At 38.5% G+C, this 144,179-nt stretch overlaps 1 protein-coding gene across 1 annotated transcript; it reads left to right on the top strand.

Annotated features, from left to right (window-relative positions):
- The first annotated feature begins 24,328 nt into the window (after positions 1 to 24,328).
- KCNU1 (potassium calcium-activated channel subfamily U member 1) lies at positions 24,329 to 95,451 on the top strand. The gene is given in 28 exon segments (XM_063311371.1): positions 24,329 to 24,553; positions 25,317 to 25,415; positions 27,946 to 28,007; positions 32,274 to 32,364; positions 33,050 to 33,161; positions 35,094 to 35,169; positions 36,567 to 36,642; positions 37,853 to 38,023; positions 39,731 to 39,822; positions 41,971 to 42,081; positions 43,017 to 43,122; positions 44,404 to 44,486; positions 45,368 to 45,437; positions 47,576 to 47,728; positions 49,278 to 49,411; positions 50,378 to 50,446; positions 52,426 to 52,512; positions 52,664 to 52,770; positions 56,844 to 56,952; positions 69,876 to 69,975; positions 72,242 to 72,466; positions 73,358 to 73,532; positions 82,807 to 82,832; positions 83,599 to 83,623; positions 85,140 to 85,273; positions 92,440 to 92,640; positions 93,815 to 93,924; positions 95,259 to 95,451. Coding segments are annotated over 28 exon segments (3,222 nt in total).
- Positions 95,452 to 144,179: the final 48,728 nt, after the last annotated feature.

Genomic DNA, 144,179 nt, shown 5'->3' on the forward strand with positions numbered 1-144,179 from the left:
AAGAGACATAACCTCCCATATTTAGCTGCCTTCAAAGTTCTCTGTGTGTAATCAAAATATTCCTTCTTAGAAAGAGAAAATAAGTTGGTCAGGGGGAAAAGTTTTTTCCCCTTTAAGTAAAATTGAAATAAACAATAGAGCTTAGAAAGCCAAAAAAGGAATGTGTTAACATAAATCAATAGTATTGGAATTAAAGTTGAAAATGAGGGGCAGCTGTCACTGGGTCAAGGCTAACAAGAGCAGAATAACTCCTAGAAAAGTTTAACTCTGTTTCCTGATCAGTCCTGCTGCTGGGTGGGAGAGAGAAGGATTTCTCTTGCAAAATAGATGCAGGACTGCTGAATTGGCATTTTCCCAAGTTAGTTTCCTGGGGGTTTCTTTGGGGGGATTGCAAGCCAATCCCACAGATCTCTCCCACCAACCCACCAATGAAAACTGCCATTCAATTTCACAGAATGACTCCAAGTCTGAAGGCAGAGAAAGGGGATTTTCTCCATGGGCTTTCCTCATACTCAGCGTAATATTACAAAACTTTAATGAAGTGAAATTACAGAGGTTTCTAACACTGTGCATGATATGGAGAAAATAGGTAAGTTCATTCTCCCCTCCCTCTTCCTATAAAACTAAAACTTGAGATCACACAATAAAAATGATACGCAGTGGACCCAAAGATAGATTCTATTCTCTAAATAATCCTGAGGAATATACCACAAATTACCATTTTAAATGAAATACGTGGCTGTTATACCAAGTTTGATGTAACCTGAGTATAACTGGGTGCCTTTCAGGTATGATGAGACAATAATTCCTAAAATTAGGAATTAGGGAGCTGGAAGCAGCAGACTGGGATAATAGATGAGATATAGACAGATATAGGTGTAGATATCAATGTCTTCAAACACAGGTTAGAAGAGAGACTATCTCCCTATTCCAAGAACTTTAGGTTTATGCTATTATCTGATAATATGAGCAAAAATCAAGCACAGAATCCATCATGGCTAATGAGTGGCATCTCATTCCATCTGCTTCATTCCTTCCTGAAATTGCATCGAGCACCTGCTAAGTTGTGAAGGGAATAAAATTCAACGTAATTCAAATCTAAGGGAAAATCGAATCATAGCCAACTCAGAGTCATGTGTGAATTATTTTCCATCCAATCTGAAGTCCTAATTGAAAGAATAGCTCAGGGCCTAATTAAGAAACATATTTGCAATTATTAGCCAATTTATCATTTGTCAGTGAGAAGACAAACGGAGGGAAGGGGGGAGGGACTGGAGTCCAGAAAAACACATCACTTCAATAGAAAAAATGTGTTTAATATTTCCTTATTGAAAGTGTGAGTAACTGATGTGCTAAGCTCCAGCGATACAGATGATCAGCAAAAGCTCTTGACAGCACATTGACAGGTATCTGCTTATTATCTATTCATGAGCCAAACTTACTGGAGGAATTCAGTTTCTCAGTTTGGTTTTCCAAATCTGATTTTTTAGAAGGTTGCTGGTCCATATGAATGTGATCAATACTAGCAGTCCCATATTTTAGATAAAGCACAGCTCCAGTTACATGTTTATGCATGCCTCTTCCTACTGCAATTTTTTTATTTAGTTTGTTTACATTTAAGCATTGGTAAACAGTGTTTGGGGGAATGAGAGCTCTACGAGGTGCATGAAGATTATCAAAGGCTTCCTAGATCTATTTCACACCATTAATAAATGGAAATTGTGCCAGTGTAATTTGATAAATTTTGGTGCTACAATCTTGGGGGGAGGCACCAAGGCCAAGAATCCACATTGATTCTGATTGTTCTTCCTGTGTAAAGGCATCTTCCTCAGAATGAACTCCTTAACTAACCTCTTAGTACTGTTCTTAAATATCACCTTTGCAGTTATTCCCTACAATTACAACTAATTGGTAAGAAAAACGGCAACAGATATTTTTATGGGAAGCGAAGAAATCAAGAATATAATCAAAAACAATATTTCAGTCCTTAGAAGCAAGAGGTATAATTAAAAATTGCTCGGATGCAGCCACTGCTTCACATATAACACACTGCATTAGTCTCACTTACGTGTTATTTTGGAATAAGCTAGTATTTCCAATCAACTGAAGAATGTATTTTGGTGCAGAAAATTTGATCAGTATCATAAAAGCAAACACTAGGGTATCAACATGTATTTAATATCTGGGATAAATTTTTAAAAAGTCCAGGCCTTTCTTTACATATTATATGTAACATATAATAAAGCATTGGAGAACAAAGTTTCATTAGGCAGTATGCAAGTTGAGGGCATGAACTATCTTTTTAAGGCTTAAGTGAAAAAAATGATAAATATGGGAAAGTGAACACATATATGCAGTAGATACAGTTATGGAAATGATGCTGTTTTGGAGTTCAGGAGTTCAACACTTGCATGTCATACACAGGAGCCATTCTAGTTGAGTGCAATTCCTATGTAGACACACATTCATGTAGGAATCAATACAGAAGTGCTTCCTTCTGGATTGTCTTTTTTTTCCCCCCTCCAACTTCCCAGTCTAGCCTACAGTCCTGAGATTTCCTAGTTCAATGCTGGTTTCCTTTCCTTTCCTTTCCTTTCCTTTCCTTTCCTTTCCTTTCCTTTCCTTTCCTTTCCTTTCCTTTCCTTTCCTTTTTTGAGACCAGTCAAGATCATATATTATGGAAGTCCATTTGGAGAGAGAATTAAATGTGAAGGACAAACTAAGAAGACATAAAGTTGAATTCACTGGAGACTTAAGATGTTCTCAGAGCAAACTGCGTTCTCCACTGATGGCAAACGATAGGGTACTCTCCAGCATGATTGTACTAAATGGGCACCCTAAGCTTTCTTTAAATCCTAGTTTGGAGACTTTTTTTCCTAACTTTAAGTGCCTTGACACTAGTGATCGATTGACCGCAGAACCTGCAAGAGCAACAGTGTTGTTGTTTGTATCTATTGCCTACTTTACCTCAAAGGTAAAATTGAGTTATCCTTGGGAAAACCACTTAATGGTTCAGCACAGAAAATCTTCAATCCTACTTCTGTACACAGCCAACAACAGAAACAACATCTAGGCTTCCTTCTTTAATGGCCAACTTTTAAATTATCATCCAAAAGTACATATAATTTGGCAGGATATCTGGATTTAAGCAATCCTATCCTGTTTGCAAGGGTTTTAAAATATTGTCACTGTCAGTATCATTTATTCCAAAGGCAGAGAAACGAAGGTGGGAATAAAGGGGAAAAATGCATATAAATTGAGCTCAACAATGTAGAAAGAGAAAAAGGTTTTTCTCTTCTCATCCAAACAGTGTTAATCAGAAAAGGCTGAAATACAGAATATCATTTCTCTAGAATAAAACTGACAGAATATAAATCACTCTTAATACTGCCAACCCTCCACAAGAATACAGAAGGAATGTGTATTGCTGCTCTATACACATTTTGTATGCTTCAAAGCCTTCCACTTTGTCTGGCAATTCTGAATAATAGAGGATCCTGAGCCATGTATATGAAAGTTGGATTAATGTGCAAGATTTAATCTACAGTTTGCAAGGACCAGGCAAATTCCAGGGGAAATCAAGAGTTTAAGCAGTCTCTACCAAACAGGAAATAGGTCTCAGGTCCAACTTGTAACATATTGCTTATGACATATTTCTTGTTTCAAGCCAATTCTCTCTTCCCCTCCCCAACTGAATTGAGTGTAGAGTGAAAAAACCCTGAGTAAGGTCTCAAAAGAGTTCAGAGCTTACATTTGCTCAGAGGGGAATGCAAAGACTAAAGCTCTGGTTTTAGCTGGGGTTGTTAAAGAGCAAATGAAATCACTGGACTTTGGTCTGTGTTAAACCAGGTCAAGGGATCTAACCATCCAGTTCAGCACTGTCCATTCCAATCTTCCCCAACTTGGTGCCCTCCATCTGAATTGAGATTAAGAAACTATTGTCAGCATAATAATAACCCTGTATCTCATTCTTGCAGTGATGACCCAAAACCTCAGAGTTTGTGGGACAAAGAGGAAACATCAGTCACAAAATGTTGACGTGCATTTGGAGAAGGAGCTAATGATTTCTCCAGGAACGCAATGCAGCACATCGTTACTTACTATTGGCCAAGCCAGCTGAACTGACATGAGAACCAATGACTTTTCACCCCTGGACTTCCTACTGACTGTTCAGCTGAAGCTGATCTCAGCAAATCTTACACCGCAAACAACTTGGAGCATTGCTGTTCAGTGATTCTTCTCTATTTTCTGACTCTACACTTGGTTTCTCTCAAGGGAGAAACATTCCTTCCACTCCCCCTTTTCTATTATTTTCTCCCATTCAAGTCTTGATGATGTTTTTACTAGTGTCAACAGCTGACATCATAACTGGACAAAAGCTCAACCTGAAGGCAGAGCTGTCTTCTGCCAGAACAGTAGAGAGACTCTTGATGCATTTTCATTTTGCCACATGGACCGTAATTAAAGTTCCTCCACCATTCTCTCACTATCATTTTGCCCAACGCTAATCTATCTTATTTAAGAAATGGGACACACATCTTTTCTGTGAGCAGGAAGAGCAGAAAAGCACAGTGGTATGGGTCTGTCTGGTACTTCCCCACTTTTCTGGCCACTTTAACAAAATCCTGATTTCAGAAGAACTTGTTCAGTGTAAACAATTGCAGATGAAAGGCTCTCAGGTGAGAATTTGAGAGACACAGCCCCCTCCCATTACTCAAAAGTAATTCTTCGAAGTTTCCTGAAAGTGGAAGTTTAAGGTAGTTAATGATTAAAAACATGATGTCCTTGAGTAAAAGTCAGATGAAGGAATTACCATGGACCTTCAGGCTGCCAAAATGACGAACATAAAGACAGCAGTAATGAGACTGCCTGGGGTGATTAGATTGCTAATTAGAAGAACACATATCTCATTCAGGTGTGGTAATCCCTGCCTGTTTGTGACATCAGTTGGTTTGCCTCCATCTAACATTCTGGATTCCAAAACAGAACACACAAGATGGACTGCCATATAGTGCCTTCATTTTAGAGCCTACCACTTAACCTGTAATTTCCAAAACAAGATTTCTGAGACAAGAATCATGTAATCACTGTTTGATTTTTTTTCTTAACTTGCATGCAACTAGACCAATGTACACAACATGAAGTAAGGGAATGGAACAGAGTATGCATGTGTAAGCAATTCCACCACCACCCCTCCCTTTGGCATGGAGTAGGAATGGAGGGATTTTTGTTTCTCCAGGACCTGCGGGATCTGGTTTGGAGCAGTGATTTTTTTTTTCTCTGTATTCTCAGTGTCATAAGGTTGTTAGAAAAGAAGAGAACCATGGATTGTTTTCATGGATTGAAGTATCAGGAGAATAAAAATGATGCTGATGTGAAAATTGCCTTAGGGAAGCTTTGGACTGACAGATGCCCATGTGAAAGAGGAGCAGAACAGGTGGTTAAAGGGTGCAACATGTTTTCCATTTGGACAATGCTGTGCCAGGACAAAACCACTTGCTGTTGCTGAAGGGAATAAGGTGCTGTGTTGAAAGGTTCAAACATGCAAAAGTGTCCAATTCCAGGAAGACCAACGAAAGAGGACAACAAGTTGTCCTTCAAATAACTGAATAATACTCAAAGTTAGGGCAGTGGTGTCAGAAACAGTAGCAACTGATATGCAATTAGCTGTGAGGTTAATAAAACTCTGGCCTGGAAGAGGAAGCTATTGTAAATTCATTAACCTTATATCCAAAAACTGTAACTAAGTATATTTAATTGAATACCAATTACACCTAAAAACAATCCCATACTTCAAGATGAAACGCACTTTATTTCCTTAGATAAATACTTCCCTTAATAAACAAATTAAGTTCTGTTCATCTTGTCTCCATGAGTGTCTACAGTTCCTTCCATCCCTTTACCCCTCCATATGCCGTAATGCCCAGATTCCCAGCTTTCATTTCGCACAACTGCTAGTTTTTAGTAGGGCTGCTGCAAAGTTTCAGAGGGGTACTTGACTTTAATGAAGATTCATGAAAAGCACTCCTTCAAAGCTACTTTACAACACAACAGCCTCTTCCCCTTTTTAAAAGCCAAGCCAAGCCTCATACAGCATCCCTGCCTCTTCCAATGACTCTAATCAGCTGCTAGAAACATTAAATAAAGCTTCTGGCCATGTGCAGAACACATAAAAGTCTTTTCCAGCTTTAGAACTGCTGGACCAGGGCTGTAGGTGATGTGAAACATCCAATCAAGGAGAAATCATGAAGCTGGCTAAAGGCCATAATAAATGCAACTGAAATTGAGAATCAGGGAGGAAGCTGGAGAAATGTATTCATTAGATCTGTACATTGCCTTTCTCTCCAGAATGATGCAAAACGCTTAATAATTAAATGCTTAATAATTCCTTAATCTGTTGAATCTGTCTAAAAACACACATGTCCAGTCTGAATTAAGCACTGACTGTTTTTCTTCCTCTAATTCATGTTTAATGTCAGACACTGTTTTAAAGCATTAATATCCTGCTTGTATGTTGCCCCTTGAGGATATTGGGCACAGGCAGGAATGTCTGGATCCCAGGTATACTCATTGAAAAAGAAAGGATGGTTCTAGTGTACTAATTTCTCAGTAGGCCTATTGATTTTAGTGAACATGCTGCACAGATTGCCTAGTGACCAAGATTCTCAGAAATTGAAGATCAGTTCTCTGATGTTTTCAAATGTTTTTATTAAATGTACAACCAGGCACAAAGTCCAGGAACAAAGGCTCAGTTCCAACAGCACTTCTGCAGTATTTCATTAGTTGCATTTGAGTAAGGCAAACGTATAATGCTTGATTTAAACAGGTATCTATCCATTCCTGCCTATCCCAACTGCAAAAGATATTCCAGTGCTCACTCTCTATGCAATGCTCACCAGGACTTCCGACAGAGTGGTTGGAAAGCTGGCGTGGTGTTGTAGTGAAAATGCTGGACTAGAAATGAGGAGACCCAGATTCGAGTCCTACTTTAGGCATATAAGCCAACTGGATGTCTTTGGACCAGCCATTCACTCTCAGCCCTGGGAAGAAGGCAGTGGCAAACCACTTCTGCAAATGTTGCCAAGAAAACTGCATGAAATTGACCATATAATCACCACTATGAGCAGTAAGAACTATTTCTACCGCAGTGATATTCTAAAAGTTATTTTCAAAATAGAATATCTAAAAGATATTCTAAACGTATAGAAATAGGGGAACCATTTGGAGCTGAACAGTGACTCTAAATACATAACTTGAGAACTAGATAAGACAACATTTTCTATCACTGAAGTATATTTAAGTGAATGATGCTTAAAGCATTTGTTTTTTCCCAAGATATCTTATAAATATAAATTTCTCGAATGTTTATTTTTCCCAAATAACCTGTCCAATGTTATTCCTAGCAGAAGAGTCCAAATGTTAGAATTGTATAGATCGGCCCCAAACCAGTTTGAATCTATAGTCAGAAACCTGATTTAAATTGATACTGCAGTTAAAAATACTGATGTAATGTGATTTCCTGAGATGAGTTTTCAAAACATGCATAAAAATGTTCTGAATTGTTGGATCAATTCTGTGGTATCCATTTGATTGGGAAAGCCAGTTTGATGATTCAGTCAAATCTCTGAATTTAAACTTTCCAAAGCCCTACCATATGTACACTGCAAGCTTTTAAAAATCACCTGGAAGCATGATCCTGCTGAGTCTGAAATCTTTAACATCACTGATTTTTTTTAAGCCAACACATTCTCTATCTCCACCCCTGAACCTATTCCCACTATGAGCAGATAATGCATTAGTCAAGCTTTGTACTGTATCACAGCATCAGAAGCCCATAGCATGATTATTTTCACCCATCCGTATGGCTTACAAAGCTGTGTTCTTTAGCAAACTGCTTGCTTGGTAGCCCTGGTGAGATCAGAGATTGGTTGATGGAAGAGCATGGGAGATCACACTAACAACATTCATTTCACTTCAAAGACTCAGTGACGTTCCCGCAAATGTGAGTGGAGGGAGTTGCTGAGCAGCACTGCTTTGGCGTTGCTCAATTCCTCGCTTGTCCTCATCAGTTTTGCTCATTTCCTTTTCATTCTGAAAACATGTTGTAGGTTCTGATTCACTTGCTTCCTCATTCCCTTGCTTTCTCAAGTGTCTGGAGCAGCACCAATGCTTTGCAATGTTGAGATACAACACATTTCTTCAAGGTTTGGTGATAGTTTCTTCTTTGGGGCTCTGAGCTCTGCTTGGGACTACCAGATCTGAGCTGCCAAAATCCAGATGACCACTAGATGGCAGGAAAGAGATAGTTTTCAGTATCAACTTGCTTCCATTTAGTGGTCATCTATTTTTTTTTTCCCAAACTCAGATCTAGTAGGCCTAGATCTGTTGATCTTCTGGCTTATTTGTTACCAGTGTTAGGAAAAAGAAGTAGAAAAGTGACTGAGCACACATCTAGCTCCTACCAAGAAAGTCAAATTGGCAGCTGTGGCCATAAAACTGAAGCTCCACCTTTTATTTACACATTTCCCTGTGGATGCCTCTTGGGGGGCGGAGGAGGACAGAAAGTAAAGGTGTTGGCTGCAACCACTTGACCAAAGTCCTACCTTTTTTTCATATGTGCATCACATGTGCAATTCATGTAAAAAAGAGATAGCTTCAATCATATGGGAATGGCTGCCATCTTGACTTTTTTAATCCTTCCCCTCCCCCCAGCAAGATGTCCCTGATCTGAATAGAAAGCTAAACTTCAGGAACATCACATACTGACCATATGATTATTCATTCACCCAACCTGTAAGGCCCAGCCCAAGAACGACCAATAATCAATCCAGCCAAACTTCAGTTCTTTATTTGCTCACACCATATAGACAGAATGTTGCCAGACTAAAGCTACTCTCCCTAACCTAAGGGAAATAACCTAGCAGGCCTTAGGGCAGGGCTACTCTGAACTTCTCAGTCTTTCCATGTTCTAGCTCCAGACTGTGTTTTCTCTTATCTTGCTCCCCTCCTTGGAATGTGTTCCCTCCTTCCTGAGAACCAGCAACATTACCCCACTATAGTGGGGTGGTTTGCCATTGCCTTCCCCTCTGGTACTACCTTTCTTTTCTTCTCTAAAATATATAGTGCCAAATCAAATACAGAAATTAATTATTTTAAAGCCTAAACTATTAACGCTGTTGTAAGAAATGCATATTTACAAGAGCTCTGTGTTTCCATGTTAAATATAGGGCATAGTGAAGGTGAAAGGTCCCCTGTGCAAGGATCAAGTCATGTCTGACCCTTTGGGGGGATGCCGCTCTCGCAATGTTTTCTTGGCAGACTATAGAGCAGGGTGGTTTGCCATTGCCTTCCCCAGTCATCACCTTCCCCAGCAAGCTGGGTACTCATTTTACCAACCTCGGAAGGATGGAAGGCTGAGTCAACCTGAGCTGGCTACCCGAGAATCCAGCTTCCACTGATGCCAAAACATTTAACAACAGCTACAGTTATTGATTAGCTGTATTTTTCACTCCTGCCCCAAATCACCTGAAGTAAATGATGAGGACATTATTTCTCACAAGGAACTGATGGGATTATGCATTAGATGTCACTTAGAAAAGCATGACATTGGGGTGAATAAATAAAACATTGGGTTTGGCTATGAGGTAGATGAGATTTTCCTGTGAGTTGTCCATGGGCTCTGCTGTTGCAAAGCTACTGGGCACCTGTCTTAGAAGCACCACATCTGAGCCACTGCAAACTCTTCTCAGAGGTGCTAGTAATGTGCTGTTTAATCATGTGCTGTAGCTGCCTCTCTCCATTAGGCATTTAGTTAGATTAGCATGCACACACACATAAATGTGGCCTGAGAGGCCCCACCAGATAAAAACCCTATTTCCAAATCAGCTTGATTGAGGCAATCAAGAGGCTTGTGTAAGGCTTTTAAAAAATCCTTCATTAGCCTCAAGGATCCCTTTTTGTAATGAACACTGCAGCCAAGGAAACTTTGACCAAATGAAAGGAGACTATCAACCCCAAAGAGCCAAGATGAGGGGGCCAATAAAGAGTAATGTGATTGTTGCCCAGGCTGAAAAGCATCCAGCCATTTGTGGGAACAACAGGACTTTCTCTAAATCCATGTGGAGTAAATCTCCTTTGTTGCTAAGTAACCATGTGCGTGCATGCATGCACCTTTGAGTCAGTGTTGACTCCGGGCGACTGCTTGGACAAGTCCTGCAGTTTTCTTGGCATGGTTTTTCAGGAGTGGTTTGCCACTGCCCCCTTCCCAGGGCTGAGAGAGAGGGACCGGCCCAAGGTCACCCAGCTGGCTTTATGAACTCACGGTCTCCCAGTTTCTAGCCTGATGCCTTCACCACTACACCAAAATGTCTCTCTTACACAAAATTGGCTCTCTAAGTAACCATAACCTGATCCAGTGCTTTTTGGGTGATGTCACTGCCAACATTTCACCAATGATAGGGGCATGTTTGTGACACTGCTATGCCTTCCTGATTCAACAGCTGGGTTCACACATCATTCTAAGCCTGCCTCTCTTCTAGTAACAGTTGATTTAATTCAATTTTTTAAATAAAAAGAAGTTTATAGCTGCTGGTTCACAGAATATGCTAAGTTGTGCATTGTATTTTATATACCACAAAGGCTGGTTTATAAACCCAAACCCAGAGAAACCACTTTGCACTTAGTGCCATCCCAACAAAAGCAGATGTGTCCTTAAATTCCCTGTTATAGTCTTGAACATGCAGAAAGAATCTTACATGTGTACAATTACATGCATGTTGAAGCTGCCATGCACTTAGGAGTCCCTGATGATTTGGATTCTTTCTTATATGGAAGGTCTACCTTTGTAACAAGGTCTTCCACCCATTCACTGGAAGGCCCAAATGTTGGGAGCCTGCCAGCATCAGAGGACATGGAAAGGATGTTGGAAACCATTATCAGACAAAGTAGATTCTTATCTGAAAAGGACACAATTCCCATAGTAAAGATTAATGATGGAAAGGTCCACTGGGATTTTGAAGTTGCCATTGACCCGCCAAAACTTCTGGTACCCATGCTAAGCATATTATGGAAAGCTGAGGACTTTTTCTGGATTGAATGACAGGGGGGTAAGGAGTTATTAGCATTATTATAAGAAAAATATATCACACAAGATCTCTCTCTCTCTCAATCTCTCTTCCTGATAGGACTGGATTTGATTGTGTGTCATATCAGAAAGCCTTGCTTATATTAGCTGGAGTAATGGTTTCCTGGAAAAGTATTAGCAGGAAATTTTCTTCTCGGAGCAGGTGGCGTAAAGATGAGATGCCCTGGCTATTATGTTGTTAATTTGTTTAATGATTATTAGAGAACTAGCTTATTTCTATTCTAGAGGTGATGGACTCGTCCCTGGGGGAGCTGGGGGTGTTGACGACCGACAGGAAGCTTTGGCGTGGGCTGGTCCATGAAGTCACGAAGAGTCGGAAGCAAATGAACGAATAAACAACAAGCTTATTTCTATTTAACGGAACTGACAGACTGCCCATTAGATATAGATGCATGTTCATTAAACTGGAAACAGAAGGAACAGAACGTACTGGGTCATTTGCTTGCAGACTTCAGGCTAATCTCTTTCTCTCTCTCTTTTAATCTATCCAGTTCAGAAGCCGGGTTGCTTCTTTCAAAGAGGGTCTGAAGGGAGAGTGCTTGGCTACCTTTAAGTAAAGGTAAAGTTTTCCCTTGACGTAAAGTCCAGTCGTGTCCAACTCTAGGGGGCGGTGCTCATCTCCGTTTCAAAGCCTTGGAGCCGGCGTGCTATTAACTTCCTTCCTGGGGCTGATCACAGTTCTTTGGGGGCTTGTGCTTCAACATTTGCTAGAATATCACAGTTGTTGGAGTATAGAATATATCTCACAGAAAATGAGATGGGTTATCAGTGGTTTATGGCTGCACTTGCTGAAATTCTTGGGATGTTATTCAAGCTTCAGCTCATGGAGGACTGCCAGAGAAAACACTCCAGTTGATGACAAAACAAGAAGATGTACAAACTGTGGGTGTATATGAGTTGTGAAAGGAAATCAAGCTGCTTGAAAGTGAGAAAGAGGGGAACTGGCAACACAGAACCATCATGAGCCAATATGGATACTATTGTCAATCAGCTATATAAGTACCCATCTTTCCAGGCATCCCAGTTCCAAGCTCATTGTTGGCCAGAGATTTCATGGAATACTCTCTCCCCTCAGAATAATGTTTAAAAAAAAAGATCTGAAAGGTGACTGTCTCCTTTTTTGGAAAACTGTATTTTATTAAAGCTGAACAATGCCTAGCTTTTCCTTGGATATTCCAGGATCCATGTGGCTTGGGGATAGAAATTTAGCCTTCCCCAATTCATTACCAATGGCTAAAACCTTTATGATGTGGGCTAGCTGTGCCTTCTGTTGAAAGATAGTCCTTCTGAAATATGTCATCAAGGGTTCAGCACACAACTCAGCAGCTGCAGAATTTGAAACAAGGGGTTATGCTCTGCGGTGCAACCTTAGTATTCATGTGCGTTACTTGATGGGCAAGTTCACTAAAGGGAGAATGCACCCACTTCCATATCTGGCCTGGCTTAGAAATTTAACTTCAGATACTGATATACCAAGTTCAAACATGAAAGAGAAGGGAGGCAAAATCAGAACAGTGATAAAGAAGATGTCTTCCCTTTCTTCTTCTTCTTCTTCTTCTTCTTCTTCTTCTTCTTCTTCTTCTTCTTCTTCTTCTTCTTCTTCTTCTTCTCCTTCTCCTTCTCCTTCTCCTTCTCCTTCTCCTTCTCCTTCTCCTTCTCCTTCTCCTTCTCCTTTATAGGCAATATAAATAAATACATTTATTTATATTGCCTATAAAACACATTTCTAGGGCCATCTGATTCCAGAACATTAGGTGGCTTAAATTACAAATTTAAAAGAGAAGGAGAAGGAGAAGGAGAAGGAGGAGGTTCCAATAATATCCCAGAAGGAGCAATAAAAACCCTCTTTCCTATACAACCTCCAACCTAAAGAGCCCCAACAACCACCCTAACTCAAAGCCTGGTTGAAAAGCCAGATTTTCAAGGCTTGTTAAAGGCAAGCAGAGTACGGCTATTTCACATCTAGGAGGTGAGTAGAGGAATGTAGCAATAGAGAGTACATGCTTCCTTAGTCCCACTAGATGACACCATTTCATTGATGGACCTGGAGCATGCCAATTCTGTTTGATCATACAGGATGGGCAGATACCATGGGAGGTATTTGGAGGATGCACCTCAAGTAAAATTGTTACAAATCAATCTTCAGGATGTACAGGTTGACAACATGATGCCATGACACTTACAAAGCCACTAGAAAGTGCCTACTCTGACATATACCATAGCTATGGGGACCATATTTTCTTGGAAAATATAAAGGACAAACCTGAAAAAGAGGCAAATCTGAAAGATGTTTATAACTGCTTTACAAAGGAAAATTCAGGAGCAAAACCAAGAAAAAAAATACAAAAATGCATTTTCTAATAAAAATATCTAAAATCAAACAATATATGCAAATTCATTTTTTTAAAAGTCAATTCATTTTCCCTATTTTTCACATGAATGTGGAAGACTGTGCCCTAAGTGATACCATTTGTATGGTAAAAGTTAAATAAATGACCAAAAGAAAGGACAAAAGGGAGGTTTTGAAAAATAAATAAATCTAAAGGACAGCTTTCTGACATAAAGGACTGTCCTTTATAATAAAGGACACATGGGGACTGTAATTAATCATAGTGCAAAAGGGCAGACTGCCTGAATGGTTGCTAACCAATGGGATAACTAGTGTGGCAGTTGACTATTAGTCCTCTCCTCAATGCAGTGATGCAAAACAGCAATTGGTGAACATGTGACATGACCTCAGTGATCTCATCTTCTGTGAGTGGCATCTGCCACTGCACTGGCTAGACAATCAGGAGCTAGAGCAAGTCCTACCTCATTCCCCAACACTTATCCTAGCCCTTTTCCATTATAGACAGACAGACAGACTCAATGCCTCTTGCAATGACTTGCAAAGCTGCCTATCAGTTTCTAAGCACCTGCTAAGCATGTCTGGCTTAATCGCTGAGCTACCACATGACATGGTGCTTGCCCAGGGGACCTTTCACGGTTCACCTTTTTCACACTGCATGTAAAGTGGAATAAGTTAGACTAGCTAAAGGAAAGGCCCAATATTTAAACACACACACAAAGAGAGATAGACAGCACCAATCTTTCTTCTACAGCAGCATTTCTCAACCTTGGCAAATTTAAGATGGGTGGACTTCAACTCGCAGAATTCCCCAGCCAGCCTTGCCAGTTAGAGTCCACCCATCTTAAACTTGCCAGGGTTGAGAAACACCGCTCTAGAGCCAAAAGTCTTCCTGTTATGTTTACTGTGAGGTAGACTAAGATGCTTCAGCAAAGGATCGTTACCTTGTCGTGGTGCTGGAGCTTGAGCACCTCAATGATGCCATGAGCTAAACCGTGAAGGGCCACCCAAGACGGGAAGGTCATGACAGAGAGGTCAGACTAAATGCGATCCCTGGGGAAGGTAATGGCAACCCACCCCAGTATTCTTGCTGTGAAAACTAAATGGATCAGTACAACCAGAGATATGTCGGTATACCATCGGAAGATGAGACCCCCAGGTTGGAAGATGGTCAAAATGCTACTGGGGAGGAACAGAGGATGAGTTCAACTAGCCCCAGACGTGATGACGCAGCTAGCTCAAAGCCAAAAGGATGGCTAGCAGCCGACGGTGCTGGTGGTGAACGGCGAATCCAATGTTCTAAGGATCAACACACCATTGGAACCTGGAATGTAAGATCTATGAGCCAGGGCAAATTGGATGTAGTTATTGGTGAGATGTCAAGATTAAAGATAGACATTTTGGGCGTCAGTGAACTGAAATGGACTGGAATGGGCCACTTCACATCAAATGACCACCAGATCTACTACTGTGGACAAGAGGACCACAGAAGAAATGGAGTAGCCTTCATAATTAATAGTAAAGTGGCTAAAGCAGTGCTTGGATACAATCCAAAAAACGATAGAATGATCTCAATTAGAATTCAGGGCAAGCCATAAATATACGCCCCAACCACAGATGCTGAAGAAGCTGAAGTAGAGCAGTTCTATGAGGATCTGCAGCACCTACTGGACAACATGCCTAAAAGAGTTGTTATTTTCATCACGGGAGACTGGAATGCTAAGGTGGGCAGTCAGATGACACCTGGAATTACAGGTAAGCATGGCCTGGGAGAACAAAACGAAGCAGGACATAGGATGATAGAATTTTGCCAAGACAACTCACTCTGCATAACAAACACTCTCTTCCAACAACCTAAGAGATGGCTTTATAGATGGACTTCACCAGATGGACAACACCGAAATCAGATTGACTACATCCTTTGCAGCCAAAGGTGGCAGACATCTATACAGTCGGTAAAAACAAGACCTGGAGCTGACTGTAGTTCCGATCACGAACTTCTTCTTGCACAATTTAGGATCAGACTAAAGAGATTAGGGAAGACCCACAGATCAGCTAGATATGAGCTCACTAATATTCCTAAGGAATATGCAGTGGAGGTGAAGAATAGATTTAAGGGACTGGACTTAGTAGATAGGATCCCAGAAGAACTATGGACAGAAGTTCACAACATTGTTCAGGAGGCAGCAACAAAATACATCCCAAAGAAAGAGAAAACCAAGAAGGCAAAATGGCTGTCTGCTGAGACACTAGAAGTAGCCCAAGAAAGAAGGAAAGCAAAAGGCAACAGTGATAGGGGGAGATATGCCCAATTAAATGCAAAATTCCAGAGGTTAGCCAGAAGAGATAAGGAATTATTTTTAAACAAGCAATGCGCGGAAGTGGAAGAAGACAATAGAATAGGAAGGACAAGAGACCTCTTCCAGAAAATTAGAACCATTGGAGGTAAATTCCAGGCCAAAATGGGTCTGATCAAAAACAAAGATGGCAAGGACCTAACAGAAGAAGAAGAGATCAAGAAAAGGTGGCAAGAATATACAGAAGACCTGTATAGGAAGCATAACAATATCAGGGATAGCTTTGACAGTGTGGTCAGTGAGCTAGAGCCAGACATCCTGAAGAGTGAGGTTGAATGGGCCTTAAGAAGCATTGCTAATAACAAGGCAGCAGGAGATGACAGCATCCCAGCTGAACTGTTCAAAATCTTGCAAGAGGATGCTGTCAAGGTAATGCATGCTATATGCCAGCAAATTTGGAAAACACAAGAATGGCCATCAGATTGGAAAAAATCAACTTATATCCCCATACCAAAAAAGGGAAACACTAAAGAATGTTCAAGCTATCGAACAGTGGCACTCATTTCACATGCCAGTAAGGTAATGCTCAAGATCCTGCAAGGTAGACTTCAGCAATTCATGGAGCGAGAATTGCCAGATGTACAAGCTGGATTTAGAAAAGGCAAAGGAACTAGGGACCAAATTTCCGATATCCACTGGATAATGGAAAAAGCCAGGGAGTTTCAGAAAAACATCTATTTCTGTTTTATTGACTATTCTAAAGCCTTTGACTGTGTGGACCATAACAAATTGTGGCAAGTTCTTAGTGGTATGGGGATACCAAGTCATCTTGTATGCGTCCTGAAGAATCTGTATAATGACCAAGTAGCAACAGTAAGAACAGACCACGGAACAATGGACTGGTTTAAGATTGGGAAAGGAGTACGGCAGGGCTGTATACTCTCACCCTACCTATTCAACTTGTATGCAGAACACATCATGCGACATGCTGGGCTTGAGGAATCCAAGGCTGGAGTTAAAATCGCTGGAAGAAACATTAACAATCTCAGATATGCAGATGATACCACTTTGATGGCTGAAAGCGAAGAGGAACTGAGGAGCCTTATGATGAAGGTGAAAGAAGAATGTGCAAAAGCTGGCTTGCAGCTAAACCTCAAAAAAACCAAGATTATGGCAATCAGCTTGATTGATAACTGGCAAATAGAGGGAGAAAATGTAGAAGCAGTGAAAGACTTTGTATTTCTAGGTGCGAAGATTGCTGCAGATGCTGACTGCAGTCAGGAAATCAGAAGACGCTTAATCCTTGGGAGAAGAGCAATGACAAATCTCGATAAAATAGTTAAGAGCAGAGACATCACACTGACAACAAAGGCCCGCATAGTTAAAGCAATGGTGCTCCCTGTAGTAACATATGGCTGCGAGAGCTGGACCATAAGGAAGGCTGAGCGAAGGAAGACAGATGCTTTTGAACTGTGGTGTTGGAGGAAAATTCTGAGAGTGCCTTGGACTGCAAGAAGATCAAACCAGTCCATCCTCCAGGAAATAAAGCCAGACTGCTCACTTGAGGGAATGGTATTAAAGGCAAAACTGAAATACTTTGGCCACATAATGAGAAGACAGGACACCCTGGAGAAGATGCTGATGCTAGGGAGAGTGGAGGGCAAAAGGAAGAGGGGCCGACCAAGGGCAAGGTGGATGGATGATATTCTGGAGGTGACGGACTCGTCCCTGGGGGAGCTGGGGGTGTCGACGACCGACAGGAAGCTCTGGCGTGGGCTGGTCCATGAAGTCACGAAGAGTCGGAAGCGACTAAATGAATAAACAACAAGACTAAGATGAGAGGTAGTAACTGCCCTAGGACATACAATGAAACTTCAGGGGAAAAGTGGAAAAGTAAAGGATTTCCTGATCCACTCCAGTAGTAAACTGCGTGTATGAGAGAAAGAGAAACAAAGTGATTCAGTTTGTTGATCTTTATGCACCATAAAAGGAAATAAGTTTGCCTTGGCCGTTGTTTGTTATTCCCTGGATAAGATATTTGTCTTTTGCCTCAGCAAAAATACAGATGATTACTATTTAACAATGCCTTTCTAAGAATATTTTTGTTGAACATAAAATCCCTACCTCTTTCTGTGTGGTTGCATATATATGTACAGATATGGGTAGAGGGTTGCAAGCTGAACCCATGACTCTATTTACTATAGCCTGCTAGCCCCCAAGGCTAGTTGTGGTCCTGATCCAATCCTGAGATGATGAAAATGATGGCAATTATAAAGCCCTTCACCATGCTGGACCTATTATTATCACAGTCTAGGTCTGGGCCTACCCGCATGGGCAAGCTGAGCTTACAAGAAGAAAACACACTTTGCCACACATGTACCCTCCAAATTAGCATATTGAAAAAAGACCCTTTTGCAACATTTTGACAGATTCTTGAAGAGGGAGCAATTGCTAGGGCCCTCCCACCTACAAAGAAGAAATTTTGCAAGAAGCTTGCTATGGCTACAATCCTGTACCTGTTCCCTTTTGAGCATCATGGGACTTCTTTTGCTCTGAAGATATGGGTTTTGCTTCGGCATACTGATTACTTGATAAATTAAAGTCAGCACAGTTCCATCTCTGAAGCATTTGGACACACTGCATCCAAACAGACACCCCTTTTCCACTCAATCCATCCTTGGAGCCTGACAGGAAAACAGCAAGTGGTACCTTCCAAATCAATTGCCAGCAACTCCCTTTATTCTCTTCCTGAGATGGATAGATAGCTAGATGATAGATAGATATTCATATTCATATTCCCTGTGGCTGCCCTGTCTGCTTAACTTGTTTGCTAAGACAGAAACAATGGTGGCACCTAATATTAAAAGCAGGTATATGCTGCCATCCAGTGGTAAGCTCCTGACATGACTAAAAAGTGTGCTCCGAATAGGCCACAAGATTATGAGGATGGATAAAAAAAAGGGGGGGGGAACGGCATTAAATTAGTGTTATTAAAAGATGAAAGCTGCTAGTAGTTGTTTCTCAATAAACATAATTCCCAAGTGTTACCAGGTATTATATTATTGTTAATAAAAGACAAACGCTACTACTAATTCTTTCTGAATAAACATAGTCCTCAAATGTTGATGGAAGTGAGCAGAAATGATATAAAAAATGAAACTTCTCCAGATCAAGCTCAGCTCCTTCTGTCTTAATGGGCATGAATAGTATTCTTGAAAACAATTTAGAAGAAATTTCCATTGACTTCTGAGATTTTTTTTTCTTTTTACTTCCCAGTCTAGGAAATCCCACAATGGCTTTACCCACAAGTATTAACAAAGCTCCATCCTGCTTAGTTTTGCCAGTAGAAGGAATGTAGCTGTTGGGACCATGTCATGTAGGGTATGCAGAACTCTGAAGGAGCACTTTGCTTTGTACAGTGCAATCTGTTGTAGCAAAATTATGAAACAGAAGAGAATATCTGTAGCTCAGGGCTGAACTGTGGAGTCCTTGGTGCTCTCTGAGCTTGGTTGTTGGCTTGCAGATGTTTCATTACCCAACTAGGTAACATCATCAGTACTAGTGAGCCCCACAGTCACTAGCACTGATGATGTTACCTAGTTGGGTAATGAAACATCTGCAAGCAAACAACCAAGCTCAGAGAGCACCAAGGACTCCACAAATTATAAAATAACCCCCCCTTCTAAGCAGCTGAATGGAGTAACCACCTCAAGTAACTGGAGTGGTTTCTGCACATGTGCAGCAGATGAGTAAAAGGCAAAGCATGGTAGAGCAAGTCTACTTCATGCAACATTAATATTGGGATGGAAATACTTTTAAGCATCTATTTTTCTTTGGTGAAATCACTCACAGTGCAAAAAAAAAAAAAGGCATGCATTCTTATATCAAAATATCTTTTCCAAATACTAATTTGCAAGTAATGATGGTATATTGGCATATGACATATTTTAATTTAAATATAGCTTTAATGACATACTTTAAAACACATTTTATTCAAAAACATGCATTTTTGAAGGCACCTTGATATTCATTTAAGCTGAGGACTACATTGCAAACTGGAGAAGTGCAAAAGCATAAAGAGAACTGTGTTCTGATACATGCATTAGTCCAAGAGGTGCTGTTCTAATTGGGCTGCAATATTTGGCTGAGTGATCCGTTGAATTAATCTACTGAAATATTTTGTCTGATTAAAAATACATTGCTCAGTTAATCAGGAAGTTTATTTTGTCTAATTAAATATGCATTCTTCTGTTAATCAGGAAATTGTTTTTGTTTTTTTAATTAAAAATACATTTGCTGTAAGAACTTGGAGAAAAAAAAAGTATCATATATGCTATTTTAGGAAAGTCATTTTTTTTCCCTCCCTTTACACATAGGTGTAATGTTTTTTTTTTCCAAAGACCAGTTTTTATTCAGTGTATGTAAAGTAAATCATACACATTTTCCCTTTCAGAGCTAATGTGCATATATATGCAAATTTCATTGTTCATTAATTCCTTAAAACCCACAGAGTAAAAACTAAGCTTTCTTTACAATCCTTTGAAATTTATAAAATATAAATGTAAGACATCAGAGGTGTGCACGCTTTGAAAATGATTTGGAAAAGGTGCTTTGGAATGTACAGCCTGAGTGCAGCCTCTTTAAAGCAGCCACACCTTTTTTCAGGCTTTCCCATGATCCTGAAAAAAGAGACATAGCTGTATTAATAAATAACAAAATGATGCAGCTGCTTAAAATATCTTCTTGTGACATCCTCATTGGAAATGTTTTATGACCCTGATCCCATGGCATCTGAGTCGAAGTATCACTGATTTCCTGACTTGAGACCTTTCTTGTCCTATCATCACACTTAGAAGAAAACAATGACATCAATGACCGCCTCTTCCCCATTACATCAACCCATCCCACCCGATCGTGCAGAGAGGGCATGCTACGGACCCCGTCTGTAAAAGAATTTCATCTGGCGTGGTCCAGGAAGCAGGCCTTCTCTGCAGTAGCTCCCGCCCTGTGGAACATGCTGCCCCCGGATGTGAGATTCGCCCCATCGCTCCTGGCCTTTCGGCAGAGTCTGAAGACCTGGTTCTGCCGCCTCACTTGGGGTGGAGAGGGGAATAGAATTACATGGGGATGGTTGTTATAGACCACTCCTCCCACACTTGGACTGTTTTAGATCTTTCATCGCTTGGATTTTTATTCTTTATTTTTATTTCTATTTATAGTATTTTTATTGTATTTTATTATTCTGATGGTTTTAATCATGGTTGTAAACCGCCCATTGGCCTCCGACGGGAGGAGATGGGCGGGGATAAATTAGATAGATAAATAAATAAATAAAAACAGTGAGACCCTTCAAAACAGACTAACAGTCAACCAGCTTATCATGGTCAGTACTTGTGGAAGTTTGGTGTAGTATAGAATAATAGAAACTGGGACACTGTGAATTCTAGTCACCCCTTAGGGATGGAGGCTGGTGAGTGAGTTTGGATCAGTCACTTTCTCTCAGCCCAACCCACTTCCCAGGGTAGTTGTTATAGAAAAATATATGAGAAAAGAGCACTATGCATGCTGCCTTCAGTTGTACAAAAGGAGTGGGATATAAATCAAATAAATACATTTTATTTATTTATTTGCTTATGAGCTTCCAGACCACATTAACAGCAGCTCTATTTAAGGTTTTAGTTGGTTATGAATCAGCACAGAAGCAATCTTGTTGAAGCAACCTGGCACTGCAGCTTTTCTTTGGTCAATCCTGTATATTTTGAATGGCCTCTTGGTTTCTGCCCCTTCGATATCAACTCTAATAATGCCTTGGATTATGAATCATAGGCAACTTCCTGTAGCCCAGAGATGACATGAGTTTCCCTCCTTGGAGGTTCTCAATTAAGAGAGAACTTTGTTTTGAAAATAACAACAACAACAACCATGTTTCTAGATGCCCTGTATTTGCTATTGAGATCAAGGTGATTCTTCTCTAGAAATGGAGGTCTGGATTACATTTTACAACGTATAGATGGATGTGATCATATAGTCTGAATAGACTAATGCTAGAGAGACAAGACAAGATTTTTTCTTGTTGTCTTGAGCTTCTCCAATCTGGTGTCTTCCAGATAGGTTGGGCCTGCATTTCCCAGAATTCTTAACTCTCATGGTTTGGAATTCTGAGAGCTGCAATCCTCATACATCTTAAGCAGCATTAGAATGGGGGAGTGTGATTGACCTGCATCTTTTGGGAGAGTAGGTTTTGCATTATCAATGATAGTATCTTCACAAAATGAATCATAACCTTTACAATAAGCCCTAAAAGCATCTCTGTGTGTGTCGTGCATACAGGCTAAATGCTGGAACTGTTTTAGCAGATGCTAGTTGGTGTACGAAGATATCTATAAAGGAGAGATGATTATAATTATGCTGTTAGTCAGAAACACTCCACATATGTCCTTCAGATGAATAAGAAGAATCGTTTTCTCAGCGTTGCAAAATGGCTGTCACTAGCACATTCTTTCATTGCCTTTCATGCTGTATCCAGATGCTCTGCCTGCAACTGGACCCCTTTGACTTTTAGAAAGAAAGAAGAAAGGGCATTGGCTAATCACTGCATTTGAAGCCCACCGTATTGTTATTTGTTCACCACCCCCCATGCCAGTGAGTGAGCTGTTGTTTTGCTACTTAGTTTGCCTGGCCATGTGTCCTCTTTCCAGACAAAATCACCACTTTCCCACTCAGCTGTTCTGATTGCATGAAGAGGAACCTGATTGCAATATTATTCTTCCATCAGCTACATAAAGGATTTTTTTAAAAAAATATCTTTTCAGGAATCCTAGAGGGTTTGATGAGATTACATTTAGGTATGGTGTAAGATGGTTGAGCTAACTAGCACATCTGATCCTAGCAGCTGCAAGTGGGCTTCAAGGCTTGAATAGAGAAAAGTGGGCTGTTGTGCTTTATTTAGCAATTTGTAGAATATAATACTTCATTTTTTTTTCCTTCTTATGGTTGGTGAAGCCTTTTCCTTCTGCCTATGAGCCACAGTAAATGTGACATATGATCTGTTAATTCTTTCTCTTCTTCTAGAACAATTAATGGAACTGCAGAGAAACGGGAAAAAAGTATTAAGTTTCCAAGAAGTGCCAGCTCAGGGAACCAATCTCTCCGTTCAGTAACAATAACTGGTATTACTGTAAGTGTACCAGGCTTTTTAATGGTTAACAAACCTAGAATGAACTCCACAACCATCTCATGTTGCTTTGAAAGGTGCAATTTGCTTGACAAAACATGGATTTTTCATTTTTGAGTGTTAAATCAGTCTTCACTACTGGCTATTGTTTGTCCTGTAATAGCAAAATCCTGGAATCCTCCATCCTACTCCATGGGCAAGGATTTCGACTGCTTCTAAACAAATGTCTGCAAAATTCTTTTATATCTTGACTAGTTAGCAATAATTGTTGTAAAGCCATTTCAGTTATGAAAGTAGTGTTAGGCATAATTCTTCCCTAGGCTACTTTATTAGCCATGATTTTTCAAGAACTGATTCCTGTGCCTGCTTCTGTCTTGAAAGGTAGGTTTCTAATTTGTGCTCCAAAAGCTGCTTTTCCTAAAGGAATCCTGAAATCACTGGAGTTTAAATTTGTTCTGCTGGAAGGTGGTGGTAATTGTAAAGTAGGTGTACTTCTTTTTCAATTTTGTTATTTCATAACATAATACCGGTAGTCCTTGCTTAGTGAACACAATCGGGGCCAGCAACTCCATTGCTAAGTGCCGCAGTTGCTAAACGAAAAATCACAAGACCACAATGGGATTATGTCACTTCCCATTCAGTCATTAAGAAGATATCACATAACTGCGACTTATAATTTTACTTCCACATTCTCCATTACCTCTGCTTGTCACAAGCCAGTTGGAAAGCATGTGAATGAAGATCACGTGACTGCGGGATGCTGTGATGGTTGTAAATGTGCATTGGTTGTGAAGCACCTGAATGGCAATCACGTGATTGCAGGATGCTGTGATGGTCATAAATGTAAGGATTGGCTGCAAAGCTGTTTCTTTTTTTTACATCATCGTAACTTTGGACAGTCGCTAAACAAGGCAGTCAGTAAATGAGGTTTACCTGGATGCAAATTGGAAACCTGATAAACTTTGCAAATGCTATAAGCCTCTTTGAGCATGCTGACCATGGATAAACATCATGTAAATAAATGTAAAGAGAATAAGCCTTGGCCTATCTGCCAATTGGATAGGAATAATGTGACATATGGTGCAAAATATCTGGAGGGAAACAAATTTTCTATTCAAGCCTATGGCTTCTATGTGACATTTGTGGCCCTACAAGGTCTCTCTCTCTCTCTCTCTCTCTCTCTCTCTCTCTCTCTGTGACAGTGACATTGTTGTATAGTGGCAGTGACATCATAAAGATTCTACAGAGAAATGCTATTTCTTAGAACTCCCCAAGGGAACAATATGGCTTCTATGTGATATTTGTGGCCCTACAAGGTCTCTCTCTCTCTCTCTCTCTCTCTCTCTCTCTCCCCCCAAGGGAACAAAATGGAAGTGGAAGAAATGGGCAGGAAGGCAAAGGTCATCAGTGCTGCTAATATGATAGACCTCTGGTCTCAAGGTTTTGGAGGCCACTGTACTGCTTATGTCCAGCTGGCCTTTATCACTTCTTGTCTGTCTATTTTTGTGGGAGGCATCATTATCATCATGGTGGTCAGGGTAATCCGAAACATATTACATTACTGCTGCTTTAGATACTCCATCCAATTTCAGGTAAGTGTCCTCTGTAAGTCATGGAAAGGGGAAGACTATGTGGCTGGAAACTCTGCTATGATTATATATATATGAGTATTGCACAGCTTACACATGAAGTTCAAAATCGGATAGATAGTTACATGTTGTGGAAGTGAAATATCTTGGGTGCAGGGGCCCTTCTAAGAATTCTGATCAGGGGTCAGTCCTTTGACTGCATCTTGTTGGTGTATCCATTTGGTATTCATGGCTTACTTACAGTGTTCCCTAGTTACCTGTGGACTCCCACTCTCCCTCCCCTGAAGAAAACAAACCCTACAATACCCCCATTTGAACTTCAACACACCTGGAAAAAAGAAGCAGGATATATAACTATAAAATGATAGATCTGGGTGCCCTTCCATTTCCTGAGAACTTTTAAGTTTCTTTTTGGCAAATAGGTTTCTGATTTTATTTTCTATTATAAGAACGTGATGGGGTACTGGCATTTTTGTTGCAGGTACTTTTGGGGGGGTGTATTTCTCTCCATCCCTTTCCAGATGCCCATGCTTTATGGTTCATAATGATAACAAAACTCAGTGGAAAGGAAGACCTTTGGGGTTGAATTGTGGTATGCAAAAGCTAAATAAATAAATCTGTTTGGATGAGAATAGTTTTCAAAACATTGCAGAATAAATGGTTGGCACTGCACCATGCAAGATGCACACTGAGGGCAGTTAAGTAATACTCTTATTTTAATGTAGACAAGCAGTGTAAAGTTGAACATTAATTTTTATCTTGATAGCTGTTTAATAAGATGCCCTTGCTGACGTTCTGGAAAGGACATCTTCAAGACTGGGTGCTAATGATGATCTCAGCTCAGACTTCTGTAGGCCGTATTCTGGTGAGTTATTTTTAAGGTGGCCAAAATGTTATAGGCAAGCATTCATTATAAGAAGTTATACTGCAGAATGATTTAATGGTTACATCAGTATTTGATGATCAGGCACAAAAGCCAATGCTTAGGTTGCTAAAATAGAGTTTTCCATGCACAGGAGGAAGGCATCAGCAAGTCTAAAGATGTCCCAAGGTTTGTAAAAATGCAGAAGGAAAAGTGGTAATAAACCCTTACAAGAAAGGATTCCAAATGACCCACTAAAGATGAAATGGAGTGTCATGGAAAAATATATGACTGATAAGATCACTGCTTTGTTTACTAAAACAGGTTTAATAGGTCTATTATTTCAAGTACCTTAGGTAAAGGTAAAGGTTTCCCTTGACGTAAAGTCCAGTTGAATCCGACTCTAGGGGGCGGTGCTCATCTCCGTTTCTAAGCCTTGGAGCCGGCGTTGTCATAGACACTTCCGGGTCATGTGGCCAGCATGACGACTCGGAACGCCGTTACCTTCCCGCCGAAGCGGTACCTATTGATCTACTCACATTTGCATGTTTTCGAACTGCTTAGTGTGCAGGAGCTGGGACGAGCAACGGGAGCTCACCCCGCCGCGCGGTTTCGAACCGCCGACCTTCCGATCGACAGCTCAGCGGTTTAACCCGCAGCGCCACCACGTCAAATCAAGTACCTTACACTCCAAAAATAAACACAAGGAAAACTAAAGAGGATGGGAAAGTCTACATTAATTTTAAACCATTACTTATTATGTGAATTTAATCATGAATATTTTTATCATAAAGTGGAATCCAAATGAAATGCTGAATACACACATAATGAAGGGAAGGATGGCTATGTGTTCACCACAGTTACATATGGAATCTCATCTGAATTAGATTCAGTTTCAGGTGAATTCATGAACATGGACATTATGTTTCCTTTGCAACAATAGGACAAAAGTCTGCCTCTGCCTTCATCCAGGATGTTTCAATTTCCTATACAATAATACCACTGGGATTTCCTAGTGGTTTCCCATCCAAATTTTGGCCATGTTTGACTTTGCTTAGCTCTTCAATCAGCTTAACAGTAAGGATGTATAATATAAAGAGCTGGGGTAAACCCTTCACAGAACAGTTGAAATTTGAGGAAGGATTTAAATAAGTAAAAAAGGAAGCAAAGGCAGTTCAGAAATAGGGACAATGGAAATGAGGGGAAAGGACTGGTTAGATTATGGAAGCGGAGATTTGGGGAGATTAATTGTAATGGCTGGAAGTGAATGTTGAAGAAGCAGGATAGAAAGAATATTAATGGGACTTTGTTGTTGGAGAAGGTGCTTGAGAATACCATGGATAATCAAGAAAACAAACAAATGGATCATAGAACAAATAATCCAGAGTTCTTACTTGAGGCACAAATGACCAGGCACAAATTATCATATTTTGGACACATTATGCAACTGATGTTGAGAAGTCTATAATGCTGGGAAAGGTGAAAGAAAAGAGAAGAAATATCGTGTGTGTGAGATGGGTGGTAGAGAAATGTGACAAATAAATAAATAGGAAGAGGATAACCAGCAGCAATGTGGACGGACTTGATTATAGCAGCAATGGATGCACCATTCGAAGACCCAAAGGACCAGGTTGTGATCAGATCATCCTGGATGAGATCGATCTCTGTCATATCTAAGAGCTGATACTGACTTGATGGTGCATAATCAGTTAATCAATTGTAATGGGGTTCAGTAAGTGAAGGTCATGGAAAGGGATGGAAATACAGAAAGAAATTGAGACCCAGGTTACATCTGGTTGTGAAGGCCATGATGAGAAACTTCTGTTGACCTAGGAGTGAATGGGAAACCAGTGAGGAAGAAGATCATCATAAGGTGGAGTTATGAAGGAAAGGAGAAGCGCAGCAAGATAAAAACAAATAGAATAAGATGAGACAAGAGAGGGGAAGAAACCATCAAGGAGGAATATGAGTTTTGTATGAGCCAGAGATTTTGTACAGAAAGAAAACAGTATTGTTGTAAGAGAAATAGCAAAGCGGCTTTCCAACAGAAAAGAGTGTGTGTGTCTGTGTGCTTGCAAATAGCAAAGCAAACTGCACTCACTGCTAGAAATGCAAAGCCATTTTCATATGAAAAAAACAAAATGCAGATCTCCACTCACGTATTTCAGTGAAATGCCAACAAACTGAGGCCTTGGAAGAGCATGCACCCTCTCAAAACCTTAGGTGTAGCTCCCTAAAATTCCACACATACTTAGTTAATTGAAAAGTTTAAGGGTGGCCAAAAAGGGAAATTGTTATAAAGAACTGGAGATAATCAGTAGATTATATTTCATGTTCATTACATTGAAGTGGTAATGGAGGACATCAAATAGAGTTTTGTTTCTTATCCTACTCAATAGTTCTTGAGTGTGAGATCCAGTGTGACATTCAAATGCCAGATGTGGCCCTGGGCTTAGAAACCCAAGAGACCTCTAGTTCTGAATCAGGTTGACGCATAGAGGTTAAACTAATTATATGTCTGTTTCTCTTTTAGGTAATACTGGTGTTCCTGTTTAGTATTGGGTCGCTCATCATTTACTTCATCAACTGTTACAGGTAATTAGAACACAGTAATTTACCCTATGTACATCTTTTTTCAAAACAAAAAAAATGTATTTCCCATTTCTGTATTTATTTTTATCAAAATATAGTTTTTGTTTTTGTTTTCCTGTCTCTCTCTCCCTCTTTCTTTCCTTTGGTTAAAAAAAAACATTTAATCAGTGGAAGGTAATATACTAAACATGATTAATTTTAAAAAAGTCTCACTTAAATTGAGTTCAACCCCTAGTTATTTCATGTGCATATTTTCTTGCAAAAATGCAGAAATGATTTGCTGTTGCCTCCTTCTAGGATGTGTCTGTCTGTGTGTGTGTTAAATTTCCAGTCTAGCCCACAGCCCTGGAATTTTCTGGTGGTTTCCCATTCAAGTATGAATCACATCTCATGCTACTTACCTTGACCATCTGCTGCCATCTACTGTAGGCAACAATAAATTGATAAATTGTTAAGTAATTTGATTTATGGAACCATTTTGAAAATTGCTATACAAAAATTATGCTGGATGGGTGTTTAAATAGGTCTAGCAGGCTTCTGTTAGAAGAAAATGTAACATCCTTAGGATTACTCAAAAGAGTTCATTTCTTGTATTTTCTTGCTCAGTGTTGGCATAAAAAAGATCTCTGGTTTGATACCTGAAATCATCAGAGAAGATTGAAAAAATATCCTGTCTGAAACATAAAAGCTGCTGTCAGTGTACACAAAAATGAACTAGATAAACGAATAGTCTAACAATATGACTTGATTCATACATTTATTGGATAAACCATTAGTCAGAATCACAGATTACACTAAGCATAAACCAAATCTTACAAACTGGGTTCACAAAGCATACTAAGCCAAATCAAATCAACCTCATAATACTCAATATGTCAACTCAAATTATTATAAGATAATTATGTTGCATATTTTGGATAGGAAAACTGAGAGACTTAAAACAGATTCAGAGACTGATCTAAGTACTAGAGGGACATAGGATGTTTCTTTATGACAGCTAACATTACTAATCTACCTAGCCCATTACCTGTTAACTTTGCACATAATCCTAAATCATGTTTTTAACCATGCTTTGGGATAAGCCACACTTGGTTGCATTCATACACCATGCTCAGCTTCAAGAAACCTACAGATTCTATCCCTGTCTGCCATGGATGGCAACACTTTACCAATGGACTTCTTTCTTATACCTACAGGACCTGGAGATGCCAAATTTTAAACTTTGGCTATTCTGCATTTAAAGCTTCTGATCTTGTATTAAGTTATTGTGAGAGCTGGTTCTCTGACTGATAAGAACTCTTCCAAACTAATCAACCAGTGAAATCCATGCTGCCTTCACAAAACAGACAAGACTCCTGCTTTACATAGAAAGTATGCAAAAAGAATCAGAACCTATGAAACCTACATACTATATATTGGTTTTGCATTTGACTGTATAGTACTTGGGTTGTTACACTGATCTTCTTCCTAATCAATACTGGATTAATGGCTTCCAGTCCATGGTGATATCTTACTTAGGCAAGTTTGTCTGGTGATAGAGAAGAGTTTTAAAATTTAAAACCAGAGTTTGACCTGATCCTAGAAATTAATGAAATAAATGTAGGTGAAGTAAAATTGTTGTTACATATTCTACCATAGAGGCTCCCTTGATTATTATAGAATGTGCAGATCCATGCAAATATGGTCCATTTTACCTTCTACTTTACAGGGCAGATTTTGATTCTGCCAGATTTACATCTGGAATTTATTTATTTATTTATTTATTTTGGTGCCTTCCGGCCAATGTTGACTCCTGGCGAGTGCCTGGACTAGTTCCTGCAGTTTTCATAGTCTCCCTGTTTCTAGCCTGGTACCTTAACCACTACACTAAACTAGTGTATCTGGATATCTCAGCCTAAAAGCTGTTGTCTGTTTAGGGGCAGGGGACAACTGGAGGCTCATTTCTTTCCTGTCACTGCAGAAATGCCCTGCACACTTATAGCAGCGAGGTCTCTGCAGAGGCTATGCAGCTGCTTTGCAGCACTTCCTGGTATGATATTTGACACACTGTTCTTTAGTCATGCAGTCATTCCAGAAAGCACTGCAAAAGGAAACCAGCATCCAAGGAGAGCCCCACACTGTTATGAACATGTAGAACATTTGGTTCTAAAACAAAGAAAAAACTCAATCATCTTCCAAAATTATGGTTCAATTGGGAAGAAAGAACTCAGATTCATTCCCAGAAAGTATTATTGTTTTACATCCCTACTGACAGTTCTATGGTCTGTCTGTCTGTCTGTCTGTCTTATCCATCCATCCATCCATCCATCCATCCATCCAATCTATCTGTCTGCATTATCACTAAGTAACAGTACAATTAATTATTGTTTTAGTCTAGTACGTTTGCATTAAGCTACAGGTAGTCCTCATTTAGTGACCACAATTGGGACTGGAATTTTGGTTGTTAAGCAAAGTGGTCATTAAGCAAATCCACTCCAATTTTCCAACCTGTTTTACAGCAGTTGTTAAGAAAATCACTGCAGGCCTTAAGTGAACCATATGGTTGTTAAGTGAATCATGTGGTCCCCATTGATTTTGCTTGCCAGAAGCCAGCTGGGAAAGTAAAAAATGTCAATCACATGACCATGGGACACTGCAGTGGTCATACATGTGAACCAGTTGCCAAGTGGCCAAATTGTGATCACATGATTGCGGGGACACTGTGACAGTCATGTGAGGACCGGTTGCAAGTCGGGTTTTTCAGCACCATTGTAAGTCCGAACTGTCACTAAACAAATGGTTGTTAAGTGAGGGCTACCTATACAATATCCATACTCTCCTACAGTACTTTGAAAATTCAAGCTAGTGCATTTAAGTATCAGTATCCTAAATTCAGGATGTGCTTTCCCACAAGCTTCTGGAGTATACCTATGCTGTGAAAACAAGTACTGTTTCTGTTAGATACTTATAGCTGGAACATAGGCCACTGTTGAAAGGTATAAGCTACATTAAAAAAATATAGTATTTTTTCCCCCACTTGGTTGGAAAAAGCAGAACCATCATTTTGCAAAGCACAAATCAAACCAGCTTTGGCCATTTCATTCTGTCATTCCTCACTTGTCAACAGCACAAAATGTGGAAAGTGTCAAAAATGTCAAATGAAATTTGAAATTCAACTTGTTGATATTATGCAGCATACAGTGTGCATATGGCTTGGCTCAAATGCTGCCAGCTTTTGAATCATCCAATTAAATCTACCTTTCATGTTAATATCACATGCTTTATATTGGAGGAGTCAAGCACTCAGTGTTCTGCTGTGCAGGAGCCAACATGATTTCCTTTGTTGTGTGTGTGTGTGTGTGTGTGCGTGTGTGTGTGTATGAAGCATAATCTGTATTTTCCATGGCATCCACAGGGGGCAAGGAGGGGCAGATGATGACATGCATTTTTGACATCATCATACAAATAACACCCTTTAGGTACTTCCATCAGACTTTGTGATGTCATTACATAGTTGTGTCATTTGCACCATCCTGATACATCATGATTCAGGTCTCATTTTACCAGCATTTTGTTTTATCACTGACACCTGTAGAATTTCTCTTGTCCCTGAGTAATAAATAAACCTATAATTCTTCTTTGTGAAATAAAGTGGTCTATTTGCATATACATGCATAGGAATAATATTTTTGGATTGAAATGGTAACATTCAAAATAAATGCCTAACCAAGGAAGTAAACAGATCTGGCAGCACCACCTGAGGCCTGTTTTCCTGCTCTAGTATATGCCCACAATATACTGTACAACTCAGCTGTGTGCATATAAGCAACTCCTTCTTTGTGTAGCCTCTGGCTCTTTCCTTTGCTCTGAGGAAGGCTTTCCAGCTTAAGAATCAGCTCTCTTTTCTGCCTGGGCAATGAGCTGAGTCCCAGCCGTGCAGCATAGAGGGGTGGAGGAGTTTTATATGGAGTCGACACATCTGGGGATGCCCAGGTGGGGAAGGGTAATTCACAGTCAATCACTCACGTTTTCATCTCCCAGAAATGAATTTCATGCTGCGTGAAGATGTGTCTTTTTTCTCACCAATGAACTCAAACACATGACCCTGAATTCTAATCTCCAATTCTCTTCCTGCTCTGATTTTTAGTTTTTATTAAAATGATTTCGAGGAGTGCTGTTCTGACAAAAATATGCAACCTGATTTTTAAGAAACTGCCTCATGCTGATTCCAAAAAAATCATGAAAGTCCTACCTTAATATAAACAATTACTCCTTCTCCCCTTTCTGCAGTGTTGAAGAGTTTTGTCTCTCCTTTGATGACCCGACAGTTACAATTGATCTATTCTTTAATATATTTTTCCTCATTTACTTTGGATTGCGGGTAAGAAATATTTGCACTTAAAAATATTTTAAAAGGGTCTAATGGGGGGAGAAAGAGAATATGAGGGAGAGATCTAGGAATGGTTAGAAATTTGTTTAAATTTGCATTGTAATGTAGGTTGTAAACAAACATCCTACTTCTCATTTTCCTAAACCAACTGAATATCAATGCAATTATTCTGTAATATTCATACTCTTCCAAATTTTGCCAGCTTTCTGAGTATCTTTTTAAAATGCATTTGTAGAAAAGTGCATACCACAATGGGTATATCCGTGAAAATGTGCACACAAAATCACATTGCTTTGACAAAAAGGTACCCATAAATTATAATGAGTAAAAAGATTGTGTCAGTTAAGAGAAATATGCAGGGAAAAAAATGTTTAAAAAAAAAATTGCAAGCTGGTGAAGATATGGAATAGAATGAGCAGAATGTTGGAAAATGGGAATATGCACAAAATAAGACTTGACAAATTATTTCACTGATAAAACTATCGATTTCCTACATTAAACCTGGGGAAAACTGACTATATCACTCAGACCGTGGGCCCTCTTTTCACATTGCCTCTTCTCTTCCAAAGTCTGATCAGATCACGAAGAAAAAAGACCAGATAGGGAGAGAAGAGTTTTATGATCTCTGACTTTGTGCAGTGCTGTGGTTTTGTGTGTTTTTGTGTTTGTTTCTTAGTTTTTGGCAGCAAGTGACAAGCTAAAATTTTGGCTGGAACTTAATTCCATTGTGGATTTCTTCACCATAACTCCAGTCTGTATAGCCTTCTATTTAGGAAGAAATTGGCTTGGTAAGTACACATCAAAATTCTACTGTTCTACAGTACGAGTTGTGGAAAAACCAGAGAGAGGAAAAGCAGAAACTTGGAACATGGCTGCCAAGTTCCCTTCTGTGGCCCTTGAACTTTCTTTGACAATGATGGCTGAAAACACTCAGAATCTGGAGCCATTTTGAGATGGGAAATATATGCAAAATGTAGTGTAAGCTCTACAATAAGAATCACACAATTAAAAAACAAGAGCTTCCTAAACCATCTCCCCAAACTTATGTGATGTGTAGAACTGCCACAACTGAGCTGCAACAATCTAAAAGATTAGATGGTGGCAAAAAAAAAAAAAAGAAATAAAATAAAATAAAATAAAATAAAATAAAATAAAATAAAATAAAATAAAATAAAAAGAGTTTTCTGGGTATCACCACCTGGTCATCTGGTTTTTCACAGGCAAGATTTAGTAGCCTTAGTGAGATCTAAAATAACAGCAAAAATGTAAAACTTGTTTAATATGTTTTTAAAAATACAGGGTTGGATTACAGAGGCAATTCTTCTTACCAAGTTAATGAAAGAGTTGTTTGCAAGTCAAACTACACATTTTACACAAATAAATAAAAACATTACTTCATGGCCTTGCTTCTGACCCAGGTTGTAATTAGGATTCGAACTCTTTCTGTATAATGGCTAGTCAGAAGACAACCAAGTTAGGTAGATCTCAGTCCAAATACCTAGATTCTACTTGAGTAATAGCATAAAGTCATTCACAACTTCGACTATTCATCTACACTGAGATAAGGGAGGATCACAAAGAGTTTCTCATGCAACCGTAAGAATTTCCTTTGAAGCCCTTCTCCAAATGCTATTAGAAATTCAGTTGCTAACAATTGGAGAGAAAACCATTTTTCCCCCACTGGTCCTCTAGCAGTGTAACATTCTATATCAATATACAACTAGCACATATTTACTTTTTGTCAAAGGTAATGTTGGAATTGTGCTAAAAGAGAAAGGGTATCAAAAATGTTGACACCTTGCAGAGGTAACAGCTGACCTTGCTAAGCATCAACACTGTTCCTCCAGTGGTTGTCAAGAAAGGTTTTAATCAGTGCCCTGAAGAAAACACTTCCTGCATTTTTTTTTCCATATTGCTTCTTATGTAATTCAATGATAATTTCCTTTTGAAATTTCTTTCAAAAGAACATTTTGATGACATCCTCATAGGTGGAATGTGGTATTCTTGCATTACTTTTACTGCAGTCAGGTAGACAAAGACAGTGTGCTGGTGTCCTGTTTGTTAAATTCCAAGGACATGGGACCTCCTTCCACTGAGCTTTTTCAGTCTGGTTATAGGGACAACCATAGTAAGGGAGAGATATAATGGAAATATTACCAGAAGGAGAATTCACTGCCATTGCCAGCAATAAAGCATAGAAACTCCATCAAGAGAAATTTGAAGGAAATTCTAAAACATCCTGAGAAAAAGAGAGAAGATCAAAAGTTTATGTTGTTTTTGTCCTAAAACCTCTGAGAAATTAGAAGGAAGATTTTGTGAAGGACAAGTGAATTCTCAGTGAATAAAGGATTTCCTTTTCTAAACTGTCAAAAAGTGGGCTGGTCAAGTGGGGGCCATTTTGATTCAACTGTTTGTGGAATGCAGTAATTTCAGATTTTCTGTAATATGCCATATTTAATATGGCATTAAATGTGACCAAATATATTTATGGCAACCATTAAATATCAAATGCATTTGAGTGTTAGAATAATAATAATAATAGTATTTGTATAATAATAATAATAGTATTTGTATAATAATAATAATACCATCTACTGCCCAATAAATTAGTTAAATAGATATGCATTATTTCAGCCTAAGTATTGTGGCCATATTGCAATCACTTAAATAGAGACAAAAAACAGAATTTCACCTATTTCATCACTTCCTCCTCTTTATAGGTTTACGCTTCCTAAGAGCACTGAGATTGATGGAACTTCCCAAAATATTACAGTTCCTCCAAGTCACCACTAGTGGGTAAGCCAAACTTTCTTTGAGTCATTGGTCTTGCCAGTAACCCTTCTCCCTCTCTCTTGTTTCCAGCTGGCTTCTGCATACTGGCTAGCTAGAGTAAACTCAGAGTCTGTCTCTAGCTCAGAGTACGTTGATGTCCTTTGTCCTAATTTCAAGAGAGGGCTGCTAGTCCTGCCCAGGTTAGCTGAATTGTGTGCCCCTAATCATCTAAATAAAATTGTCTTTAAGGCTTCCTATGCAGAAATTTCTTGAGGGTGAACTAATCCCTCCTGGACTTTCCAGTAAAAAAAACCCAAAACAATTGAATTCATTTTTTTTCCTGGTTTGCCTGTTTGTCCAAGCCTTCCAAGCCTTATTCTGTACTCTCTTGAACATAGTTCCCACTCAGACCACTCAGTTATTGGTCTGCTTCCAACATGCTCTAAAATGTCTTATATAGAAGCACATCAAGTCTGCTCAGAGTTTACCTCCAATTAACAACTCCCAGCTGTTTTCATGTTTGCCCAACAGTACAGCTTGCAAGTCTGTTTTACTGCTTGTTCATGGCTCTCCATTGATTCTGGCTCATGGTTAGGCCTCTACCATGCCTTTGTTGCTCCCAGCTACTTGTTGGTCAACACAAACTTAGGAGGAGGACCTGGTTTGGCCAGAACAGGCTTATGTGGCTCATACAGTAAGTCCACCCACAGTGTGTTGTGCTAATGCAATGTTATCTGTCTTCATGTTACCAAAGACTAGATCTGATGCTTCCTTTTATCAACATGCATTTTTTTCTGGGTTTAGCTGTGAGACTTGTAAAAGATGTGAGTGTAAAAGTTGGGCTTTTTAAGGTGCTTCACCCTTGGGCTCTGATGGCTTCAGTTAGATTTCAGGTTTCCCTTAAGGAATTTTCTCTTGATGCTGTCAGTGATCCTATTGGGAAAGGACACACAAATCTATATACACTACACAACTGCCACCAAGATTGCTCTGTAGTAGTGTTTTATTAAAAGAGCATGCTTGTGGTAATAGAGGTTGAAAGAATTGAGGTACAAAGAACTGAACCCTATAACAAACTGATACTCTACTGTATATGAAAGTTAGCAATTCGAACAGGACTGTAATGGGCCGATAAAAGACCTCTAATGCATTGATTCCATTTTCAGTAGCAGGAAGGGAAGTGAAAACCTTGCATTTACAATATGATTATTAGTTGTCTCCCTCCATTGGCCACTGTGGGATCTACAGGGCCAGAAACAGGACAGGAAATGTAATGAATTAATCAATCAATGTCCACTTGAGTTAAGAACATTAATTATATAGTGCCTCACTTGGAGGACCCTCAAAGAAATAAGTGGAGGTGAATATTGCACCTGTTTCTTTGAAACTCATTCATATCAACCCTTTCCTTGCATGTTCAGTACTGCCATCAAGTTGTCTAAACTACTAGCTGCATTTGTCAGTACATGGCTCACAGCTGCAGGATTTCTTTACTGGGTATGTATCACAATGCCTTATCCAAATGCCCGTGAAAGCAAATGTCTGGTCATTTAGCAGTTAAGGTAGATTTCACACTTAATATCCTGACTGAATTGTTGTTTGACTCAAATAAAACCACAGACTTTGACTTTGTATCTGCTTGCATTCTCTAGTTTCAACATGAGATGCTACCCAAACTACCTTTTAACTTAAGCTTACATTAACTTAAGCTAACATTGGATCCAATATTTTTTGCTCTATAGATGCCAGCCGGGGTAGGGATCAGTGATTTTTTTTTAAAACAATAACATGTGAAACATCAATGCAAGCTTTATTTGATGTTTTGGGTATTGCATGCCAAACATTTGCATATTCAAGAGAATCTCTTTTTGACTGCACAGCTTTTGCTTCAGTCTTCTTGCCATTTTGTGTCTGACTGTACTCTCCTGGCATCCATTTGTGGTGATGCCCACAATATGTTTTCAAAATCCCAAATGCTCTCATGTTCAACAACCTTGAACTGCTACTGAAATTCATCTGTTTAGGCTTCTCCTGAATTAAAATGATTCCTCCCCTCCTCAGTGCTTTCTATATTACACCCACTGATTAGCTGGTGCATTCTAATCAATAATCTTGGGTTAACAAAACAGTTACTCTACTCACATAACATATTATGATCAGGCATATCATAGTATATGATATAACCTATATCATAGTATAAGGAGATTGTGTAGTTCACACAACATGTTAAATACAATGACTGGGTTCCCAGAGTTGTTACATGTCCCAGGTTACTCTGATGAAGTCTGTGTTAACTTTCTTTTATTCGACAAGAAAACTTTGTTACATATAATGTTGCAAAAGTCTGTACATCAGCAGTTAATATGTGTAAACAATTGACTTGGGTTCACATGTTCAATATCATAATATGGATATTCTTAGGTAATTATTATTTTGTTGGCATCTAAATGTCATTTATTTTATTTTTAGTTTGTCTGTAAGCTCTAGTTGTAATAATTGGGTCTATCTACAGCATACTGAATCACACACTGCCTCGACATCATTTTAGCCTAGTCTAGTGAGGTGTGCAAACACAACTAGTGTGAATTAAAAATAAGCCACACAGGGGGGAAAAATCTGAGTCACAAGCACACTAGGATGGTATCAGTCAGTGAAGATGCCCTGCTGTGTCTGCCACAGTTCTTAAGTTATACTATTTATTATGCAGATCGAGAATTCTGGAGATCCCTGGGTATATCAAAGCAATCATCAAAGCTTGACTTACTTTGAATGCTTATATTTGATCATGGTAACTATGTCTACAGTTGGATATGGAGATGTAGTGGTCAAAACCACCTTAGGACGTGTGTTCATACTTTTCTTCATTGTTGGTGGTCTGGTAAGGAACTGTATTAGGATTTGGATGAACACAGAGCATTTAAGTCAGCTTCACTTCATATATTTTTGTTGTCATATAAGGTGCCTGAGAGGTGGAGCTTGCTAATAAAGTGTGAAAGCAGTGAGATTGTAAGAATCTAAAGATTCTAAAGGTCTTTAGATTCTTACAATCACTTTATTCACTTGTAAAGAATAACGTACTCAAATCAATAATAGTGTGATATTTCACTAGGTACAATCAGGAATTTTTGAACAATCAGTAATAATGCAAGGCAGGAATAATAGAGTCTTGTCCTGTGATCAACAGAGTTGATCAGGAATAACAGAAGTCTTCTCCTATGATCAATAGAATTAGGTTGATCTTAAATATGTACGTTCAAGCACAATTTCTACCCTCCCTTTTTTTAAAGGTACAGAAAAAAAGAACAAAATAATGCAGCAACTGTAAATCAAAACCAGTATGATATATTTAAAGGCTCTGAGTTATGTCAGTTTGGATATTATTTTTATTTATTCATTCATTCATTCATTCGATTTCTATAGCTGCCCATCTCAACAAGTGACTCTGGGCAGCTTATAGGGGTGGCCTGAATATTGTTGAGAAGTCAACAAATGGATGTACTGTGCCCACTGTCCACCATCTTATGCCAAGTTTATGATTTGGGGAAAGATGAATATGGTGGGGATTTTAATACAAATTTACCATTTTTTTCTTTCCATTTCCAAACCAATCTTTTAAAGTTAATATTTCTACAAATGTTGCATTGCAATTTTCCATTTTAAAAAAATGCATCCACACTATACATGTGAGAGGGAAACTGCAGAAAATATATATTGATGCAGACATCCACATACTATGTTAAGGAAACCTGCTAGCCAAAAACAAATGCATAAAGAAAAAAAAAGAGACTAACATGCTTATATTCTCAAGTTATGCAGACATAGGTGAAACCAATGCAAGAATCAAAAAATGAGAAACTGAAATTGACGGGTTAATTTATCAGTTTTCTAGACTAGTCACTCTTAGGGGATGGGTTTTATTTTCATCTATAGGTATTTGTTGTTCCTCCTCTTTCCTATGAATGAATAATAACAGCTGCAAACAGTTCCTTTCAATGTAACAGCAAGAAGAGAGTGGCATATAGTAACAGACTGAGGTTGACATATCCCGTGTTTTGTTATTACAAGAATGAGTTAGTGCACACCTCAAACGTATGTGCTGCTCTTTTCCTTCTTGTGCAAGGGGAGGGAGATTCAGACCTTCTGTATACTTTGACAATGAAATGACACACCCACCCACCCACCCAGTTTGTGCCTTTTTGCTGTACTTGACTGGATCTCTTCTGCTCCAATCTGGTGTCCACCAGATCTGTCGGGTTACAATTCCAAAAAATTCATAGCTGTCATGGACAACAGCAATACTAGAAGTTGGGTGGCCAATAAATTTAAATAAATAAATAAATAAACAAACAAACAAACAAACAATCAAACAGTCATACTAAGTTAGAATTCTGGGAGATTTGGTCCACTCATCTGGAGAATAGGTTGGGAAAGGCTACTTATATACTGAATTGTTCATTGATTTATTTATTTTTTTAAAAAAATGAAGACGTACTTTTCCTGAAATTCAGTTTGAGTTGCTACAGAAAAAAATACACATTTTGTATGAATCTTGGAAAACTATTGAAACTGGGTTCCCATTACCTAGATCCTCTTTGCAACTTTGGTGCCTGAAATGGTAGACATTGTTGGAAGTAGAAAACTCTACATGGGTTCCTACATATCTGTGAAAGGCAGAAAGTAAGTAATTTTTATGTCATCCTCACTGCATCTTTTATAGTTCTGAATATGGACATTTATTGCAAACAGCATTACTTGATTACATCTCTGTTGCTAGAAAAAGATTGGATTTGTTCACACAATATACTTAATGAAATCAGTTTAAGACCTAGCATTTAAATACCATGTTTAGCTTGGTTATTGTTAGACATGGTTGGAGCTTTTCTGTTTACATTGTTGTTTGGGTAATTTAATGTATTGTGCAAACTGAAAATAGTTTAATTCAGTCATCAGGTTATATGCATTAATTATTTTGTTAGATGTATATCCCACCTTTTATTCTGGAGCTCAAACTAGCAAGCATCATATACCCTACTCTGATTTTTTTTCCCCATAACAATAGCCCTGTGAGGTAGGTTGTGCTGAGACAGAGATAGATAGTCATTCAGTGAGTGGAGGGTAGACTTGAACTTGGGCTTCAGTTCCTTAACCATTTAATCACAGTGGCTCAAAGTGTACTGCGTAAAGGCAGCAGAATGTGACAATCCCATGCCAAAGTCAAACTTCCCCCAGGAAAGCAAAATATGTTCCTTGCTTTGAGATTCATTTTAATGAGGACAAAGTAGGAGAGATGTTTTATCAATAAATGAATGAATAACTATTACATATGACTTCCAAGTTGGAAAAAAATGTGTGACCTTATAGAGACAGTTGTTTTGCAAAAGGTAAAGATTTGAGCAAGTCAATCTTGATTCCTGGAAATTACATTGAAGATAAATGTGTTCCTTCTGAATAGACAGGGATAGGGATCAGGATAGGGACAGGGATAGGGTTAGGGATGCTGTACACACATATAGAGTATATCATACATCCCTGTTAGAAAAGAGAGAAAATTAATGTTTTAAGAGAGGTGTGTACCAAAATGATTGCACATTTTAAGGACTTTTTTTATTTCATTTTGTTTTTGAAGTTTGCAAAGCTAAGAAAGAAAGCTAAACCACACTTGACTCATTCATCCATCCCTGAAATGGGGATTATCCAGTTTAGGCTGGAATTCCAGTTTTAATTGCTGCATTGTTACACATTGAAAAAAGGACGATCTTTGTCTTCTTTTTCCCTAGCACATACTTTGCAAGTATCAACCCTTCTTGAGATCAGATCTTTTTTCTTCCCAACATATATTGTCTGCATGGGATGTTCAGGAATCACATCACAACCCTAGACTGTAGGAATAAATGACATATACCTCTCTGATATCTGTCACTGATGATATGAATGTTATGCCACACTTTATGGGCATCATTAGCATATAACCATTTTACTGAATGTTTTCTTCTGAATATTAACATTATAGGAAATCATATGACATAATTTTGGTCCTGTTTCTTAGGGTTTTTTTGTTGTTGTTGTTGTTGTTTGTTTGTTTTAAAGGCCAACCCACTGAAAATGTAAACCACTTTTGAAAACTTCTTTTCCAAAGTAGTTTTACCTGCCTGAAAAAGTACAACCACTGATTGACTGATTGTTTGATTTTAAAATAATAATGGAAAAGAAAAAAAAAAAAGAAACAAAACACAAAGATAATCATGATAGAAATACATACATTGCCACAGGGAGAGAAAAACTGATAACAAGAGTTTTTTAAAAAAGTAAAAATAAAAACAGAAAAGGAGGAAAAATATATTTTTTTCTCATACAAAAATTACAGCAGGTTAAAAAAAAAGCATGATAGTTATCTAAATGGATTCAAAATAAATATTTGTATACTTGCATAATATTTGCATTAGATAAGTACATATAGAATTGAAACTGTTTACTGTTAATAACAATATATTATTCTCTGTTTCAAAGTACAACCGCTTTAAAAAGAAATGGCAGAAAAGCATAGCCAAATAAAAATGAAGAGTCAGTGTCAGATATTAGCACATACCCTTACACGAGAGCACTTTCTCCAGTTCGCTAAATGCACTTTAATGCACTTCTCATTGACAACTTGCTATTTTGTTGTTCATTTTCATTTCTATACCATGCTTCCTCCCAGAGCAGTTTAGAAAATAAAGGGGAAAAAAACACTGTTAAATAAAATCCAGTCTTATGAGTGAGATGCCAATTGTCATCTTGGTTCTTGAAAACAAGACAGTGAGTTGTGAACATGTCTTCTTTCTGTAGATTTATTGTCGTTTGTGGCAACATCACTCTGCACAGCGTAACTGCTTTCTTAAGTGACTTCATAGCTCAGATCAGAGGAGAAGCTGCAACTGAGATTGTCTTTTTGGGAGAGTAAGTATTACGGTGCTATTACTCTCAGCCTTCCTTCTCCAAACTGGGAAACATTCCACAAAAATGCTGTGGATAATTCCACTGTGCAGAATAAAGAAAGAAGAAAAAAACAGTCTTCAGTTATGCATTTCGTCTTACCGTTCTCATTCTATTTGACAAAAGAGACTTTGGTTTAAAACAAGGGGAGATCATCTTGGCAAAATCCTCATGGGCAGAGGGCCACCTACATCAAAGGTAGCCAGTGGATGTCTATGACGGTCTTGCCTTTCACTGTACAGTCTTCCTTCTAGTAGTCTGTATTACCCTCCCTGGCTTCCTATACTTCAGTTAAATCCAAAGGGAAGACATCAGGATGGAACTTGTCCTATTTGGGCACTTCCTGACTGGGAAGTTTGAACTGAAATAAATGCAGGATTATTTTCCCCCTGAAGAACACTAGTTTAAATGCTTTGTCCTTCCTAGGATGTCTTCAAGCATGTGTGAGAGGGAAGGAAAGTCATAACAGGTAATTCTTCCCCCATGATTATTGGCCTCTTCCCAAAGTAAGCCTTTGAGACGATTAGGTCTCACCTTCATACAAAGGAGCCCTACACATTTGTGTCGGCACACACAAACGGAGGGGTGTCAAACATACAGCCAACAAAGCCACAGAACATTCTATTAATATGTCATCTCCATGTTCTTACAGACTCTGAAACAAGTTCTGGGCTGTTTGATAGGATTTGCTCCTAGGTCAGTGACCTTTTGGATAGCAGCATTAAGCAGGGTTAGACCACGACTACTGCGATAACACTAAGGCTGCATGACTCAAGAAGTCATTCTTTCAACATGTTTGCAAGGTCTATAACTCCCATATGTAGTTTACGGAAGGATAATTATTGTATCAAAGAATTGATAGTTGCTGTTATTCTCTCTCCAATATTTTTCTTGTATAGAAATCCCCCTCCTCTGGAACTAGAAACTGTATTCAGATGTTATTCTGCATATGCCAGTTTTTTCCAAGGTTCTGTCACAAATATTAAGGATCTTCTGAGAGTTAAGGTAAGGACAGCATTGGATGGAGCATTATAGTCCTGTGTAAACATTAGACAGAGTGGAATTTATTTATTGATTGATTTGATTTGATTTGATTTGATTTCTATAGCCGCCCATCTTAGCGAGTGACTCTGGGCAGCTAGATGGTTATATGTCAGGCATAGATGTCAAAGGAGGATGCAGTGTACCATAAAGCCCCCTAAACTGGCCTCTGCAATGACATGCTGGAGAAGATGGTTCTTCCACTATCAGCATTAAAGAAACATTGATCTTATTACTCCAATAAGCCCTTGCACTTGAGTGACAGTACCTGTCATTTTATTCTTCACTAAATATATTTGACTGGTGCAAATCATGCACAATGGTTGTCACTTTAAATTAAATTGCAAAGTCAATGGTGGCATTCTCTTGGCTGATTCTTAACACAGTGACCAAAAGCTGCTTACTATGCAACTATGATTTATAAACTATAATTTATGGTGTGCAACTTGTCAGGGGGAGGGGAGATGGTGCAGATTACACTTAGCCATTGAGGGTATGCTCCAAAATGTAGAGTAAAGAATGGATAGGGACACAACAAATTAATTTTGATGTAATTTAAATTAAATTAAATTGATTAAATTAATATGATTACTTTCCCTGCATTTAAGAATGTGCACCTGCTGTGAAATTATAAATGAAAATTCAGTTTCGGTGATTTCTTAGTCAACTGTGTCTTATTCAACAGGTTACTGTTAAGCAGATCATGCTTTAGAACTCTGTATGGACCATGTCAATGTGTCAGATGAGGAATTATCAAGTATATTTTTGCAATATTAAGGACACAGTCAGAGTTGGTCATACATAACCTTTTGAAATTCTCCACCAAATTTGTAGAAGAGAAAAAGAGTGGCTGGACAGGAAGAGTTCCCTCCTAATATCGTCCCTTTGGATTTAATGGAAATGTCAGAAGCCAGGGAAGTAGCAAGATGAAGTGACATGGTTGCAAAAAGAAGGGCAGGACATTCACACACACTTCTAACCACCTTGTAATTAAAATAAGTTGAAGAGCACCATAATTCCATTCACAAAAATGCTCATTGGAATGCATTATTTTTCATCAAATTAAATTAAAGCTAGCAATAAAACAAAAGATAAAGGAAAATATATCAGCCTGGCATTAGCTTCAATCCTATTCAGTTTTCCTGGAAAATAAACTCTATGTAGTGCAATTAATATCGTGCTTTATTACATAGGCCTAATATTCCAATATTTTTTTCTTCTCTTCTTTCTGTCCTTGGAATATAGATGGGTAGTGCTGAAGCATGCCTCATTTTAGCTGATATATGTTCTGCCCAACCTTATGTGGAGGATACCTCCAACATCATGAGGTAAGGCAGGATATAAACAGTACTTGTTTCCATTGCTGCATTTCTTTATTTGATCAGTGATGACCCTCGATGCCCTCTTACCAATTTTTAAAACATTGGAACTGGCAAGGAGGTTTCTCCAGTTCTAGGTGATTTGCTGAGCTATAACTTCCAGTGGTCCTCATTATTAGCCAATACTGGCTGTTGCTACTGGGAGTTGTAGTTAGCAATACCTGGAACATCACCAGTTCTCTGCTTGTACAACCTCCAGGTACCTAGATGAATATATATGGAGCCCCTTGTTGGGAGAAGTAGGAAAGACAAATGCAAAAAATAGAGATCCGAGTTAGCATTTTAAAAATAATTTCAAGAACTTCATTGTGTTTGTAAAAATAAGAGTATGTGTGTGGCAGAGAATATGAGTGAGAGGGCATACAAACCATGAAGAGATATGTCTGAGTAACTGAAAAAGGAAGTTTAAAAAGGTTGTAATAATTCTGTATTGTTAGAAATAGTTTTCTTCTTCTGGGATCCAGAACAAACTGTGTTGCTTGATGTTTTCACTCATGAATGTGCTGGCTTTCTGGTTGTTTCTCTCCTCCCCTAATCAATAAATATGGAGGGGCACTCCATGATATAAGCCTCTACTTGCAGTCTAAAGTGGCACAACTTAGAGATACAGTAGGCTTAACACTTCAATGGAAACTAGGGCTCAATTGTCTGTGAAAGATGGATGCCTCTCCATAGCTAATCCAATCTGAAGTTTCTGATGCTGCTCTTCATCAGGCTGGTGGCAATTTATTCTCATGGTTCACTTAGTGTAGCTAATATTATTTACTCTTAATACTCTGACACCCCCCGCTCCACAATGTACACTGACAACAACTTTATTTTTCATGCAGGGTACTGTCTATCAAGAATAATTTTCCAAACACCAGAGTTATAATACAAATCATCCAGTCTTCTAATAAGGTTGGGTTTTTCCCTTTCGTTCTTTCTTCTTGTATTTTCTAGGTAGCCCTGGTTTTCTACAGCAGCTCATTATGGGTTTGAGAGCTGATACTTTGCCCACCGAGATTTTCCAAGCAGAGTCTTTTTCTCTCTTGCTGAATTCATTTAAACCATGCCCACTGCCAAGCCTTCCATCAGGAGAGACCCCAAAGGAAAATTTCCTATCTCCTTCTCTGGTTCCAGTATTTATTTATTTAAATTTCAAGGCCACCCAACTCCTCAATGATTCTGGGCAGCTTACAAATAAAAGAAAAAGAATACATTAAAAAGAAGAAGGACACAGTTGCCAAATCTTAAGCTAAAGAAAACTAAACTAACTAATCAAAAGGGTCTACACAAGGACAGGGAGAATAACTGGAATGTCATAAGTGGGTGAGCTGCATGAATCTCTGGGGTGAATATTATTCTAGGGGGCAGGCACTGCAAGCAAGCAGGCACACCTCCAGGGTCCTGCAAGATGACATTGTTTGATAGATAGGACCTGGACAACACCCACCCTGAAGGACACCCACCCTGCAGAAACAAGTGAAGATAAGTGATACTCAGCCTATGGAATCAAAGACTTTAAAGATGATAACTGGCACCTTGAATTGCACCCAGAAGCCAACTGGTAACCAGTGCAGCTGACAGAGCAGTGGAGTTACATGAACATAATGTGCTACTCCCATCACTGTTTGTGCCTTTGTATTCTGGACCAGCTGTAGCTTCCAGATGGTCTTCAAAGTTAGCCCTATGTAGAGTGCATTGCAGTAATCCAAACATGAGATGACCAGGGTGTGAGTGACTCTCCAAATAAGAAAAACAGAAACTTAGTTAGTATAGACAAGAACAGCTTTTACTTCTCTACTTACATTCAGGAACAAAACCCCTACAGATCTACAGACAGCATTATACCAGTACAATAACAGTAGTTATTAAACTCAATGGGAAGGAATCTCTCAGTTCTGAGAGGCTGGCTCAGAAACAGCAATCTTTCAAGAAAAAGCTCCTTAAAGGGGCACAACAGTTCAAAACCACAGCATTGTTCAACTTTCCCCCTCATCATGGCCTTGGCCAAGTCTCATGGAGCTGTTTCTCACTCTCCTTTTGGTTATTTATCCCTACTGAACCTCCTCTTTGCTGGTCCACCTGAATCCCATCTGGTTTTCCTCCTCTTTGGCTCAGCCAACCATGAGCCACTCCCAGCCAACTCATACTACAGAAAGGAGAAATACTTCCTCTGATCATGATCTCAGATGATGAGTGCTGACCAAAACAGAGACAAGAAAAACCACACCATTATCCTGAAATAGAAAAAAACAAATGTTTTTTAGGAAAGTGAGAACAAAACTTCAGTTAAAAAAAAGGCCCCATAAAAATGTGCATGCTCAGGACTCATGGAATGATAAGTATCTGTTAGAATAGAACAATGAAACTTGGGAATAGAATCGAGCATTTTGGAGGAAAACAGAGCTGGCTGGAAGTTGTAAGGAGGACTTTCAGTAGGACAAAAGTGGTCAGCCTATGGAACACTTACTGATGCAACCACTTAAAAGCAATTACAATCTTTATCCCTGTTGCTGCTACCCTCACCTGCTACCCTCACCTGCTGCTGACCCAGATGGTGTTTATGAATGAGGTCATCATGAAACACTGTATTCCATGTTTTCCAAGTCTTCATCAAACTTTATACTACTTGCATTGCTTTCAGTGTGGCTGCCAGATCAAATAATTACAGGTTCATGATGCTGAGTGATTTAGAAATCCGATCCAATTTTTATAATAAATGTTTTCTTATTTAAAAAAAAAGTTATTTCAGAACCTTGGTACTCTCTCTTCCATTAATATAATATAATATAATATAATATAATATAATATAATATAATATAATATAATATAATATAATATAATATAAGGGTAGGGTAGGGTAGGGTAGGGTAGGGTAGGGTAGGGTAGGGTAGAGTAATTTTGAACTATATATTATCATAATGCCCTAGTCTCCCCAAGAAGAACACTCTTCACTGTGAACTAGGTTTTTTCCCCCTTCTCTTGTAACAAAAACTTACGATTCTGCTGTTTCTTATTTTTTTTATGTTGCTTTCTCTTTTCTCCTGGATTAGGTTTATTTGCCAAAGCTCCCTGGATGGGACTGGAGAAGAGGAGATAGTATCATCTGCTTTGCTGAGCTCAAGCTTGGGTTAATAGCCCAGAGTTGTGTGGTGCCAGGTTTGATCACATTGTTGACCAGTCTGTTCATTAGAGAAGATACTCAGGTATGTCTCTTCATCCTCTTTATCTCCATTTATGACCTAATTGCCAATCAAGAGCATTTGGTGAATGCCTGAGTAGAATGATAGCAAATGTTCAAGTAAATTTCACCGAAGCAGGTATCTCTTTCTCTACAGAACTGGAAAAATTAAAATCTGATAAATTTCCAGCTGAATTCCAAGGGTGGATTTTTTTTTTCTGATTTTAATTATTACCTTGGATGTTAGAATTAATCTGGAACTGTTTTGCCATTCTGTCTTACTATTTTGCTTAACAGCTTCAAGGGTACTGCTATGAAGTGTTCTATAAAAATGAAATATATGTATGAATATATGCATGTATAAAAGGGACGCGGTGGCACTGTGGGTTAAACCGCTGAGCTGCTGAGCTTGCCAATCGGAAGGTCGGTGGTTCGAATCCGCGTGATAGGGTGAGCTCCTGTTGCTAGTCCCAGTTCTTGCCAACCTAGCAGTTCGAAAACATGCAAATGTGAGTAGATTAATAGGTACCGCTTCGGCGGGCAGGTAACGGCATTCCGTTTAGTCATGCCGGCCACATGACCATGGAAGTGTCTATGGACAAATGCCGGCTCTTCGGCTTTGAAACGGAGATGAGCACCGCCCCCTAGAGTCGGACATGACTGGACTTGATGTCAAGGGGAACCTTTACCTATACATGCATGTATACAGACACACAAACACAGAGACACACAATTTTTGTTGGGAGGCACTACTAGAATTTAGCTATGATTATTTCCATATTTATTAATTCATCAACAAGTCAGTTCTCTTCCAATAAGACTACAGGTCAGAGGACAACATATTATATCTGTATTTTTACTGTATTTTGTATTGTGATGGTTTTGAATTTTAATCCTGTTTTATTGTAAGCTGCCCAGAGTCTCCCCATAGGGGAGAGATGGGTGGTGAATAAGTTTATAAAATAAATAAAAATAAATTTTGCTATCCACTTTTACCTTACCAGAACCACATTATATCTTTCATAATCACCCTGCCTGTTAGTCATGTGTGTGAACTGGAATTACCTCCCATCCTCTTCTTTAACCCTTGCACACTGCTCATCCATTCACCATCCATGCCTAAGGGGGATAGAAACCTGTTTCTCTTATGTCTTCAGTTCTCTGAGTAAAGCAAACGTCTTTTACTATCAACAAATGGCACCCTCTCAAAGAGAATCATATGATTTTTTTTATGATACTCTTATATTCCAAACCACTGCATTTTTCAAGGGTTTCCCTTTAATTTTAATTAAACTGTACTTTTTAGATTTCTGAATTTGTCATGAGAAAGGTCATTACTATTTTAAATTTTAGAGGGTCACAGCACCACAAATCTCGATAACATCTTTTATTGGGTCTGTTGTGACTCAAGGTGTGACTTTATGTTTAATCTTCATTGAACTGATACAGCTCTGTTGGTACATCCTGATTATTAAGTACTTGATATTTCTCATTTGAAGGCCTAACAGGATGAATTATTGTTAGAACTGGTTGTTGCCCAATTCAGATAACAACCCTGCCAGAGGAGAACCAAGTAATAATTGTTTTTGTTACAGGATATGGATGTTTTGATTAAGCACCAGCATGAAATAGAAGGCCATAACTATAAAGTGATGACTCAGCTTCTTTCCAATGATTTTTCAGGCATGTCCTTCAAAGAAGTTTGCCGGTAGGTTCCCTACTACCCCTGTTCCTTTAGCCCATTTCCTTAATTGCTGCTCAGACATGTTAGTTTTAGACCAACAGTTCCTCCACCATTCCTGGACAAGTTGCTACTCAGGCATATTAATTCTGGGCTCACCGTTCCTCCATCATTCCAATCAACAGATGATCAGAACAGAGTTATTGCTGCACCTAGGGACTTATTTAGTATATTTAGATCCCACAATTTATTCATTGTGAGATTTAGAATTACATATTTGGGATTTCCAGAACCAAACCAATTCTAGACCTGCTTAGCTTGGTCTCAGTAGTTATACCAAGTTCCTGAGATCTGAACATTCATAGACATAGTAAAGTCATATTTCTGATCAGATTCTTCAAGCCTTATGACTGCCAATCTTTGGACTTTACAATGTGCACCATAAGACATAGAAAAGAAGTCCTCAATGGAAAATCAGTTGATTCTACTTTTACGAACCTTCTAAGCAGAAGACACAGCCTCTTGTTGCACCCAAAGATTCTGCTTCAGTCTCATCCTATATCTGACCAGCCATGGAGGCAAAACAATGCAATGAGAGGTTTTTAAAGTTCCTCCAGAGAAGATGGAGTTGATCACCATACAGATTCTAGCTGGCTACTATATAAGGTTTCAGAGTATTGCAGAGATAATGTATTGATTCTAATAGAGGAGAAACTTAGCCAATAGGATACACATGGAACTCTCCAAGGTCCTGCTTTCTACAATTCTATTCCTTGCCTGAAACACAATTCTATCCCTTGCTTGAAACATGGTCACTGAAACATCTGTCTGGATGTTTCCCACTCTTCCTTGAAGAAGCCAGAAAATAAGAGCTCATCAAAGTTAAAGTTTGCTTTTAAAAGAAAAATAATAATGGGACAATATTCCCAACCTCGTCTCTTTGTTTATTTGTGTTCCTTTTTTTTAACCTGAACTTACCTCTTTGTGTTTAAGACTGTGCTTTCTGAAGCTGGATCTCATACTTCTTGCTATTGAGTTTCGATCTGGCAATCAAGGAAACAGGTGATGCTTGAACTTCTCTGTGTATCAGGTTAATAACTCCTCCCATTCTTTTGTCTGAATGTGTTTGTGGCCACACTATGTTGCTTAGGATCTGTTGATAATACTCCAAGCTTGCTTAACTAACTTTTATTTGCTCCCTGTAGGAACTTTGGAATATATAGCTGAATGGAAAGTATTTCATAGAGCAAATTTGGTAGCCCTAAAAATCTTAGTTCTGTGGTATAATTTGTGAAAACCTAATCCATCATATCTCTTAGGAGATATACCATTTTATGGGCTTGGTATAGGACAATACATGACAGTATATGGTAGCAGAAGGAAAAATAAGTACTGTTGAAATAGGCTTTATTGTATGGCTATAAAGCTAACTCAGAGACTTTGAAGATTACCTAGGACCCAAATGGTTTTCAGAAATCAGTGAGACCTACGCAGGTGTTTTCTCTACCTCTCCACTAGAATATTATAGAGGGTTGTTAAGGACAGCCTTATTGGGACATATAATGAACAGGGAAAACAAGTTAATATAGTTCACATTCACTATATAAATGCCAACCACTGTCTAAGGGGGAAAACACTTCAATATGATAAATATTTCCTGAGTTTTAATAGTTTGAATATAACAAATTAATTGTACTGTTTAAAATAAATAAGATTGTGTCTGAATGCATTCATGTTTGGGGTAGATGTGTCCTGACTAAGCAAGAACCACACTGAGATGCAGAAGAAGTCTCTAGTGCTTTATTATTGCTATAGTAGACAGAAAATCCTACCAAACTGAAGAAGCGTGGGAAAACCCAGACAGATAAACCCCCAAGAGTCAAGGCGGGTCTGTTCTGTGTCTCTTTGAATGACAGCTCAAACTCTCTAAACTATGCATGCATTTTTGCCCCTGGATAGTGGCCCCCTCCTGCTCACCATCAGTACTCATGACAAGATGTGATGAAATCAATAGAGTCAGGACATCTTGGCTAGTCCATCCTACTGACTTCAACTGATAGATCACATACAATTCTTGCACTAGTCTACCCACATGCACTATAAATATTTTTGATTAAGAACTAAATTGCCAAGTTTGGAGTCTTCACGATATGTGAATCAAGTCAAATCAAAACTGATCTGGAAGCAATCTGACTCAGACCCTTCAACTTTAATTTCTCAGTAATTTAAATCTAGAAAGTTAATTTAAGGTAAAGTCTTTCTGTGTATGCAGTACTGAATTGTTGGACTGATTTAGAGGCAACTGATGCCATCCAAATGAAGATTCATAGATCTGATTTGATCAAATTTTATTGGAAATGAATTTCAAATTGAATTTTCATACAACTGTAGTAATTTGGTTTGAAAAGACAGAGGCCCATAAAGTCAACTGATTGTAATTGGCACTCTGAATATATTTTTGTTCTTTTAGACCCAATGGAATGTTGAAAAAAAATATGTAAAGGAGATTGGGAGTCAGCTGATCTGTCAGCACCATGACTCCCCCAAATCTGAACATAAACCAAATTTGCTGGTGGTTGAGAAAAAAAGGGCAGGATCAGTCCAGGAGCTGTGGAGAAAATAGAATTTCACAAAGAGTCAGTTGGGCAATGGCACACAATGCTGTCAAGCCCACCATTATTATTATTATTATTATTATTATTATTATTATTATTATTATTATTATTATTATTATTCTATGCTGCCCAGAGTCATGCTTTGTGAGATGCATGGCTATATAAATATAAATATGATGCATTAATTAATTGATTGATTGATTAATTAATTCTATGCTTGCCTCTTCTGATCATGTATCCCAAAGAAGCTATTATTAAGGGTTAGAAAGAATTGCAGAAGTCATGCTCTGCATAATTTCCCTTTCATGTTAATATTCAACTTTACTTTCTTCTACATGAATTAGATGTATGATAATTTGTAGGTAGTAAGTTAAATGGGAAAGTGGCAATGCTGACATGTATCATTAATATACTATTTGACAATAGCATCCTGATCAACCCACCTTCCATAATTAAACTCCATTACAACACAATGGGCTTTTTCATTGCTGCATCTGTCCAGGAACTCAAAAGGTAATCTCCTTTAATTATTTCCATTCAATTGGGGGGATATTGAAAACTGGTTTATTTCCACTGAACATGAAGAAATGAAACAAAGCTATCTTGTCTGTTTTCTCAGCTGTTCTGTCATCCAATTTTTTTTTGTTCTACTTTTATTATACAGAGCTTATTATTATTGTACACAATGCCACAGTGGGATCACCAATCCAGAGCTCATCGCCAAGTGTCATTGCAAAGGGAAAAGTGTGAAAAAACCAATCCCAGATTCTGGTAATTTAATTAGCTTTAATGTATTTAATTCTGGTAATTTCAGTAGCTTTAATGTATTGACAGATAATTGCTAGTGCCATGCTGCATAAGTCTTCTGCATTCCTTTTTACTATTCCCATGCTATGTTACAAAAAGAAACCATTTCTGATTTTTTTTTTTTTAAAAAGAAGAAAATGTAGGTGAAATCTTCATGGATGGGGCTGTTCCTTAGTTACAAAATAGCTGATAAGTACATGTAAATGTCATCCCACCCTTTGGGCATTCATATCTCCAGTTGCCTGCATCCTGCCTGACATTGCTCCCATTGGATCTGTTTTGGATCAGAAGCCAGGATGCTGTTATGTAATGGAGAGATGTGTAATTCTAAACAAAGAATATTAACATCATCTGTCCCATCACAACAATAAAGGAAACTCAAGAAGTTTAGTGAACTATTCTAAAGCATCCCGTGAATGAGAGGAGGAGGGGGGGGAGGAGGAGGAGGACTTTTATTTGTGGGGAGAAAAATATTTGTTAATTTAGACAGATTTGCACAGTACTAGTCTTCATGATGAACCAGTTTGGTGGAGTGGTTCAAGCACCAGGCTAGAAACCAGGAGACCATGAGTTCTAGTCCCACCTTAGGCACAAAGCCAGCTGGGTGACCTTGGGCCAATCACCCTCTTTCAGCCCTAGGAAGGAGGCAATGGCAAACCACTTCTGAACCCTTGCCAAGAGAACTGCAGGGACTAGTCCAGGCAGTTACCAGCAGTGAACACCGACTCAAAGGCACCCCAAAAAAGAAAGCCTTCATATGGATGGGTCAGGTTATTTAGATAACTTTCTTACCATAAGCTTTCAAGACAATTACTGAAGGGACAAATTCTGGGAATGACTCTAACCAAGCATGGCAAAAATAATTCATACTGTTGTGCAGAGACATTCTTGTATTTCAAAGTTTTGCAAGAAAGATTGCAAAAGACCATTTAGAGACGCACCGACCACACTCTTGCTAAGTAGTAAGGTATCAGCTGATGATGATATGCTGCATTTTGAAGGAGGCTGTAACTTATTTGGAACTATACCACAGGTACCTTTATTGCTGACTGAAAACCCCTTTCAGACTGTTTGGATGAAACAGAAAAAAATGAACATACGATTTATGGTTTTGATGGTTAGACAGAATAGATTATAGAAAAAAGAGAGTTGTGTTGTGACCATAGAGCAAGACGTAAATTTATGATTGTACTTACAACTTCTGTAAAGACGACTGGAAGCTACTTCTTTGTATCTTTGTATCTTTTTTTCTTTCTTTTCTACTTTCCTTCTCCTTTTCTTCTTTTCTTGCACTTTTAGCTTTTTCTTTGATTTCTTTTTTCTTCTTTTCTTTTTCTCACTCTATATTACTCTATAGTTTTTATCTTCCTTCTTAAAACCTTATCTCTATCTACAGTATATGTCTATGTCTATATGTCTATATCTATCTATACAGTATATCTATATCTATACCTATATCACAGGTTTGTAAAGACTTCTATCTATACTGCCCAGTAATTGTCAGAAAATAGACCTGAAGGCAAGGAGTGATCGAGACAGTGTTAGTCAAGCACGTAGTTCCTGACTGGCTAATTCTCTGGAACAGGCTAACATCAGAAAGGGTAGCTAGCCGGCCAGCAATCGTACATCTATAGGGAATTGATGGAAGTTTTCTGATATTTCATGACAATTTCTTTCTTGGTGATTCTTGGGAAGGAAGGAGGGAGGGAAGGGAAGGAAGAATTCTTTTCTCCATGTAACTCAGTCCTAAATGGAAGTGGCATTACTGAATCACTTCAATTGGCCACTTGTGTCTTGCCATTCTCAGATGCACAAATCCAAGCTGAGCTGCTGTACCAGGAATAGTTACCTTCCACATGGTTTGAAGCTTTAAGCAAGGTCAACATCCCCTGCAATGCAATATTAGCTAAGCTCTTTTAGCCATGCTTTTCTTCAAGTGTTCCTTTTTAATGAATAATAATCTCTTCACTGAACAGCAGATGGCAGGCAAGCCTCACTGGTAACTTAGCTACTTCATTTCCTTTGCAAATTGCACAGAATTGCAGGAAGAGAAACTGAGATTTTGGAACATATACACCTGTAGGCCTTTTTTAACATCCATTAATGATCAATATAACTCTTCAGAAGGATAGGGCAATTTCTCTAACATTCACAGAAGTTTGTAATCAATGGCACTGTGTGACAGAAACTTCCTACAAGCTAGTCTAATTTTTTACCAATATATGGAACTCAGCAGATGAGTCTGGTACTGTATGATACATCAGACATCATATGACAAATTATATTAAAGGTAAAAGGTAAAATCTCTTGATCTTAACACCTGGACCTTCATAAACTCATGTAGTTTTCTTGGTGGCAGTGCAGAAGTAACTCGCCACTGCTTTTTTCTTGGACATGTTTGGACTTCTCAGACTAGTCAGCAGCCCTGCTATGTTCCTTGTGGTCTCCCATCCAAGTAGTAACCAGGCCTGAAGCTTCTAAGCCTAAAGAAGGTCAATCAGATCCCACCAGTTCCTGAGGCATATTAAAATTAAAATTGCATAGGCTACCCCACCATACCCTCCCCTAATTGCTTATTTCAGGTGTAGGTAACCAAGTATCCACCTGATATTTCAGATGAAAATTCCATCAGTCCTAGACAGCATTAGAGTTGTATTCCAACATCCGTTTGCAATGTAGAATTGCAAATTTGCTGTGGCCATTTGGAAATTAAGTGGCGTGGTTGATTTGTAACTACTCTATGTAACAGTCTTTACTTTTTTACTTACTCTATGAGATCTAAACAGTTATGATTACATACAGCAATCAGATGTGATGTTATTGTGTTGAATGAAATATTGGGATCCTGACTTCAGCCATAGGAATGAAAGAAATTGCTTTATACTAAACCAGATAATGGAGCCATATAGCTCGGTACTGTCTATGCTGATAGGCAATGGCTCTTGAAGAGCTTGAGTCTTCTCCATCTCCAGGTGGTGAACTAAAAGACGAACTTGTGGCTTTTTTCTGTGCAAAATATGTACTGTACCATTTAACTAGGGATGTGCTTTTCTTTGCTGAGTTTATCTCTTCCACATCATTATTATGAACAGTCGCTGCTTCTCCATCACACACTTTCTATTTCTTTCTGCCATGAAGAAAACAACAGAGGAATGGGACAGTGATAGCCATTGCTCACTAGCACCAAGATCCATTTACTTATCAATTTACAAAGCAAAGGTTATTGCTTATTTTTCTTGGTCACTTTTCATTCTCCACTTTTCCACCTCGTATTCTTAATCCTATTTACTCAAGGGGTCCCCTCATGATATAGCAATCCTAATCCTTCTTCAGTGGGTTTCTCATCATCAACCACTTCCAACAGCAACTTCAGTTGTCCTCCCTCAGAATCCCTTCTTGGGAAAGAAGGAGAACTTAACTCTTTAGGACAGTTAGCCACCACAAAGGTAAATAATCAGGAGGTACTGGTGATTTTTTTTCCCATGTCAGAAGCACCTACCAAGGTGCTTCTGTGCTGAAAGGTTTTGTTGGTGATGTCACTGTTGCCTGGGGGATGCCCGAGGGGGCTCCTTCCATGTCCCTGTTATTTTCCCACTGAAGTGGTACCTATTCATTTACTTGCATCAGCATGGTTTCGAACTGCTAGGTTAGCAGGAGCTGGGACAAGTTGATGGGAGCTCACTCCATCATACGGCTCGTGCTCTTGGGTTTCAAACTGCTGAGCTGCCGACCTTAATGGTCCTCTGACTCAGCACCTTAACCACTGAGCCACCATGCCCCCCTGGTACTGGTGATGAGGAGGAGGAAAAGCCTTTCAATGTCTTCTTGTCATTGGCAGTATTGATAAATATTCCAAACTTGGGTGGACTAATAGATTGAACAATGACATTTGATTTGATCATTTGGTAAGTTAACATTACTTGAGGAACTTCTCCATGTACTTGCTATGAGGAGGCCAAAATAGATTCAGCAGAATATAGGCTGTTGACCTGATACAAGGAAAGTAAGAAATCCCCTCTTAATATTTTTTATTTCAGGAAAGCCAACCATCTCACGTTGCCATATGAGCAGTACAGATGAATTTGCAATGCACTCACGGTCCCTTGGGATTCTCTCCTTCCTGGATTTTCACTCCAGCAGTAACAGGTAAGAGAGTTAGACTGAGTTCTCTTTATATTACAAATCCATTTCCTGATCTAGATTCCCAGATAATTTGAGAAGAAAACAGGAGAAATGTGATTTTGCTTCCCTTTAGGTCTTAGACGTTGTGTCAGTACTTGCCTTTGATGTTAAAAAGGGCTAGAGCAGGCTGGCCAAAGTTTTTCACTAGTAGTGGAAATTAATCTGAAAATAGCAGAGGGCCATGTTTCAAGGAGCATCCAAATCAAATGGAGTTCATGCCTAACTGAGAAGGAGCTTCTCACTGCCTTCCTCCCAGCTCCTCGTCTTTCAGTGGTGTATTGACTGGGAGTAACTGTCTTAAAACAGAAATTTCCATGCACAGAAACTGTGGGATATGGCTTGAGATTTGGAACAATTGCAAACACCTGACTGTTCAATCTCCAAGGGACTCCTCAAGATGCATCTTCTGCCATAACTGTACCTTTGTCTACTAATTGTGTGTGTGATATACAGCACCCGCAGCCATGAGAAAGAAAGGATTAGAAGCATGGTGTGGGGGAAATGCAATATTTGTGCAGTTTGGAGCCATGATGAACATTTTTTGTCTGCTGTTGTGGGCTTCAAAGGATAAAGCAATGATTTAATATGGGTAAGGTTGCCTCCCCCTCCCCCCTCCCCCTCCTCCTCCTCCTTCAATTAGGAGTTACCTATAACTATAGCTCTGTTATAAGCCTCTTCCAGGATTCATACTGAAGTTTCCATATGTTCTTAACTCACAGTTGTTGGAAACTGGCACCCATTTTCAACTATTGTATTGCTGACATTCAGCCCTAATGACCAGAGACGGCTGTGGGACTACGGTTTGCTCACTCTTGTTTTAGCTCCATTTGAAATCCCCCCTCCAACCTGCTGTTTGACCAAAGGGGGAAAAAATATTCAGGTTGTTTATAGCTATTTGTTGGCAATCAGTTTTGTCTGTGGGGCACATTAGGTAAGAAACTTACCCTAACATGTCTGGGTAAACTTGTCCATGCTATTGCATTGTGCCGGTTTGACCAAAAGGGGAATCATTAAGTTTATAACACCCTCTCCCTCTTCTGCCCATAACATAGTGTGAAGAAAAAAGAAAGGGAGGGGGGGAGAGAACCCTTTCTCAACCTGCTGAAATATCATTATTAAAATGTGCATGAAAAGTCAATTATGCCAGAGGGAGGTATTTAAGAGAAGCGAGTTTCCATACAGTGGGATTACACTTTGGGGATTACAAAGGCTGCTGAATTCTTTGCAGCTGTTTAACTTAAAAGTAGAGCAGACTTGCCCAGTCAGATGTTCTACAGCCCTCACAAGAGGAGAACAAATATGGTGGGAAATCATTATTCCTTTGGCCATTGGAAGCTAACCCCTGCCGATGAGGCAGCTCTACAGCAAAGGGGAGGACTCCAGGCTTGGGGAACTGTCCCACTAGTATTTACTAGAGATGCCATTAATGATCTGGAACCTTGCAGGATTTTAAAGTCTTTGAACAAATGTTGGCTAGTTCGTAGAATGGAGAGATGGAGATGGAGATGGAGAGATCAAGTTTCTGGTCTTTCTGAGGCCAGAAATATTTGTAAATATATGAGCAACACTGGAATAAGAGGAATCCTTGAGTTTTGTAATCAGATGTGATGCATATTATATTCAGCATGCAGTTGGACTTTTACACTGAGGTTGCAGTCATATACATATTTACCTGGAAATGCCACTGAATGGAATGGAACTTCTCAGTAAACAACCATGGGATTCATCATCATCATCATCTCCTCCTCTCTCTTTCTTCTCTTCTCTTTGTTCTGGCTTTCCTCCCTAAAGTTCCCTCTCTTCTAAATCAGCAGTTCCTAAGGGTTTTCTTTTATGTGGGCTTCTGCATCATCACTTAAAGCTTTTGGAGAGCACCTTTTAAGTCAGCATTTGCCTGCATGGTGCCTGAAGGTACTATGGCATACTTGTCCTTCTTTGTCTTGCAGATACCAACATTATTATTTTTAATTAAAATGCTCAACAATTTTTATAAGATTTTTGTGCCCCGGCCAAAAATCTTACAAAATTGTGGAAAAGATGTAGAATGTCCTCTCTCTAACTCTCAATCTCTCTTCCTCTCTCTCTTCCTCCTCATACAAGATGGTGATAATGAAAGGTTTTGCAAGAGTTTTTGAAATTAGACTAGAACTACCGTTGTGCCATACTTAGCCTTTGTTTTCCAGGATCACCCAAGAACGTCTGGGAGACAGAAATGCTACTTGTGCAATGATAGCATAAGCTTCATATATTCATTAGGATGTGGCTTGTTTTTAACCATAGTTTGTTCAACAAGCAATAGTGGCCTGGTTCTTATGTAACCAACAGCCATAATTCTTGCTTTATAGGGGTGGCCATTTTTTTCTATGTTTAGTTAATCTCCTTTTGGTGAAGCCAATAAGCTTTCCGTGTTTATTTTGGCTGCATTTTCATCTTAAACATTGGAATTGTCACTTGATATACACAAAAAAATAAAATGGCTGCAGAAATGCATGCTGCTTTTCTCCCTCTTGAGTTAAAAAGCTCCTAATCCAACTTTCTCCAATATAAAATTAAGTCAAAATGAGTTAGATGAAAGAGAAAAGCTATTCTTTCCTTTTTTGTTTTGTTTTGTTTCTAGAGAGAACACCACCCAAATTTATGTTCCTTCTTAATTGAAACTTATCTAACATCTGGATAATTGCTCCTAAGTACCTGTTGATTGCCAAACTGTAGCCAGGGTGTGTCAGTCTTTGATAAATCTCCAGTTCTTAAGAACTTATTCTTTGATGGTACCCATCACATCCAAGTCCAAAGACAAGTGGGGTGGGGTGGGGTGGGGTGGGGTGGGGTGTGCGGGTGGGAATAGAACTAAGCACTCTGCCTTCACTTAATTTGGCAGAATGCATTGCACTCTTTATGAATGTGAAGGGGAGGCTGTGCAGGAGTCTACAAAAAGGTCACTGATATTTTTGGAGTGATAAATCACAAAAGAGAAGGAAGATTTGCATTTTGGCTGTATAACATTCAGGGATGGATTAGAGAGAGAAGGGAAGAATTCTTTGAAGTAATATTTCTCTGCTGACTTGTTTTATTAGCTCACTTTTAACATGTTACATTATTGCTTATAGAATTTCATTTACTTGGATTGGCAGCTTGATAAATATGTCTATTGGCAATGATTTGGATTGCTCTGGGCATTAATATTATTAAAACCTGTCACAGGGAAATGTCTGAAAGATGACTTACTGTAAAGATTACAGCACAAAATAAATCACACAGTGGTATTTGTTACCGTTTATGGCCTCTTGGAGCCAAGTCAATCCCTTTTTATGTTGCATTATTTTTCAAGTTTTTATAGCTTTACATTATATATCGCTGTCAGAAATGAACAGATGGGGTGTCAAACATGAGCTTTCTGAATAATTCCCACCCTTGGGTTATTTGTGTGAAGGACAAGTGTAAAACTCTGTTCTCCAGAAAAGGAAGACAAGCAGGGTTAGTTAATGTGTTGTGACATTGAAGAAAGCCTACACACACACACACACACACAGTTTTTTTTCTTGTCAGCTTACACAAGATGGCTTTAACTTCTGACCTCACCTGGCTTTTACCTCACAATGGGACTTGGGGAAATTCTAGCTGCCTGTATCCCTGTGGTGGAAGACCCATCCAAGATAAAGAGACCAGAAGGGAAACAGCATCTGGAATGTCAGAAACATTCTTTGTGGACTGTTTCTACCCAGATGAGTCAGGAAAATGGGTCTTCCACATCAGGAAGGCCTTTCACCGGACTATTCCTTCTGAATGCAGGTGCAATTGGTTCCTTTCATGAATGCCTGTAGGAATGTGATTACATGTGCCTTTTCTTCAACCATTTGTGTGTTTGGGGCTGCTCTGCTCAGAAATGGGTCTGTGAGGGAAAGGAAATTACGACAATGTTATAAGCAAAAAAGCAAAATAGCAATGCTCACAAATCTTATTACATGTGCTGTGCCTTGAATCATGTGAAATTGACCTGTGAAGTATGAAATAGATCCTTCCCCTGGTGCTGCATGATGTTTACAGGATGTGGTCATGTATAACTGATTTGGTGCCAATAGGCTTCCCCAGCCACCCACCCCTTACCCAAAATGGGACTATAGAATCCATTTCCTTTCTGATTCTCTTTAGACCTCTGAATCATTTTCCTATCTTTTAAAATGGAGCAACATGGAAAGTCTTTGCATTTCTTTTTGGGCAATATAATGAAACAGGGTGGGCAAACCAGGAGCCACATGCATATGGTCTGTGAACTGCTGTTTGGAAACCTCAAGAGTTCCCACTAAGGATGCCCTTGAAATTCAGGCCTATAATTATACTACATGGTTGAAGAGCAGAAATACAATGTGTACCCATAAATATAACATAGAGAACATAGCTTTGTTTTATTTTCTTCCTTTTTTTTACAGCACAGAGGATTTTCTTGCACTATGTCCCCATGTACTATGATTTTCTGCAGAGGAAAAAAAAAAGAATCCTGCCCTTGGCCACAAAAGAGAGGGGGGGAAAAGTCACTTTGTCTTAGCATACAATGGTCTTAGAAAATATAACAAGAGAGAGGAAAAACAGATATATGTGTTGTGGTATATATGAGGTTCACATGACTTATCTATCAACCACTGTTCCCTAAATTTGTTGCACAGCAAAACCCATAAATCCAGGTAGAATTTCCTTGTACACTGCTCTGGGGAAAAGCTGATTATCTGAATTTACTCAGTCTAATCCAGATGCATAAAGATGTTAGCTAATTATTAGTTCTGCCCAGTTAGCTTGTGCAAACCTGCCTATTTATAATATGGTCAGTTCCTGATTCTGTGTTGAGGATGTGGAAAATGACAGAACCCCCTGGCAATGCTCACTTTATATTTTAATAACCCAGAGTAATTCTAACAATTACACACATATCATAAATCACATCATAATGGCCCTTATTGAATTACTGATTGGGGACTCAAGTTTAAACAGATTGAAAGAGGATTAAGAAGGAAATTGAGGCTCTAAGGAACACAGGCTGGAACTTAGGTGGAAAAACAAGATTTCTGTCCCTTTGCAGGAAAAATATTGAATAGTTTAGCAAGCATAGGTTCTGTTCCATGCAGTAACCTAGTGGTGGGCCAGCTGATCATAGCCATCTTTGTTTTATTTCTCAGTCAGTTTATTACAGTCTTAGACTAGTACAAGCAATGTGTCCCTGAGTGCTCTGTGAGTATCTTAAGTGTCAGGACTGGACCAAGAAACAACGCTGAGTCAGTGTATTCCAACTCTAGTTCTTTATTGTTCTCACAGTATAGACAGAATCTTGCCAGACTAAAGCTATCCTAACTAGCCTACAGGTAAATAACCTAGGAGAGTCTAGGGTGGGACCACCCTGATTCTCTTTGACACCCTGCCAAGACTTTCTAAACTGCGAGCACTCTTATCAGCTTGGAATGTGCTCCCTCCTTCCTGGGAATCCATGGCAGCCCCAAATTCTAGCACATCACCCCCTCCTTGAGGAATGCATTCCAACACATTAAGAGACAGTAAATAAAATTTAAGATAAAATTAAAATACATCTTTAAAACAACCTGACTAGAATCCGTGAGTGAAGTCCAAAAGGAGCAATCTATGTCTAGGTTATAAGGTAGTATCTAAAAATTATATAAAATGTGATAACATCTAAAATTATAGAAATGTGATGTGATCTAAAATTATAGAAACCTGATGGTATCTAAAATTTACATAAAGTGTGATAATATGTAAAATTACAAAAAAAATGATAATATCTACAATTACATAAAATAACATATTTGTAGCGGGAGCTTGGTCCATCAAGGTCTGGCAAATCTTACATGCCTTCTTTGTTTTATTTCCTTATTATGGAAATTCCCCCTATATTTAGTGTCCAAATGACAAAAGTTCAGCATATCCCGTAAGAGACACTTTGCAGTAATGCTGAACACATATAAACCTATGCATACATTCTTGTAAATTTTTGTATACGCAAGTATTAAGGAAAGAGGCATTCAAAACTAGATAGTGGCATCAGTTCTTCTTAAAAAGAAACTCAAGGCAATTATGCAGATTGGCTTATCGTGAAAAGATGCATCAACGTTAGTACGACAACTCATTTTTCCTGGTCAAGCTTTTCCTGCACCCATTAATGATTTTCTATGATATTGGGTGGAAGTCATAATATCTGAATTTTTATGGCACAAATATACACTGGATATTCATTGATCCATACATTCTATAGGTAATCTACCCTATCATCCATTTTCCTCCAGCCTTTGCAATGTGTTTTGTGTATGGCAATATGCTTGGGTATTATTCATTTATAGGATGTGGTATCAAGCAAAGTAGAATTCTATTTCTAATCCCAAATGATGCATCCTATGCTTCCCCAAATCCAGCCATCACTATTAAGCATAATTAAAATCAGTTAAATACACATGCATGAGAATCCATACAATGAGAATCTATACAAAGTTTATATTAGCATATCAAAGTCATACATGCAAGTAACATGTGACAATATGTGTATATTAAAAAAAATACCTAAGTTCCAATATATCTGTCTGTGTATGGACCTCTGGGTCTTCTCATATACTTTGCATCAGTCATTATAGCAAAGTTCAGGTATTTATTCACACTGTGGAGGGGTTGAAAGTAGTTAGAGGATAGGGCCTTGTCTGCTGGCTGTATCCCATATACCTGCCCTCTCCTGTATGAAACAAAGACCTTTAAAGCAGATCTGGGGAACTTCTTGATGGTCTGGACACATGCTTGAATTGCCAAGAGCTATGGCGGACAGAGTGATGATGTAAGTAATTTCAGCCAGGATTATCTGAGTTGGTTTCCCCTTGGGATTTGGGGAAAGATTTGGATTTTTTTTCCTTCCCTTTGTTTTATAAATTAGGTTCAGTGTATCTTAATGTTTAAACTTTATTTTGTGTATCTTTCCACCTCAAAATGTCAGAAAACCTTTTAGCAATTTTTTTAGCAAAAGGGGGTCAGAGGTGGTTTCACAAGAATAAAATGTATACTTGTAGTCCTGGGGCCTCAGCTTGCCTACCCCTAATCTAAAGAAAAGTGAGCTTAGATGTATCTGAATGTAAGTACAGCTTTTGGAATGATCCATGATCACACAGTTATATAGGTTGAAGTGTGTATGCATACAGGTCCCTTTCAAATCTCCCATGTGGGGAAAGCAAAGGATGGGGAGAATGGGTTAGAACATGAAGAATCAGAGAATGGGGACGGATATGCACAATCTCACCCTCTACCCAGTTTCATGCCGTGTTGTTTTCGTTCAAAGGCTTGAATGGAGCTTTTGAAACTCTTCATTTTAAATGGTCATTGCTCATATATTGTTAAAAGTAGGCATGCATAGAATTGGAGGGTGGAAAGACCTGATTCCAGCCAGCCACAACTCTCCTCCCCAGCAAATTATCAGAAAAGAACCATGTGAGAGTTAATAAAAATGAGACACTGATCAGTCTCAGAATGTTCCCATATGGGCATTCTTAGGATTTCTTAATCAAGAAAAAATAGAAAGCATTCTTGCCCTATCCAGATCCCCACCAATTTATAGACAAGCAGTACCCACAATTAAATTAACTTACTAATTAACCATGTCTATTCAAGCTGATTAGCAGTGGCCAAATACAATGAAGGTTGTTAGGAATGTCTCATAGCTGACAATGTTGTTAGTGGTGATTACTAGTTGTCACAATCTCCCTTTCTGTTTTTTTAAGGGCATTGGGTTTTGTTGTTCTTAACAATGATCTTGTTTTCCTCCTCTGGAGCTTTCAGTTTAAGCTCCCAATGCACCTACTTAGTGATAAATTTTCAGGGGAGAATCCTACACACTTGACTTCAGTTGGGCAATAAATAGTAGCACATAAAAAAAAAAACAGTTGCCCAATTAGAAGGTTAGTGTGCTTAGAGTTTTCATCCCAGGAAGTGGGGTAGAATCTACTTGGTTGATCTAAAGAATCACTTGGTAGTGATTCATTACCTAAAGAATAGTGATTCACAACCTAAAGTGATTAGGTAGTGAATAGTGATTCACTATCCAAAGATGGAATCACTTGGTAGTGATCCACTTCGTAGAATCACTTGGTTGAACCACAGAGGCTGATCTAAAATGTTTAGAAACAGCAGTGCTTCCAGATCATATAAACTATGGAAAGCTGTAGATACTTTTTTTGGGGGGTGGGGTAGATTGAGAGAGAGAGAGAGAGGGTTGCCCTACTAGTTTTCTCAAGTCCTTTCATTTTTGTCCCTCTTCTAAGTGAGGACAAATGTGAGGTCTAGCCCAATGGGTGGGGGAAATCTGAAATCACCATAGTACATTTGGGTTAGGATTTGACATGTATATGTGTACCCATAGCTACAAAGAGTAATTGCTGTTGTTGGAACTGCATGTTGGAGTCACTGTGATGGCTGGTGACACCAGAAGTGGGGAAGATGTGGTACTTCATTTCTTGTTGGATTTTAGTTCCAATCAGCCTTGATCAACAAGTCTGGAATGATGAGAGCTGTACCTTCACAAGGTGACTACAGATATCCCAAACATAACTCTTTTCTCTGAACAATAAATAATAATCTTTCAGTATGTTATTTCTTTGGATCCCTCTTCTTTTTAGAATAGGAGATTACTACAGATTTATGGTCTGCCCTCTAGAATATGTAATGATCAGTAATAATCTGGTTTCACTTTTCATATTATTGTACCGCATGTCTTTTCCAGTCCTGCAAAACCTGCCTTCTCTTTTAAAAGAGGCATCTGTTTATTTTCCTCATTCTTGAAGTGCTATAAAATATCTTGGGTTAGAATTTTCTTTTAGGTTAGGTTTCTGCGGCTTAGTCTATTGCTAATCTGCAACTGAAGGTTGTATGAGGTGGATGCTATCTAATTTCTTCTATTATGTATCTCTGCATCACTCAGGAAGTTCTCCTACCTCCTAGATGGAAGAAATCCAAGGAGAGGAGTTTCTTTCCTTGGGATTTAGTTGAAATGAGGGTAGCCCAGGGGACTGCAGACCAGTGAGGAGAAGATTGCATTGTTAAAGAGAAGACGCTTACCGAAAACTCTTGATACTTAAGTTCATTTGATAAATTAATTATTGCTGAAATATTGCTGCTTAGTTGATTATTGGGTTTACCTGTCTGCAAGGACTTTTCACTGATTAGCAGTTGAAATGCTATAGATCTTTCTCTTTTTTTAGGAAAAATAGAAACTGAGGCTCTGCATGTGTCTTAATTTATAAAATTTCATTTGACAGCAAGCTAAATCCTCTATTATTATAAATTGAGTGGTATTAATTCAGGGTAATGAAGAGTGGGGATGGAGGAAAAGTTGACAGCTTCTCATAAACATAGCATTAAAGTGACATGGGAATACTTTACAGCTTTTGTTAAAGAAGTATTTGTGCATTTCATACCAAGGCTTGCTATTGTAGGGTGAAATAAAAACCAATATGATATAGCAATTAAATGAGTTAGGGAGACCCAAATTCAAAGCTCTCTTCAGTTCTGAAGGTCTCTGGTACTGTCATTTTGCTCAGTTTAACCTTCCTGGTGGATTCTTTGCATAGATAAATTACAGAGGACCTCAAAGAGGGGAAAGAACCCCATTAAAAGCCAGTATTGTGCATACAATGGGTATTCTATAGGATAGATACAAACAGTTCACAGGTTGCTTACTACATGCATAGGTCACTCTCTATATCAGTGTTTCTCAGCCATGGCAACTTTAAGATGTGTGGACTTCAACTCCCAGAATTCCCCAGCCAGGGTTGAGAAACACTGCTCTATATGGTCTGGACCGCCCTGGGAAAATCTGACACCTTTGCCGGCTTCACCTGGAGGGTGGGACAAATATCTAACATTACTGCTGATCACTACTCTTGATCACATTCTCTCTTCAACAATCATGAGAGCCTACAGGAGAGTTTTAACCTACCCCACAAAAATCCCACCCCAAAGTACTTCAAGTTCCTCCCAGCTATTGAAAAGACCTTCAGAGTCAGGGTGGGATCTCTTCTTGTTGGCATGAAGCAGGTTGTGCCGTTTTCTACCTCAGTAGTAAAAATCTGAAAGTGGTGCAAATAGCAGTTCTCAATGGCAAAAGGGTTGGTTATCCCTGCTATAAAAGTTCTAATAGACATAATTAAAGTAGGATGAGGAGACAGAAAAATATTTGATAGGGTTTTTTTTACAAAAAAATAATTTTTATATGAGGTTTTGACCCTGCATTCTTCCCCTGAGCTTTTGAGATGGGATCCAGCTTTCACTCTAAATAAGTGCATCAAATAGGTTCATCCAGTCAGTTTGAGTACCTGGTCATCCATTCTCAGCTTAGACCCTAGAAAACAGATAAAATCGGCCTAGCAAAATAAACTGTCTGATCTGTAATGTGCTTAGTATCCAAGGTAGACTACATTAACCCTAACAAAACAGCCCTGTGACATCTCCTAGAACACCTTAGCTATTGCTACTTATCTGCAAATAGTAATAAAAAGGGAACATGTATCTCTATGAATTTTGCCTTTTTCCTCTAGGCAATCATGGGGATTGTATTGGGGAAAAGAGAGAGGAAAATGATGGCAGTGGTAAAGAAAAGGCAGCACCATTCACAGACAGCATCTTTTAGAAAGAAGTCATTGCTGATTGGTTGAAGGCCCTTTCCAAAACTTCAAGTCTAAAAGCTAGATTTTGCAGTGGATCCTAACCTTTAGCTTGCTCAGCAGGTTTGAGCAAAACTGTGGCCAGAGTTGTGAAACATCCTTGGAAGACTGGATCCTTGTCTTACATGTCTGTTTTAATCTCCTTCTCGTTTCATGTTCCCCAAGATTTCCCACCACAGAAGATGTATTCATTAGAATTGCTCATTGACCTTCCTATGACAGTAGATTCTAGACAAGCTCACATTGCTTGTGGAAAATATGGCAGATGGGAAGAGTAGTTAAGGAACCTAGAGATAGATGAGCATTTCCTCCTCCTCCACCCAACCCCCCGGTTTCACTTTTACAATGATATCTGAAGAAAGATGCCTTTATGATGAAGTGTGTTTCAAGCAGCCTTGCCTTTTTATTCCTTTACCCAGGGCTCTGACAGGTGTTCCCTCCAGGGCATAGATGCTTCCTATAACATTTGAGTGAAGGGAGATATCATCTGTGACAGCTTGTGTACATAGATCATGGTTTTATGATGATGGAAAAGTGTGCACTGATTGATTTGCTGAGCTGGGCTGAGTTAAAAAGAGCTTGCAACAAGATAGCTTCCCTCTTGCCAAAACACAATTTAATCAACAGCTGACCGATCCATCATCTGGGCAGAAAGGAGGAGGTTGCAAATGCTGGGGAGGTGCCATATGACTAATGGACAAAAATGTCTATTCTTGGCATAAGTGTACTGAGATACACAGACTAATTTCTTCCCCCACATTACTAATACCAGCTATTCCCTTTTAAAGAAGCCTGTGCTGAATGGCAAAGAATATGGCCCTAGACTGTTTTTCTTCCTGCTGCTTAAACTTGAATCCCAACACTCTTTTTGACACTTATTTACTAAAGGCTGGGATATTATTTGGTGAGAAGGGAGCTGTCGCTCATTTCTGGCTTTACTAAAATATCAGCCATCTGTGGCAGGTGTAACTTGTGCTGATTTTGTGATGCACGTGTATTTATAAATCCCAGAAATCATTTCTGGCAATAAGGTATTCTATAGATGTTCATGCGCTGCCCTAGAAATGAAGTTTGATGGAAGGAAGAGGGATGTAGAAGAATTCTGCCAGGGATTGTGCTGGGTGGGTGTTTTGTTTTCCCCCTCTTGGTCAACCCATGGCAACATTAAACTTAGAAAGTCTGACTTAGAAAGTCTGACTAGATTTGTATTTCCTTAAAAAAAAAAAACTGATTAACTTTTTAAATGTACAGGATGGCAAGGGAATTGTATCCTTTACTTTCTTTTAATTGTGAAAGTTCCAACAATCTCATAGGAGCACAGGGCTCTTCCAGACACCACTTCCTGGAAAATGTGTAGGACCACTTCACAATTAGTCTAGCACACCCAATCCACTTGGTCAGAGATGATCCTTTAATTTGGCAAGGATTCTTCTCATGGATCAGCTAAGTTGTCTGACATGAATCTTTCATTTTCCTTCAGAGAAAAACCCATTGTGGAGAGATGGTTTTAGGACCATAATTAATAGCTTTTGACTACATATTCTCATTGCCAATGATGTCCTCAGTCATACCTAAGACAGCCACCTTCTCAAGTCATACGAAGAATACAAGAAAGGAATGCTATGTACTCTGACAAAATGTGTCGTCTTATGCCCAGAAATCAATACAGAAAGACTACAAATGACAGCATGTCAAAAAGAAAGAAATGTCTTATAATGTATCTAAAATTGTTGTGATTTTCTATTGGTTTGGGGTTTTGTCTTGTTTTCCAAGGAACATAATATGAATGTTAAATAACATCATTTCTGGCTGGGTAAAATGTATTAATCCATGCACTATATTTGATCCTTTTTTAAATATAATCTTGGCACTGTCCATTCAAGAGTAAACTAAAAGATGTTCTTATATTACGGTATACTGGAGAAACAAAGAAATTGTCTTGACTGAAATCTCATTCAACAAGTTGATTCATAAATGAGACCTAAGTATCTCACTCTCCTATCTCTATCTTCTGATGATATCCTGTGTACTTCTGTCTGTATGTCCTCCTTCCTTTGTTGTTTCCTTTATGTCCAGTTCTGTACTGTAAGCCTGTTTTGGTAAAGAAAGATTGAACTTCTGTTATTTTTAAGAGCAAAGAACATAGATGGCACCATGTTAGTCATCATATGACAATCTATCATTTTGTCCACCTAGACCTTCAGAAGACGTAGAAGAAGTAGCCAGTTATGTGTCACTGGATGCTACAGGAATGTTTCATTGGTGTGAAGCTGTCCCCCTTGAAAAGGCCCTCTTGGTAGGTGGAATAAATAGATGGAAAGCTAGATTTATTGAGGGCATTAGTTTACCTTTTTTTTTTTTAGCACGGCGTGGTAACATTGACTGACCTATTTCTACACTATGCTATTTTTGCACGTATTTGCTTATTAATTTCTTCTGTGCCATTTCTGTCTTATTTTTAGCTAAGTTTTTTTTTAAAAAAATAGCTGTTTATTGTTAACCTCCCCAGTTTCACTTTTTTCTGCCTTGTTCAAGAAGAAAATGAAAAGTTCTGAGGCTGTGTTAGTGCTTTTAGCAAGTAGATGGACATAGCTGCTTACAATTCTTGTGTTCTACATTCAATGTATTCTGCATAAATGTCAGAACATAGCAGTAATGTGGTGCCATCTCTATCATTAGGCAGAATTTTGCAGCTTTTAAGCCAGTCTGCTGTGTACAAGTGCAGTTATACAGACCACACACTCACCAGTGTTGAAGTAAGATAATTCTAGACAGCTTAGGCCAGAGTGGGCACTAACTTTTCTTTTGCAACAGGTAGCAAAAAGCTTTGGGCCACTGAGTAATGGTACACAAAAGCTTATGTGTTGATTTGTTAGTCCTTAAGGCAGTGCATAACTTCTAACATTGCTGATGGCAAAAGTAGTGATGGTCATATTCATTTGGCTGATTGCAGACCTTAACAATAGACACAATAATACAGAAAAAATCACTTATTATTTAGATTATCCATTGGAGTGCCAAACTCTGAGAAGAAATTTGAAGCATCTTTAGTTTGGGATAAGATATTTATGTTCAGACCTCTCCTATCACACTTAATATGCACATTATTCCTTGCCTTCAATATAGTAAATTTGTCTTTTTGTCTCATGTCCTAATCAGGCTAGCCTCCTCCTGTACCCCCAGCATTTATTAAAAGGTTATAGAATGAATCATTTCCATTGTTTAGCATCACTTGACAGACTAATAATTGGATTTAAGGCACGTTCCACTAAATACAGCTTGAAATTTCATTATTCAATTTAAACTAATCCAATTAGTTAGAGATGATCATTTAATCTGGCAATGATTCTAATCACTCATCAGCAAATTTCCCTGACATGAATCTTTTATTTTCTTTCAAAGAAAAACCCATTGTGGAGACATGGTTTTATGAATGTTTGCTTGACAGCTCTTGATGGGGAACGTGGACACCAACCATGTTACAATCACGTAAAGATTTCTTCAGTCACACCTAAGTACAGTCACCTTGTCATGTCATATACCCAGTATGACAAATCACCACTATGTTCTCTGACACCACATGGCATTATTAGGTTCTCATAAATCTATAACAAAAGGCTATATCAGACAGAACAGATATAAACCGCCCAGAGTCCCCTTTTTGGGAGAGATGGGCAGTGATGGAAATTTGAAAAATAAATAAATAAATAAATAAATAAAATTGCCTTATAGGAGACCAAAGGAGAGTTTTGATTTTTCTAGCAGGCTGTTCTGTATCCTTTAGCTTTGCAAAGAGTATGCTATAAATGATAAACCTGTTGGGTGGTAAGAGCTAATCCATAACCTATAATGGATTGTGTTTTTTTGTCTTTTGTGTTTTTAATTGGAATTATGATCTCAGGTTCAAGAAATTCCTCATGTTAAGTACTTGGCTAAAATCTCATTTAACAAGACAAGTCACAAGTGCCATCACACTTGATGGGTAAACTGCAAATCTATTAGACTTGTGAAAGGTGGTATGTAAAACCTCCATCAATTAAAGACCTTGCCAATTTCAGTTGTCTACTCTCAGTAACAGGAGGATTATGAGGGTAGGAACAGAACAATGGTGGATTTAGCCTACTTATGCTACATCTCATAAATACAATTCAGTTTGTCTGAATATGATTCAAGAAACTGAGCATGCAACCTAGATTTCCTGCTTCAGATATTTAGGGTGTTCAGATTTATTAGGATTGGAACATTTTCCTTTCTTCACCACTCTTTTTATTAAACATGGCTGGTATAAGATCTGTATCTCCAGCAATGAAGGTTTCTACTGCTCTCTGAAGCTCATGTTTTAGCTTCTCCTTGATCTCACTGCCTTCCAAGCAAGTGATGAATGTGTCACCTTGCTGAAAGTTTAACAAAAATCTGAGGCTCGTGAAAGGTTTGTATGTTAGGTACAATCTATGCACTCTCTGTAAAAGACTGTTAAATAGTCTAAATTTTTCAGTATTTCAAGAGTCTATTGATATTTTGCCTAACTCAGTTCTATAAACACTCTGTTTTATTTTCTTTAGAAACCCAAAAAGAAGGTATTTGGTGATTTCCGTGATCATATTATAGTCTGTGTTTTTGGAGATGCCACCTCAACCTTGATTGGATTACGCAACTTTGTGATGCCGCTGCGAGCTAGCAACTTTGCATTCAGTGAGCTGAAGGACATTATCTTTGTTGGCGCTCTTGAATACCTCCAGCGAGAATGGGAATTCATCCACAATTTTCCAAAACTTCACTTACTGAAGGTATGATTGTGTTTTTAGTGGCTGGAAGAGACACTTTGTTTTTTAGCAATAGAGGAAGCATCATTGGATGGGGCAATAATACGAAATTTCTTTGGCTATATTACCACTGTAGATGAAGAAGAATGTTGCCTTCTCTCCCTCCCTTGCTTTGGTGAGGGACTGAGCTTTTTTTTTTCTTTAGGCCTAATCAGTCCTTATCTACGTATATGTTTGTTTACTTGCATTTGGTTGTCTTTATGATCTGGTCTTGTACTGAAATATAATGTTTGTTCATTCATACTTCCCACCTCAAAATATTAGGAAACTGTGCCACTGATTATTGCCAAGCATGGTCAGAGAAGGCTATGGGTATGCAAAAGGAAAGCTTGAACACCCCATCCAAGCACAGGCCATCTTATTGGCCATCCCATGTAGCATACTCCTTAAAGCTGTGCAGATTTGCAAAGGAAATTCTCCCTTTATGAAGCTTCAATCTCAATACCATCCTGAGTTGAAGCTATCCCCACACAGAACAGTATATGAGTTCATTTTCCTGACTCCAACTTTCATTTACCAGTAGAAGATAATGGAACTGATGAAAGTATCCACTTACCTATTTTTTCTATCTACTTCTTAGGTTTTTACTTTAAATTAGATGGCCCTTTCTAGGAACATCTGCTATTCCAAAATCTAGGAATCTAGTTTTCTGTTCTGAAGCACCATCGTTTTTATTTTCTCATTAAAAGTGATGTTGTATATCTTTATTATTTGGGGAATATTCTGTACTTGTTGGTCTCAGGAATCCATAGAAGTTGCTTCAAAGTATTGTTACAAATGTTTACATTAAATTAAAGCTTAGGTTTCCAATGTTGTTAGTCCTGTGGTTCTCATATTTCCCACTTTTCATACCAGGGCAGTGCACTATCTTGTGCAGATCTGAAGGCAGCTGGCCTCAAGTACTGCAGTGTGTGTGCTGTTCTGTCAGCCAATACCAGAAATGCTGTTAATCAAACACTAGTGGATTCCAAATCTATCTTGGCAACTCTGAATATATGTTTCTTGCAGTTCAAGAAAACTGCATCAACAGGTAAAGCATGGGCATCCATTGAAGGGTAGAGGTTCAAATGATCAAGTATGGATGATGCCATTGTCTCACTTACATAGTTTTATTAGATGTTTCAACCATGTAAGGCAGCATTTATGTGATGATGTCACCACTGGTGTGTTGTCAATCTGGCATCAATATGATTTGCTGTAGAAGCTACTGGGTGAGAGAGAGAAACAGGCAAAATTACCCCATTGAAATAAGTAAACAAAAACTAACTTCTGATATAGAGGGATTGATTGGTTGGTTGGTTGATTGATTATATGCGATCAAGTTGTTTTTGACTCCTAGCAATCATGTAGATAGATTTTCTTCATGATGACCTGTCCCTAATCTGGTCTTTCAAGTCTTCCAACATTGCACCCATTGCCACTGTAACTGGGTCCATCCACCTTGCTACTGGTTGTCCTCTTCTTCTCTTTCCTTCCACCTTTCCCAGCATTAGAGCCTTTTCCAGAGAGCTATGTCTTTGCATAATGTGTCTGAAGTAGGATGATTTCAGCCTGGTCATTTGTGCCTTGAGTGAGAACTCTGGGTTGATTTGTTCAATGATACATTGGTCTGTTTTTTGGGCTGTCCACCGTATTCTCAGGAATCTTCTCCAACACCAAAGTTCAAGAGCTTCAACACTCTTCCTATCCTGCTTCTTCAAAGTCCAACTTTCACTTCCATAGAGGGAATGCCATGGCTTACATGATTCTGATCTTTTTAAGTATAGGCACATCACAGCATTTGAATATCTTTTCCAAGGGCTTCATGGCTGCTCTACCAAGTTCTAGTCTGTGGCATATTTCTTGACTGCTTGTTTCTTCACTGTTGATGATTGATCCTAAAAGGCAGAAGCTGTCCACCACTTTGATATCTTCATTGCCCATTCTAAGGCTGGTCATTCTACCAGATATCATTAGTTTGGTCTTCTTTATATTAATTTTAGTCCATTTTCCCCTTGCTCCTTAACTTTTATTACTAGAGATTGCAGATCCTTCTCATTTTTGGCATCAGGGTGGTATCATCAGCATAGCACAGGTTATTGAAGTTTCTTCCTCCAGTTTTAAAACCACGCTCATCTTCTTCCAACCCAGCTTCTGCTAATATATAATCTGTAACTAGATTGAATAAATAAGGGGAGAGTATGCAGCTTTGTTGCACTCCTTTGCCAACTTGGAGCCAGTCTGTCTCATCATGCTCTGTCCTTACTATGGCTTCCTGACCTGTATATAAGTTTCTTGTGAGGACAATTACATGTTCTGGGATTCCCAGTTTTCTGAGCACATCTCACAGCTTGACATGATTGACACAAAGGCCTTTCTACAATCAATGAAGCACACAGTGACTTCTTTTTCATATTCTTTGGCTTTCTCAATTATCCAGCATGCATCAGCAAAGATGTCTCATGTTCTGTGGCCTTTTCTAAAGCCAGCTTGAACACCTGACATCTCTTTTTTCTTTTTTCTTCATTTTCAGAACATGATAGAGGGAGAAGGTATGTTACTCATTGTTCCTGCTCTCACTCTGCTTTGACTTTAATATGACATCATCATAATGAAGGCAGGAAGAAACAGCCAGATTCCCTGCCTGTAAGCATGTAGCAGCCAAGAAGAAGAGGAAGAGAGGAAGAAGGAGGGAGGGAGGGAGGGAGGGAGGGAAGGATGGATTTCAGGACATTTTTCCCTAATTAGTCTCCACTTATCATTTCTTTTTAACATTTCTCTCACCTCTAAATTGAATTTGATGAAGTATCTTAATCTACTTATAGACAAAATCTATGGGCATTTCCACAAGGGATACTATGAATGGTTTTTAATTTCCAGCACAGCTGGCCCTTCCATTAGAACAAGTAAGTAACTGTTTTAGACAGCAATATACAGGGTTTAGGGGTTCTCCTCTGTTCCTCCCCCCCCCCAATTCTCCTCTCTATAGTTCCCAGCTCTGCACCTCTTCTCCATGACTCTTAGATCTTGCCCCAGAAAAAGAGACTCAAGACTGGATTTCTATCAGTGGGTCAGACACATAATCTAAAAAAAATACCTTACATCCAATAGCATTTTTTTAAATCATTAAAGCCTCTTTTCTTCTGCCTTTTCATTTGCACAAGAGTGAAGATTTCTACTCCTCTTGGGAAAGACAATATTAATTAACTGAAAATGAATTGGGGATGGATAGCTCACCTAAGTGGTCTGCCCATTTCTTCATTATCATTCAGGAGGTTTTACAGCACACCAGGCATGCCAAGACAGAGATTAAGAGAGAGAGAGAGAGAGAGCAACATGGAAAATAATTTCATTCAAAGCTAGGGGAGTTGTACAAAAAGAAAAAAAAAGAAAAGAGAAAAGAGAAAGCTGGCTTTTTCATGGCAATTGCATGCAGGAATGCATTCCATATCCCAGCAGAAATGCTATTTTTCCAAGGAGCCTGGCAGTGGCCAAGGTCCATGTTGGGGACCCCTGCTGTGTCATTCCCAGCTTCATCCATTCTACCTTTGTAGTATTACCTGAAGCAAGTACCTCCATTCTGCTGCTTAGCAGAGCCAGCCCAATTATTTATCTTGACAATCTAAAAAAAGAAAAAAGAAACTTCAGACATAAAAAATGTCTGAGATAAGCACACTGTCCCAAAATTCCATTTTATCTGATGGTGGAGGAATGTTACCTAATAGCTACAACAAGAACTTAGAAGAAGCCGTTTCTGTTCTTAGTGAAGGAAAGGAATTTTTCTCTGAAGGTGTCATCAAATGGTTCTGTGGATAATTTACTACATTCTGGAAGTACCATTTATACTGTGATTTATTTATTTATTTATCTGCAGTATATCTATACCTGGATATGGATATGGATATGGATGGAGGAAAGGGTGGAGGGTGAGAAAACCCTAAAATAACTTTAATTATGTACAGGCATCAGAGAAAAAAAAAACATGAAATGTAATTTTTTTTCTGTAAAAATATTCCATAATCTCTCCCATACAGAACATTAAACTATGATATGAAGGGTAACAAAGGTAGACAATTCAAATTCTCAAATGTTGAATCCAGCATTCTAGTTTTGGAAGGTAGAAACAAATTTAGGCTATGCATACTTCCAGGCAGTAAGTTCCATAAGATACATTAGGACTTTCATATAAATAAACACACACTATTAACATGCTTTTTAAGTTAGAAGGTTCTTCTCTCTCTCTCTCTCTCTCTCTTTTTTTAAATATAAAGACAATTAAAAATGTGCCTTTTAAATGCAATGCTTCTCAGTTGCTGACAGACCAGTTTTTGAGTTGTTTTGACATACTGCCACCCTGCTGTTCCCATTCAGTTGTTATTTTAAACTTTGCAATGGTAGATAAAGTCTCTTTGTTTCATATCAAAAACTTTGCCAAAAGAGTTTGTGTCTGTCTGTGTGTGTGTGTGTGTGTGTGCGGTCATGAATGTGATGTAGGATTCAAAATTCAACTCTGCTGAATAATTCTAGAGGGAAAAATAAAATATATCAGGAAATGTTGGGTTTACGTTGAAGATGATAATAATTAAATGGAAATATTTTCCATCTCAGAAGTTTAGATTATGTTATACCTGAAAGAAACTTCTGCATATTTAAGGTTTAACCCAGGGGTAGGAGGTGGGGGTGGGGAGAATTGCACAAATTGTCACCAGATTTGTATCTAAAGGAGATAGTGGAAGGTAAGTTTAAAGTATTAAAACTACAGGCTGGAAGTTTTGAAACTTTATCCTTCCTCCCTTTTTAACATTGTTATGCTGTACTACTAGAACTGAGTTGTTTGGGAAAAAAATAGTATTAACATGAAGCACTAGAGAGGGAAAGTTAAGGGTTAGACAAAAGGTTTAAAGCTAAGATCCTTCTGTCCCAGCATTCTCTGGCCAGATGCTGCTGTTTAGTTTACAAGGACAAGATACAGATAACTATGTCCTGGAACCGATGATCAAATGCAAATTGCAGCTGAAAATGGGGGACCCATTCCTGGCTCTTACAAAAACTCAGGGCCACTGATACTGCCAAACTTCTTATATTGATATTGATATAAAAATATATATTTATACACACACACACACACAATACTGAAATCTCACCTCCATTTCCCAAGTTGCTGAACAGGGACTTTGTTTTTTTCTACCACATTCTCAGTATGCTTTAGAATAGCCCTGAATCATCTTCTCCTTCCTCTTCTCCTTCTTCTGCGATGGTTGTTTCTGCTGGTACTCATTTCTGATAAGACTTCCATAACTTGCAACTCACCCTGGTTGTCCCCATTTCTTGATGAGGGAATGATTGAATTGAAATGTGGGAGGTCAAGGAAGTTTCAGATTCTGCAGAAGTGATCGTATGATGAAAAACAAGACACCCTCAAGCACCCTTCAGCCTCCTTGTAATTAAGTTATTATGAAAACTGGATCCACCATCCATTTACAAAATGCTTTAATGTTTTTCTCTTTTGAAAAGTTAAAACCCTAAAGATTGCAAGATAATGGCAATAAATAGAAATAATTTTTCAGCATCATAATACTAGGAGTTCTATGCTGTGGGAGTTAAGTGGGTATCCAAAACCTACACTTTGCACTTCTTTGCTACCAATTTAAAAGTACAGGAGATTCATGAATGTAAACAAAAATTTGAATAAGGGAACAGTGATACAGATCCCTATCTCTGTTTGTCTAAATACACATACAGATAGCATGGGCCACTGTAGCTACCTGACACTGCTGCTTCCTAGAAAAAAGAAAAAAAATAGATTTTCTAAGTTTTATTCTAATTAGTACCCTGTCAAGTTTCATCAAATTCAGATTGGCAAACTTAGGCACTGAACTAAATAATCTTTGGCATAAACTAAACATACAATAGTAATTTAGCTTGACAATTTAATACGATACTGCAATTCAAAAGTACAGTAGAAACATGCAATTAACTAATGTTTTGTAATAGCACCCTGCCAAGATGAGAGATTTCAGGTAAAGGGGTTGTATATTGTTTGGTAGTAGAAATATTGACATAAATGTAACCAGCTATGAGTGGCTGCTTATAAAAACTTTATACATCTTCTTACTGAAATTCTCATCTACTTCCTCCCTGATTTTAGAATTAACTTCCCTATACTTTCCTATTCTAGGTGAATTTCTTTGCCTACCTGGCCATATATTATCCAGTCTGATCAACAGGAGCTCTTGGGGGTCAATAAATGGACTTTCCCACTACTTCTTACTTGAGGATGTTCAATGAGAGGGCAGGGAATTAAAACTGCAAATGCTCTCTTGATTATCAGGTAGAGAAAGATATTTTACATCACATGGTACTTGATCATTTCAGCTCATAGGTGGATTACCTGAAGCTGCAAATCTGTATATTGTCCCCTAATCCCATAGTTGGGGTTCCTGGAGCATCTCTATCCACAATTGCTTCAAATTGACTTCTGGGGGGAGAAAATGTTCCTCCTTCCTTCTCAGACCATGGTTAGTGTGGAAATAATCAGAAGCCTTTGAAATGGCTTTGATGACATATCAACAAGGAAAGGCTGAGTCCTCTGCTTCCTCATCTTCCAAACATTATTTTTAATAAACTTTAGAACAACATTAATCCCTGAAATAAACCTTGCAGAGATGATAGATTTTTCTTTTCTGATGCCAATCTAAACTATGTTGCTCCCTGAGGTGAATTCCATTCCATATACTCATGCTGTTGGCAGTTGATTCTTACTTCAACATTGGCAAAGAGATAAGGTCTTCCCTCATATCTGCTGGTTTTTGGGGGAGGGCAAAACTAATGCTGTGGCACATACAGATTTTTCCTATGTAAAAGTGAGCAGGTCTGAAGGCTTGGAAATAACACCTGAATTGCTATGTTATCCAAGGCACTTGATCTATCTAATGTTAGGGCTGGTACAGTTCTCTTTGGCAACTGTGATCTGTTTTTGTGTCTCAACCATTTTATCATTCAATGGCTAAAAGAGGGGAGGGGGCAGTGAATAAATTTATAAATAAATAAAATAAAATAAATAAAAGCCATTTCCAAAAATGTTCCTTCTGAAATGGTAACATTTCTGGTTTGTGTTTCAAGGATGATCTTGTTGCTGGGGATTCTTGTTTCAGTCTGCTTCCCAGCTTCTGGGCTCCTGTTGTAGCAAGGTGCTGGAATTGCTAGGAAAAAGGGCCTCCCTGAAGAATTGCTGGGAGCTCATTGTTACAAGTTGGTGGGGTTTGAATGGCACTGGAGATTTGCTGCTATGATGATGGTGAAAACACTTTTTCATTCTTTTTAACAATTAACTCTCAAATTATCTTTTGACCAGTTTGAAATGATAGCAAGCCCTGAGTCTGATAGTTCTTTGTACACATTGGTTAAAATCTTCCTCTGATATTTAGGAATATATACAAACCTTCTTAGGTTGTCAAGATATACCTGATGGATATACACATTCTTGCCAATGTGAAGGCATTGGCCAGAAAGGGCAATATTGATTGGCTTATGATCTCTGTAAGCTCTAGATTACATTAAGATGCTATGATTATGGTCATGTCTATATATTTGACACAATCGTAATCATAGATCTTAATGTCTCAATAGATCAAAAAAGGAAAAGCTGTCTGGTTTAGTCTCAAGTATGTTTTAAAGATTCAGAAGGGCTGGACATGTACAGAACCTCAAAAATCAAACATACAAAACAAAAACAGCCAAAGAAACCTGAAGGATTCTTAATTAGGTTGACACAATCACGGACATTTCAACTTTTTCTGCAAGAGGAGGACTCTTTTAATTTACAATAAATTAAATAAAACTAGTGAATAAAACTAATGAAGGTGAATTCCAGTGGCTGAACTCCATGAATTCATTTAGGAAAACTCATATTTAATTATATACTCAAAATCAACCCTTTCCTGTTTTTTAAACAGTTCCCAATTCAAAAATGTGCATACAGAAATACTGGAAAAACCACACACCAAAAATATGCCAGTAAATACAAAAATGTCTGAAAAATGCATATGAATGTAAATAGCCCCTCCCCTCTCCATCGTGGTGGGGGGAAAGCCTAAATCAATATTTGACCACCCTGGGTATTACCCTCAACATTTCTGTTTCATCCTATCCTGCTTCAATGAGACTGTGGTTGATTATCTGATATTCTGACAAAACTAAAGCAAAATCAGTAAAATGGCTTAAGAGGAGCTATATTAGAGGCTTAAAGTGATCACAGTTAATAAACAGTGTAGATCTCAGCAGGTAGCAGCAGGTGGTCAACTGTACCTGGATTAGTTTTTAGATAGAAGATTATTCCTTACTTAGACTAAGCCAGGAAGGCAGATGCAGATAGACAGACAGACAGACATGTCTCTCAAAAGGCAATAGCAAGCTACTTGTTTTTTGTTGCCAAGTAAACTGCATGGATGTGTCCACCTAAGTCATCAGGGGTCAAGTCTGACTTGAAAGACACTTGAGTTAAGCAGCGTAGATCCTATTTCTGAGATGCTGATAATTTCACTGTCTTTAGGAGCCTCTGACAGCATGTGTGAAATCCTTTCATCTCTGCAGGCTGTTCTTACAATTTGCTGAGTGGCTGCTATAGGGTTCATTGACATATAAACTGGATTAACTACTGCATAAAAGTTCCCCCTGTATTGCATTTGTCTATGTGGATGCTCCAGTATCTATTTTTAATTCCTTTAGCTTTTGACAAAACAATCCCACCAACATGTTTAATACTGCCCAAATTCCTGCTTATACAGCCAATTCTACTTTTAATCCAATTTATTACCACCTTGGCAGTATGACCTTGCTTTTGTCATTAACATATTGGAGAGAGAACTAAATACTGCAAATAGTTTTTCAGGATTTAAGTTAAGAAGTAGGGAATTCTCTTCCCCCACCCCCATTCTCAAGGCTTATGAGCAGAGCAGGGTGTGCATTGTGTCAAAGCCAACAATCAGAAGAGATCATTAAGCTAATCAAATGTAGTATTTCCTCCCTTTTTCATACATTTAGTTTGTCCCCTTGTGTTGAAACAATTGCAACTGTCCTTTTTCCAATGGATAAAAACTAACCAAGTTTGCCAATAGTGTATAATAAGGAGAGTAGGAATTTCTGCAAAAGGATATTAAGGCTTTAACATTTAGGACACGATCTTAGTGTGTTTGGGAATGACCCCTAAGGTGCTTTGGATCTTCCTTTCAGGATGAAGCCAGAGTTTCAGTCTTACAAGGCTTCTCCAAACTGCCCCAGATAGTATGTCTACAGGCTTTCCCTTTCTGATAACTTTGCTTTGATATTAGTAGAAGCAAAGGGGATATTCTTAAGGTAGATCAGCGAAGAATGAATTTTCCACACTGATATCTTTCCAATTCTTATGATACACTATCAGAATGCATGGATGTATACTGTAGCATAAATTGTTTGCAACTGTAGACATTGGAAGAAGATAATTTTCCTGGGATTCTCATGGGAGAAGTGTGTGTGTGTGCATTTATTTATTTGCATTTATTCAGTTACATTGTGGCTAAAAGATATGTTTGATTATCACGGCTTTCACTTTAATATCATTTTATTACAGGTAGCCCTCGAATTACGACCATTCCTTTGGTGACTGTTCAAAGTTACGAAGGTGCTAAAAAAGTGACTTATGACCAGTCCTTGCACTTCCAACCATCGCCCATGGTCACATGGTCAAAATTTGGGCATTTGGCAACTGGCATGTATTTACGACAGTTGCAACATCCTGGGGTCACACAATTGTCATTTGTGACCTTCCCAGACAGGTTTTGACAAGCAAAATCAATGGGGAATCATGTGATTCATTTAATGACCATGGCAAAAAAAGGTCATTAAATTGGGTGTGTTTACGTGTTGCCTCGCTTAATGACCACACTGCTTAATGATGAATTTTCCAGTCTCTAATGTGGTCATAAGTTGAGGACTATCTGTATACAGACACCTCCTAATCCCTAGGGAAGACATCTGAAAGGAACTTCTTTCACTGAGCTTCTCAAAGTAGGAATTGTAGGTAGACCAGGAAGCTTCAAAGTGATGGACAGGCACATAACAGAAAACCACCAGTAGTAGTCCTTCCACCACCTCCAGAAAAAAAACTAGCTGCAAAATAGCCCTAGAAGAAATTTGAAAGAAATTCTCAGGCAGATAGAAATACAGAAGCAGCTTTTCACAAAAGTTTCTTTTTGGTTGTTGTTTTGTTTTACAACTTTTCTGGGCAGGTTTAAATATGCAGGTTTGTTGCTACTGTCACAATTTTTTTGCTCATATTCCTTTAACAGGGCCAATGAGCGAAGCTGTTGATTGGGTAAGGCACATGTTTGAAACACCTATAGAATCATTCCCTATAAGCAAACAGAAAATCAAAGAAATAAATAAAAATAAACCTAAAAAGGAAACAGTGTAAAGCAGCAATAAGCAAACCAAGCAGCCAAATTGGTATTGAATCTAAAGCATTTGTACCATCTCTGAAAAAGCAGTAAAGGAGCCCTCACACAGCTGATTAAAGGTTGTGAAATCTAAGTTTATCTAATCCATGTCAGTTTTACATGTATTTAATTGTCAGTCCCTTTCCTTCCTGCTTTTGCACACTTGGGGAGAGGGGGAGAGGTAAAGAGAAGAAGCCTCGCACTCAGTTGTGTGAATTTATTTACATTCACCTATACATCTTACCACCAAAATATACATTTCCATAAGCACTCTTAAAGCCAAGAACTGTACTGGAACATCCAGAGAACTGCATTCTGAATGACATGTTAATTGAGAAGTGAATTAAATTGGGTTATTAAGAAAAAAAAGTAGCCTGAACAAAATGAATTCTATCTATAATTCTGCAAACCTTCCAAGATAATGAAGTTCTGGAGCTGAACTGAGGGCCAAAGACATGTCTCTTTGTTTGCATTAAATAACGTTTAACGAGTTTGTTGGCAAACTCAGAACCTCTAACATTTTATGACTGATTTTGTTTCTTTCCTCTCCCCCCACCCCATATCCCACTTACACTGATATCAAAAGTTAATCCACCGGGAAGCAGTCAAGAATCAATGGAAGTTCAACCGCAAACTTTTTCCAAGTGGATCCCTGTCATCACCGAGCTTAGTAAGTTTTTCTTTAGGAACAAATTTCACTGAAACAATATGCCTGCTGCATTATTTATTTACTGCCAGCTCTCTTTAGAATTCACAGATAGAAAGTGACAGTGTGCCGTGTCCAAAGAACAATAAAAGGGTTGACTTAAATGTTAATTCAGCAACTTTAAAGACGTCTTGATGGCTTATCGGGAGAATAAATATAATGAAGTGTTACAAAGACTCAGCATGAAGCTAAACAAAAGTTTTCAATCTGGAGGGGTTTTCTCCCACTCCTGCCCAAGGATGGGTACACCCAGAATGCTGATTTTTAACTGATGTAGTTATGATGCTCATATGGTCTTCTATCCTCCTTTATTTATTTATTTATTTATTTATTTATTTTTGGTGCCTTCAAATCATTGTTGACTCCTGGACAAGTCCCTGCAATTTTCTTGGCAAGGTTTTTCAGAAGTGGTTTGCCATCGCCTCCACCCTAGGGCTGAGAGAGAGTGACTGGCCCAAGGTCACCCAGCTGGCTTCGGGCCTAAGGCTGGAATAGAACTCAGGGTCTCCTGATTTCCAGCCTGGTGCCTTCACCACTACACCAAACTGGCTCTCTATCCCAGTTAGTAACATTTAAACTAGGAGCTTCTGGGAAAACTGCCATGGTTTAATGGCAGAATATATCCTGGTATACAAAAAATTGAAAATCGAACCCCTTGTAATTTCAGACAGGGCTGAGGAAAACTCTGATATGAAACCTAGCCAATTAGTGGAAATAATATTGAGATATGCAGACCAAGCTTATAAACATTAAGATATGAACTTGGGAAGCAAACTGATCTTAGTAAACAAATGCATCATACAACTTAGTTAAAGTAAAGCATAATACTTTATTTACCACACCTAGACATTTGTGATGATACTGGGAGTGGAGATTCTTAATTAAGTTATGGGAAGAGAAATTGGGTGGACAATTTTCAGATTTTCTCCAGAGGAATGAGGAAAAAAAAGACAGTTTCTCAAAGGTAGTGAAAATAGCACCTCTGCTGAAAAAAAACAAAAACAACGAACAGACCAGATCTTTGGGATGAAGTCTTCCCTGGAAAAGCTGGGGATACTGGAGACCACCAGGGAGACTATTTATTTATTATTTTGACTTATATGGCCACCCACTTGCCACGCCAATCTAGGGCAGCTAACAACAACAACAAAATTAAGAACATGAAAGTCACCCAAAGATCCTTGGCCACGTACACACATACATACATGCAGTACATATAGTACATACATACTGCATGTATGTATTCCCAAATATTCCCAAATGCTGTTTTCCTTTGAAAGATTTCTAAAATAAATTCTTTCATCAAACTGCTCTGGGAGGATAATTTTTGCAACTGGAACAATATACATTTTCATGCTGTTGTAGCAATGGACCTAGCTGAGTTTTCCCCAACTGATAGTTTCCATTTATGATTGGCTGATACCTGCAAGCAGTTGACCTTCTGTTGCTTGTTTGTTTTTGGTGTTTTCTTCTCCTACAGAGATAGCTGCAAATGCACAGTTCTTTGAACACAGTGGAATGGGAAAATCTGACTACTCAAAACGGACTTTCTCAAAACGTTTATCCAAAGCGACACTATTTTCTGACAGCTTTTTGGATTCTCTCTTGTGCACAGTAAGTTCCTGAAAGACCACCCAGTTCAGGTTTAATAAGAAACCTCTGTCCTCTGTAGGATGGATCAATTAACTCCTTGATCTTCTCCAACTTGGTCAGAAATACAAATTGTTCCTACTTGTTCAGTTTAATATTTTTTTCTTATTTAAAAATTTACATCTCTAAACTAACCAAGAGAACCCAAGTAAGAGTACCACGTGTTATCACAACACAATACATTAATTTACCATAAAGATAGGCGTATTTATCTGGAAATTCATGACCTGTATAGCTGGAGTTCCTGAAGGTACATAATGATTTTCACAATGGACTTGTCCTGGCGTCACAAACAGCGGTGCTCAATTGGCTTAAGATTGCAGGCTTATTTCAGAGTTGTGAATTTAGACCAAGTTTTATACACATACAAGCAGCTTCACAGTGAAGAAAGCATCCAGAGGATCAAACCCAAGATAGTTCAAAGACAAACAATGTCAAATGCTGAAGGTTTTTGCAGATAGAAATTCTAGGACAGAAATCAATCACGGTCTTCACAGACAGGCAACAACCAGCAAGCCCAGGTTATTTCCTAAACATCAGCACTCTTACCCAACAAAGCACAGGTAATCCTAATCAGGTCTTGTTTCCTTCAGCAAGTTACTCCTAACTCACCCTGCCAGGTTCAGTTCTTTCTCAGCATAGCTAAATATTCTTATGTCTTTGTCAGTATCCACCTCTCATCAATACAGTGAAGCTTATGGTCAAGATCAGGGACTATTAGGTCCAGAGCCAAAATTGTAGGCCTGGTTCCTGGCTCAGCATCATTGCTGGGGCCTGGCAGCACAATATCTACTTTATGGTGTGCCTCCCCTGGTCGTCTTTCTCCTCTAAAGAGCATTGTCAAGACCAAGCCATGCCAGGACAGAAGATCCAGTGCATTCCTTGGCTTCTAAATCTATTCCAAATTCTGCAACTTAAGTATTGACACTTCTTTCTGAGCTGGAGAACATTTGGGGCATGAGCTGTCATTGAGTTAAGAACTGCCAATTACTTGGGGAGCAGGTCAAAGAACACACTATGGTGCAGAAAATTTTACACAGTTTGGGGCCAAGTACCTGCCTCAGGGAGTTAGCAGGACTGCCTATTCCTATATTGTTGTTCTTCTACTCTTAGATCACAAATAGTCATTAACAAGGTGTGTTTTGCTGATTCCATCACAGGTACATTTAATGTTAACAGTTCTAGTTTTTCATTGGTGAAGTCTACATTATGGACTTGAGAAAGGTCCATTTCTTATTACAAATTAGGAAGGCTCTCAGGACATCCTTCTTCACTTAGGCCATTTAAAGTTTATATATGTTATGGATTTTATTACTGCATTATCAGCTACCCAGAACCACTAGAATTGGGTAATGTATAATTTTGCTAGGCCTTCACTAGAAATGTAAATAAAATCTGTCAAATTTCTTTTCAGGAAAAAGGGCATAAGCTGCCAAAATTCTGTCATGGAATAGACAGAAATGAAATCACAGAATCACTAGCATTTTTCTCTCAATATGTCTCAGCTCAAAACATTCAAACAAAAATGGGTATATTTAAGGGAGCTGAATGCAAAAAAAACTAGATCCTTACAAAGCAAAGCAATATTAAAGATAGTTGCATATAAAATGTATGCAATAGGGAAATGTACATATGGCAACAATTGAATGTTTTGTTTTTGTTTTTAAATCTCATATGATGGATGTCTATTGGTAAAACAATTTTTGTTGTTTATTCATTCAGTCGCTTCCGACTCTTTGTGACTTCATGGACCAGCCCATGCCAGAGCTTCCTGTCGGTCGTCAACACCCCCAGCTCCCCCAGAGGACGAGTCTGTCACCTCTAGAATATAATCCATCCATCTTGCCCTTGGTCGGCCCCTCTTCCTTTCGCCTTCCACTTTCCCCAGCATCAGCACCTTCTCCAGGGTGTCCTGTCTTCTCATTATGTGGCCAAAGTATTTCAGTTTTGCCTTTAATATCATTCCCTCAAGTGAGCAGTCTGGCTTGATTTCCTGGAGGATGGACTGGTTTGATCTTCTTGCAGCCCAAGTCACTCTCAGAATTTTCCTCCAACACCACAGTTCAAAAGCATCTATCTTCCTTCTCTCAGCCTTCCTTATGGTCCAGCTCTCGCAGCCATATGTTACTATGGGGAACACCATTGCTTTAACTATGCGGACCTTTGTTGTCAGTGTGATGTCTCTGCTCTTAACTATTTTATCGAGATTTGTCATTGCTCTTCTCCCAAGGATTAAGTGTCTTCTGATTTCCTGACTGCAGTCAGCATCTGCAGTAATCTTCGCACCTAGAAATACAAAGTCTTTCACTGCCTCTACATTTTCTCCCTCTATTTGCCAGTTATCAATCAAGCTGGTTGCCATAATTTTGGTTTTTTTGAGGTTTAGCTGCAAGCCAGCTTTTGCACTTTCTTCTTTCACCTTCATCATAAGGCTCCTCAGTTCCTCTTCACTTTCAGCCATCAAAGTGGTATCATCTGCATATCTGAGATTGTTAATGTTTCTTCCAGCAATTTTAACTCCAGCCTTGGATTCTTCAAGCCCAGCATGTCGCATGATGTGTTCTGCATACAAGTTGAATAGGTAGGGTGAGAGTATACAGCCCTGCCGTACTCCTTTCCCAATCTTAAACCAGTCCGTTGTTCCGTGGTCTGTTCTTACTGTTGCTACCTGGTCGTTATACAGATTCTTCAGGAGGCATACAAGATGACTTGGTATCCCCATACCACTAAGAACTTGCCACAATTTGTTATGGTCCACACAGTCAAAGGCTTTAGAATAGTCAATAAGACAGAAATAGATGTTTTTCTGAAACTCCCTGGCTTTTTCCATTATCCAGTGGATATTGGCAATTTGGTCTCTAGTTCCTCTGCCTTTTCTAAACCCAGCTTGTACATCTGGCAATTCTCACTTCATGAATTGCTGAAGTCTACCTCGCAGGATCTTGAGCATTACCTTACTGGCATGTGAAATGAGTGCCACTGTTCAATAGTTTGAACATTCTTTAGTGTTTCCCTTTTTTGGTATAGGGATATAAGTTGATTTTTTCCAATCTGATGGCCATTCTTGTGTTTTCCAAATCTGCTGGCATATAGCATGTATTACCTTTACAGCATCATCTCACAAGATTTTGAACAATTCAGCTGGGATACCATTGTCTCCTGCTGCCTTGTTATTAGCAATGTTTCTCAAGGCCCATTCAACCTCACTCTTCAGGATGTCTGGCTCTAGCTCACTGACCACACCATCAAAGCTATCCCCAGTATTGTTATCCTTCCTATACAGGTCTTCTGTATATTCTTGCCACCTTTTCTTGATCTCTTCTTCCTCTGTTAGGTCCTTGCCATCTTTGGTTTTGATCATACCCATTTTGGCCTGGAATTTACCTCCAATGGTTCTAATTTTCTGGAAAAGGTCTCTTGTCCTTCCTGTTCTATTGTCTTCTTCCACTTCCGTGCGTTGCTTGTTTAAAAATAATTCCTTATCTCTTCTGGCTAACCTCTGGAATTTTGCATTTAATTGGGCATATCTCCCCCTATCACTGTTGCCTTTTGCTTTCCTTCTTTCTTGGGCTACTTCTAGTCTCTCAGCAGACAGCCATTTTGCCTTCTTGGTTTTCTCTTTCTTTGGGATGTATTTTGTTGCTGCCTCCTGAACAACGTTGCGAACTTCTGTCCATAGTTCTTCTGGGACCCTATCTACTAAGTCCAGTCCCTTAAATCTATTCTTCACCTCCACTGCATATTCCTTAGGAATATTAGTGAGCTCATATCTAGCTGATCTGTGGGCCTTCCCTAATCTCTTTAGTCTGATCTTAAATTGTGCAAGAAGAAGTTCGTGATCGGAACTACAGTCAGCTTCAGGTCTTGTTTTTACTGACTGTATAGATGTCCGCCACCTTTGACTGCAAAGGATGTAGTCAATCTGATTTCGGTGTTGTCCATCTGGGGAAGTCCATGTATAAAGCCGTCTCTTAGGTTGTTGGAAGAGAGTGTTTGTTATGCAGAGTGAGTTGTCTTGGCAAAATTCTATCAGCCTATGTCCTGCTTCGTTTTGTTCTCCCAGGCCATGCTTACCTGTAATTCCAGGTGTCATCTGACTGCCCACCTTAGCATTCCAGTCTCCCGTGATGAAAATAACAACTCTTTTAGGCGTGTTGTCCAGTAGGTGCTGCAGATCCTCATAGAACTGCTCTACTTCAGCTTCTTCAGCATCTGTGGTTGGGGCGTATATTTATGGCTTGCCCTGAATTCAAATTGAGATCATTCTATCATTTTTTGGATTGTATCCAAGCACTGCTTTAGCCACTTTACTATTAATTATGAAGGCTACTCCATTCCTTCTGTGGTCCTCTTGTCCACAGTAGTAGATCTGGTGGTCATTTGACGTGAAGTGATAAAACACTACCTAGCAGTAATTTAAACAGGTTATTTATGTTGAATTTTGCAAGGGTTTCCTGAGCATTGCTAAAACATGACTCAAAGAGAATGTTGATGTAATTATGATACAGTGGTATAATGGCCAATGTTTGTAGTGTTTAATAAGTGAGTTCATGCCCATCGAATAGCTCTTCCTCTTTCCCAACACAAAATTATTTCTAATATAGAGTCTCTTTTGAATATATTAAAGGAATGATGTTCAAACTTTTGGTCAGGGGCTACAATTTACCTCTGAGTGATGTGCTACTTTCCAAAAAATGTATACAGGCAAGACAAAAAATGAATTTGATTTCATTTTCATTTTCATTTAATTAATTTGAATGATATGATTAATCCCCATACTGAATGCATAATAATTTTCCTCTTTGGTCATTAATAATAATAATTATTATTATTATTATCAGCAACAACTTTGAAAAAGTCTGATAGAGTTGCAGGTTATGAATTCTGTGCTGAACTCTGAATAAATAAATTGCACGGATATTCTGATACAAAGCAATCTCTTTCTACTTATCTTCCTTTTTATTCTGAAAACCCCAATGATGTATTTAACTCAGCAAATAAAATATAGAGGGACACAGGTGACACACAAATCCTTCTATTTTCTCCAAGTCAGAGAATGCAACAATCCTTTTGATGTTAAAAAAAGAAGTGTAGCCAAGAAATATTTAAGAGCTCAGCCCTATAAAAGCTAAGTATGTAAAATGCCAATTCCCTTTGAGCAAGATAAACCTGACCTAGTGCTCAGGATAATACTGGATAATTCCATCTTTAAAAATGCTGATACAGCTGTAGGAATAAAGGAGCACAACTCGCCAAAATGGCCTATGTCTTCATAGACAAAGGCAAAAATGTTGTCTGCCGTTTTTGTGTCTTGCTTGTTCTCCTTGTTGATTGGAATAGTAATCATAACCTCATTACAGTATTCTGGATATCTGCAGTTATTGTGTAATGAAACAAGTATTTTGCCCAAGATGTTAAATTTCTTTGGCTCATCAACCTGAAATGCATATACTATCATCATACCCCAATCTTGTATGCTCTTAGTTGTGCTAAGACATTCCAACCCATATCAGTCATAATTTTTAGCTAGCACTAACTAAAACTTGAAATCCCAGTTTTTTGGTTTTTATTAAATAGAAATGGCAGTCACTTAACTATAGAAAACCCATCAACCATGGCTAAGAAGTTGCATAGTTGAGGGTAAATACGCATTGCATGGTCACTTAGCAGGTGAATATGTATGCAAACATTTTCATTGTGTTATGGCCTCAATTTCAATAAATAAATTCTGATATTTCAATTGAAGAACTGCACCTAGAATCACAAAAAATGTTTCCTGGAAAGTTTGGCAGGACAGTCTGTCAGAGCCAAAAATATTCTGAAATAGCTTGCTTTGAGTAACTTTATCATCACATGCACAACTCAGGGCAAGCAGCTTTCTAGCTTTTGTATTCATATTTATGAAATATAAAAACAGGGTGTGGGAAAGTAAAGTTGACATGAATTTTATGGAGTAATCATAGTTATTCATGCATCCAAATTAAACTGTGTTGTGTTCTCAACTGCTCACCAGCTTGCTTCTATTTTCTTATTAATAATCTCAAAATTGGTCTGGGATTTCCAGGTCCAGATCAGTCAGGCTTACTGTGTATGATAAATTGATGAAAAATGCTTTATATCCTGCACAAAAAAGATCATAACTGGAATATTTTCTAGCAGGGTGGGAAGCAGTTCAAATAAATTATTTGATTCTCCAAATTCAACAAAGGCTTCTCCTTCTAAATAGTGGCTTACTTAAAATAGTATAGTGGTTGGATAGTTGGATAGGGACTGAAGAAACCCAGTTTTTACCTGACCACGGAGCTGAACTGCATAACTTTAGGGCAGTACCTATTTCTCAGACCATTCTATCTTACAAAATTATTATTGTAAGAATAAAAATCAGGGGTGGCTATTTGCATGGTGCTCTGGGCAACTTTGTTGTTGTTGTTTATTCGTTTAATCGCTTCTGACTCTTCGTGACTTCATGGACCAGCCCATGCCAGAACTTCCTGTTGGTCGTCAACACCCCCAGCTCCCCCAGGGACGAGTCCGTCACCTCTAGAATGTCATCCATCCAACTTGCCCTTGGTCGGCCCCTCTTCCTTTTGCCTTCTACTCTCCCTAGCATCAGCATCTTCTCCAGGGTGTCCTGTCTTCTCATGATGTGGCCAAAGTATTTCAGTTTGGCCTTTAATATCATTCCCTCAAGTGAGCAGTCTGGCTTTATTTCCTGGAGGATGGACTGGTTTGATCTTCTTGCAGTCCAAGGCGCTCTCAGAATTTTCCTCCAACACTGGGCAACTTAGAGGAACAGAAAGTCATATAGAACAGAAAGAAGAAAAAGAAGATTGGAGCATTTTACTCTTCCTTTCTTAGGCATATATAATGACTTCTGACAATGTTCTCAATGTGTTGAGTGGCAACTAGTTCCAAGAAGAGCACACACAGATTATGCTAATAAACATCTTTTTTTTAAAAAGTGCATATCTGAAAATTTCTTTGCAGACAAATCAGTATGAAAAGGATTGCCCAATCAGGTAAAGTTTACAGCCTGGTCATTTAATTCTGAGTGAATTGAGTTTGCTATCCTTTCTCTTATCACCTTGACACAAATGTTTTCCTCAGTCTTCTCTTATTTTTCATTGCAGACCTACAATAATTACCATGTACTGGCTTTGCTTCAGACACTGGTGACGGGTGGGACCAGCCCAGAACTTGAAGAATATTTGTCAGAGGAGATTACACTGATTGGAAGTGATAGCAATGTGATGTTCTATGGACCTAGAAACAGATGTAAACTGGCTCTTTTAACACTAATAGACAAGCCACAGTCAATGGATGGACTAGTGGTAAGTTTTGTTAGATGTCAGCTGATTTAATTCAAGCTACTCCATTTTGCTTTCACAGATAACTCTCTAATGAGTCAGTGTATTAGGAAGCTAAGCATCATTAATTGATGGTCCTGAGTTAACTATCATTATGTGGTTCTGGATCACATGCTTGAACATTACCAAGCTGATCCTAAACATAGTATTGAAATCAAGATTCACATTTAGAACATTGACCGGGAACCAATAGGCAAAGCTTCCATCAAAGTCAATGGTTAGAAGCAGTTGGACATAGTAAACATGGGTAATTGTAATATGAACTGCACTTGAGAAAGAGAAAGATCACCTCTGCCGGTATTGGCTCCAGCTTTTGAAATGCTCTTAGGCGAGGTGTCTTCAGTGGGTTTCCACACTACTTATCTGTCTGAATAGAATAACTGTCAATACATGAGAAAAAGAGCTGGTTAGTAAACAGCTGCTTTTACTGCTCATCAATATCAGTGGTCTAGACAAAAGTTCACTGTTATTCTGCTCAGAAGGAAGAGGTGATACCTTTCTAATGTTTTTAAAAATCCAGTGTTTGGAAAATAATGTGAACTGAGAGTCACTGGCAACTCTGGGACAGTGTAAGCAACTCCAGCATATGTTGCAAAGTTTCCATTCTGCTGAAACCTTCACTGGATCAAATAAATTTGTAAATGTGAAGTGTGAACTAATCAAATAAAAGGCATTTACTATAAAGAAGTACAGTATACAGTATTCTCTCTTCCTTGACATTTCTATGGATTTATTCTGCTCAACATTCCACATCTGATTTTTTTGCATAAAAGTTTTGCTAGGAACTTTTGCCAAATTCTATTATTTCTGCCTTTTCCAATTTTTTTCATATGCCGGTTGTAAGTTCTGTTCAACCCCAGTACTGATAAATCCAGCAAAAAAAGTGTGTGTTTTATAATATATTATACCTTCATAATATCTATTTTTTAAAAAAAATGAAAACTCCAGTTTGGAAAGATCTACAGAAATCTGGAAAGAATTCAGGGAAAAAAATCTTAACTTCCTATTTTCCCAGGAAGGAAGTGTGGCAAACCTGCCTTTTTTGAACAGTGATCTTCTACCTCTAGTTTATGGGCCTTCAGTTAATCAAGGATGGTTGATATAGAATCAAAAGTGTTCTTTTCTTTTTTCTTTGCAGTTCTTATTTGGGGATGTGTTCACTAAAGCCCTCGACATGTATGGAATTGTTTGCTTTGGTATCTACCGCCTGAAAGTCAACCCCAATCCATATGCATTCAGGAAAGTATAGTAAAATTGAAATTTTCTCATAAAGGCTCAGCCATCTGCCTGGAGGCACATAAACAACTCAACCAGAAAATATTGCCATGATCAATATTATTTTAAAAACTACATGGAGTTTGGATTTTAGAAAATAGAAATATAGTACAATGAACAATCATCATTAAAGGACAGAATTTGGGAGTAGCAATGAAGTAATCAGCTTTCCTTTGTCCTATGAGATTTATTGTTCTCTGTTTAATCCTCTTTTAAACCCATTTCATCCAGCACATATTGTAGCAGTGAATTATGCAATTATAATTAATGTATGGAGTTTACTGTCATGAAGTGCAGTGGTGGCTGCTGGATCAATTAGTTGAATATCCCTTGCTTGGGAGGAACAGAAGGAGGAAACTATTGCTTTTATGTCCTGATCATGATCTTCCTGGAGATACTCTAGTTGGCTACTAGGGGAAACAAGATGGTGGACTATATAACAGTGTAGACAAACAAAATGGATCAGACCTCTGACCTATATATAGCTCAGACTCTCCTTGAGATAGTGTCTTCCAGCTCTGCTGGGACTTCAGCATCCATCATTCTTGGAGTTGATGATCCAAGACACCTGAAAATTGCCAGGCTGAAGAAGACTTATCAACACTCACCAGCAATAGGTTTCTTAGCTGTATAAGTCAGAGGCTGAATCTGTAACCTTATGCATGCAAACGCATTCTCTTCTGCTCTACTACCTTTTCTTTCATCCAGAGCAGAAACTCTAACACTATTTCTTTAATCAAAGGTGTCTTCCAGTTCAGAAATAACTCAGAGTCTTCTGACAATGATGCAAGATGCCTTGTAGCCCTGCCAAATATTGCTACATTTTCTCCTAAAATTCCTTCAAGTTTTCCCATAAGAGTTAAGCAAAGATACCCATGAAAGATTAGTGCTCTTCCATCATTGGCTGATTTTCTAATCAAATATTGTTGCTGTTGAAAACCATGGCATTATTATTCAATAAAAGCTTTTCATCTTCAAGATATTGTAAGAAAAACAAGTATGTTACTCTCCCACAAGCCATTTAACTTGTCAGTGAGAGCAACCAGCATAAGATGCTATTAAAAACAAAAGGGGGGGGGGTCTAAGAAAGTCAGTGAGTATGGTTTATGAATTAAATTATTGTTTGTTAACCTCTGCCCTTCCCTTCCCTGTCATGTAAGTATTCAGGTCTTTGAATACAGTGATTTTGTACATCAGTTGCTCTAATAAAAGTATTGTCTTATGAATTTGGAATTCTTTTCTCATGACCAATACAGGTATTGTTGTTTTATTGATTTCCATATTATTGGTGACTTTCCCCCAAACAGGTTTGTGATTGCTCGGCCACCCACCAATTTTGAGGTCCTCGCTACTGATCAACTCTTTTGCCTTGTTCCATACAACATTTTATCCAAAGACCTGACAAACGTAGTGAAGGCTATTCCACCCAAAACACGAAAGATTGCCTTTCAGAAGGATGACAGTGAAAGTTTCTTTACAATTAAAGACATATTTCTTTAAGAAGTGTCTGCAACCATTTTTTTAGTTTTTTCTTTTTCTTTTCAACCCCAAAGATCTGATGTAAGGATGCATAAGCGTTCGGTTACTTACTTGAAAAGACTTGACACGTTTATAAGCATTTCAGGATGGGATTCTCCTATCTCATCCCGTCTTCTTGGTGCTGTATTTTAAACATGTCACCTTTTTCAGAATTGATTATCACGGGGTATTGTCCTTAGGTTTCAATTAAAAACTCTTAATTTACTCATTTAGCATGTAAAAGAGGAAGAATAGGAAAGAAAATCATATAATCATTTGCTCTGGCTCATTCTTGTGGTTGGCAGCCATGTTGAATCGAGCCTGTTCTATTCATGCCTTAGAATAGATTATTAGAATAACCCATTTGTGCATAGAGACCAGGGAAAATACATTATCACCTCAACAAAAATTATATCAATGTAGAGCACCCTTCCTTAAAGGCAAAATTTGAGACAAATTAAGGACAGGAATTTATCTTGGGCAGATAGCAGAAAGCAGAAAGCATCTGCTTGGGGCGAATGCTGCACTATGCTTATATTCGAGTGATCGTATCTCAGCTTATTAAACTAAGATATACACATCCCTATTATCCATGTAAGACAAGTTAGAAACTTCCTTTATAGTACGTTAAAGGATTATGTTGTTTAGCTCAGTGCTGTTGTGATAGGGTATACAGATATACAGATCAGATCCATTTCAATTCTCAGGTTTGAATTAACTTGGAAAACTGGTCTGGTTTAGTTTAAGCATCCAGACTGATTCAGACTGAATACCCAAATCAGATTTGATTTAAATCAGTTTGGACTGATTTAGACCACTAAAATCCACGTGTGGATTTTGAATCAATCGAGCGTTCCAGATCAATCCATTTAGGTCCAAATTGATCTGGAGTTTCAAATGTCTCTAAAGACATACTGTTCATAACAGTTGACTAGGATTCACCAGAGTTTCAGGCATGCACTTGACTTGCCTTATTTGAGATGCCAGGAATTGCATCTCTCCCTCTCACACACGAAGCATATGCTTTACCCCTAAGCCAGGGCATCTCAAACATCGCAATGCTGTGACTGCCTAAAATTATAAATGAAGTTGTACTAACACAAACAGACATGAGGAAAAGCCATCGTTCCATCAGAGATGGGGTTGGGCAAGAAATAAATAAATCAGTTGTAATAATTAAATTTTAATCACTATTTCACCAGGAATCCTCAAACTTTGTGAGACTGCAACCTTGTTTATTTATTATTTAAATTTATTATACTCTCCCAACTATGACAGATTCCAAATTGAGCAAGCAAACGAGGGACAAAACCCAAAGCAAGTTTCGACATCACTTTCACTTTGCCTGTGCAAGCCTGATCAGCCTTTTTCTTTTTTTTAATGTACACCTCCAGCAAGTTGCTCATATCTCCCCATAGGTCCCAGCCCACAGTTGAAAAATCCTGCACTGAACTGTGGATTTTGCCAAAGGTACATCTGCAGTTAAATCACAAAACCTTTTGTACTGCCTAAAATTATTCTCTGGCTTTGCTGATATAGAGACTATACTGTTTCAAATTTTGGTTCTGGGTCAGGCCAGGAAAGTGAGTGGATTGTTCATAGCAGGCAACACAGTGGAAGTACCATATTTTCTGCTTTTAGAACTTGAAACTGACCACTCCTAACAATTTGTTCCATCTACACCTTCCATTTGTAGATCTCATGGCCAAAACACCTGATCTTAGAACACGCTTGCTTCTCCCCCACCCCCTTGATTTTTGTCAATATTTCACCTTAACAACACAACTTTTTTGTTTAATTTTCTTTGTTCCTAGTAAATCTATTGCCCTGAAATAGGTCTCGGCATTTTTCTTTAAATAAGGACCATCATGGTTTTCATTTGAATTGAAACCCACAGTTTTCCATTTCATCCCATATGAGAAATTACTATTCTGAGCTTTTGAATGAGTTGCTCTGGACCTTTAATTTAAGCACTTCTTTCTCCCTTTTCCTCCAAAAACTGCATGCCCTAATGATCCATTTAGATGAAACAGGAAATAGTGGTTCAATAAAGACAGCCCAGTCCCTCATTCAAGGGAAGAGCACAGAGGTGATATAATACCCATGAGTAAAATATCCATACATAGCTCAACTGTGAAGAAGGTGAGCTAGGATCACTCAACTCGAAGTTGTGTGTATTCTGGCACTCTAGTATATGCTGCTGTTCAAAGACTCTGTCAAATGTCTTTATGCACAACATTCCCTACAAATGTTATTTTGCCTTGAATAAGCCCTGACTTTGTTTTACAGGGCAAAACAAAAATGAGGATTGGTTTTGGTTTCCCCCTTCCCCTAACACTAATTAGATCTGAAAGACTGTAGCCTGAGTCCAGCCACCGCATACTGAGAAGAAAGGAGTCCAAGCAGCTGACGCAGAGTTCAGACTAAACTAGCTGCAAACTCCCTGGAGATGTCCCAAGGTAAATCTGATAGTCTCTGTCATTTATAATCATTATCAGGCAACTGAGTTCACTGCTTTAAAACAAAACAAAACAAAACAAAAAACTGGGGAGCCAATTAAATGATCCCTGAGGCAGGAGACAAAGGCCTGGACTTCCCTCTGGTTTTAAAGGGAAAGCCGTGCGGTTGTTTCAAATAAATAATACACAATTCTTAACTGTGGTGCTTTACAGAGAAACTGTCATGAGTACTGATGGCGAGCAGGAGGGGGCTTCTATCCAGGGGGGAAAACGCATGCGTAGTACTGAGGAATTAAGCAGCCATTCAAAGAGACACAGATCAGATCCACCTTAACTCTTGGGGTTTATCTGTCTGGGTTTTCCCACGCTTCTTCAGTTCGTTAGGATTCTGTCTTATGTAGCAGTAATAAACACTAGAGACCTACTCCTCATCTCAGCGTGATTCCTGACTGTTAGGACAGAAACTGGATGTACCATAGGATCAGTTGGGAGATGGCATACAAACCTGCCTTATGCTCTGGTAAGCCAATCACTCAAACATCTGAAAGAGAGGTAAACAATAGGCCACAACCTTTGTAAGGTCAAAAGCAGGTGCCTTTCTCCAGCCTGTTGTGCATGTGGCTTAAAACACACACACACACACACAAGAAATGAAAGAACTGAATCTCAGGAGTAGGGGTCCAACTTTCTGTAATCTTTTCCCCCCACTGTATTGATATTTGTTCTGTCATTCCTCCATGATGGGCAGGCCCTCATCCATGTTCCTTCTCACGCAAAGTGCCCCAACCACATTTGTAATGAACGTGTTGTTTGGAAGATACGAAAGTACAACGTCATGCTATCATTGACCTTGAATGTTTTGTGTCTGATCATGAGGGACAGTGGGTAACTCACAGCCCATAGGCCATTTTTCACCCTCAGAGAACAATTGTACTATTGAAATCTGTTGGCCTTACCTTCAGTTATGTGAAGAGAGTGCCAACTTTTTGCACCTAATCCCCCATAGTATCATAAAAGAAAGACATAATAAAATTTTAAACTTTAAAGCCCTACATAGCATGGAGCCAGGTTCCCTGAGGGACTGTCTCATCCCTATCACATTGACCTGTCCCACCCGGTCATGCAGAGAGGGCATGTTATGGACCCCAGCTATAAAAGAATTCCATCTTGCAGGTTCCAGGAAATGAGCTTTCTCTGCAGTAGCCCCTGCCCTCTGGAACGTTCTTCCCATGGAGGTGAGACAGGCCCCCTCGCTCCTGGACTTCTGTAAAAAAATAATCCTGGTTTTGCCAGCATGCCTGGAGCAGGAAGGGGAACAGTCATTCCTGGGGATGGCTAGTATCTTAGAATGGCCCTTACACTCATGGACTGATACAGAATCTTGCCATATTTTATATATATATTGTTTATTTATATTTATATTATTATTTTATAATTGTATTGAATTTTAAACTTTGTCTTATTGTAAACCACCCAGAGTCCCTCCTTGTGGGGAGATGGGCAGTGATAACATTTGATAGATAAATAAAATAAATAAAATGTTGAAAATGTTCACCTGCATACTTGGATCATGCCAGTGCATCATTCGCTTGCTTTTTTCAGCTAGCCAAATGGCTGAACTGATTTTGTTTATATTTGGCCTAACCATACATCAGAGAACATTCTATACCAGCCTTCCTCAAGGTGGACATTATTCATGTATGTGGCCCATCTCCCAGAATCCTTACCATTGAACCTAATGGCCAAGGAAATTCTCAGAATCAATATCCACATATGTCCAGGATGCCCAGCTTGGGAAAAAATATTTAAACACCCAAACACTCCCCTTCCCCAGGTCCCTATCCAGTGTCAGTTACTGACTTGGGAGACAATTTTCATACTAGCCATGTATTTATTTTTTTTATTACAGTGATTTGGGAGAAAACCGTTGATGATAAATGCTTTAATCCTTGTCTTAATTAAAAAGGGTGAGCATGAATTAGAATGAGGGTGGAAAAGAACTGATTCCATTTTACCGACAAGCAGTTAAACAGTTTTATCTGTTCATCCAATGGAGTTAGCATCATCTCTCTAGTGAGTCCTTTGTTACAGAAGATCATTTCTCCGGCTGCTTTATTTTCTGTGTGTTTACAGACATATTGTTGCAGTGAAGGGTAGGCAGTTGATATCTTCCATATGTTTTAGGCTACAACTCCCTAAGGTATAGCCTAAATCAGAGAATGTAGGAGCTGCAGTCCAAAGCATTTTTAACAGAAGTCCTATTAGAACTGTGAGCAATGGAGGTTGAAGTCCTATGCAGTGAGGGTTTCTTCAAATAAGCAGGCATAGGAATACACTGTGAGAACCATCATGACTTGAACTTAAAGCTAATTAAACAAAAAAATCACATGGTAAACATTTCCAGCTTCAAGAATATTGCTTTTAGCTGTGTGCTACCAATTGCAGATTATAGTCTGGTTTATCTGTTGCTGAAAACACTTCTGGGAACGTTGGACGGGTTCTCATCACAAAGGTGCTGTTTTTTCCAAGTAAGAGAGATTTCCTCAAATACAGCCTCTCCCCAGTTGCATAATAGATGTGCACAATTCAGACTCCCAGGTGGAGCCTCACTTGAGACAGGTGAGAAGAGAGTGATGACAGAAATGAGATGTAAAAGTATTTTTTGAAGAGGTGCCCAAGTGTAACAGATTTAATCTTGCAGTGAGGAGAAAGGAACCTGGGATCATCTGTCACTCAGGGTTTAAAACTTGTTTAGAGGAATTTCCAGTCCTTCATTTTGACAAGGTGGGTGGTGTGATGGCCTGTTTATTGAAATACTTTTCTTTTCTCTTCTTGGTTTACTTTGGTCTTGATTTCTCTGGTGAAACTAAGGCCAGGGGTGAAATCTTTAAGGCCTGACATTTCTAATCACTCTTCAGCAGCATGCAGGTGTAGAATAAAACACATTGTTAATAGATGGTGTTCTTATGCACAACAAGCCAAATAACCATCAATGAGACGTAACACTTAAAAAGCTCATCAAATAGAAGTATTTAAAGAAGGTAAGTGGAGGAAGAAACAACCAAAAATCACTGATAGGATGTTTGGGTCTAACTAAAACTTAAAATAAAGCATCTGGAAATTCTCTTGGAAATTCCAGTGAAAGGGGGCTCAGGGAGGAGTCAAAAGGAGTGAATGACCATAGAAATATGTTTGGCTTTGAACAGCCTTTCCCAAACTGTATAATCCTTTGATGCCTTCAGCTGCCCAAATTCTCAGCAATGGCCATGCTAGCTAAGAATTCTGGAATTGTTCTTCATATCTGGAAGGAACCTGGGCTTGCGAAAGTTCTCCAAAAATAAGGGGAAAACCAAAATTTAAGATCCCTTCTCCTGATTTAAGCAGAAAATATGTTGTTTCCTGAAATCACTAAAGGAATAATTTGCTAACTGGTGTCCTGCTAATATTTTGGGCTGAATTTTCCTAATTTATGGACTATCGTCATGCTGGCTAGGTCTTACAAGAAATGTACCAAGAAGAAGAAAAGTGGGCAAAAGGAAAAAAGTTAAATGCAATAGTGGGTGTGTTTTTGGCACATGCTTAAAAGTGAGTACATTTTCCAGGGCTTCTCTTAGTTTACTTTAAATAGGATCAAAAATCTCTAGCAAAGGAGATTTTCTTAAAAATTTCTGCAGAACTGATACATTAGAGAACATTAACATTCTTTCCAATTCTGTGAGACTATTTTTTTTCTTATATAGTGAAGCCAAAGGTTCACACATTGCAAACTAATAATTGTACAAGCTACCATTCTACTCCAGATGGTGCTGCCTATCAAGGTAGGATTATTTTTCCCCATCTACACTTATATTAACATATACTTAGGCCTAGTTTGTTTTTTAATCCCCTTGAATGACCTGTCTCTAAGTATTTTCTTCCCATTCTCCTTTGCACTTTCTTCCTGTCATATGTGAAAGATATGAAATATTCAAGGTCCATTTATTCCATCTTCCTGCTTTTCAAGGAATGGAAACTGGAGCAATATTCCTTAAGAAAGGTGAGAACATTCTTAAATCAATGTATTTCTTTTGACAGGTGGTATACTATTATTACTTGGAACATTCAGAAATAACTGGGATGTGGTGTGCAGCAGAATATCAAAAGAAATTTCCCTATTTTGCTGTTGGATGCAAAAGGATGTTAAGTTCTTCAGGAAGCTGTAACTTGTTTGGTCATGCCAAATTTAAAAGGCAAGATTAAGAAAAACCTCTAAATAGATCTGTGCCTCCAGGAAATAGTTCTGAATTGTCTGTAGTCAATTGGCAATGGGTGGGTGACTTCAAGGATCCTGGGCAACCATAGAAGAGTGGCTGTATGTCTTTGGTAGGCTCCTAAACTTTCCACGTTGTTGTTCTCCAATACTCATGCATGTGCACACATCATGAAAAGGAGCTGCAACACATAACACCAGCCTAATCCATCAATCATAATCCCCTGAGCTGCCAGCAGTCATGTAACTGCTTAAAGAACTCAGCAGCCCTCTGGTATTTATAGGGGGAGATTCCCCCTCCTCATCTAATTAATCACGGGTGAAACTGCTTGGCCATCCTCCAAAAATCTTGGAAGATCTGCCAAGCTTTGATGCTAATTTTCTTTCTAAATAACCCCCTAAAGAAATTTACAATTAAGTAATTAAAGTGATGAATAAAGAGATGCTTAGTAAATAGGGAAAGGATGGAAGAGAAGGCAAGAAAAAAAATCTCAATCCATCTTCTCAAGTAGAAGCCCATTCCTTTTTTAGTGTATATATGGAAAAAGAGTTATCAACACAGGGTTTAATAGCCCTTTTTGGTCAGTAGGCTGGGGGATGCACGTGGCCAAAAGAATGAAATATGTGGTGGTCAAAACAAGGAAACAGGTGAAGCCAAGTCAGAATTAAATTTGTCCTTCAAGATGAGCTTGACTCCCAGTGACTGACCTTGCATTTTTGTTGGCGATAGAGAAGTGATATGCCATTGCCCTTCTTCTGGAATATATCTTCATCATCCAAGTGTGTCCTATAGGCCAGTGAATTCCTGTGGTCTTCCACCTGCATATTCATTGAGTATGGATCTCGCTTACTTTCTTCCGGCTGAACCAAGATTGGCTAAATGTTGGATAGACCTATCAAAAACTGTTTTCATATGTCAAAAATAGTCCTTCCCTCTTTTTAAAAGTCTTCAGATGGTAAATCCCTTGTACTGTATGTTTGCCTTTGAAGAACTTTGAAATAAAAAGAAAATACAATGTAAAAAGAAGCAGACTGAAAAAATATAGTAGATGTTCCCATGCAGAAGGTTGAGGTTTCCAGTGTTTGGCCCAAGAGATCAGAAAAAACACACACCAGGCATTTCTATAAAAATAAATGTATTTACAGAAAGCACAAAAACATATTTACAAGCTCATGCATTCACACATGCTCTGAGAGGACCGGAAGGAGGAGGCAGATAGAAAGGAAACGGAAACTAACAAGCCCAGGCAAGTTCCTTCCAGGCAATTTCCTTATATGATCATTCTTTTCACACCCAAACTGAGGATACTTAAGTTTGACCTGTTCACCCTGCCGGAGTGATTTGTTACCATAGTAACTTAGTGGCTTGGTCGTTGCAAAACATTCAAGGAAATGCCAACAGGCAGTTGATATTTTCCGTATTTTTTAGAGTATAACTCCCTAAGGTATAGCCGAAATCAAAAATTGTGGGAGCTGTAAACTAAAGCATTTTTAACAGAAATCTTATTAGAACTATGAGGCATGGAGACATCCGAGGTTGTTGTGCTATGCACAGTGAGGGTTTCTTCAAGTAAGAAAACGAGAAGCATCATTTGAGCATGCATATAAAAGTAACTAAACAAAAAAAAATCACACTGTCAACATTTCCATCTTTAATAAATAAGTTTCAATTTCCCTTAAATTTTGCTTTTATCTGCATGCTACCTATTGGAGATTAGTGTGCAATATGTACAAACCTCAAGTAAGAATTAGAAATATGTACAGCAGTTTTGAGAATTCATCACAACCCTACACAAATAACAGAAAAAGCTGATGGAGAAAACTTACCAATCACAAAATAATGTACCTGGCAGGGGAGATACCTTGATCAAAATATTTTTTTAGGATAGGTTTAAGCTTACATTTCAGAAAAGAATTGGAACCTAAGTCAAGGTTCATTCCATGGTTATTGGAAAAATGGTCCTATAAATCAACCAGGATAACCTGATAGCATTAATTTAAAGCCCATAGCTCGTAGACTACACCTGTCCCTTGAAGACCATCTAGGCTGATTGTGGTAGTACTCATTTTGCCCTGAAAGGAACCTCAAAGATAAAAATAATAAAACCAGGTGCTCTGGACATTCTTGCTTTATTTATACATGTGTAGTTTTTATTCCATAGTAATCTATGCCTCTTACTCAAGGATTGTGGACTGTTGTGAAACAAAGTGGACTATAAAGCCAGCTATTTTACAGATAAGTGCACCAGTTGGGGAGAAGGGAGGGGTTGCATCCTTTCGATTCAGCACAAATTATCTCAGGCACCATCCACTGCCTCCCTCTGGTTCTCTAGAGATGTTACTATCAAATAGATCACCCATTATTAAAAACATAATGCAACTGGTTAGCAGAAAAACATTACATTCAAAAACAGCTAAGCTTAAGCAGTTTGCCAAATAGCCTTTTTGCTTAAGTTTGCTATCTGTGTTGCTGATATGCATGAAATAATGTAAAATAAACTCTTCTTTTAGTTCAGCCAGGCTTCTAGACTTCGCAGACATAATATGGAAGAAATTTACCCCTGTCTGCTGGGATTTTTTTTCCTATTTCCCAGTCTAGCCTTCAGAGCTGGGATTTCCCAGTGCCTCCCATTTAAGATCTAATCAGATCCAAATCAGCTTAGCTTTTTGAGATTAATATATTGAACTTGGATGCAGAAATCTGAAGGATCCAAATTTACATACATACATATGTATTTTTGACATTTCCAAGATACTGACTGAATATCCCAAACTAACTTGTATCATCTTGGCCATTGTTCTTGCTGATGGAGACTAAACAGAGTTGGAGTCCAAAATATCTGGTGGCCCGCTCCTACTCTCTGACCATGGCCTATTGCATGATGTCTTCTGTATCAGGATTATTGAAAAACATTGTTTTCCAGATTCCATTTGTGCTATAATAATCACCTGGCCATTCTTGGAACATCCTACATATACATAAGCAGCAACATAAAACAATACTCAAAAAAGGGTTATCCAGATTTACTGGACTATTTGTCCTGGCTGTGATTTTTCTCAGCATATTGAAGTGGGGTGGGTTTTTTTTTGGGGGGGGGGAATAGTGAGAGATTTGAAAACAGGGATAGAACTATCAGAAGATCAAAGGGTTATTTTACAATTTCTCTTGATTTTTAATGGCCATATACTTTATAGTTTTAATAACAGCAATTATAATCAGAGCTGGTCACTTCTGGGGTCTTAACTGTAGCACAAGATAAAGGACGGTATAAGACACTCCTTTCCCTGCTAATGAAACTGTACCCCCTGCCTGTAAAACACAGCAAGCTACAGGATCCTTGAACAGGGTCAATTAGCTCTTGGACCAATCTTATCACCTTGGGGAAGTATTTAGAAAATGCAGGGATTTAAATTTTCTTCCTGCACAAACGCTTTTCTGCCTTTTCCAGTTCTTTCTCCCCTCCCCTCCCCTTTTAATGATGCTTTTCAGATGAATTTGATCCTTTGTGGGCCACACTCATCAAGGAGAAAAGAACAGCTTATATGTATGAGTGCTTTTGGTGCACAGCATGGTTTACTATCAAAACCAGGATGAACAAGATTCCAGGAAACACAGCAAAAGGGAATTACACACACTCTATAAGTTTTAGGTCTGTTGTCACACTTACTAAACAGAAAAGGTATTCTGTCCCTGTATATGGCTGGGAAAAAATGTGGAAGTTTTGCTGCAATGGATCTCTGTTGAAAGCTACCCTAGTCAGAACAACATCTATACCAGCCTGTCTTTGTTATCCTCAGAAAAATTCCATAGCAGGGCAGATAGGTATCGTACTTTTCCCCTAAATCTCACAAAATATCTAAGAGTTCCATCTATTCTTGTTGTTGTTTGCTTTTTAAAAGCCCAGCATGTTCACCCCACATCATCAGTTTCGTCCTTATTAGGAGTCAACAGATGTGGGTAGCCAGATGTTATAGGGTTCAAAACCTATACCAGGAATTATTTTACCATAGAATTACATCTAGCTATCCATGTCTGATGATTCCCCATAAGGATAAAACTGGTCAAGTGGAGCCTTCTGGTGGTCAGTGTAACTGAAAATACCACACAGGATATACACTGTGTAAAAATGAGAAAGTTCTTCCCCCTCCAAAGGGGTATGTGTGGAAGTCATGTAAAAGCCTATACCTAGGGGCATGACATAATATAACTTCTGTATCTCTGTGCTGTGGTTGCTGAAGGGAAGGTAGACGGTACGTACCACTCTGATAATGGTACCAGATAACTTTCACATCCTGTGCTACTCAAAAACCTATGCAAACAAGGGGGACGTTTGTGGGCAAATAATACATTCCAACTCTTGTGCTGTGGTTCTTTCCCCATCTGGACCCAGTCTTCTCATTCTCCATCAAAGACCCACTCTACAGTGCTTTATATAAACACACATAATTAGATCAGGGCTCTATTCTGATAAGATCACTGACCAAGAGTGCAGGCTGCAGAATACAAAAATCTAAGTGAATATCCATGAATGGAATTAAATAGCAAAGTAGAGAGAGAATGAGAGAGAGAGAGAATGAGAGAGAGAGAAATAACCACTCATGAAGTTTGCTTTTTTTTTTAAAAAAAGCAAGATTAAAAATACACCTATAACTCTTGATGATTTACAAGAATACAAATTATTTTAGTAGAAATTAAATGCAAATATTACAGTATATGCTATAATGGCAGCCATTGCAAATGTAGTGATTTGGACAGACCCATGAAAGATAAATAAGCTGTCAATGTCTACTAGTCATGATGGTGATTTATTTTATAACATAGGCAGTGTTTCACTGAAGATTATTTGCAGGGGTGGAAGAAGAGGAGAGAGCTATTTATATAATCTCTCCATGATTGCAGAACTCTCAGTGACATCTGTTTGGTCACCGCAGAAAATAGAAAAGCAGATTAAAACCATTGGCAAGATCTAGGAGGGCTGACCTTAAATTGCAGCAGAATTACCCTTCAGTAATACCTTATTTGTATTACAACAAACTTGCAACAATCCCGGTTATTAGTGGTCGAAGACTTCATCTAATGAAGCAACTGCACTGCCTATGAAAGTCAGAGGGATATGGAGAATAAAAGGGGAATTCCACATTCCAGATCCATCATTCACAAAGCTACAGTGTGAACTCAGGCCTTTCCTTGGGGGGCCGTTCCAAGAAAATTCCAAACCTTTTTTGATGTGCAGCTTTAGTGATGACAGATGTTCCCTGAACATTTGCAAACAACAATTCCACATATTGTTTGCATAGTCATCTCACCATTGGGAGGTGATGTCAGAAAGCAACAAATGGTTTCATGTGTTCCTGCCAATCAGGAAGTGTCTGGCTCACATTGGTTATCAAGGGGAAGCTGGAACTTAGTTTGCCATCTCAGAGGTGGGAAACTAAGAACCTTAGTCCCGAGCTGGGAATGGAGGCTTTTTCTGCTGGAGATGAGTTGATCTGGGTGGCTGGTGTTGTTGGTATCATTTTCAATGCCACTCTTCAATATATCTGGCGTGGGCTGGTCCATGAAGTCACGAAGAGTCGGAAGCGACTAAACGAATAAACAACAACAACAACTTCAATATATAGGTTTTCCCAGGGTGGATACAAATACTTTAAAGCCTGTATCTAGGAAATAAAAATAACTATCCCAACCCCAATGCAGATAATAAAACAGTAGTTTAAACATATTAAATAGACAAACACAGTAAGTAAACCTGTTCAAACAAATAGGCAGCAGAAACAAAAGAATCACCCTGCAGTATGAATACGTTGTAAAATCATCTTTTAAAAGCCTAATTAAAAAAAAGAAGAAGAAGAAGAAGAAGAAGAAGACTTGCTGAAAAGACAACACTGTAATCTTGATGTCAGGCAAGGATCTCTGGGGAGGGTATTTCAGAGTTGGAAAACATCAAGCTTGCTAGACACCTGCTACACCCCTACATTGGAGGACATCTAGAACAGAAGGGAGGCATTTGAAATATGGTGACTTGCACACAGGTCTAGGAATAGCTGCCGTGTTATTGTTGCACATGAGCAAACTGTCTGATAAAATCAAAGCAAGGTTATATCAGAGAACAGTTTTCAAGAATAGAGAAATGTCTTTCTTTTTTAAGAGCAATTTATTTGTATAATTAGTTCCCAAAGCTCAGGATTATTGGAAGAGATTAAGGATACCCAGTACTTCTGTGGGTATATGTATGGATGTAGATGACAGATATAGAGATATAAATATAGATACATTTCTCCTAAATGAACTACATCATCCTGTACCATTGGCATCATTCCTTATTCCTTCCAGTTATCTAGGGTAGCTCTTGCAAATGAAGAGTGTCACTTTCAACAGGAGCTCCTTCAATTCCTAAAGCATGTTGCCATGACATTTCAAGGGTATCTGCTCCATGAGCAGAAGAAATGGATTAGATTTCCAGAGAGAAGTATTCTGTTGGAGAAGAAGTTACCATTGGGCTGGATGTCATATCTGTTTCCTTATGTGCCATACTCATATGAAGTAAATCTCATCAGGTTTTACTTTTAGAGAACAGAGCAGAGAACGATAAACACGAATGCAGGCATGAGTATCATGCATTATTTTAATCTCCGTTCAAAAACAGGTTTGATTAAAGCCATGTATAATTCCAGCAGTGGGCTTTGTTTTACCTACTGAAATGTATATTAATTGGAAACCATGTATAGTGTGTTTACAGTATCTTAAAGGATCCATCTGAAAGTGGAATGCAAACCACAGACCAGGCCTACCGTCCACATGGACTGATAATCTCCTAGCTTTTTCTTCAGTTTGAGATGCTTATAGATTGTTCCTGGGATCTTGTCCATTCAAAGCAGAGAGTCCATTCAAGAGCCCACCTGTTTCAGTTCTTCAGATGTCTCTTCTACTTGTGGTCTGCTTTTCTACTTACTTGACACATTTCATCAACTGGAACTGATACATGCATTATTATTTGGATTTTACGATGATATTCCAAGCATTCTGCAACAAACAAGAAAATGAACATTAAGGTGCTGCATATCTGTCCCAAATTTAAGGTGGGTATTAAGAAACTCAAAGAAAGGAAGACAGGTGTTTTTCTCAGTGTTTGGCCTGCTTAGTTGTAGGGTCCACTTGTTTTACACTGCACTTGCCTAGTTCTCACAGTTAAATGTATCAGTGCATGATGCAAAGAAAGATTATGTTTTTCAGTCAGCCTGTCACAAAGCCTGATGCTGATTAGGGAAGAGAGAGGGGGTGAGGGGGGCAACTGGCTTCCATGCCAAAAGGAGAAGTAGAACTGAATCTCCCTGCCCCTGAGTCCAACACCTTAATCCAGCCTTTCTCAACCTTTTGACCCTGGAGGAACCCCTGAAATATTTTTCAGGCCTCAGGGAACCCTGCATATTCAGACTCAAGTATAGGCCAAAATAGCTACAAAATTATTATATTTGTTTCATGTGTAAGCCTCTATATACTGTATGCATTAACTGTGTTCTTAAACTAAAAATAAAGAATGAAACTTATCTCTTTAATGTGAAGTTGCCCGAATTTGAAATATCTTTTTTAAATAAATTGTGATCTCCCAGGGAACCCTTAGTGACCTCTTGCAGAACCCTAGGATGCCACGGAACCCTGGTTGAGAAGCCCTGCCTTAACCACTAAATGATACCAGCTGTCTTCTAAGAAAACAAGACAGTGAGCTTTAAAAAGGGCATGATGAAAGAAAGGAGGCTATTTATATATTTATTTATTAAACATGTTTCTATGCCACCATGATCCAGAGAGATTCTTGGTGGCTTACACAGAACAGATACAGACTGAAACACCCACGGTAGGAATAAAACAAGGTTTTATTAAAACTGGCTTCTAGCCTGACACCTTAACCACTATACCAAACTGGCTCATAAAATAGTGGTAAGGAGTATTTTATTTTAACAACAAAATGCATCCTCAACTGGGAAACAGGTATAGCATAAAGAGTTATGTTAGATGTATACTCACTAACTCTATGCAGAGCGATGCTGCTTTTTATGTTGTTTTTTTTCCTGGCACTGTGTAACAGCTTTCTGTTGATTAGCAAAACTGAAGAGTGCCCTTTTCTTGCTAACGTCCATATTACAGGGACACTGGGTGCAGAATGTGTGTCCTTTCAACCATTCTGAATCAGTCTTTCATCGCTAACCAGTGCCATTTGCAAAAACTGCCCTTGGGTGCTGGGGCAAAATGCTATCATCCGGTCTTCTTTTTACAGTCAGTCTAAGAAAGCAGAACACCTTCCTCTGATGCACATGTACAACTTTCTCTGATTCTTTTGTTTTCCCTCTCATGTCCACTCATACACTTTTTTCTCCTGCATATTTACATCTTTCACTCTCCTCCCCCTCTTCCTCTCTTATGCATATGTGTGGAATTTTTGGCTTTTTTATTAGCAGATCATGGCAGCATCAGCATAGCAGGCAGTCACCCAAGAAGGAAGAAAGGCTTGGAAGCTCATCCATTTGCCTTCCCCATTTCTTTCCCACCCAGACTATTATGTCCCACAAGACTTTTGGAAGAGAGACTGAAGCTCATCAGGCAACGAAGATGGCAAGTTGGATGTGGATAGAGGGCAAACTGAAATTCTGGACTATCCAGCATAATGGTCTGGCCATCCTAACTAAATTATAACCATCATCAAATGGAGGGTTCCATCCTTTTCTTGAGACCTCAACTGGAAATTAGTGAGGCCTTTACTGCACATTACTACAACAAATATCTTACACATTTCATTACTGCTACAAATATCTTACACATTTTAGCTTCCCAGTTTCATGGATGATGCAGCTGCATCTCTGTCTGGTCAGCAACAAGCTTCCAATGGATTTATGGCCCTGGTGTTCTAGTTTGCAATAAAGTTCTCAGCAGCTGCATCCGGCACCCTCTGGCACCCAGCAAATCCACTCATCTTCCCTTTTGCTTTGTTCTGCTTACGCATAATGTCAACTCATAAACCTTTCATCAAGTCAACCAGGTGGAAAAAACCCATTACCGAAAGAAGTGTTCTTTCAGGTTTGGGGGCAGAGAAGGATGGGGCCAAAGGAGGCTGAGAAAGCTCCCTGGCGGTTTTAAAAAATAGCTGTGTGTGCTCTTAGCTGAAAAGCTGGCTTTGCTCTGCCCCCTCAGGTGCTGCTGAGCTTCTGAGAAGCTTGACACATCAGTCATGCTAGTGACAGGACCTGGAATGTGCTATGTACATAACCAAAGAGGCAGCATTTTCAGCTTAATATGTGGTGATGAAAGGAAGGTTTCAGCACAAGAAGGCATGCCAGTATGAGCACAAACACTTGTACCTTTATGGGGAAGCATCACAACTCGGGGAGGGTTAGTCCCACTCTACAAAAAAATATGTGTTCCAATGTTCCTGGCTCCAGTGAACCTGTTGACAGATGCCCAAACTAGTCTATTTCAGTGGGTTCTGATAAATGGGCAAAGTGGGACTGCGAAGTATGGAGAGCAGGAAGACACAGGGTAAGGGGTACATATCCAAACTTTCCAACTGTTCCTATTTACCAGGGAGAATCTCTTTTTAGGTACATTGCCCAATCAATCCTGGTTCTCATTTGCCTTTTTCACGATGAATGCTTTTAAGTAGTAGCACAACTTTCCAACGGATTAGTAAAAAAATAACCATGGCGACTATTTATTAGATGTATAGGGTGAGGGTGAGGGTTACGGTTCATTGGTCCATGTAGCCAAGTATGGGTGGTGGTTATCTCTGTCCTACACATCTCTCCAACATTATGGAGCTCCCCATTATAAAAGGAAGCAGCTAAAAGTATAGGTTCAACCTCATGTCTGCCCCAAAGATTTAACTGAAGTGTGGCAAACCACACTTCAGGAGGCTGGGAGGGATGATTGTACAATATAAAGTAGATCACTTACACAAATACTGTTTGGTCACCTCTTGTTTAAGAGAACTGTCAGAAACCAACAATCCACTGAAGAGAATTTGATTATTTTTACTTTGATACACACACACACACACACACACACACACATACACACATACACACACACACACACATACACATATACATATGCATATACATACATACAGTACATGCTTACCGAGAACATGCATATAAGACCACTTATCATAATGAAAAAAGAATAAGAAAAAATATAGATTTTTTCTGACATAGCATTAATAAAAAAACAGGAAAGCTACATACCCAACTTTAGACAGCTGGCATTACAATGAACAATCTTTCACAGAATAGAAGGTATAAAAAGAGGAAAGTGATCTGTCTGTTCAGATCTGTATTGAAATCAAGTCAGTTCCTGTTGAATGGTGCCACCCTAGGTTCAAATGTAACAGGAAGACAGTGATTTCCCCATAAATTAACTCAAGGATTTCATTTTTAAAATCTCATATGGGATAAGAACAAGGCCATCTGGCTCTTGCTTTAAGTGTCAGAATCACTCATCAAACCAAGCTCTAACCTGAACTATGTAATCTGACTGACTGTATTAATGTATTATTTTCTGTCTGCCTCCCAGAAAACAAATTCATATGTTGCCATTCCATTACAGACCAGACGGTTACAATATTGTCTGTACTAGAAAGTAGACAGATGTGATTTGGCCAGAATTGCCACAAAAAGTTGTCAGAAATGATAAAAATAAAGATAGCTGACTAATTCCCTTCATGGGCATGATTAATTTGATGAAGTTCAGTTTGAAATAGAGTTGTGTTTCAACATTCTAGGAAACAGACATATACATATTTGATAATAAAGGCAATCTTGATTTCCAGTGGGTGACATGGTCAACTGAACAGCTGTGTCCACAAGCTCCGCGGACATAACTGACAACATGGCAGTTTTTTGGGAGAAGGCAGGCTTTTTCCCAAAGCCCAGAGCATTTTTACAGATAAAGAAAATGCTCAGAATCATCCCATCTGCCCTCCAAAACAGTGACTTGCAGCCAGAGCATTCATCTGCATTAATCTGGTAAGAGCCTCCGGGAGGCCAGGACATCACCATTTCCAAGCCATGCTGTAGCCTTAAAGGGACACTAAGTTGAGCCACCCCATTTCTAAATCACCTAATTTATTTATTTATACATACATACATACATACATACATATTTAAGTTATGTACCTAAGAGAGAATTTCTATGGCAAAGAGAAGCAATCTCTCTTGGTGCTTGTTTTTTGGGGATTAATTTTCAAAACTCTTTTTAAGCTTTGGCTTGTTTTCCCGTTTGGATATTGACAAGGATTCAGAATAAATAATTGCCTCCCCATTATTATTTTTGTATTAAATTTGAAGATTTAATATTTTCCTACACATTGAATCTGCTGTTTTGAATCTTCAATTTTCTGTTCACTTTCCCTGGAGATATGTAAATGTTAGCATACTTTCTCTTATGTCAACAACCTTTGGAGATTCTCCATTAACTCCTTAACTCCTACCCTCGCTAGAGCAAGTATCTAGGGGGCGCCATAATCTACTGCCTGAAACATGGAGGATTTCAAGGAGACTTTCTCAGAGTTCCATTATGAGCTTTGCTGTGAGTTTAAACAGATCTTTCATGATACTTGTCAAGCTATTTTGCAAGCTATACAGAACATTGCAGAAAATATCAGGTTTAAAATGTGTCATCTGGCTGAGGACGTCATGGAAGAAGATGAAGATTTTACCAAAGATAGAGTTGTTTCCACTGACAGTGAGATTGAAGCTTTTGTTGAAATGCCAAGCAATGAAAACATTTTGGTATTGAAGGAGTTAAAGAGACAGTCTGACTTGCAAATTACATTTTTTTTTTTGATGGAATGTTATGGGAAAGAAGAAGCTCTGTTCTGCGGGAGGTTTTTTTGCTGAGAAGTCTAAGTTTCTAAGGGGGGCTGTTTGATTTCTGTATGAAAAATGCCCTGTGTGTAATATGGAGATATGTAAATGTTTGGGTATATTTTGAGGTAGGGTAAAAATTGAAGATTTTTTAAATTGATATTAACGCTTGTATGATTCCATTTTTCTTTAATGATGTGGATTAAGATTTACTGGGTTTCCTTTAAGTTTTGTTTGATTTTTAAGATTTATAAGTTATAATAATAATTGCTTGATTTTAGGCTTAAATGGGTTAAGATTGTTAAACTTAAATGTTTTTATAATTTGATTTCTATTACAGTGGACAGAAATATATAGAATAGTGGTAGGAAGGAAATAATTAAATAAATGTTGTTATGGGGGGAGTTGATATAGAGTAATGGATTATTGGAATTGCTGTACAGTATATTCTTGTTGCTGAAAGTCAGAAGTCACCTCTTTATGTAATCTTCAAAATTATTTTTTCTTGTGTTTCATACGTCTTTAGTTTTTTTTTTCTCTTTGTAGGTTTTTCTTTTTTGTAGTTTTTGTAGTTTTTCTTTGTTTCAAACTTAATAAAATTCTTACTTAAAAAAAAAACAATAATGAAGGCAATCTTCACATTATGAATTGGCCTGATGAGGAGGAAGGGGGGAAAAAAACCCAGAGTTTTCTGAGTTTCTATCTACACTAAAAGTAGGCAACTTCCTTTTTTGCGGGGGGGGAGATTTTTAAAAAAAATCATTCTGGCCTCCTGGGGCCAATTATCTGGGTTAAATTGGGTTGTTCCAAACACTCTCACACACACAGAGAGAGAGAGAGAGAGAGAGAAACACAAAATTTTGCCACCAAATTTTGGTGATACGTTCTTAGCGGTTCCAATAGGAAGGCTGAAAATAGCAGAGTCAAGAGCAGAGTCAAGAGCAGCCCGCAAGATCTCAGTCCTGGTCTGGCACATTTTCTGCCGATTTATTTCTGAAAAGTAGCATACCATATGGAGCAGTTGCTATTCATCTGCCTGTCTATGATCATTTCTGATTGTAATTAAATCTGGGCTTACCCTTTCACACAGTTCCTTGCTTATATGGTGTTTAGAACCTTCTGAAGAAAATATCTACTGCTTTCCTTTATATTTTAGACAATTGGTATACAAACAGCTCTCATCCCATCAAACTGTTTCTATTAAACAAGGCAATTGCATCAGCAAATTCTATATCATTCCCTATAAATAAATACATACTGATTTCCCGGTGGATTCGATATTACCTAAGTCACTTTGGTCAGCCTTCAGAATGGTCCAAGGCAAACAGAGCTTTTTCTAAATCAAATATGGCTCTGAAATGAATCTTTTTGATTGGTGTACCTCTTCCCTAATAATTAAGGTTAGTCTCTTTTTAGATTCAAGCATTTACCTTGGAGAGCTGGCAAAGGCCTTTAACTTACTGAATAGACAGGAGTGTGGATAAGTATCCTGTAATTAGTGCTGGTCTTCAGACTGTTTCTGAAAGACCTGAGTGTTGTTGCTGCCTCTATAGCTGCAGACAAAATGGTGGTTTGGTTTGGTTTGATTTGATTAGAATATTGTGTGAATCCAAGCTAGTACAGGGCTACCAGATCTGTAGAAAGATCCAGTGTACAGTATTGCCACGAGCTTCAATACATTTCTTTTAGATCTCTCTTAAAAGCACCATGGCTGGAGATTAAAAGCAAAACAAAAGTCTTGGCAAACAGATTCACTTGTTGGATTATTTATCTGTTTGTTTACAAACATTTGTATGCCCCCTATTTTCACAGTTCAAAGTGATTCCAAGTGATCTTCTGTTAAATACTCATAAAACCAGACCTATTAAAATCAATTAATACTATTAATAAAAATTATTAATGTAGTTAGAAATTAACATTGTTAAGTTGGCCCAAACACTATCCTGTGCTGTTCCCATTCCCTCACTTTTTGATTGATTATGTGCCATCAAGTCATTTTTGACTCCTAGCAACCACACTTATTCCATGATGATCTATCCCTAACCTGGTCTTTCAGGTCTTCCAAAGGTGCACTCATCGCCACTGTAACTGAGCTCATCCACTTGCTTCTGGTCATCCTCTTCTTCTCTCTCCTTCCAACTTTCCTAACATTACAGCCTTCTCTAGAAAGCTAGATCTTTTCATAATTTTGGGATAATCTGATCTTGGTCATTTGTGCCTTGAGTGAGAACTCTGGGTTGATTTGTTTGATGATCCATTGGTTAGTTTTCTTGGCTGTCCACAGTATTCTCAGGAGTCTTCTCCAATACCAAATTTCAAAAGCATCAATATTCTCCCTCTCTTCATTCTTCAAAGTCCAACTTTGTAATGGTTGCCTATTCTGAAACACCATCAGACTCATAAGTAGGAATTCAAAGATATCTGATTTATTAAAGAACAGCATGCAGGATCACAGAGAAAGCTGAGAATGATGAAAGCGCGCCAAATTCAAACTAAAAACCCTCGGTGCAAATGAAATCCCTCCCCCCGTAGAATCTTGTCAAGTTCACAATCCCAGGTGCTCCGAACGGTTTCTGATGGTCTGCAGGAAAAGGCCTTGAACAGATAACATAACCCAAACACATTCCATTGTACTGATTTCACATACAGAGCTTGGTGCAAGGTCTCACAGCAGCTCCCTCCCAAACAGAAACGTGCATCAGCGCCATGGCATGTGAAACGTTACGATGTAGAGTGCACATTGAAACAGTGAACATGACAAACTTTCACTTCCATGGAATGTCACAGGGAATACCATGACTTGCACAATTCTGACCTTTGTAGATATAGACACATCATAGAATTTGGATACCTTTTTTCAAGGCCTTTATGGCTGCTCTACCAAATATTAGTCAATTTTTACTTTTATGAAAACCTTGGGGAAAAAAATCACCTAAACGTTTGCAGACATTCTGTTTATGCTTCTCCAAGTTTTCTATTTATTGAAAACGTTTACATCCTGCCTATTCTCCACAGAGTCCTAAAAGACTCACAAAATCAACAACAACATTGCTCTAAAAATGAAATACTAAATGCAAAACAACAGTTGAGAAAACGCAACAGCAGCAATTTTAAAAAGTACATTATTAAAAACAGCCATTGATAAAATAGCTTCCAAAGCTTGAAGGGAATCTAGATTTGGAAGAACTTTGATTTGCCTTGGACAACTTCTGAACCTGCTCAATTTGACTTAGAAGTTCAGATGCATTATCTCTTTGAGTTGCCACCCAGTTTATAGCTTAGTCTCTAAATCAGTTCTTTTAAATATGGGGCCTAATAAAGACCTGGGACTAGTTAGTTTACTAGTGGTTAAACAAAGCATTTCAAAAGTGCCTAAATGAAATATTTTGACATTTAAAATCATGTTCATTTGTGCAGTCACAAAACATGTGCTTCAGGTTTGACATTTTCAAAATATTTTGCTTCAGCAAATATCGAAAAAATAAATCAGTTTTGTCACAAAACAATGAGAGTCATGTCACATCTGTCTGAATAGGATTTTGGAATATTGTTATTTTGAATAATTAAATAATCTGTTTCTCTCTCTCTTCCTCCTATGGTCATATTCAATGGGATATATTCAGGCTCACACAAAAGCTATGCACTGACGTATCTGTGTTTGTACAAGTTTACCATGATTAACTTAACCATGTTTTAATCAAGAGGAGCCACTCAAATGTAAGAGGTGTCTTGAAGGTGCTAATACTAGGAGGGATTTAAAAAAAAACCTCATCACTTTCAGTCAGTGACAGGCACAGAATTTCTCCTGAAATGTGATGAAAGATAAGCTTGTATCAGATCATTATTGTTGTTGTTTTCAAAAAGGAGAAGAAAATTTAAGAGAAAATTTTATAGGTAGAGAGTAATTTATTGCTCACTCCTGGCCTAAAATGAGCAAGGGATAGGCATTTATTTTGCCTAAGATACAAAGGAGTCACTGCCAATCAGTACTGATCAGTAATGGGCAACCTATGACCTTCCACATGTTGTTCAATTGCATCATCCTTCCCATATTAGCTAAGGTTGATAGGAGGCAGGATTCCACAGCCTCTGGAGGGCCGCACTTATCCATGTTGTAGTTAACAGAAAGCCAAATGAATAAATTCTGGCTCAGACTCTTCAACATTCTGAATCCATCTCTGAACCCAGTGCATTTTGAATAGACCGTGTGCTCAAGTGTGCTGCAAATCTTTGATCAACATGAAAAAGCAGAATTCAAACCTCTTCCCTCCTCCCAATTTTTCAGTTTATTAAAACTTGGCAACAATCACAGCTACGGGAAGCAAACATCCTTCTCATCCAGGATCCTGTCCCAGCAATCATTCCAATGGATCTGCAGCAATCAAAGAGCTTAAATAAGCCACATGCCAAGAACAAATTAAGCATAACTCCAGGGAACTGCAATACTATGGGAGGCCCAATGTAACTCCTTTAAAGCAATGCAATGCATTCAATCTGTTAACTAATCTTCCTCCCACTCATTGCTGTTGATGGAACAGTCCTGGACCTCTGGTGGCATTAGCATGGAACAGCTGGAAGTTTGGCCTCACACGTACCCTTCAGCCTCATGCACTGGAATTGCCATGGTTGCTGTGAGGTTTTGCAGCTGTTATGGTAACATACTACAACACCCTGCAAAAAGCATCTTGGGAGTCCACCTGGGAAGGAAGGATGAAACACATTTTAATTAAAGCAAAACCAACATTGCTGTCCATTAGGGTCAGGTGAAGCAGATGTTTGCAAAAAATAAAGCCAAGGCTGGTCTTCACTGAAGACATGAAAGTTTATTTGTAATGTGGGTAATAAAAGTATGTATTGCTTTCCTTTCATGATGCCTGTGTCAGCACCCTGGAGAGGCTGTAACCAAAAATATTTCTTGCTTGGGATGTTTCTTGTTCAAAACGCACGCACCACAGGTCCCATTGGTCCCTCTGTTATAGAGCAGAAACAAAATTATATCCCAAACGTCCCATCACACATCTCCCTCAGCATTTGTAAACTTGTTCTCTGAATATACAGATGTTTCTAGCTTGCCCTTTTTAGGAAAACCTGTGATCCGCATGTTTATGTAATCCACCAACCAATCACTAATGCTTGGCTTTACCTACACCTGATCTCTAGGCACTCAAACACTCTGCCTATACAAAATTTGTACTTCTACACTCCAGTGAAGTAATTTGTGGGCATTTGTCTCTGCATGTATAAGTCTCACTGATACATCTGAGTGTGCCTTTTTAGTGTGTTTCCTAGAGATCCTCCTCATTTGAGCACAAAGTTCCAAAACTGGGCAGAAAGAACAGTCTCCCCAACATAGACAACCAAGTGCTCTTGCAGACTTATTTCTTTGCATTCAAGACTCAAATCTTTGCGCTAAACGTACAAAGATCTCAGCAAGCAGCTGGGATGTTGAGAGCACAGCTTGTATGCACAGCCACACTTCCCTCCCCATTTTGATCCTGCACTATATGTCACACATACAAAACCTATGAATTTTCTCATCTACATGATTCATATCTACATTAAATAACCGAATTTATTTAATGGCTGCATGTGTTAAACAACCTGAGCTCCTTTAGAGAACGATGAATGCCAGAGTTCCTCCCTTGAAAACTCTGAAATGAGTTTAAATGCTTATAGTGAAGACACAACTTTTTCTTTGTTGAAAAGCTGATCACCAGGGCCTTTTCAAGCTCCGTGCTCATGAGTTACCCAGCCCCCAGTTCCTGTCTCCCTCCTCTCAGCAAAATTTAAATTGCAGCATTTTTTTTGCTCATGATGACCCACCCTTTCTTACCCTTCACTCTAGAGTCCGCCTAGTCCTTGATCTTTGACCTGAGCTCTTCCAAATTAAACTTCACTTTTTTTTCTTTTTTTGCAAATCTTCAGCAGAGTGACAAGTTGGGGCCCAAGCTGTCTTTTAATACAAACCAGCATAAATAATACTATTCATCACAACACACACTCTGCAACATAGATTGCTCATTGTTCAGGCAGGGGAGTGACGTTCACATGGAAGTTAGAAAACAACTTTTCCTTTTTCTCTCTCTTTGCCTTATATTGACTCCATCCACCTCCTCCTCCTTTCTTTTTCTTTCTTTCTTTCTTTCTTTCTTTCTTTCTTTCTTTCTTTCTTTCTTTCTTTCTTTCTTCCTTAAGTTGCTAGGCTGCTTGATTCAGATTAATGGTGCTGTCAGGATGGGATTCCACTTGCCCGGGTAATGAGTTAGGAATGTATTCCCTGTCACAAACACACCAGATGTCAGGAGCAGAAGGGCCCAGGAATGCCAGAAACAATATATAGTTTCTTCCCAGTCCCCTGACAGGCCAATATGCTACACAGGGTCTAATTTATGTAGACAAAATGCAGGCAAGGGGCTGCAGTGGCAGAGAATTCTGCCAGAAAATCTGCACTATAACACATAATGGGGTGGGTGGGAGATGGGAAGGGAGGCCAAATGCAAACTGGGACACTAAAGGGCATTGCTCACATTGAACACCCATAATGAGAATGGCCAAGGACTGCTTGGACTTCATTAACCTGGGCTTTACATCATTAAGGAAAGAAATCAAAGCTGGCACATGGCTCCTCTGGCATTCAGTTGCTTTGCTGAAGTATTGGGTCACAACTATTGGGTCACAAACACTCCCAACATGCCAAAATGTTTCACTCTGTCTTTGTCTACTTCCATTGCTTGGCAGACTCTTTCTTTAGTTAGTAACGATCAAGTCCTCAGTTGCTACATATGTGGAACCCTGTATTGAAATGTGCATTCAGGTCACATAGAGCAAATCCTTTTAATCCTTTATTCAGATGTAAGCCTTACCATAGTTCTTCCACCGAAAGGACACTCCATTAGAGTGAGTCAGGCCATTAATCAATCAAGTTCAGCACTGTCTACATTATCAAGATTCACACATAGCACTAAACCAGAGGTACCTAATTTTTCTGGCTGAGGGACATCCTAGATCTTTGAATGGCTTGTGGGGAGGTCCACGTCAAAAAGTAGTCCATGCCAAGTCACTTTATACTTGCATGTAATTAAAATTAAATAGATTTAATAGGACTACTCACCAGTCATGTATTTAATAATGCCCCCTTTCTGTCAGTTAAGAATTAAGATTTAACAACAATTTTGGGAAGATTCTGGAGTGCCACATCCTGATTTTCAGTATCTTTCACAGGGCTTCAGGTTGATCACCGCTATACTAAACCATACCATAGCTGTTTTATTTTGATACTGCAGGTTATGTGAACTCAGCTTCTATATATTTAAAACATAGCTTATTGTAGTGTTACAGTTTGTGCCCTTTTTCCAGCTAGAAACCACACTTTTTATTTTTGTTCTCCAAAGGGTACAGGGAAGTATAGCAGGTATATGGTAACATTACCAAAGGGGCAGAGCCAAAACAGCAAGAAATTAACTTTTCCATACTTCAGGGAGGATGGGTAGAGGATAGTTTAGGAAAATGGATATGTTAAATTGAGCCTCTCTTAATACATCTATTTCATTGTGGAAGCCATGTGTGATCTGGAGCCCTTGGTTCTCACCCCTACTTAGTTCATTATGTGACCCTATACCTATCTGATGATAGCTCTTCAAGGTTTCAGATAGAGATCTTTTCCAGTTATTCCACCCAAAATGTGGGGAATTAAGCACAGGATCCTTTCTGTTTTTTTCAACCTCAGCAGCTTTAAGATGTGTGGACTTCAACTCCAAAATTTCCCCAGCCAGCTTGGCTGGGGAATTCTGGGAGCTGAAATCCATGCACCTTAAAGTTGCTGAGGTTGAGAAACACTGCTTTAGATCAAAGCTTTTCCTTCATCAGTATGGAACCCTCTAATCCGTTCCTCCATTAGGGTGGCCCTTAACAGCATATATGGATTGGATATCAATTTTGTAAGCTTTCTCTGAATCAAAGAAAACAGTAACACCCGAAGCTAAGAAATGGCAATGCCAATCATATTCCAGTCAGTTAGTCCTCGAAAATACTTAAGGGAAGAAGGGCTGAAGAATGCCAGGTACATGCAATATAGTACTTTCCAGAAATTTCCAGCTGCTGGCAGGCTTGTATCAACAATGCCTTTCTTCTAAATCATTAGTTCCTTTTTCTTCCTCCCCAACACAGAATGTTCTCATTTAAAATTGGTTCATTCCTTCTCTGAAACCTGCTAATCAGAACCAGAGCTTAAGAAAGAGAAAGGAAGGAAATAAAATGATATACCATTGTGGCTTTCATTGTATAAGCCCAAAGCTAGACAGGTTAATGTGGGAAGAGGTCTTTGTTTTGGTAAAATTAGTTTTGCTTGTGTTCCACTGATCAAAGGAGCACATTACTAAGTATGTTCTCTTTCCTTCTCTTTTCTCCTATACCACAACATTCTGGTAATTTACCTAAGGGATGGGCAAGTCTGCCAATTTTCTTCCCCTCCCCCCTTTTATGTTAGGTTCATGGTTCTCTCTATCCAATCAATTTATGTATTTTGGGGGGAGGGGAGCTCTGCACAAATATTTGTACACATTTTTGCCTACACTTCTCCTAGCATACATACTTTTTTAATGCACTTTTCTGCTATGTGCCCTTTTGCAAGCTATCTTTTTTTTTCCATAATAAGAAAGTTATTTGTACTCTCCACTCGCAATCCCTGTGTTGCTTGCATATCCTGCCCCTTTGCAGTTGCAAACCACATCACAAAGTTCTGAAAACATTGCATCTTGGGAAGAGTATTCATGTCAAGTTCTGTTGTATTTGGGGAGGTCAAAATGGGTATAAAATGTCTGGTAAAATTAAGTTTCTCATATATTCCTAGTTGAGTCACAGTCAAGGCCTAAATGAATTTCCTCTGTGTCCTATATGGATTCCAATTCCCTATCACATAGGCCCCACAGTCCCTCTTTATCATGGATCAAGTCCATATAGTCCATATTTTTCTGCAATAAACCTCCAGTGAAATATTATTCACATTATAACCTTTCTTCTTTAGAGAGGTATTTGCTCTGTAGATGCTAAATGCGTGAATTTGATAAGGAATGCTGCACACTTTGACTTCCATGCAGAAATCTATAATTGCACCAATAAACAAGGAAGACTGAAGTGGAGAGTTTTGTTATCGCAGACTGTTATCATCACCTATTCAGTTAATAAGTGCTGCTGAATATCTTTTGCTTTTATTCTACAATAAATGAAACCAGGTCATCTGTGAACTTAATATTCTTATTCTTTGGAGAGAGTCTTAAATAAATTGTTGCATGTAGCAGGTAGAGAGACACTTTTCCTCTATAAGTCAAAGGCTTGGGGGGGGGCAGTATTTGTCCAGACACTAGAAATGGATAGAACAAATGCCTAACCCAGTCTATATATTGCTGTTTGTTTGTTTTTAAGACTAGGAGATTAGGTGTCCTCCCCAGGACAATCTGATATCCACAGCATGCTCTCATGCTTCTCTATTCATGTTGACTTCCCCAATTTCATAACTCCATTCAAGAGTAATGGAAAAGGGAGATTCTGTTTTGGTCCACTTGGAGCAGACCTTTTTTAGGCAAAGGAACCTAAACAGTGTTCTCTTGAAGTTCTGTTTGGCTGACGGTCACATCGCCCCCTCCTCAGTAAGTGCCCCATTAGAAAAAAAGATTCTAGGGAAAGGAGTAAGGAGTGCTAGGTTTTGAAGTCTTAATTTTACTGAAGCAAAACAGCTTTCCTACTGTTTAAAGTTATGGCAGAACTGTTATGAATAACAGCCTGATGCCATTACTTGTGTGTGAAAAATGAATTATTATTAGTAGTAGTAGTATTTTGTCTGACTTATGAACGTTTCTAACAATGTCTCCCTCTTTTTCTGGAAGACAAGAGACTTCATGAAAGAAGGAGAATATTGTCAGCCCAGCATAAATGTATAAAATATGTATGTGCAATCTGTTTCCTATACAACACAGCATATGTACAATACATTTACTGCGAAATGCAACATACAGTCAACGTGGATCCTGTAAAAGCAGTAGATGTGCAATGTTTACTTGCTGAGTGCGACTCCTGCTGTATATAGTTCTGATGAGTTGGTGAAGTTTAGAGGAGAGGAACTAAATAAGTGCAACCTTATTTTCCTTTTTTTTTTTTTTGTCCCTTCCAGTCAGTCTGAAATCCTGGCAACTGCCTGGACAAGTCCCTGCAGTTTTCTTGGTAAGATTCAGAAGTGGTTTGCCATTGCCTTCTTCCTAGGGCTGAGAGAGGGGGACTGGCCCAGCTGGCTTCATGCCTAAGGTGGGACTAGAACTCACAGCCTCTTGATTTTTAGCACGGTGACACTACACCCCACTAGGGCTCTTCATTTTCATTTTCAGTTTATCTGTTGATTATCTCCAGGTGCCCACCTGGAGCCATTTCTGCCTTCCGGTAGGTGAATCAGAGATCATTGTGAAGTAAAAAAAGAATCAAATAACTCCAGGCAAGTTCAGGGGATGGTTAAATTGTTGTGACTTTCATGGGAAGTGATTATGTAAACACTACCAAGACTGTTGTTTCAGTTGGATAGAGAAACAGAATGAATGACTGTAAAGTTAACTGAGAGAAAGGGTGTGTCTGCAAAACCACTGCAGATTAACAATCTTCTGATTCTTGATTGTGAGAACATGCTTTTTTCCTACCTTGGAAAGCCACAACTGTAAGTAGTGGATACAGGTTACCTTCAAATTTAACCTATATCTGTCCCTAAGTCCGACATCCCAGACAAGTCTTAGAGATCACCAGTTACTAATTATAAAGGTACCTCAAGGTATTCACCCAATATCTGATAAATTTCCTATATATCCTAGTCTGATAAATGGATAAGTGAAAATTGAAAGTTTCCTATTCCATTGCAAAGTGATGACATCAACCTGAAGCAAATCCAAGGGATGATGATGAGTACTGGAAAATAAGAGGTGGTATGAAACAAATGTAAACAGCTGTATAGGCTTCAGTCTGTGTCATGAATACTGATGGTGAGCAGGAGGGGGCCCCTATCCAGGGGGAAAAATGCATGTGTAGTTTAGAGGCTTTGAACTTTCCTTCAAAGAAACCCAGAGCAGGCCCACCCTGATTCTTGGGTTTATCTGTGAAGGTTTCCCACAGCCTTTCAGTTTGGCAGGACTTTCTGTCTAGTAGAGTAGGAAATAAATCACTAGAGACTCAAGCTGCTGTCTCAGCGTGGTTCTTCGCTTTAAGATAGGACAGGTTGTGGTGGTGTATCTGTGCACTTATGTCAAATAAACCTTGCTGCTCCCCCTAATCCTAGATGCAGTTCCTTATCTGCCATTGGGATCATGCAGAGGAATGAGTATTCTGAAGAGTGACAACAAATTTAGGAATTCATGCTAAAAACTGTTAACAAAGCTGGCAAAAGAAAGATAGAAGCAGGAAGTGATTTACCAGGGACAGGTGCCAGAGAACAGGAACAGTTGCAAATTGTACTGAACATGATAACCTTCCTTCCTTGCTTAAAACTAACATCTGAACATCTTGAATGATTTAACCTACAACCTTCTGAACTTTCAGAATGCCTTAGTATGGAAGATTTATGTTTATCACAGCAAGCTCTTGGCTGTTCTAACCAGTATGCTTCTCAAAAGAGGTCAAACTTTAGTCAGCATTCAATCTTACCTTCACCTTTGCCAATCCTGCTGCTGGGGAAATCCTGCAGTTTAAAAGATCCTTACAAATACTTTGATGAAAGCATTCACAAATGGTAACCACAAATGAAGGACTGACCTCCTAAAGAGTGTACAGCATCACTACTGAAAAGCCATTTTTAGTTGCTTTATTTGAAAGACATCCTTCAGGAACAAAGCTGGGAAGACCAATTTTCACAGAGCTTCAAAACATCTGGAAAAAGGAGACAAGCATCTTAGAAGCCTACAACAGGTGGCAGCAGCTAGTAGATAATGTTTAACCTCTAGAAAACAAACAGCTAAGCAGGATCAGTTTGGCTAGAGCTTGGTTAGAAGATCATCAGAAAATTCAATTATTATAAGCTAGATGAGGAAGGCAGGCGACAATGGCAAACCGCTTTCTTGATGTTGTCAGCTGGAATCAATCCATCTATTGGGAATTGAACTCATAGGCCATTGCACTTTCAGTGACTATACTGTATATAGTCCATTAGCTTTAAGAGCTATCCAAGCTCTGGGGCTCAAAGGTGTTGACGAAGGAATATATAGAATCTATTTTTAGAATTGTATATACTGCCCACTTTCCTTTCTTAAGCTCTCAAGCAAGAAAGATACAGATGCTGCATTAGATCATACCCTCATGTATGAGTTTTTACGAGACTTCCATCCCTCTTCTTGTGGGGTGGGGGGAAGGTGGATTTAGGATAGTTCTTAAAGCTAATGTACTCTATAATCACCTAAAGTGATTGCAATGGCCCATGAGTTTAGTTCCTAGTAGAGAGGTTGAATCCCATGAAAAGATCTGTGGTTATGCATGCCTGATGAGTCACCTACTGGAAGGTACCAGTTGTATACTGCCTCCTGGTGGTCAATTTGATTAAAAACATCACACAGGCGATATATATATATATATATATATATATATATATATATATATATATATATATGTATATATGTATATATGTATATATGTATATATGTATGTATGTATATATGTATGTATATATGTATATATGTATGTATGTATATATTGTATATACTGTATATAAAAATATATAAATATACAGTATACTGTATATACTGTATATAAAATTTCAGAAAAGAAATGCTGTCTCTTCCCCCCAAGTTGGAGAGCTTCAGAAAAAGATGGACTTTAATATATCATTTTAAAAATGAATAATGTTGTTAAAAAAAACCATGGGGTCATTTTTATGTAGTCCCCAGAAGACAAGCCCAACTCAGAGGAGTCTTTACCTGTCACTATGTTGGAAATATGACACATTTAAGCAAGTTATGAATAAGTTAAAATCAGATCCCAAGCTTCAGCAAGACTCCTGGAGAACCAAACATGATAGAGAAGGCTAAGTTTCAAGGAAGGCTGAGGGAACAACCTCAGATCAAATAAAATAGGAGATTCATTTTAAATTCACATGTCATTTCCACACTTAATTCTCTGCAAGCTTGCTTTATTTATTTATTTATTTATTTATCAATCAATCAATCAAATTGGTATGGCTGCCCATCTTATAAATAGCAACTCTGGGTGGTGTACAACAATCAAATAAAATAACAAATATATTATACCACCCAGAGTCCCTCTTTTGGGGGAGATGGGCGGTAACAAAATTTGAATAATAAATAATATATAAAACAATCAGTATAAAAATGTAAGAATCAATATTAAAAAATAAATAATATAAAAACAAAGTATACAAATGCTGGGCAAAGAAAGAATAAGAATAGCCACCTCAGTAACTGAGCCACTTAAGCATGTCTGGTTTCCTGGGAGCCCCAGGCCCGGTGACATAATCAGGTCTTGAGGGACTTCTGGAATGTCAAAAGGATTAGAGCTAATCTAATTTTAGGGAGAAGAATGTTCTATATGGTGGGCACCATGGCAAAGAAGACCCGTCGCCTGGGACCCACCAAATGTACATCCCTAGATGATGGCACCCCCAGCATGCCTTCTCTGCTGATAGTCACTTAAGAGATACTGGGGAAGTCAAATCAATCATTTTCCATTGTATGCCACTTTCTTGAAATGTACATATACTGTAAGTCCTTTGCATCTCATTTCTTCATTAATCTGGGATTAGCTTATTTAAAACTATTTCCCTGGAAATTCACATAACAGTAGTAATATGAATTAATCAATAATGAGTTTTTAATTAAATATAATAAAAAGTTACATTGTATAGCTGAACTTCTAAACCAGCTTAAGTAGGTCAAGTCTCACTGAACTCAACAGAATGTAGTAGTAGACATGCACACTTTTTTTTTTAATAATTTCACCCCCTGCCCCATACATTCTAGGTGTATTGTCTTTCAAAACTCATATGTATATATGTATTTTGGTAAACACTTTGAGCAAAAAACTGTGCCAGAATATCCAGGGAGTGTAAAATAATGAGTAACAATGATCCAATACACATGTTAGCACAGTAGGTCCAGATTAGACAATTTCAGACCAGCATTTACCAAATTCAAATTCCTCAATCTCCAATAAATAAGATTTGGAATGACATGTTATACAGCAGACCATTTATTATATATTGGGTCTTTATCCTGGCAGGTGAATTGCAACTCAATGACTTGATTCAGTCATCACATGTTAATGGTTTGTTTAGTTTTAGCTTAATGCATTGTGTGAATCCAACCATTGTGGATCATGAATTGTGTTGTGTGAACCCAAAAAATTACAGTGTATGAAAGAAACTGTAGTTAAACAAGCCATTGTTAGTGTGATGAATGATTCTAGTTATAACATGGGGACCAATATGTTTCAATGCCAGGAATGTTGAACTGGGACCAAAGGCTGAAAATTTGACTGAGGATTTGAGAAATGAGTCCCTGGAGGACAAGAGATGGAGAACGTCTGCCTTAGCAATTTATTTATAAAATTGAGGGAATGGTTGTGGATGCAAATCTTAGCTCTCCCAATATTTGCAGCTTCCAAATATTGGTTTTCAATGCACCTTTAGCTTTATGACTCTGCAACACTGCCTTACACGATTGTGCCAACCAAAGGTGTTTTTCTGCTCCCAGACGCCTAGTCTATGCTTGTTTGTTTGCATTTGTGAGCGTGTGTAGAGCAAGGCCAAACAAATGACTACCGTGAACCTGCATGGGGGTGGCAGAGCATATTGAAAAGATCAACCCTATTCCAGCTTGTGTTCAATTTGGAAATGCCAGAGATTGTTTCATAGTCTTCTGCAATGTTCATTATAAAAGTCCCCAGATGACAGATGGCTATTAGCTCACCGTGACCTATATAAATGTCAAATGCAAAGCTATTGCCCCAGTGAAAATCTCAAAATAAATAACAACAGGAGGGATGCTATGCTGCTGTCATTGGGATTTAAGGCTTATGAATTTATGCTAATTTATCCCAAAGTCAGCGATGGAATGCATCTTGTCCTTTTGGTGAGTTATACCGAACACCTGTTTGCAGACAAAATCCAATCCTTTGTGATTTATGATGTCTCCTCTTGCTCGCTCACTTTCTCTCCCTCCTGCACAAACTGGACAGCTACCTCAGGAGAACCAGCAGCACCTGTGACTTTGCCGGCTGTATGCTACTTGCTATCGATTCGCACCAAACAATACCACTGTCAGTTCATACGGATGGAACAGGCCAGCCTTTGTGTGCTAGCATTATGCAGCCCTCACATTAACAATGATCTCAAATTGCCTGTGGTTACCGTTATTGATCAATGCTGCTCCCTGAATTCTCAGAAAGGTCCCGGTTCATTAAAGGCCGTTGAAGAGCGATGTGCCCGGATGAATCTGTTTCATCTACATTCATCTATGGTGACTCACTGATTTTAGCTTTCCTTGGCTTATATACAGTAATGTGTATCTGGTCCACAACACAGCAAGTTTGCTATGATTATAGGAAAGGAATCACCTGTCTCAATTCATGCTATGTAGTTTTTTGCATTTATATGCCGTAAGGAGCTTGGGGTAGCATCCCTCTTAATTTTGTACACTATCCATTTTACCCTTGGGTAATGTCTGCCTCGAGTCAAATTCAACTGCAGTTGATGACATAGACACATTCCTGTTGGGGGATTTAGGCAACAATCCATAAGTAATCTGTCACTGTCTTCTCCTGGGATGTATGTTTGTTCTGTTTCCTACATCAGACCCCCACCATCACCAATAGAGCTGCTAAGTTTCTATCTGCAACATTTTCCATGACCTAACCTTGGAGTGATGATATTACAATTTTTATTTTATTTTATTTTATTTTTATTCTGTCCTATTTCTATTTTACCCTATGTCTGATATTGTTTTACTGTATTTTCATTCAATTACTCCCTTACTTTAGTTTTATTTTTTTTAATTTTTAGGTTTTATATGACTCTTATACTCTTTTTGCTATATTTGATCAAATATTAGCAAAAAAAGGCTTTTTCAAAATTGGATAAATTACACATTTCTTGAATCCGGTCTTTGATATTCTGGGTTATAGTACTTTTTCAGTTTCAGTATAACTCTCTCTCTCTCTCTCTCTCTCTCTCTCTCTCGGAGAGCCAGTTTGGTGTAGTGGTTAAGGTATCAGGCTAGAAACTGGGAGACCATGAGTTCTAGTGCCACCTTAGGCACAAAGTCAGCTGGGTGACTGTGGGCCAGTCCCTCTCTCTCAGCCCTAGGAAGGAGGAAATGGCAAACAACTTCTAAAACACCTTGCCAAGAAAACTGCAGGGACTTGTCCAGGCAGTCTCTGAGAATCATACATGATTGAATGGATTAAAACAAAAATTCTCTTGACTATTATCCATGCTTGATATAACCAATATTCCTCAAAAATTGAAAATTCCACAGTTTTGGAATATAATTCAAAACACCATTGACATCTTTAATAATAACTCTGCTTATATACATTACAATATACTTACAAAAATAAACCAGTTCTGGACATCACCACTGTTTGTATGGATGGTTTAACCAACAGCTACACATCCTAGAGCCTCAGAGCTTCATATGAACCAAAGCTCTGATACGGCTGCCAGTTTTCTAAATGTGGCCACCAAAATATACTTTTTAAGATTAATGGAAAGGTGAAAACTTGTTGAATATAAAGAGAACTGTCGTATCTTATGCATTTAATTAATTTTAATTAATTTAACTTGCCTATAAATAAACATGAAACTATTTAAAGGTAAATGAAAACCAATCAAATATAGCTTTTGCAGTGACTTCATTTACTCTTTGGAATGCAACAACTACCCAAAGGTAAGAATAGTTCTTGGCCACTCTTCCTCCCACTTCCCCCACCAAATAATTGAATATATTTGCTTCAAGACCCTTGGAAATTGTACAGAAAATGAATTCATTTATCATATTTCTTCACTGCCCATCTCATGTAACAATGACTCAAAAATTAAAATGTTTTGTATAAATAAAGAAATGAAGAAGTGTTTTTCTTAGGCAAGTAGACAACAGATGATGAAAGAATGCTCAAGTCCATTCTGCTCCCATCCTCCCTGCACTGCTTTAAATCAACTGGCTCTTGAAATAAGACTTGAAAATTAATTTCCAGAAAACCCTTTACTGACAGCTGATAGATGGTTGTAATGCTTTGTATATTTTGCTTGTGCCCTCTTGTGAGCAGAGGTCTTTGACCAAAGCTTCCCTCCTTTTCTTTTCTTAATGTGTGCCACTTGGCAACCCTATCAAAATGACATTAGCACCATCTCAAAGAGTGGAACTGTTAAGATTTGCGCTGGTTGAGTTCCCCCTTCATTTCTGTAGCACCCGTGTTAATAATTTCTGCTGGAATGCTAAGAGAGCAGCAGATCTCCTGGGCAACATGAACATGGTCTCCTGGAATGCCACCAATCTACAGTGGCTTCCTATTCCTTCCTTGGTAATGGTTCTTTAAGATATCTAATATGATACCTTCTTGCATGCTGTTTCCCAACTGTTTGGCCAGAGCGGCCAGTAAAGGAATGAGAGATGTAAAAACAAAGAGCACACTTCTGTCAGGCAAAGGGGAGACAAGAGAGGAACAGCTATGCTCTAAAGCTGATGTGTAACTTAGGCTGTGTTCTACAAGCCTATTTTAGGGAGAACTGTCAATGGTTAGCTTAGGGAAGTGTATCTAGTTTCCCCTTCTCAGTGTTATCATTGTAACAATCCTGTAAGGCAGCTTAATCTCTGTGCGTGTATGTGTGTCTGGCCCAAAGTCAACTGGCTAGATGTGAATTTGATACTCAACCTTCTCTCAGCACTAATCATACTAACAGCATTTTATACCAGAAAAAGACAGGCTCAATATACAGAGTAAAACAATGTAGTGACCCCCTGGTAGCACTTTTTCAATTGCCTTGGATTGAGATCTGCAAGAGCATCCATCCCCCAATATCATTTTGATTTTTACTTTCACTTGGATCTACTTTATTAATTTACAGTATTTATATATTGTCTTTCAGCCTCAAAAAAAAAAGCTTGGGATATCTACATTTCATCTTTAAATGAAAGTCGCAGATTGACTGGTTCATTCAGAGACTTGCATGCTGAAGGTTTCACACAGATCACAAAGCTCATCTGAAAGTTGTCACCAAATTGTACTTTTTTAATGTGAAAGAAAGGGACAATGATTAAATACACATAACTAATTACATTTAATTTTGGTTCAAGTAAATCAAATACAGTTTGTTGTAGTTCTGTTCCCTTTTGTTGTCACGCTCATCTGCTTTTGGGAATGAGGTTCCTGACATATTACTGAAAGGACAAGTTTTGCCCTTGGCTTGAAAAAGAAGTGTGAATTTAGTATTGCTGATTTTCTCTTCCTTTTCAATCAAACTGGGCCTTTAAGAGAAGGTTTGTAGAATGCTAAATGAGTAATTTTAGGAGCATCTTTGCTACAAATAATGAGACAGCAAAGTTCCTACAAACAAAGGGGTCTCTAAGGCTGCTACAAAGAGCTCAGATTCATAGATTTGTTAGTCACAATCACTTCCTGATACATGTTTTATGACTATATAATAAAGTTCTAAAGCATTTATAGATGTAGATTCTAGTATCATGTTGAATCAAGTTATTCAATTTGATTGAAGAAAATTTCTTTCAAAGGGCCTGATTATTTCTGTGATTTTTTTCTTAGGTGCATGTAATGTTCCTGTACTTGTTAAGTTATGAGGTAGCTACAGAGCATTATCATCTCTCCAGCAGTCAAAAGTCTTTCTAGCTTCCAATGGTTCAGCTAAATCCTTAATCCTCCAATGGTGCTTTTTAAGGAGCAATGACTCTGTCACTGATAAAAGGGAATCCTGTCCTTCAGAAATTCTTAGAGGATTTCTCTTTCCCCTGGGGAAATTCAGAGAAATGGTCCACCAATTTCTTTGCCCATAAATGTAATGGGAAATTCTGAAAGGCCATTTGGGCTGAACTCTATTGGGAACATAAAGTACATCTGTGCAAGGATAAATAGACTGCTGAATCATTTTTGTATTAACCAACTTCACATGTACATATATACTGGTGTATCTATGACCCCTTCACAAGTTCACTGAATGTGAAACCAGAAGTCATAACCAATGTGTTCTTCGGTGATGGCTTCTTGTGTGGCTCTAGACCTCTTCAAGTGGTCTTTCAAAGTAGTTGGAGGAGTATGTCTTTCTTCCATCACTCTAAAGCATAACAAACAGCATTAGTGCTAGAAATGAAAATAGCTTAGGCAACTATGAAGCCAAACATGGTACTAATACTTAGGAAGGGAAATGCCATTTGTTAATAAGTCACAATCGGCTCCAAATTTATTTTTAAGAGAACTGAAAGACATCTGTCAATCTGCTGCTTAGTGCAGAATTTGGAATGACAAACCTATTATTATTATTATTATTATTATTATTATTATTATTATTATTATTATAGTATTAGGTAACTTTAGTAAGACATTTAAAATATATATAAGTTATATATTTACTTAGAAGTGTTTCCATGTTTTGTCATACAATCATAAATATGTTAATGTAGAGAATCAGGGAATGACCTTGAGAGAAATAGGCAAAAACCCTTACATAAGTGGGAATCAAGATCATATTTGGAAGAGACCCAAGTAGGTTCCTCTCTCATTTACTGGGGGAGGGAAGGAGAGGGAGAGGAGGTAAAGCTCAATCTAGCACTCTGGCTATCATGATGGAATGCCTGCTATTCATACTGTCTGCTATGATGATATGGCCAGTTAGAAAACAACATCAGTGAAAATCTGGTGGAGCATAGAGTCTGGAGAACATCAAGGTAGGGAGTAAATGGTCACTGTAATGCCATAGGTGCCATGTTGGTGGCCTCAAATTTAGAGCATGTATATGTATGTGTGAATGTGGGTAGAAGTTTATACTAAGTTGTATCTTTTAAAATTAATCAACAGATTAATGTTTGCTTAATTAATTAACTCTTTGGTTGGGGAGGATGGAACAGGGAGCAATCCTGTGATTAGACAGGAGTACCACCAAACTATGCTTCTAACAAAGTCACAAGAATCCCTTCCATCACAAAAGTTAAACTTCTTTTATAGTCTGGCAGAAAAAGAGTTAAAGTATCTTTGGTGCTGAAATGAAGCAGGCTTTTCCACTTGCCTCCCTTAGCTTGCTGATTACTTTATTCACAAGGCCATAAATTTGGAACTCTGGAGGATACAGCCAGCCAAAGGCTGCATGTGCAAGATACCATAATGTAAATGGCATATGTCATCTAAAGTTGTTAAAGGGAGCAAGCAGAAGATAATATGCCCAAAGTTGCTGTTAATATCTGTTGATTTCCTCCTATCTGTAAAAAGCAAGGACTCCTTCCTAATCCATTCTAACTTTCTGTAGGCTCTACAAATACCTTCTTCTCCCTTTTCCCTAAGAAGAATTTTCTTGGCTATCATACCCTAGTAAGAACAGCTCTGGCTTTCAAAGCAAGGCCAAACTTCATAATATGCCTGGAACACACATGGACAATGTCTGTGCATTTCCATTTTTGCTGATTGCTTAGTAGGCAATGACATATGTTGGGCTAATGCCTGATAAAATCCAGTACATCTGTCATTTTTCCAAGTTCTCCATTCTAGCCTCTGTGTGTGTGTGTGTGTGACATGTTTCTTATAAAGTATTTCTTGCAAATTAGAAATGTACTATTGAATGCACTACAGTCCATAATATCTGGGGATTCAGAATGGGAATCTGCCTTGTTTGCAATATGCAGTTGTATTCTGAGATGAGCTCACTATGATTTCTGAGGCCAGCATCTTTGTTTCCACTTGTACTTGTCATTGAAGTGCCCTGGAGGAGATAATGTCAAGACACTCTTTAGAAAAGTGAATCAGATCTGACTGGCTATTGGGAAGTAAACAATAATAAACATCTAAATCTTGAGGAGAAATAAGCCAACCAATTTGCCATCTTTCCAATCCTGATCAACCATCTCTTCTTCACATATACATGTGCACAGACAAGGATACCTGTTAGCTTAACTTTATTAGAGATTCTGCACAATTACTTACCTAGATTGGATTCTGGCTATACATAGGGAAGGCTAAATAGTGCCTATTATGAGTTTGGTTTTATTCTGGTCTACTTCACCTTCTCTGAGACTTCCCAACCAACTGAATGGTCTAGGCAAAATTATACCCTGGATGTAATGGTCTTATGGGGGCAGGGGAGCTCCTTCAGACAGTCCTATATTTACAATTATTTTGTTGCCAAAGAAATAAAATAATAATCCATAGCTATGTACATGCCTAACTGGCCAGCCCCTGACTCTAAAATGCTTTAAAAGTGGAGGGTAGGAGATACAGGATGCTCTGATGAACATAGTTCTTCTAAGTCTAGACTCCATCCCTGTTTGCTCATCTTGCCCTCCCTTGTCATATTCTCCTTGATTGTTGGGCCATAGACCTTGATCTCAAGGCCTTTCCATAGCTGAACTACAAACCAAGTATCCCAAATCATGTCCTTGATAAGATAAAGGAAAAATACTTTATATCTACAACATCTGAATGCACACTTCGTATTTTTGCAAGATAGCTCACATTTTCTGCAGTCCAGGTATCCCACTTTTCTTGTTTTGTTTTGATAATAGGTCAGTTACAGCTTAAATGTAATGCAAACTCAACATCTTCTAACAACAATCATGACTGAGCAAAATTTAGCAAGTTTTGTGGATGTTTCAGTAGACCAATCCATTTGTGGGAAGCTTGCAACCTCTATTTCAGGCCAATCCATACATTTGGTAAGGATGGGGAATATCAGGTCAGAGCACCAAAGGACAGCACTGCAAGATGTTCAAGGTGGCATCATCCAAGCAAAGAAAAGCACTACAAATATGGAATGTTATGGCACCTCCACTTCAGCACTTCAGCACCTTTCAGGGTAAGGCTTGCCTTGCTAATGTAAGCAACCTTCTATGTAAGACAGAGAGAAAAATAGGGATGTTGAAGTGTCTATTCCAGAAGCCCCCATAACTATAGTCTGAAATTTGGATCTGACTTGATCTGAGTCAAGAACTCTTGTTTGAACCCTAACATAGCTTTCTATGGCCCAAGGATTATGGAATGATCAGTTTCTCTTTTCTATGTTGGTCATTACTCCAGTCCATCCTATTTCTGCACTAACCTGCATGCAACTTCTCCCAACATACACACACTCAATAATATATAATAAATCTGTGTTTCTGAATACTTTACCCCTCCTACTAAAGTTTTTTTTTTTTTTCTCTCCATATTATATCCATTTTGTGGAGTCCCTGGTTCTCTCTGAGCCTTGTTGTTTTCTTGCAGATGTTTCATTGCCAGACTAGGCAACATCTTCAGTGTGAAGAGGGAGTGGGCCTTGCTCTCAGTTTATCTACTGTGGCTTGCCTTGCTTGTGCTGGTAGGGGTTTTGTTCTCTCCTTGGGGCTTCTTTGATTGGACTGTTGACAGACTCAACCATAGTTTCAACTGGGAAACTGTGAGTGTCCTAAACCAAGCCAAATCCAAAAACACCAGAGAATTCCTGGAAGCCTGGCATTCAGACAAAGCAGCCATCAACAGACACATAGAGGTAAACAACATCTACATACCATTCAAAAGAGACAATAGAAAAGCCAAAAGTCCAGTACACTCCCTTGCCAGCAATCAACACCCAGATATGCAAAAATCAACACTAGGATTAACACCAGATGAACCATCAAACAGCACAATACACCCTAATCAAGGAACTATCAACTCAGGCAATCAAACAGCCCAATCAAAGAACTCCCAAGGAGAGAACAACACCCCCACCAACACAAGCAGGGCAACCCACAATATATAAACTGAGAACAAGGCCTACTCTCTCTTTGCACTGAAGATGTTACCTAGTCTGGCAACGAAACATCTGCAAGAAAACAACAAGGCTCAGAGAGCACCAAGGACTCCACAGTTCAACCCTGAGCTACAAATATTCGCTTTGATTGGTATATCCATTTTGATATGCTCTTTGACTGAGATCTACATTGCAAGATAACTTTTTTAAAAATATAAAATACAAAAGATAGCTGAGCTTTTTGAATTAATCCAAGAATATCTCAGTAGAATGTATGTATGTATGCATTTATTTTTGAATTAAAATAGCAAAACATTATCAGAAGATCAGGCTCCCTACTGACCCACATCAGAAGCCAGATAAGCTATATTAGAGAGATAATATACCAAAACAAGTAGAATAGGTATATGATGGGGTTTTTTTGCTCTCCTATTTTCATATTATGTTTTTTTTCAGTACCATTTTGTTTCTTCCATTCTCTCAGTTCATTTCAGGATTTTCAAGAATGCATTTATTAAAGGAAAAATAACCTCATTTGCTTTAATAATTTGCTATTGTGGGTTGTACTGTGTTATTTAGTTTGGAGAGCCCATCAATCATATTTAATTTTTTAAAACCCCGATCGTTGTTTTCTTATGGCTTTCGTGTTGATTGCTGGGACTTGGTTAATTGAATGTATACAAATAATGCAAATAAATAAGCAAGTAAATAAGGGTTGAGACCATAACTTTTTGTGGCAGGTGATTTTTCTAGTTCTTCCCCCATGGAAAGCATGTCTCTCCCTTCATGCACCCCCATGCCCCTCCCTCATCCCATTAAGAAAGGATCTGCCTAAAGAAGAATACGATGCTGTCATTCCCTTTATCCCTTCTGAAGTGGCTTCTTCTTATCCTGAATTGCCAGTTCCCTAAGATTGAAATTTGAAAGCATGAGACTGATCATCTGAGAGTGATTAAAGAGCCTAATTTTTTGGAAGAGTCAGGACTCATCATCTGCCATGATGAATGAGCATCTAACATCCCCTGATCCCATTATATTGTGATTAATTGTGCCAGTTTAAGTCAATAATTCATTTGTTAAAAATAGGTTTGTGAAGTATCATTTGTCTCTTGGGAGCAATCAGAATATTAAAAAAAAATCATTCGCTACTTCTCATTAAATTAGTATTGGGTGTCCTACCAAAGGGTTCTGTTCATCAAACATTTATTGCATACTTATTAGATAAGAAGTTGTATTTGTCTAAAATTATGTCTGCTAACAGACATAATCACTTGCATTTAACCAACATTAATGCAAGTGTTATTGAAAAAACAGGAGGAGGAGGAGGAGGAGGAGGAGGAGGAGGAGGAGGAGGAGGAGGAGGAGGAGGAGGAGGAGGAATAAAAATAAGTTTATGACTGAGGTGGGAAGCTAGGATGGGTGATGATAAGAGTGATTTCTGAATGCTGTTTCAGGAAATTGAAAGGCATAATGCCCTCATCTTTCAAAATGGACTAGGGGTGTCTTCCCTTCCCTTGGATGACAGGCCATTAATGGCAGGCTGTGCATCTGTGGTGAGAAATGTATGTACCCCCAAGCCTTATATTTATAAATGGCTGTAAATGTTGCATTCATATTCATTGGGCCATTAGAAAAATGTTCAGCTGTAAACGTTTTTAAACAGGAATGTATGAGGAATCTCACCTGGTGTGCTGCTAGTGATTGTGGCCAGAACTAAGAAGATACTTGCTTAATGCTATCCATCTCTCTATTTATTTATGCCATTTATCTACTGCCTAAATCCACATCTCTAATCTGTGGTTCTTTGTGCTTTGCTAATATTGCTGGGGATGTGTTGATACACACAGATGAGGTGGGCCTGTTCAAAATCTGTAAAGAGAAGTTTCAGCCTTGTGAGCCATATGCTGCAATAACCACCCCATGAGAAGGCACAGGAATGTAAACATACCCCATGTCATGCAAAACATGTTGTAGCTCTTGAGTTGACAGAAGTTATGAACTAGTAACATAAGCAACTACAAAAAGGTGGTGTTAACCAATCATCAAAGAGATCTGTAGCAAATAGTGAGTACAAAACTTTTCCCAGTAGAGGGTTATGGGTGGCCTTGGAGCAATGTACCAGGAAGGACACCCTCCAAGAGGTGTGTTTCATCATATAGCTGGACTTCGCCATCATTAATTGTAATTTCTAGAACCAGCCATGGGATGGGAAATGTCCAGAACAGAAATTGGCCTATAAACTCTATAAACTCTAACCTCAACGGTACAAATATTCTGCCTATTTCCCACATGTCCTGCTCTCAAATGACTGAGCTGATCAAACTAGTAACCTTCTCACTTAACCAGACATTGCGCAGGGACTGAGAAATAAACCTGCCAGCTAATGATAGAAATCACTCTGGCACCGAGGGGGACATTGGAGACTCAGCACTCAGTTCTTTGATTTTTTTTTTCCCTTATTCCCTAAAGGCAATTTTGTGGAAATACCTACCAGTGGAGAATGCTATGGTGAATGACCTACTTTGGGAAAGTAAGGTCTTATCAGGGAAAAAAGTAAGTAGAGGCTTCTTGAAAGGAAGGAAAAACGGTAGAGGACCTAGTAAATATAGGAGCTGGAGATGTGTATATAAACCTTCAACTTTTTGGTCTGGAAATTTTTTGTCTGCTTGTTTGTTTGTTTTAAGCACCGTTAACACTTGAGAGCAAGAAGTTCTGGGTCAATTTTATAGCAGAGAAAATCTGGGAGGTAGGTAGGTAGGTAGGTAGATAGCCTTATGTTATAACACCCAAATACATTTTAGTGTAAAAGAGAGAGACCCATTTCTCCCTTTCAAATGCTGGAGGGCATTTATATACTGCTGATCTCAAAAAAAAAAAAAACTCAATGCATGTTTTCACTTTGAAAGTTAGAATCTTGAACTAAAGATTTAATATTTTTTTTCTCCTTATTTATGTCAATACTTCATGGTCCTGATAGTAGAAGCATCACTACTAACAGATGCATATTTCTTCTTGACCTCTTAATTACTAGATCTAGGACTGGACAATATTACATCTCTTCCCAATTCAATTGCAAATATAATCACATAACTAGATTTCATCGGCTGCAATGAATTTCCATGCAGCCAGATCAGACTGAGGACAAAAGACAGTATACTGTGAACTGGCTTTCTGAGCATGCATTGTAGCCAATTAAATTGGAGAGAAAAATTACAATAATTAGATAGTATACTTTATCCTATTGAAAGCAACCTGCACACTGAACAAAAAAAGCAAGTTTAACATCTGAAGGTTTGGGGCATAGTAAATGGGGGTTTAGGAAGTTGTCCCATTCCAAATTGTATCCAGCCCAGTGGTCGCTACCTACAAAAAGTGAAAAACAATGGAGACCCATTCAGATATAATTGTTTCTAATAAACACATTCTAGCAGTCTTTTAAATATCCACTCAAGAATAATTCCATTCAGTGAAATGGGTCTTATTCTGAAGAAACTGGTGACAGGATTACAGTGTTCATTATTCAATATATTCCCCCACCCCCAAAATTCAAGAAAACAAAATGCATCTGTTTCTGAGTACAGTTTTTTTTTTTAATGCCTTTTTATGGGAGGGTAGTGGTTGTAGGATAATGGGTAGGTTTGTTCTATTGAACAGTGTTCATGATTTACCTCTGAGCAAATAATGGAAGGATGAAATAAAATGTCAAAGGAAAATAATGCTCTTGAGTACAGAAATGGAATTATCACATCCTTTAAGGAAATGTGTATGTTAAGGCTTGGAAACAGAAGGCAGTCCCAAATCAGACAGAATGAAACTTAAAACAAAATTGCTAACTACAAGATTTGCCTCTTTCATTTCACTGGTGCCTTCTTGATTCTATGAAGTCACCAAGAGCTGAGGTTGAGTTGAGGGAAACTTCGTCTTTTACCTTGATATCTTATATGCCTTGCATCAGATTTCTTGGGAATCTGCCCATCAGCAATGCTGAGTTCTAGACAATCCCTTTATTATTGCAGTGACTGAGGTTTGACAGCAAATTCTATTAATGTGACAAGCTTGACCAAAAAATGTGTCACTGGTACAGTGGAGCTTGGGGCCCAGGGAGTCTCATGACTTTGATGTTTGAGTGACCAGTTTCATATGACTGTGTCAAGCAGAGAATGTGATCTTGAGCAACAGCCTAAGGAAAAGGAAACAAGAGATGGTGTTGATACTTTCTAATGAAGTGTGTGTGTGTGTGTGTGTGTGTGTGTGTGATACCACAGTGGCTGTTTGCTTTGGGTCCTCCTTTGAGAAAATAAATTGTTGCAACATGCTGTCTTTTTCACAAGATCTGCTTGTAAATACCTGGCTCACAAATCATACCAAGCCATAATATTTGGGGGTGTGGGGGGAAAGGGTCAAAGTATGTCATGTGAACCCCACCAGTTATGGTTTATTTAAGAAATCAGAACCAAATAAACACGGGCTTAATACAAGTTCTGAACCAGGGTATTGTCTCTCAAAATCTCAATATGCACTTCAAGCCAGAAAAGAACATTTCAGAGACTTCTGACTGCCACTAGATTTTACACATTAGTTCAATTTGCATCCCAAACTGGATAATGGAAATCCTCTCCTTAATAAGACACTCTGGTTCAAAATTTGAACAGTAATCAGGGGTAATTTGTGATTTAGTTTGCATTTACCAGTTTTCCATCTCTGAGCCTATATCTGAGCTGGAACAGAGTTGCCCACCAATATCTACATTTCAAATTTAACAGTGCAGTTCCCAATTCAATAAATATGTATACAAATAGACCTGTATTTTTAGAAATTCTCAGAAAGGACACGCATGCTAAGACGTATGTACCCCAAAATGTGTACTTTGGGGGATACATAATGTATGTGTGTGTGTTATTTTTTTCCTGAACAGAACATTGAAACATCTGCATAACAGGAATCTAAGCAAATTCAAACCTGGCAAATTCATTTTTAAGGAAGTTATCTGATAAGCTACTCCTATCACTCACCACAGTGGTTTATGTGGCAGTAATGGAAAATCTAGAGATCTTCGTAAGACTGACCCAAGACTTGTTTCTGTTTGAGATGAAGGTGTTGTTCTTTCCCATTCTTTGCACAGAAGCTGGCTAGATCATCAGTATTTTTTTTTTCTTCAGTGGAAGTGACCTGAAGGCAGTTAAGTACCTTAGGGGACAAAAGCACAGGCCTCATTGTTCAAGTCTTCTTTCTCCAACATCCTGTTGCTTCTGCCTCCTAGCATATCTCACCTGAGGCAACTATCTCATTCTGCCTAATGTTAGAATCAATCCTGTCAAGCTGCCAATTTATTTTCCCCTGCGCAATACAGTAAAAGTTCCACAGAATTCTTTGTCCTGAGGCTGACACTATGCTAGGTGTTTCCTGACTTTGTAGCAAAGTGAATTGACAGTCAGCTTCCCAAATTCATCCAGAGCAATGGAAACATGAAAGTTGAAACCTCACCCAGCGGTAAATTGGGTCCATCGGCTGTCTGACAATGGTGGCCCTTATCCTGATAAGCAAAGTAAATTATGACAACTAAGGAAAAGAGGAATGAAAAGTCATGAGATACACACTAGCAGTGCAGCTCACCTAATACCATCTTTTTTCTGGTATATAATTTTAATTAAACATTTTTAAAAAGGAAAATAAAAGCTAACATAAAGTAAGAAAAAGGAAAGAAAAAGGAAAGAAAAAGAAATCAAAGAGAATGCTAAAAGTGCAAGAAAGGGGGGGGAAAGTAAAAGAAAAATAGAAAAGACAGAAAAAAGATTCAAAGAAGTGGCTTTTGATCTTCTTTACAGCAGTTATAAGTACAAATATAAATTTACCTCTTTCTCTATGCTTACAACGTAACTCTCTCCTTTCTATCATGTATCCTGTCTAATCATCAAAACCATACAGTAAATCATAAGTTTATTTTTTTCTGTTTCACGCACGAAGTCTATAAGGGGTTTCCGGTCAGCAGTAAACGTAGGTATTGCCTTTTCTCTGATCAAAGAAGTCAATTTAGCCATCTCAGCAAGTTCCATCATCATCTTTACCAATCGTTCCTCCATTGTGGGCAGTGCCGAATCTTTCCATCATTGTGCATACAATAATCTCACTGCAGTTATCATGTACAAAAACAAAGTTCCATGACTTTCTTCCAACTGTTTACACATCCACAAAACATGATAAAATGTCACTTCTTGCTGTTCACATTTCCAACATAAATTTGAAGTGCCTTTATATATTCTAGACAATTTCTCTGGTGACATATACCAATGGACCAAATGCCACTTTTCATGGCATGTGAATTTTGATTTAAAAAAAAAAAATCCCCAAGTATGCAGAGCCTTGTCTTGAACAAATCATTTGAATCAGTTCCTTTTCACACTTGGCATAAAATGGTTGAATTAATCAATGTTTATGAGCTCAATAATTCACATGCAGGTGCTGGTGAAGACATGCTGTAGGCTGCAGAGAAACACACTTTGGTGTGATTTATTGCACAATAACTTATGTGCTGTCAGGTCTCATTGTTTAACCCCATAAAAATGCCATTAGTACAACGCTTCACATTTGATCCTCTTATTTGTTCTTTGACAGAGGCCCCATTCAGCCACATCAAAGAATAGATTCATTGGAGGAGAAAGAGAAAAAAGACTAACAACAACAAAAGAATCAACTGCTGATTAGGCTAAACGACTTCGGCCATACCAAATGTTGGGATTTTCATGCAGCTAACCAACCAGGCCAGAATTCTTAACCCAATGTTTTATACCGTATTACAAAATATCGGCTGTTCTTCTCACCAGTCAGCACCTGCAGTAATCTTTGCACCTAGAAATACAAAGTCTTTCACTTCCTCTACGTTTTCTCCCTCTATCAATCAAGCTGGTTGCCATAATCTTGGTTTTTTTCAGGTTTAGCTGCAAGCCAGCTTTTGCACTTTCTTCTTTCACCTTCATCATAAGGCTCCTCAGTTCCTCTTCACTTTAGCCATCAAAGTGGTATCATCTGCATATCTGAGATTGTTAATGTTTCTTCCAGTGATTTTAACTCCAGCCTTGGATTCCTCAAGCCCAGCATGTCGCATGATGTGTTCTGCATACAAGTTGAATAGGTAGGGTGAGAGGATACAGCCCTGCCGTACTCCTTTCCCAATCTTAAACCAGTCCGTTGT

Source organism: Candoia aspera, chromosome 9, assembly GCF_035149785.1.
Source record: "Candoia aspera isolate rCanAsp1 chromosome 9, rCanAsp1.hap2, whole genome shotgun sequence".
Taxonomy (NCBI): Eukaryota; Metazoa; Chordata; class Lepidosauria; order Squamata; family Boidae; genus Candoia; species Candoia aspera.